This window comes from Martes martes (genome assembly GCF_963455335.1).
Source record: "Martes martes genome assembly, chromosome: 1".
In the NCBI taxonomy this organism is placed as follows: domain Eukaryota; kingdom Metazoa; phylum Chordata; class Mammalia; order Carnivora; family Mustelidae; genus Martes; species Martes martes.
The window spans coordinates 163,967,903-164,102,114 of NC_137888.1; the positions used below are offsets into that span (position 1 = coordinate 163,967,903).

The following is a 134,212-nucleotide window of genomic DNA, read 5'->3' on the forward strand; positions in this document are numbered from 1 at the left end:
CCCCTCCCTGCCTCAGCTGTCACCCCTCGACTGGGCTCCCTTTCAGCAGCCTCCTGCCCGGGCTGAGTCCTCACCCCAGGAAATGGTCACCGTGGGGTCACCAGGCTGTGTCCACCCCACACTGTAGACTCTTCTGTGACCCCTTTCTTCCACCCAATACTTCAACAGATCCCGTCCACCCTGCTTAAACTTCTACTCAGAATGCACCACTTCTAAGCCCTCCTTCCATGAACAGCTCCCCTCACCGGGACCATGGCGGGGCCTCCTCACTGCCCGTGTCCCCTGCTGCACTCAGCTGTCCACGGGCCTCTAATGGTTCCTCCTCATGATTAAAATGAAACCCAGAGATCTTCCCCTGGCTGACGAGACCCTTCCCGATCTAGCCTTAGCCCACAGTCTCTGTGTGGTGACCTACTGCTGCATTACTAACCACCCCAGTCCTCAGGGCTTTAAACAATCATTTACATTTATGCCCCCACCCCCCTGGCTCCACGGGGAGACACCCGTGGAAGCCTGACACCACAAACAGTACAAACCCGAAATGTACTATATCCTTTCCTAGACATACATACTCACGATAAATTTCATTTATAAATTAGGCAGAGTAAGTAGTAATGAAATTGAGCAACTCTAACAAGGTACTGTAATCAGAATCACAGAACTGCGGGCTCTTTCTCTCAGAATAATGTATTGTATGGTCCTCACCCTTCTTGTGACATGAGAGGATACAAGGTCTGCATGAGGAGGTGCCATGAGGGGTAGGACAGAGGGACTGTGACCTAGCATTAGGCTATTCTCAACTCTTGGATGATCCATCAGGAGGGTCACCCACTTCCAGAATAGGGCTGCCCACAGATAACAGAAACCAAGCAAAAGGAAACCGCAGGTAAGGGGGCCCTACTGTACGTTCCTCGTGCATTTGAAGTTGGGACAGGGTTCAGAGGGGAAGGAAGGCATGTCCCTGTTTCGCGCAGTCAGCCCAGGCAGCTCAACTGCAGCTAGAAATTTCGATTCCAAGGTGGCACACTCCTCTGGCTGGCAGATTAGTCTGGGATGGCACCTGGAGCTAAAAATCGGGGTACCTCTGTTCCTTTCCACAGGCTGCTTGGGCCTTCCCCAGCAAGGTGGAGGAGTTCTAAGAGCAAAAACAAAAATAAACAGGACACACTTGGACCAGAAGCAGCCAGTCTCCTAAGGTCTAGGCCCAGAGACAGTCACAATGTCCCTTCTGCGGTGTTCTACTATTCAAGCAATCACAGAGCCCAGATGTAGGGGGCAGGGACACAGACTCCACCTCCCTCTGGGAAGAGGGTCACAGATGTTTTTAAAGCACCATGGATCTCATCTCCCACTACCATCCCTCCTCATTGGACTTTAGTCCCATGGAACTCCCTGAGACTCTTTGAACCCGTCAAGCAGGTTTCCACCACAGGGCCTTTGCACTCTCTCCTCCTCCTGTTGATTAGAGCAGGGCCCTGCTCAGTAACCAGCTGTTGAATGGTCCTCTCCATAGCCAGAGGACTCTTCTTTCAGATTTATTTGAGAGAGAGAGAGAGAGAGAGAGAGAGAGAGAGAGAGAGAGAACAAGCAGGGGAAGGAGCAGAGGGACAAGCAGACTTCCTGCTGAGCAGGGAACCCCGACATAGGACTCGATTCCAGGATCCTGAGATCACGACCCAACCAAAGACAGATGCCCAACTGACTGAGCCACCCAGGCACCCCCAGAGGGCTCTTTCTAAACACACACTAACCACATTAGTCTCTCCCCTGCCGATAACCCTCCCAGCTCCCCCCCACACTGTCTACTTTCCCCTCATCCACCCATCCCCCACCCTCCCCCCATCCCGAGCTCCTCTCAGAGCCACAAACCCCCTCCTTCCATGACACTGGCCAGTCCCACCGCACATTCTGGGTTCTCTGCCTACAGTGCCCTTCCTTCCTCAGCTGTCTCCTGCTCATCCTTTAGGACCAAAATCCACCTCCTGGGAAGCAGTTCCAGACTTCAGGCTGGATTTAACACTGCTCCTGTCCCTCCACAGGCCCCTACATGGCTTGGACCCCTGCAGCAGCCCTTTATGTCGTACAACCTGTCTCCCCTGTCTCTCTTATCTGGACTCGAGCCGCAGATGGCCAAAATCCTTGGACCTCAGCCTCCACCCACACCGATTTGTGACGGAAAAAAGTCTTTATTGATAAATAGGTTACAATGAAATAAATAGAGTGACAGTTTTTTGGGGAATAAAAACTCAGGATTTCCGTGTCTCCACCCCAGCTCTAGTTTTCAGCCTCCGCCTTCCTACTGGCCAGTTTGGATGATGAGGCCTTGGTGGACATGCCTGGCCTCCTTGGGCCCTTGGGGGCCTCTCTCTTCCTGGCCAGGGGTTCAGGTACTGTCTTAGACCTGCCATCCCTGGGACGAGCAGAGGCCTTGGCTTTGGGCCCCTCCTTGGCCACATGGGCAATGACCTCTTTAGGGATGTGGTTTTCCTTCTTTTTGGCTGGAGGAGCAGCACCATTCTTGCCCTATAAGAAAGCAAACCATAAGAAGAGAGTGGAGCAGGTTTGGACGCATAGCTTAGAGCCCACAAGAACAGGGTTGAAATCCCAGTGGGCTCCAAGCTGGGGGGAAATCTGGGTGGCTTTGGACAAGGGGCCCCAACCTTAGCCTGGGTCTTATGTGGGAAACAGGGGTGAGGATCCTCAGAGCACTGGAGGGCCAGACAGAAGTGAACAGAACTTTGTATCAAAATTACTCCCTTCTCCACAAATTCTCCCTTCTCTAGACCCTCCCAGGGGCCTGGTGCAGGACGCCCAAGCTCTGGCCGGCTCAGCATGGAGATCCAGACCATAGAAGTCATGCAGGACCTACCTTAGGGACCGTGGATTTTACACTCTGACTCCCAGCTTTTGTCTTCCTGGGGGCCTCACCACCTGTCGGAGGGGAGGGGAGAGCATGTGGGAAGGAGCCCTTTCAGGAGGAGATGCTGAAGGTTCAGGGGCCCTAGTCCTCACTCTGATACTTATTGGCTATGTGACCTGGGGCAAGGCAGTTGGTCTCTTTGAGCCTGGGTACCCTTGTTACAAACTGGGGGTAACAGCATCTCTCTCATGGGATGGTTGGGGGATTAACTGGACAGTGGGAGACCATCCCCAACCCTGAGCAAGGCACCAGGCGGAGCACCCCCTTTGCTGTGTTCACCCTCACCAAAGATCCCTTACTGGTTTATTGGTCTCTAGTCTTTAGCCTGCCTTCCACACAACAGCCATGATATATTTTTAAAAATACTCTGTGCCCTAGCTGTTCCCTGTTCAAAGTCCTTCCACGTTTTTTTGTCCTCCAGATCTGGTCCAGACTCCCAGCTGCCTTTCACAGGCTCCCCCTTCTACTTCCCACATTGCACACAGAACAATTTGCACTTCCTCAATACCTCTACCTTCTTCATGCCTCTGGGCCTTTGCACAGGCTGTTGTCCTCCCTAGGACACTTATTCTAGGAAACGTCCCCTGACTCCTCTCAGATGAGTCAGGCTCCTCTTCTCTCTGGGTTTCCCCTTCCCTAAACCTAACCCACCCATCGCCCCCCCCCCCCCCCCCGCCCAGCTACCATGAGTTCTCCAACTCTCCAGGTCAAGCCAAGCACTCAGCCACATTTATAGATAAAGAACCCCTTCCCCAGAGCAGGCCTCTCCTTCTCTCCCACCTCATATCCAGCAGCTGCCACAAACCCTTGTCCCCAAGCTCTCCTCCCAGCCCCCTCACACACCTACCTTGGCTCTTCCTTCTGCCTTTGACCTTTGACTTCTCACTGAGCCCAGTGGCACTGGGAGGAGCCCATGGGGCCTTGTCTGGCTGTTGAGAGGACTTCCTGGCCTCACTCACTCTTGCCTCTTGGTCTTTGGTCTGGCCGCCTTTCTTGGGAGCCTTCTCTTTGGCTGCACCTGGTTTGGGAGGAGCCATCCTTGCCTCTCGAGGCTTCTTCAGTCCCCTTTTCACCTCAGCTGGGTTGGAAAGGTCCTTCTTTGCCTCTCTTGGTTTCTTAGGGACCTTCTCCTTGGCCTCACTGGGTTTCCTGGGGGCTGTCTTGGTGGTTGTCTTCCTGGGTTGGACTTTCCTTTTATGCTTGGGAACCAACTGGTGGAGGAGAGAATGGAGTGGAATTGAGAGCATAAGTTCTCAGGGTCTCGCACCCCTACACACTACACGAGGCTCAGAGAAGAAGGCCTTGTTCCAAAAGAGGGAAGGTGGTGGTCAAGGGCATGAGCACCTCCCAGATGCCAAAGATATTCTATCCCTGTACGGCTCTTTGAGGGAGGGGTGCTGCCACTGAGAGCTGGGGGACCCAAGTCTCCTAGACACATCCTCGGTTCTCTTATTTCCTGCATAGGTGGCTGGCAGGAGGGCATAGGCAAACCCCCTCCTGTCCCCGAAGTCTGGAAGGCTCAAAGCCAGGTTCCTGGGAGTAAACTGCACAGCACACATTGTGAGTCCTGACCCCAGTCTTCAGAGATGTTAATCTACAAATCTCCTTCGACCTCCCAGCCCATACACCTACGCATGCACCATGGCTCTGACTCCCCCTCCTCCTCCCTCTACCTAGACCCTGCCCCTCACCTCATGCCTCATACCTCCATGCCTCCCTCAGTCTCCCTTTTCCCCTTTTGCCTTGGGTGGACCTTCCAAGTCAGAGAGCTGAGAGTTCACAACTTCCTGTGGAACTCAGCCAAGTCTTCTGGTCTCTCACTGGCCTCAGTCTTCCCATCTTTACAATGGGGCCACCAGGGAGTGGGTGAGAGGCAGGGGTATGTGAGGGTCCCTGGCAAACAGGTGGCCTCATCCTTCTACAGCCTGCCTCTAGTGATGTTACTCCCTCTGCTCCCCAAATCTTATTATCATCATGACCAGAAACAACCTCCCCTCCTAGCACACACACATTCCTAACTCCATGACACTCCAGGCTCCCTTCCTCACCTCCCCTCCCTCAGCCTACTTTCCTGATGGGCTCTCAGGTCCTGCAGCCTAACCCAGCCACATGCACCCTCAGTGCCCCCGCCTCTTTCACCCCCCCCCAACCCGCCCCATGCCCCTGGACTTGCCATAGCTTGTGTCCAAGCTCTGACCCTCGCCTGGGAGTTCTGTGAGGAACTTGCTGTCCTCGGCCACCTGGTTACCACAGGGACCGGAACATGGTAGCTTGAGAAAGTTCCACAGTGTTCTATGGTTACGTTAGAGCAACTATCACGTGCTGGGGCCCAGCAATGACAAGACAGACCTCATGTCCGGTCCCCGAGACTTCCCTGGTGGCAGCTGACAGTCACATGTTGGGGTTGGATTTTATGCCCAATCTGCTCTCAGCTCTAGGTGTCCCTGGATGGCTCCCCTCTGGGACCCTTCCCTTTGAAAGATGAGGATGGGGTGGCTTAGGGAGGTGCCAGCCCTGGTCTGGAGACCTGGGGTTTAGAGCCAGAGAGCGTGGGGTGCAAACCTGTGACCTTCTAGAGCCCATGGTTGGGTGTGCCTTGTCCATGACGGAGAATTCCAGGCAGGTGGTGTGGGCACTAAGGACTCTGAATGAACACAGCTGAGATAGTCCCTGGTTATAGGACACACGGGACAGGGATGAAGGCAGATGCAGCTGGTGAATTGGGGCTCTCGACGGAGGCACAGCACCACCCTCCTGGAGCAGAGGGTATCTCCAAGACAGGAGGAAGACAAGGAGAAAAGATGGGAAACAGCCCCCCAAGGGTGGGAACTGGGGAGGAGGAGCTGGGTTGAAGCTCAAAGTCTGGGGCCCAGACCCTCCCACCCTGTGGCCTCCCACAGCCCCACTCTCCAGCCCCAGCAGGCTCACTTTGAAGCTGCCAGTGGCGCCCCTGGCCTTGGAGTTGGTGGGCCTGATGAGCAGACCGCGGTGCACGCCCGTGGCCAGGGCCTGCTTCAGCAGGTGCTTGAACCGGAGGCTGTCCACTGTAGGGTACTTCTGTAGGATGTAAAGCTTGATGGCGGCCACAGAGGTGCCCCGGCGCTGCTCTCCCGCCTGCAGTGCCTCCAGGACCATGCGCAGCACAGGGGGGTGGCGGCGAGGCCCTCGGATGGCTCTGCGACTCGGGCCTGCGGGCGGACAGTGGCACGTCACCTGGTGCCCAGACCCCCACTCCGGCCCGACAGACCACGGACCTGCCTGGCAGAGCACCCACCAGGCACCAGCCACGCCGCATGGGGGGTGGGTCAGGGGTCTGTGGGGGGATCAGATACACCCCAGGTTTGTAGCCCCGCCTGCTGGCCTGTGAGCAGCCCAAGGTGGGGCGGGCAGGCTGCTTGTCTGGCCACTGGCTCCCAGTGACTGGCGCCGGGCTGGGCCCACACCAGGCGCTCCTTAGAGCCTCACTGAAAGAACTAAATAGTCCTTTTAGAAAACCAAATACATCAGGTCAGTTGTCTAAGCCTAACTACCCGTTTACAGGAAATCCAGGGGCTCGGCGAGAGGGCCACAGGGAGGAAATCAGCGAAATCCAGCCCGTGAGGAGCTTTCCAGGATGCACGGCCCGGCTTCTTCTACAAATAAACAAGGAGGAAAAGAAAAAGTGGGAAGGGGCCCTAGGGATAAGACACTGCAGAGCCCGTCCAAGCAAATGCAACGTGGGATCCTTTGTTCAAACTCAGAGCGGGACCTAAATGAGCCAACTCGGGGGAGGGGGCGTGCGGAGGGGAGGCAAACAGATAAATGTGAGCATTGAAGTTTGGTGATATTAAGGATGATATTTTGGGGGGGGTTTGCTGATGGTATCACAGTTATTTTGTAAGAGGCTCTCTTCTTTTAAAGGTAAATACCAAGGGCAACGGAAGCAAAAATAAACTATTAGGATCACAACAAACTAAAAAAAAAAAAAAAAAAATCTTTGCAGAGCAAAGGAAATCATCACAAAATGAAAAGGCAACCTATTGGATGGGAGAAGATACTTGCAAATGATATATCCCATAAGGGGTTAATATCTAAAATATATAAAGAGCTCCTACAACTCAGTAACCAAAAAATCAATCTGATTAAAAAGTGGGCAGAGGATTTGAATAGACATTTCTCCAATGACATACAGATGGCCATCAGGCACATGAAAAGATGTTCGATATCACTAATCATCAGGGGAGTGCAAATCACAGCCACAACGAGACAGGAGTTCACACCTGTTGCAATGGCTAATAGTAAAAATACATGAAATAAATAGGGGTGCCTGCTTGCCTCAGTTGGTTAAGCATCTGACTCTTGATATCAGTTCAAGTCTTGATCTCAGGGTTGTGAGTTCAAGCCCTGTATTGGTCTCCATGCTGGGCATGGAGCTACTTAAAAAAAAAGAAAAAAAGAAAAAAAGACAAGAATAACAAGTGTTGGCAAGGCTGTGGAGAAAAGGGAACCCTTGTGTACTACCGTTGAGAATGTAAACTGATGCAACCACTCTGGAAAACACTATGAAGTTTCCTCAAAACTGAAAAATAGAACTACCCCACCATCCAGCAATTCCATTTGTGCATATTTATCTGAAGAAAACAAAAGCACTAGTTCAAAAAGCTATATACATCCCTATGTTCATTGCAGCATTACTGACAATAGTCAAGATATTGAAACAACTCATGTCCACAAATAGATGAATGGATAAAGAAGATATACTCTTGGATCCAGTGGAATATTACTCAGCCCTAATCTTGTCATTTGCAACAACATGGGGTAGACTTAGGAGGTATTATACTAAGTGAAATAAGTCAGACAGTTTGATATCACTAACAGGATAACTACACTTAATCATGGTAAGTATTTCATTATGCATACAAATAATGAATTTGTATGGTTATGTACTTAAAACTAATATAATATTGTATATCAATTAAAAATAGCTTTAAAAAATTAAGATGGGGCACCAAGGTGGCTCAGTCAGTTAAGTGTCTGACTTTTGATTTCAGCTCAGGTCATGATCTCCCTCTCCCTCTCCCTGCAACCCCCTACACATGCACCTACTCCTCTCTCTCAAAAAAAAAAAAAAATTAAAATTAAAAATGAGAAACAAAGATAAATGCTGGACTATTTGTAGGTTAAATGATAACCTTGGCATTTGCTTTGAAATGACACAGTAGGTGAAAAAAGAGTACTGAGGACCTGATAAGTGTTGAAGCTGGACGATGGGTGCACAGGGAAGGGAGTGGGGGGGGGGGGACACTTTACCACTCAGTCTATTTCTGCATGCATTTGGAAGTTTCCATACATAAGAAGTTACAAAAGAATCCCACTCCTAGGTATGTATACTCAAGAGAAATGAAAACCCATGCTCAAATGAAGATTTGTACACAAATGTTCATAGCAGCATTATTTATAATGGCCCAAAGTAGAAACTCAGATGTCCATAAACTAATGAATTGGATAAACAGAACATGATATTAGCCATAAAATGGAGGATCATCCAGCCAAAAGAAGGAATGAAGTTCTTCCTTGAAAACATGCTGGGTGCCATTTATATGAAATGTCCGGAATGGGATAATCACAGACAGAAAGTAGATTAGTGGTTGCTGGGGGCTGGGGATGGAGGGTGGGGAGGGGCAGTGACTTTAAGGACTACAGGTTTTCTTTTTAAGGGGATGAAAATATTCTAAAATTGCCTGTGTGGAGATGGATACACAGCTGTGAATATACTAACAGCCACTGCACCCTTTAAATGGGTGAATTGAATGGTATGTGAATTACTGAGATCTCAATATCTGTTATTTATTTTTTTTAAGTTGCAAAAGAAAATAGGATCAAGGGAAGAAAAGAAAAGCTGCTAGTCACTATAAGGGGCATAGAAGTGGTTTAAATATGAAGCCTGATTTAAATGTGGTGATTAGAAATGTTGGCTTCTGATCAATTTGCCAAAATGAAAGACTTTTTAAAAGGAATTGATTGGCTAAAAAATATGTTTTTTGAAACACATTTTGAAGCAGAAGGGGGAAAAAAGGCACAAGAACTGTAGAGACCTAATCCAATTCAACTGTTGCTGCCTCCTGGCCAGGAATAGCCCAGTGTCTGGGAACTTTGGGCCAAAAGCTTGGGAATGGGTGGAATTGTGGGTCAGCCACACCCAGGACCCTGGGAGTGTCACTCTCCTCTCTGGGCCCTAGTCTTCCCTTCTGTACAGTGGGGATGGGGTGTCTAAGAAAGTCTGCACCCTTCCAGCTGCAGTGTCCTTTGGCCTGGCCTGCAGTGACAGTTCTAACCCCTCCCCTGCCTCCCCCAAACCAGGCCCTGTCCCAGGGAGCCACCCCAGGTCTCTTCCTTTCCCACTCCCTGAAGCTGAATGCAGTTCCTCACTCTGCATTATTCAATGCCTGCTCTTTCCTGGGATGACCAGAAAAGAACCCCTAGCTCCCCCAAACTTGTCCTCCATCCTCTCTCTCCCAGGAATGGCACCCACAATACCTACCCGGACACCCAAGCAAGAACCTGGAGGACATCTGGACCTCTCTTCCCCACCCCTTCTTCATAGACTTCTCCCCTCTCCATCCTGAGGACCGCAGCCGCCTTCCCCATGCACCTCTCCTCCCTGCCCTTCCCACTGCCCTCAGTGAAAAGGGCCCAAGGCCCTGGTGAAGGCTTGGAGGCTCAGCGGGCAGGTCCTGGCCCTCCCCTCCTCCTGCCCCACCACTCTGCCCCTGGCCGGAGGAGGGCCTGTGACTCCCCGGATGCTTGCCCCAACCCCCTCACCTCTGGGCCTTTGCCCGTGCTCTTCCCTTGCCTTGGTGGCCTTTGTCCCCCATGGTCACTCAGGTAGCTCTCACTCATCCTTCAAGGCCCATGCAGCACCATGATTTGGACACCTGCCCCGACTTCTCAAGGACTGGTGAGCAACACTGCCCCAGGCTCCAAAGCACCTGGAACTCACCCTCCAACCTTCTCTGAAGGAGCCTTTACTCAGACTCAGAACACTTCCCCTGCCTCACCCCGTTTCTTCTGGGTAAGGCCACCTGAAAGGTGACCTTCTTCAGAGGTCACCACCTCTAGAAAGCCCTCCTCGACCTCCCAGAGTGGGTTAGCGACTCCTTGGGGCTCCTACAGCCCTCTGCATTCCTGGCGTCAGAGCACGTGCCACATTACGAAATGGCATCCATTAATGAGGCAGTCTTCCCCATCAGACCGAGAGCTCCTGGTGGGAATGAACCTATCCATATCCAGAGAAACCCTGAGGCATTGTTTGTTGATTGCAAAGTGGGGCACAGCCCTAAATCCAAGGCCCAGCCTAACATCAAACGCTTGCTCTCCGTTCCCCCCACCCTTCCTCCAACTAGCTGCCCTCAGCTGCAGTGTGGCTGCCAGCCCTCCCCCAACAGGAAATGGGCTCCAGCTGGGGAGACCCGCCCTGCCCTCTTCCCCTGAGCTGGGCCAGCCTCAGTCCCCCGACCCTGGCCCCCCTCCCCGGCCCCTGCTAAGTCCAGGCATCCGCTCTTCTGCCAAATGAGCACCTCAAGTCCACAGCCTCTAGGATGGGTGCTGGGCTGGGAGAGGAGGCTGGGTGGCACGAGGAGGGTCCAGGACACCCAAGGAAAGGGCTCGTGGGGACCTACCTGGCTCTTCAGACCCAGACAGCTCGGACAACCCCACTGTGGAGGGCAAGGGGGCTGAGGACGCTGAGGATGTGGAGATGTCGCTGGAGGCAAAGCTTCCAGGAGCCATTGCATGGGTAGACGCAGATGCAGACGCTGATGGTCAGACCCCTCCCAAGGCGTGAAACTTCCAGGCCTGCTCGTTCCTCTTATATATCAATAGCCCAGCCCCACCACTCCAATTAGCCCCTGATTGGGCTGGGAGGCTGTGTGGGCTGCTGATTGGGGCAGGAGGGCTGGGATGGAGCACTGCAATACTGCCCTGTGCACGGACGCCCAGCTTGGCCCCCCACTCCACTGTGACCTTGGGTGAGTCAATTGATTTTTCAATTGACTTTTCCCGTGGCAAAATGATCTGCGCTGAGATGACGGTCCCTCCTGTGCCCTCTACCCCTACAGGGCCCGGAGAGGCTGATGGGGAACTGGGCACACCTGGGGCGTGGAAGTGGCCACTGAGGCCTCCAGGCCCACTTACCTCAATGCCACTCCTGTTCTCAGGCCACTGCCACCCTTGGTTTCTCAAGAAGTGGTGTTTCTCGACCTCGTTGGCACTCAGGAAAATTCACACTGAAACAGCGGTAAGATACTATTTTCCCATCAAACTGACTAAAATTAAAGGCAGTGTAGATAAGGATGCAGGAAGTGCATCCAGTGCCTCCACCAGGAGAGGGAATTGGGGGACAGCCTGCTTTGGAAAGGTATTCCCTTGAACTCAGCAGCTCCCCTTCTCTGTCCTAGAATTGCCTTAGTCAGAAAAGAAACAATTGATGCATTATCTGGAAAAAGAAAAAAAGAGAGAGAGAGAGAACTACCAGATGAATCCCTTGAGGCTTGGCTGAAGTACTCCCTGAGTACCGAATACCGAGCAGCCATTTGAAACGATGGGTGAATTAGTACAGGCGCAGGTGGTTTTCTGCACCTGCTGGAATGACAGGTATTTACGTCTCTCTCATGCAGATGCCGGGTGGCCAGGCCGTCAAGAAATCACAGCTGCTGGGAGGGGGAGCCGCTTTGGGAAGCAGTGCGGTGACATCTAACACAAGGAGAGTTACAGATTTGGGCCACATCCCAGCCGTGGAGCTCTGCTCCGGGGAGAAGTTGGGGAGAAACTCTCACATTGAGAGATACGGGGACTCACACGCACGTCCAGAACAACCCGAATCCGCAGCCCGGGGAAGAGAGGACGCATAAACCATGGTCCGCTCACTTGGTAGAGGAGTGCATGGCAGACAACGAGTGAACCAGAGGGCCACCTGTCTGTCTCAGGCGGTGGAGCATGTGGCTCTCTGTCTCACGGTTGTGAGTTCGAGCCCCACATCGGGTGTGGAGCCTACTTTAAATAAATAAGTAAATAGATAATTTTTTAAAAGATTTTATTTATTTGACAGATCACAATTAAGCAGAGCGGCAGGCGGGGTTGGGGGCGGGGGGAACAGGCTCCCTGCTGAGTAGAGAGCGGGATTCGGGGCTCGATCCCAGGACCCTGAGATCATGACCTGAGCCGAAGGCAGCGGCTCAACCCGCTGACCCACCCAGGCACCCCTAGATAGAAAGATAAATTTTTAAGATGAAAACAAATGAACCGGAATGAGTCTGTGGAATACGCTCCCCTGCCGCCTCTTCTGAGAAGAGAGAATATGTGTGTGAGTGTATGAGTGTGTGTGTATCTGTGTGTGTGTGTGTAAGTGAAGGTACGGAAGAAGGTCTGAAAGGATTCACACCAAGATAATAGTAGTGCTTCCCTCTGAGGAGGGTGTAGGATTTGCAGGACACAGGTTTATTTAGTTTTTTCAGAGAGAAAGGAGGGAGATTCAGAGAACAAGTGGGAGGAGGGGCAGAGGGAGAAGCAGACTCTCCAGCAAGCAGGGAGCCTGATGCAGGGATTGATCCCAGGACCCTGAGATCATGACACGAGCTGAAGGCAGACACTTAACCGACTGAGTCACCCAGGCACCCAGAGGATTCAGGTTTAAAACACCACTTGCATTCTTCTCCCTACAGTCTCTTTATTGTTGGGATTTTTCCAGACCAGATGTCTGAATTGAGAGAGGCAGTGGCCATCAAAGTGTTCTAAAGTGAAATTAGATAGCACTCCCCCGCCTTGTACCCTTCATAGTTCTCCACTGCCTGTAGGGGGAAGCTTGACCTCTTGAGTCTGGCTCACGGAGCCCATTTCCCCCTGGAGCCCCACAGCCCAACCACTGTGGCTCTTGGAATGGGCTAGATTGTTAAGAGCTGGCCTTTCTCCTTTGTGTTCCTTTTGTGTGTATGTTGGATGGATGCAGAAATGGCCCCAATTTTTCACCCCTGCCCGTGTTCATGTTCATTTGCATATAACTTTGCAGCTCCTCGCACACTCCTTAAATCTGAGCTGGCCTTGACCAACAGAATACGGTGGAAGTGATGCCATGCCATGTACCAATCCCATGTGAACAAGCCCTGGCTAGTTTGCTGGATGCTCAGAGGCCCACAGCTTAGGCACCCCTGTCACCCAGCCCATAGCTGGCCCACCAGCCAAACCTTCAGTTGACCACAGATGCTTTATGGAGCCCAGCAGGGACTGATCAAACTGAGTCCAGATCAGCAGAACAACCTGGCTGACCCACAGAGTCACAGGCAACAATACATGGTGTGTTGTTTTCAGCCACAAGGTTTGGGGGTTGTTTGTCATGCAGCATAAGCTAACTGATACAGTCTGCCTAGAGGGCCTTTCTTCATCCCCACCTACCTTCTCTAGATTGTTTCCCACTCATCCTTTCAGCCTCAGTGTAGCTCAGAAAAGCCCTCCCTGACCCCTTAGGAGGTTAGGATCCCCTTCTCTGGTTCCAGCAGTCCCTGGAACCTCCAGCACCCTGAGGCACAGCTCTCCCACACTAGCCCCTGGAGGGCACGGGATGGGGATGGCCAGGGTTGTGTCTGTCTTGTTCCTGGTGGTATCCCTGGTGCCTAGAACAGTGCCTGGCACACAGTAGGCACTCAGAACCCACTGCTGTGGAACCCCAGTGCCAGAGCCCAGCCTGGCTGAGTGGAGGGAGGCCTGAGAACCATCTGCAGGAACCATGTTAGAGCAGGAGGCGAGATGAGGCAAAGAGGCACATGGTGCTGGCACAAACAGGGGCCGCAATTTTGATCACATTGTGGGGAATTTCCAAGAATTGAGAAATAGAGAAAGACTCAAGAGATACAAACATTCCCACAAGCTTCAGATGAAACCCTGCTCCTGGGCTGTGCCAGGATAGAGTTTTGCATTTGGAGGGAAGAAGTTCTAAAATGCACTGCAGATCTAAAAATTCTTCTAGAGGATTGCCTTTTTCCAGGGAAATGATAACTGTAAGGCTCAGGCTGCTGGAGAGAGGAAAGCTGCTCCGTGTACTTACGTGACTCCTACTGAGGCTGGTATGGGATTTAAGTCAGGCTGACAACTGTTTTACCATTTTAAAACCCTGAGTGGGGGCTTCCTACATGTGCACCCTCTCATAGGCCTGAAGATTACAGTTCCAGACTTTTAGAAGCAGCGACAGAGTGTTGGTTTTGTGTAACTCTAGCCCCTGTGGTATCAAGGGATTGGTGACTTTAGTCAATGAATGCATAGAGGACAGGGTGGAAATAGTGATAGCTACCATGTTCTATGTCCATGTACATTTTTATATTCACTATTTTATTTATACATCAAGAAGCTAAAGTTCAGAGAGGACATGCACTAGATCTTCCCAAGTCCAGACGGTGGGCTGGAACCCGGAAGCCCTCTGTTTTAGTGACGAAACCAGCTATAACTCCAGAATAACAGTTGTTTAAACAAAAAACCATGAAATCATTGTCTCATGAGACTCTTCAAGAGTGAGTTGTGCAGGGCTGAAAGGCAGCATGGGACACACAGCCAGGCTCCTTCTTGCTTGCTGCTGTGCTGTTCTCTGACCACAGGTTCTCCCTCACGATACAAGATAGCTGTTGCAGCTCTGGTCATTATGACCACATTCCAGCCATCAGACAGGAAACAAGAGAAGGGGAGGATGCCTCCATTCTCTGAAATGTGCAACCCAGAACTGCACATACCATTTCCGGTTATATGCCATTGACCAGACCTTAATGTCATGCCACCACAGACGCAAGGGAAGCTGGGAGATGCTGTCCCGTGCTGGGTCACTAGGTGCCCAGCTAGAACTTGGAGTGATATCACTAAAAGAAAGCAAAGGGAATGAGTATCGGGGGCAGTTAGCACTTGCTTCCGCCTTTCCTGAGACCCCTCCATTATTTTAATCTCTTGACCACCACCCCAGGGGCTGCTCCTTTGAACTTGGTTCACGTCTCTGGGAAAGAACCTCGCGTTTATCCAGTGCCTACCATGCATTGCAGTTTTTACAGCAATCATCTCTTTAGTCTCTACAGACAATTCTACCAACTGGGATGAGTCTCCTCTTTAAAGCTGAGAGGCCTGGAACCGAGTGAGGTTCGGGGTCATGGTCCAAGGTTGTATGGCTCGGAAGGGCACCCACTGTCTCTCTGGGGGCACCCTGGGGTGTCAGGAGTGCACGTCTCTACTGGGGGGGCATAGGGTAGGCTGCCATCAGGCTTTGCCGCCTTGGTGGTGGTGCCCGGGTGGGAGGGTCGGTGCATGCTCTCTGCTCCCAGAAACAAGATTGAGGTGAGAGAGCTCTGTGTCCTTGAGGCTGGCCAGGTCACAGCCCAGACACTTGCTCCCTCCAATCCATCTCTGAGTCCCCAGGACATCCTGGCCCAGGGTCAGCTTCCTTAGACTGGGTTGAATGAAGATACAACAGGCATTCCATAAACCAGTTTGCCACCTGGAGCCTGGAGATAAGGTAACACCCTCAACCCAAGCTAAGCCAGCAGCTGTGGGCCTTGGTATATGGCAGGGGACTGTTGAATCAATGATAAATGAAAGAGAGAAAGAGGACTTCCTCTCTATCAGGAAAAAAACAGAGACTTTTCTGGTTTGAGAGTAAATTTTTTTCTCTGGATGTGGGTCTGAAACAAGCATACCACTCCTCAGAATAAGTAAAGAGATGGGGTGGTGAGGAAACAGGGCTGCCCACAAGGCAGGGCAGCAGAAATGCCCCTGTATCTCCCACTGCCTAACACATCAGAAATGTAGTGAGACCTGCAGGACCAGCCACAGGAATCTTCTCTCTCGTGTCCGCAGTGTGGGAAAGAGGCCTGGTATAGTGGGCCATCTCCACTTAACAGAGGCCAACCCCTCTGGGCCACTGTTAGATCTGCCCACCCTGTCTCTGGCCCTCCTCCGTCTGGTAACGACACCCCTCATGTACCCCTTGGGCTCCTTCCTGTCCCCACCCTCACTCAGACCATTTGGTTTATGTAGGGATGGGTGGGTGACGGGGGTGGGGGGTGGGGGGGGGAAGGTGCTCAGGTGACCCAGGTCTGGCCAATCAGATGATGAATCCCCATTCTAACCTGGTGATGGGTGTAGGGGTGATTAGGTGACCCTGGCCTGGCCAATGAGAGCCCTACCCAGGACCTTTGCTGGAACTGTCAGGGAAAAAGCAGCTCACTTTCTGCAGGGCTTGCTGGTAGGTGTTTGTGCTACCTCTTGGGAATAGTGAGCCTGTGCGTGGGGCCAACACAGGGAAAAGTGTAGCTGGAAGGAGAGATACAGAAGTCTGAGCACATCTGAGCCCCTGCATCCAGCTGTGCCTGAAGCCCTGGGCATTTCATTTATGGGAGCCAATAATTTCTTCCTCTTGCTTTAGCCTATAGAGTTAGAGTCCCTGTGCCTTGACCCTGAAGAAATCCTGACTGACATCACTGAGGGAGGCAGAGTAAAGAGGGGCCACAGTAGAGATCCCAGCTATCACCTGCTCCAGCCCCACCGCGGCCCTGAGGACCTTTCATCTCAGGGTCCAGCCATCCTTTCCCACCTTGGAGGTTGCAAGTAACTCTTGGGACTATATCTCCATCCTTGTTCCCCTTGTGGATGATGTTCTCAGTAAGGCCAGCTCTGAACTGAAGGCCCAGTAATATCCAAATCTCCCACCAGCTGCAGTGTGCCGGGAAGTAGGCTGGCCACATGAAGTTTGCAGTCCTCTTAAGCTTGGTTTAAGATTCCCTTTGGCATATAAAGAGACGCAGAGAGATGACAAAACTTGCTTGCAGTTTCACAGGCCACCTGGGTCTCTGTGACTCCAGAGTTGGGGCTTTTCTTGTTCCCAGGCCTGCTCCCTTTACCCCACACCCCTAAGGGGCTCTGCTGGTTGCCCAAACCCGGCATCCTGGGGGTCAAGGGATCAGGTGGGTGCCGCCCAGTTTCAATCCACTCTGCAGATAAAGAGCTGGAGAGCAACGAAACCACCACCATTAACCCCGAGTGTGGGAGCTGAGCTTTCAACATCCCAGTTTGCCCAGGGTCCCAGCAGAGCTGGGGAGAGCTAGAGCTTCCAGCTTCGGTTACATGGAGCAGGGGCAGCTATGGAGGAAACTCAGTTCTGATGCAGAGAGTTCTGGTCAGCTGCGCAGCAAGAACTCTCCAGAATGGAGAATGGACTGGAGCTACTAAAGACAGGCTCACCCAGCAAGGGAGCTGGAATCTGGGACCCATGAACATCCCCAGGGAAGGTGGGCCCATCGGAATTTCCAACTTTTTGTTTATTTTTTAAGCTCCTTGAGACAAGGGTAACTCAGCTCTTCATTAAATGTGGGCAAGTGAATATACATGGAATCCAGAAGCTCCAAGCTGGCCCAGAGTTGCTGTGGCCTAGTTACTGGACAAGAGAGTGGGTGGTTTGCAGAAACTGAAAGAAAGGCCCAGCTCTCCCTCAGCTGTATTGGGAAGGAGAAGCACCAGGCCTGGGGCTCCAGGCCAGAGGTGAGACCCTGGGCCTTGGCCCTAGACTCCACAGTCCCCTGATGTTTTTTCAGTCCAGATGACTGCCTTCTGCGTTCGCTTGACTCTCCCCCTTTGCAGCCCAGCCATCAGCCCTGGTCTGGCCTTGACGCTAATGGCTAATTTTAAGAAATTATGGCTAATTTTAAGAAACCTGCTGAGGCTGGATGCTTAGGACTTTGCCCAATCTCAAAACGGTCACTATCAAGAGGAGATGATCATATTAATTATATTAATTTATATTATTCGTAATGTTAACTACAATCTGTACAGCCCTTTACCATTTACAAAGTGCTTACACGCTCTCACACACACAGGCACCTGCACACACAAAATCCTATTTGATTTCACAGCAGCCATGTGTTGGCAGAGCCAGGGATCTGGGATTTCCAGAAAGAAAGTGAGGCCCGGGGAGGGAAACCAGTGCTCAAGGTCATCAGCTGAGGGCCAGCTGCTGCTAAGGTGGTTTCGAGAGGATAGATGTGCTCTCCCAGCCCATTCATTCCTTCACTCATTCCTCCATTCATTCCTTCCTTCATCCATCTAGCATTTATTAAGCACCTACTGTGTGCCCCACTCTGTGCTAGACACTTATCCCTAAGCCGGGACACTTTTCCAGAGAGCAAGAGTTCTTTTGTTCTTGAGAGATGAGTTGGGGGGAGGAGGGACAGCGATCCCATGGCCCCTGAGAACTCAGGACTCCAGATGGGGCGTTCTGGCCAAGTGGGGAACCTCATCTTTCTCTCAATAATAATAATAATAATAATAATTTTAATTCAGGAAGCCTGCACAGCCTGATTCCGACAGGCCTGGCTCCTGTGGGGCAGCTGTGGCTGGGGCTAGGTGTGGGGAATGGGAGACTTCTACAGTCGGCCGTAGAGTCCTTGGCAGGGCTTAGGCCGGTGCCACCTGGCTGGTCTCCGTCTTGGAGGTGCTGACGGAGGCCTCGTCATCACCCAGTGGGTTCTTGCCGCAGCACAGGGTAGTGATCATGCAGTTCCGGAACTAGAAGGCAAAGGACACGAGTCAGGGTCAGGGTCCGCTGGAAGTGTATGTAGCAAACTGTGGTGGTTGGCAAGATTTGCCTCCAACCCCTTCCCTGCTTCTGGCCCTCCCTGGATCCACGCCCCTCTCAAATCTGGCTCCCTGGAGGGAACTTCGTAAGCACACGTGGCCCTGCTCCAGAGATGCCAGGGACCAAATCCAAGGGGGTTTTGCTACTCATGACCTTCTCTGGTGTCCTCTGTGTGCCAAGGGTTATTTGTAAGTTATCTTATTTAACCCTAGAGTTTAGGAGTTCGCCCTTTCTAGGAATGAAGACACTGAGGGCCAGAGAAGGGCACGACTTGCCTAAGTCACACAGCTAGAAAATGAAAGCTGAGATTTGAAACGGATATGCGTAACTCCAGAGACCACGTTTTCCCCCACTGGATCATGGATCCTGCAGAGAAGCCGCTGGTCGATGTTTAAAGAACTGCTTTATCCATTCATCCCTCAGCATAAGACTTAGCTCTGTGTTCAGCTGTGTGGAGACTGGCACCATCGCATTCCCAGGCTTGGGACTTAAACTCTTTGACTTTTAAAGTGGGTCTCCAGAACTATCTGGACTGGCACCTCTCATGCATCAGAGACACCCGGAGGGCTTGTTAGAAATGCGAGTTCCTGGGCCCACCCCAAGCTTCTGATTGTGTATTTCTCCCAGATGACGCTGATGCCCTGGGAGATACCAGTCTCCCTGCCTGGTTTTGCAGGTGGGGTGACTGAGGCCCAGTCCGGGCTTGTCCTCTGCAAGCAGTGCCTGCAGCCTGGGGCCCCTGGACCCTCTTGCCCCACCATCAGGCACCTGCTTGTTCATCATGATATAGATGACAGGGTTGTAGATGGAGGAGGACTTGGCAAAGAATGCTGGGATGGTCATGAAGATGGGACCAAAGTTGGAGCCCTGGTGGGTGAAGATGTAGAATGCGACACTGGCGTAGGGCACCCAGCAGATCAGGAATGCGATGACCATGATGATGACCATGCGTGTGACCTCCTTCTCAGCCTTCTGGGTGGTGGCCGACTCCTGCTGCTGGGCAGCCGCCTGCAGGGACACAGGGCCTGCTATCCAGACTCCCTTGGGACAGGGGCCAGGCTCATCCCAACCAACACATGTGTCCCCAGCGCCCGACATGGGACCATACCTCCTTGACTGTGAAGACGAGTTGGCCATAGCAGAAGAATATGACGATCATAGGGATGGTGAAGTGGACCACGAACATGTAGATGACAAAGGACTCGTTGTTGACCTCTGGGTTGAGTGTGTAGTAGTCGATTCCGCACGAGCACTGCATGCCCTCTGGGATGTACCTGAGCACCGGGGGGGTGTGTGGGGTGGCGGGGGAGACAGGAGAGGGCATAAGGGACACCCACGTGTGAGGGGCTTAGGAATAGGCTGCAGCCGGTCAGGGCCCTGGCTCGGCCAACACACCTGCTGTGTGGTTGGTCTTGCTCTGGGCCTTGCTTTCCCTCTCTGTAAAATGGATGTGATGAAATACCTGCTTGGCTGCGTGACTGTGGGGATCAAATAAACTGAGATGAGGGGTTCAAATGCACCTGGTGAAAACTGCGGTTTGGTTGTACAGCAGCCATGGTATCCGGAGATGGCCTAGTCTCCTGCCTAGCAGAGCCCATACACCGCTGACCTATGCTGGGTTTCCTCACCAGACCTGCTGCTCCCCATGGCTGGAGGCCGGGCCTCAGGCTGTGCAGGGCAGAGGTTGGTGGGGAGAAGGGAAAAGCTCCCAATATCTGAAGCAGTTTGTATAAACCAGGGTCTTACTGACAGCGTAAGGGTGTCTTCTAGGCCAAAGATGGGCACACACATTAACTAAGGGATCTTTGCACATTTTGTAGAAACAAGAGGTCCCGAGGCCATGTGATTTCAGAGGATGGTGACAATGGAGTGGCCTGAGTGGCCGTTGGCTGTGCCTGGGGGGATGGGACTGGGCAGGACTGGAGAAGACAGGGGAAGATGCAGGAGAGGGCGGGCTCAGACCCAACAAGGAACAAAAAATTGACCCCAGGAGGCTGAGAGAGGAGGGAAGGGAAGAGAGATTGGGAATTTCCTGGAAGCAGAGGGACACGAGGCCTCTGGGAACCCACAGCCCAGTTTCCCAAACCACTGTCCTCCCATCTCTCATCTGAGCCCCATTTGGAGATGATGGACTAAAGGCTGCAGAGGACCAAGTTCCCAGGGGCTACCATGTCACCACTGGCACTAGACAGGCTTGGCCTCCCCAGGTGCTGAGGCCCAAGGTCAGAGGAAACTGCCTATGGGGCAAAGAGGATTGGAATCTGGCCCTGGCTTAGTTAAGGATTAGGGGCAGAGCCAAGGTGAAGGGTTGAGGCATCTTGGATTCTCCTTGACATGGGGGCTCAGGAGCTGGGACTGGCCCTTATAGCAGCATTAGGGTCTGATTCTCTCTTTCCCTGCCCTAAACCCCTCCCTTGGGAGAGCTACCAGGGTAGGCATGTGGGGTAGGGGGCAGAACAGACAGTGCCAGCTTTGAGTCCTGGCTGGGGGACCCTACAAAGACCCCTTGGGGACCCTTCTTTTCTACTCAGTGTCATTACCTGGACCAGCCAACGAGGGGGGGTGCAGCACAGGCCAGGGCCATGACCCAGGTGAAGGCGACGCCCATGATGGCATGGTTCTCCCCAAAGCGGAAGTTGCTCATGGGTTTACACACCACCACGTACCGCTCAATGGCCAAGACCACCAAAGACCACAGGGCAATTTCACCTGCAAGGCAGTCAGGGATCAGTCAGCATACCACCCACCTGGACCCTGCTGTCTGTCCAAGCAGGAAGCGCTCTTCCTGGAATGGAGAGGGCAGCTAGGAAGGCAAACTAGGGCAGGGCTGGAGCCAGGACCAGGGATGGAGAGGCGAAGGGGCTGTGGAGCAGAAGGACCCATACGCAGAAGGAGAGTGAGCAGAGCGTCCCCCAGGAAGAGGAGTCAGTTCAGTAAGGACTCTGGGTTTTTGAGGAATGGAAAATCGGATCCCAGGGTCATTGTTACACTGGGAGCCCCATAGGGAGTTTTTACAGAACATGTGCTTTTTGGGGTGACAGGCAGAGTGCCTGTTGGAGTTGGAAGTCCTTTCCTCCCTTGATGAATGAAATAACCTGGGTCTGTGGGTCCCCAGAGGAAAAATCAGCAAAGAATGGGGGGATTCAGATATCACCCCCAGAAACTCAATAGGGAGGTTGGCCATAGAATTTATCAACCAAACCAGGATGTTTCTGAGCGAGAAAGCAAACACAACTAATTATTACTCCAGGATAATAATTGTAAGCTGGCACCAACCCTACAGAGATGTGCCCGCACGTGGCACCTGCCTCACCCCTGCCTTCTAGCCAGAGACTTCCCAGCCCACTTCCAGCCCTTCTGTGTGGGGAAGCTCCTCCCCTTCAAAGAAACCCCTTCCATAGGAAGGCATTACACTGTGTGGTGATCTGTAGCTTTGAAGGATGCTTTTGAATAGTTTCTTTGACTGGAAAACCGATGGGAGTACTGCAGAGATAACAGACCCCATTTAGCAGCTGAGCAGAGAGAGGCCCGGAGAAGGGAAGAGACACATGCAGGGATGTGGGAGGGCAGTGACCAGGGCCTGGGTCTTCTGGCTCAGACCAAGAATGGGCCCCCTTCTCTGGGACACACAGCCTCTCAGGCAAACAGGAGAGAGCCGAGAGGGCAGCTGGCAGAGCCTAGCACCAGCCACAAGGACTGCTCGGCCTCCTCACCTCCTCTTTCCTTTACGTGTCCAGGATGCTGTCTCAGCCCCATTCCCAGGGAATCTCTAGCCATCACTGGGTGTTTGTCACCTTTGATGATCACAGATCACCCAATGGCAGGCCACAGGCAGGGGTGAAACAGGAGTCCCACATACAGACAGACCCTTCTCTGCAGGTCGGAGAGATGCTGGTGGGGAGAGACTGAGCCCACTGGCCAGCACAGGCGGAGTCCAGTGACTGGAGGACTGATCATCTGTGTCCCACACTGGGCTGAGAGCCCTGAGAACAGGGATCTGTCCTGCCCATCTCTCTTCCCCGTGCTTGGCATGGGTCTGACCCAGCACAGGTGCTCTGAGGGGAACAGAACAAGGCCCAAGGGGCCATTGTGACGTGGGCTGGAAACTCAGCTCTAGCCCCACCATAGTGAGACCCCAGCAAGGCTCTTGACATCTCTCATGTTCAGTTTCCATGATATAAAGCAAGACAGCAGCACCACTCTACACGAGATCAACTGTGCCCAGGGCTGCCCTCCACAAACAGCCTAGTGTATCATCACTGATGGTGTTTCCGGATCAAGCAGATAATGCTGAAGGATGTAGGGGGAAGAAGGCCTCTTAGCCACCATCCCCGGGCTGTCTCCAGATCCCTCCGCTCCCTCTGGCTCCTGCATCCCCCACCCTGCCACCCCTACCCTGGCTCATACCGCCCAGCGTGGCAAAGAAGCCCTCCAGATTGCATCCCGTGGGCCCGAAGACAAAGTATCCGTGCAGCGAGGTGTAGACGGTGGTGGTGAAGCCCCCGAAGACCATGAAGAGGTCGGCCACGGCCAGGTTGAGCAGGATGTAGTTGAGCGGCGTGCGCAGCTTCTTGTGCTGGATGGTGACGTAGAGCGTGAGGAAGTTGATGGGGAAGCCGAGCACAATCAGCAGGAACATGTAGGCAGCCAGCATGGAGAACTGCCATGGCTCGGCCAGGTAGTACTGCGGGTACTCGAAGGGGCTGCGCACCACGCCCGTCTTGTTGGAGAAGGGCACATAGAAATTCGGGCCCTCTGTCCCATTCATGGCTGCGGTCCTGGTGGCTGCCCCGTTGGCTCAGACCCAAGAGTGCTGCAGAGGCCTGAGCTCAGCCACCCAGGGCTCCAGCTGGATAACTCCGTGTGCTGACCACCCCCCCAGCCCCTTATAAAGTGACCTCCCCTCCCTAAGCTCCTGGCTGAATCAGCACCTGGGAGATTGGGGGCGTTATTAATCATATTAATCCCCACTGCTGCAACTGGGGGACCTAATTGGCTTCCAAGAGGGGCCAAGGTGACTCTAGACAGAAGCCTGGGGCCAGAGATGGGAGGAGCTAGGGACCCTGGGAAAGAGCAGGAGGTCCGCCCCCAACTCTTCTGGTCCCCAGGAGTCTCTGCTCGTATCAATCTGGTGGCCATGGCCTGGCATTGGGACCACTGGCTCCATGCCATGTCTCTCTCACTTCATGTGAGCTGGTTTTGTCTCCCCACTGGACCACAAGCTCCCTGAGGGTGGAGGCCATGGTGGTTCTCTCAAGTCTCACAACCCCTCACCCAACTCCTTACCTATTTCTTCCCCACCTGTCACCTCCTGGCTCACTCAGGTGCCGGGCCCTGACCCTAGCCCATCTCACCAGATTATAAGCTCCGTGAGGGCGGGGGCCAAGTCCTGCTGGCTCTGCACTCTCCAGGCCAGACATACAGCCCAGCACAGCCCAGGAGCTCAATAGGTATTCAGGTTGGAATTCACTCACTCTCTCGTTCATTAAATATTTATGTACAGACCACTGGGGATACAAAGATCCAGAAAGGAGGAGGTGATGGGGTGGGGAGGACTCTGGTGTGGGAGGAACAGATACAGGGCGGGGAGACTGTCTATAAAGGAGAGGCGTCTATGGAGGGGAAGTTTGGGTGTTTGAGGAAGGGGAGTACTTTGCTGGGTTGCCAAGTGAGTGAGACTGAAGTCAAGGGCTGGCGGAGGCCTGAGGCCTGTCTGGGCTGAGGCTGCACCCGGGCTGCAGGGCCAGCTCTGGTGGGTCTTGATGCCAAGCTGAAGAGCCTGGGCAGCGGACAGTGGCTTGGGCAGATCTCAGGGGTAGAAACATGGCTCAAATGCACCCAAAGATATATTGGAGGAAGAGAGGACAGAACAGGGGAGCAGGGAGAGGGTGACTGGAGCAGAAAGGGGACAGAGGCTCTCAAGGCTCCTGAAGCAAGGCCTTGCATCCAGGAGGTGGCTATGTGCCAGATGCTGTGCTGGGCACCAGATTGCTGTCGTGAGCAAGGCCGGCTTGGTCCCAGCCTCCTGGGGACTCCAGTGTGAAGGCTAGGCTGAGCCTGGAAACAGACCTGGTTGGACTCTGTGGCACACAGGGCACATCCGGGGACGTCTGGTCAGTCTGGGCTGGGTCAGTGGGTCTTGGAAGCTGTGTGACAGGTAACTCCAGGAGGGCAGGTTCTGGGGGCAAATGGAGGCTTGGCATGGACGGTCCCCGCCCCCCCCATCAGTGAAGGGAGCACAGCCATACTTCTGAGGAATGATGTAAGGCAGATGGGAGTGCCTGGCACAGGGGTGCTTGAGGACCACCTTCCAGGCACCTGGAAGCACCTACTGCACTCCCCAGACGGTGCTCAGCTCTGACAAATGCCGTGGAGAGGGATGATGCCTGCAGGAAGTATTGTTCTGTGGGGTTGTCAGGGCTTACAACCAAACACATCCTGAAACCAATGGAATACGAAAAGTTCAGATTGCCACCCCCTCCAACACGCTGTCATTTGGAGCAGCCCGGGAAGGTGAAGTTTGCACTGTGAACTTGGTGATGGAAGGAGCCAGTAGGGCATGTGTCCCTGTCTCCAAGACTTCCTTCCCTAGGACTCTCTTTTGTGTAGCCCCTTCCCACCAGACCTGTTCACTCAGGAGAGTACCCCCTTCCCTCCAGCCCGCCTGGGGCTCCAGACCCTGCCTGTCCCGGGTGGTGTCAAGGTTTGCATATGGGGGTGGGGGCTGATGAAATGTGTGCTGGTGGAATGAATGAGTGCAGGGAAGGCATGGGGGTGCGGTGTGACCTCTCGCAGTTTAAGGTGCTGGCTCAGGGATTAGGCCCAATGCTAATGAGGTCAAGGTGGAGGGTTTGATTCTGACGTGGGCCCCAGTAGCCACATGGAGGGAGGAGCCCTGATTCCCTGGACCAAGACCAGCCCACACACAGCTCTGTGAGCCCCCAACCCTAGACCTCAATGCCTTGCCTTCACCTCCTCCTAATGCTTAGAACACCCTGGAAACTTCTATGTTCTGTTCACATGTTTTTTGTCCATCTCACAGGCTGTCATGTGAGCAGGCAGGGGTGGAGGGGGTCTGCCCAGCTCTCAACAGGGTTCCTGGAGCCAAGCGTGGTGCTCATCACGTAGCAGAACGCTGTAAATCATTTCCCCGTGCACTGGAGAGAGCTGAGATTTCTGTCTGTTCTGTTCATTGGAGTATCACCCTCAGAGGCTGGCTCATAGTAGGTGCTTAGTATTTGTGGATCAAGTGAGTAGATCTAGGTTATCTCAGTCAGTGCTTCCCTCTGTAAGTCTCAGAGTTTAATGACCCTCCCTCACAGGACCATGGCCATGGGGAATTAAAGGCCTCACAGGGTGACAGTGCACTGTATTCTGTGAGGCACGACAAAAAATCTTTTTTTAAACTAAAAATACTCCTTGTTCAGAGCAACTGGCTCACAGTGAGCAGTTAGTCATTAGAAGTCACCTCCTCTGATCCTCCCTACTACATTGCACAGGTGGAGAGACTGAAGCAGTGTGTCTGTGGCCCAGGTCAGGTGACAAATCTGGGCTGTCACCTGTCTGGCCTTGCCTCCCTCCCCACACCAAAGACAGCTCTGAGGAAAGATCTGCTGCCATTCATACCATGGTATAAATGACAAAAAAAGGGTTGTGCTGGGCTGATGGGAAAGCCACTAGCCTAACTCACACGGGCCTAGGGCAGCAGTGGTGGCCCAGAGGGCAGAGGGTGGCACTGGATTCTAGCCTGGGGAGTCCCACTTCCCCTTTCTGGCCTCAGTTTGTTGGAACTAGGAAACCTTGGGAGATCCATGCGCACCTGCTGGGTAGACATGACCTGCTTTCCCACCAAGGCCCAGTCACAGACCTCCTGACTTTACAATTTAGGTGTCATGGTCCCCCTCAGTTGGGCATGGTCCCTTTACACTTACCCTTACATCTGGGCCGAGGCTCTGTAGGCACATAGCCTGGGTGCAACCCAGCCCCCTCCCTTCCCTGTGCCTCAGTTTCCTACTCTGTTGCCTATAAGTGATCAATGACCAACAGTGTTAGCCTCTTAGAGTCTAACTCAGGTTACGAAGGTCTGGTCTCAGTTTGCAATGCACTCCTTGGTGAGGACCCCAAGTCTACAGATGAGGGCCCCTACTCCATCACACCGGTTTTCTACTCAGAATTGATCACTATCAGCAACAGTCTTATTTGTCCCCTTATGATTCACTGCCCACCTCTCCAGAGTCCAGGGCTGGCCTCGCCTGTACTTTGCTGCATCTGAGCAGGCAGCTTGGGGTAGCGGCTCAATAAACTGTTGTCAAATGAATGGATGACTCCTGGTACCTCGTTAGGAGGTCTCACTCCATACCCTCTGACCTCTGAGGAAATGGGCTCAGAGGGTTAATGTTCCTCAGCAGAGCCGGAAGTGAACAAGCTGGCTGACTCCCCAGCCCGAGCTTTCTTCTCTCATGCCAGGTGCTCCAGAGAGGGCCCAGGAGCACACCAAGGGACAAGCCCCAGAGTGGGTGAATTTCTAAGCCATTGGCCCCTCAGTCAGGCTTGGGGATGATCTGTGGAGGTGGGCAGCTGGGGGTGGCTCTCTCTGAAGATGGTGGCACCTATCTCTAGGTTTCTTGAGCCCGGCCCCCTTGGAGCCCAGGTGCAGGGCTCTGACTTGGCCATGGAGGATTAGGGGCTTAGCAGGTAGCACACAAATAGCTCTTAAGCCTCTGCATAGAGGTGCTGCTGCTTCAGCAGCTTCCTCCTCCCTCCCACCCCCTACTCTCCTCCTCCTCCCTGTCTCTGCTCCCTGGCTTAGCCCCACCTGGCTGCATCACCATGGCTGAGCGAGGCCTTGGACTGAGCTGAGAATGTCAAAGGGAAGAAAGGAAGGAGACAAACTGATTCTCCTCCCCTTCCTTCCTCTTCTCCTCCAATCCCACTTCTTCCCTCCTCCCTCCCTGCAATTCCCTCTCACCCTGACATTTGCCAAACACAGTCTATGTGCCAGGCTTGGGGCTAGGTGCTGGGGACACTCAGATAAATCCTACATATTCCCTACCCTCAAGGAGCTCCCAGTTTGGGGGGCCAGCTAACAAGAAGATAATAACCATGGGAGGCAAGGCTCTGCTCCCAGGCCCAGCGCTGTAGGATCCCAGAGGAGCAAGATGTGGAGCAGGAGGGAAGCAGGAGGTTTAGGCCGGGGGACAACTGTCCAAGGCACAGGGAGCAAATGGCCAGCTGGCCTGGGGCCTAGGGCCAGAGAGGGCAGGCCTAGGAGTCCGGATGCTAGCTGGCTGTCAGTGGAGAGGGTTATAAGCAGAGGAGGGGTATGATCAGATTCCCATTCTAGGAAGATGTTCTGGAGTCTGGGTGGAATGTTGGGATGAGTGCTTGACCCAGGATGAGAACTCTGCCCAGTGCAGACCTCTTTGCTGAGGCTCCCACTGGCCCTGAAGCTGGCACAAGTGGAAGGTTGCCTGGTATCTGCCATAGGCAGATGGGGCCTTGGAGAGGGGACATCTCTGTACCTGTGTGAGAGCCATGAGGGGCTCCTGGCTTCAGTAGCCTCACTGTGGGTGCATGGGGGACACCCAGCTGGTTGAGGCCAGGCTAGAGCCAGGCCCACCTAAGGCCTGGCCTGGGGCTCTATCTGGGCCATACAATCCCCCTCTTCCTATTTCCTTCTTCCAGGGATGTGGGCAGGGTTGGGGACTTGGGATGATCAAGACCCAGCCTGAACAACCAAGCTGTGCAGTCGCCAGCAGCCATGTCTCTCTCCAGGCCTCACTGTCGTCTTAGTGAAAGGGGCATTTCAACATCCCACGGTGCCTTCCTTGTAGCAGGTGAAGGGTCGTCAGGCTCCTCAGATGGAGACTGAGGCTCGAGCCTCAAGGTCAGAGCTGGAGTACGCCCTTTTGCATACATGAGGAAACTGAGCCTTGGAGAGAGAACAGGCCTGGTCAAGACGCCATCTAGTCTGGGACAGGGGAGACGCAGAACAGAATGCTTAGGTGTAAAGGCTGTGCCTGGGTATGAATCCTATCTTGGCTCAGTAAGTATTTGTTGAAGGAAAGGACAGAATGTTGCCGAGCCTCAGTTTCATTATCTGCATAATGGGCACCCTGGAGGCTGTGGAGGATAAAATAAGATGATGCGTGGAAAGTGCTTAGCCCGGTGTCTGATACTCAGTGAGCAATTGACTTAAAGGCAGCTACAGTGATTTTTTCTCAGACTCAGACCTCGAGAGCTCAGCTTCCCCGGGGCAGCAGAACTTGGCATGGCACAAACTGGTTTTTGTGTTATTCAGCTGAGATGATGCATGCTGGAGTCTCAGGCTGGGCCCCCTCCCCCTGCCTCTAGCCATGGACCATCTGATCTGTCACTGTGATTGACGCCTGTTGGGTGGCTGGGGCTGTTTTCTCTCTCTCCCCTCTTCTTCCCAGCCATATGCAAATGATTTTAGTTCAAGTAATGCGCTAATGGAAATCCTAACACATTAATAAATGTTTAGCAAGAGAGAGAGCATGCATGATCGTAAGTAATTAGACACTCAACGGAGGAGTTCTGTTGGCACAACTGTCTGGCTCTCTTTCTTTATTTTCCTCCATCATCTCCAAAGAAGTGCAGAAGGAGGCAGGGGGAAAAGGGTAGGGCAGGGGCCAGCTTCAGCACTCACCGCTGGGTGGCCTCTGTAGCTGCTCCCTTCTCTAGGTCTGTCTTCATCCCCCCAGTGAGGCGGACATTTGTCCCACTCTGCCCACTTCACAGATGAGCTGTAAAGTATCAATATCTGATCACCAGGGTGGGTTTCTTATCTGACAGCGCAGTTCTCTTTCCCTGCTGTCAGGACTTTGCACAAAGCTCTGGATCATTGATACCTCTGGGGTAGGTAGAGTGGAGGGCAAACAGAACAGGGGTCTCAGGGCAGGACAGATCAGGAGCTTCCACCTAGGGCTGGGTGAGCCCTTGGGCCCAGTACCTCCACCCAACCCCATGGCTGCAAAATGGAAATCATAACCCTTCCATCACAAGGCTGGAATGAGAACGGAGACAATATATGAAACTTGGCTGGCACAGAGAAGGTCCCCAATAAATGTCAGCTCTCTCTCCCCAGCCTCCCATGTGCTACTCACCCTTGCCCTTGAGCTGCTGAATCGGACATTGTTGATGCTCAGGGGCAGGGACCTTAGCAAAACCTCAAACAGATCCACTAGCTTCAGGAGCTGGAGGGAAGGGGAAAGCCTCAGTGGGGTTGTGGCCTCTGTGGAGCTGGGGGAGTGGGGTGAAGGAGGGGGGCCTGGCCATTGCCAGAAAGCAGAGGGTAGGCTCCAGAACCTCTGAGGAGAGGCCCTCTTTGCCATCTTCTTTGGAGCCAGGAACCTTATTTTCTGGTCAAGACGGAGCCCCACTAAACCAAAATAAATAAATACCCATTCCCCTACCCATTCCCATATTGCCATTTCGATTAGATTACATTTTAAGAGCAGGCAAATGTAATGTTCCTCTCAGATCAAATTAGAAACAGGTGCACTTTTGCATAAGGAAATTAAGTTGCAGACAATATGAAGATTTGCTAAAATGCAGACACTGATGAAAATAAGTAGCCCTTTTATTTGTAATTATTGAGGCAATCTGTTCGCAAAGTGTACATGTTAATGGTCTGACAGATCTGTGGACTCCAGCAGGCTGCCACGAACAACTCAGAGCCTCTCTGAAAGTAACAGATTTTTTTTCTTAGAAAATGTATGTACATTCTCTTCTCCATCTCCTGGTGCTATTTACAAGGCCTGAAATGCCATAAATAGGAATTCCGTGGTTACACAAGGCCCCTCCCTAAAATACACACTTGATCTGGGCAGAAGACACATTCTGACAGTTTAACTCTTTCAGTTTAACTCTTCTTCCTTTGACAGCCCAGCCAAGTGCGAAGTGGCCCTGGTGGGAGCGCTGGTTCTGAGAGGGCCAGTCAGGGGCTGGGGTCGTCAATGCGCCTCCGACAGTAGGGGCAACAGGTGTGCTGAAGCACCAGCAGCTCGTAGTCCTCCGAGTGGAACATCTGAGGGGAAACGGTCATGACCCAGGGCCAAGGCGTGAGCCTGGCAAGAACTCCTGCCCTTCCAAGGGGAGGAGGCTTGGCAGTGAGCCAGGGCTAGAAACACCAGATTCAGAACACCTTTGTCTGAGGAGTGAAAGGGAGGGGGAGAAGGGTCTGGGGTCCGAGGCCCCATTTTTCTAAGTGAAATTCCAAGGTACATGACAGTTGCCTGGGCCTCCCTGGTTAGGGGCAGGTACAGAGAGCACAGGGTCAGGGGTAAGCCCACTCCAGACAGCATTCAGAACAGAAGTGAGAAGAGGGAGGGCCTAAGGATGGCCGAGTCTCTTCCCAGCTCAGAGCCCTGGCCTTGGGATCACTTGTGCTCCTCCCAGATGCCAGGTGTCTCCAAGGGGACACTTGGGAAATGGAAAAGCAGCAGAAAGAAGAAACTGGTAGCCACAGAGGAGCTGTAGGCACGGTACCTGGAAGCAGGAGGGGCACATGGTGATGGAGGCATCCGGCAGGAGCGAGCGGAAGTACTGCCACTGCAGGGGCGGGGGCCAGCGTTTGATGAGGACGTCCCGTCGGCTCATGGAGCGCAGCACCGACCGGTTCACCACCACAGGCACAAACTCGGAGCCACCTTGCTGCAGGATGGGCAGGTGGAAAGCAGGGGACACCCATGCTCTCAGCCAGGGTGACATGTTTATATGAGTCACGATCCCAGAATCTTTGGGGCAACCAGGGAGGACCCCAGAGACTTCCCCTGCTGGGTACCTTCACAGAACCCTGCCAGGTCAGGTAGCTCCTGCTAGCCATCTCTAGTGATGGGGTCCCCACCACCTTGACTCCACCACGGCCCAGACAAGGAACAAGTCCATTTCATGCCCAAGTGTGTACAGGAGAAGGGACCTCCGAACCCCCTCCCAACAGGCCTCACGCGCCTCCACAGCTCATCACTCAGAGAGGTACCCTCACCTCAAAGCTCAGCTTTGCCGTGAATGGGTCATCATCTCCCATGGAGTCCACAGTCTCATCCAGCCTCAGAGTTTGGGAATCTGGAAGGGTCTGGTCAAGGACAGAACCTGAGGCTGAGTGGGAAATAGGCCCCCCCTTCACCCAATGCAAGATTCACAGGTGCTTTCTGTGGGCCTGGTGTGTTTCTCCATGACTCTGTCTATGGAATAGGTTTCCAGATGGAGGAATGGAGGGAGTGCAAGCCAGGGAGGAGACAGCCCTAGACACACAGAGGCCGGGACCAAGCCCCAGTGCCCAGGAGGGAAAGGTGCTCTGATGGGACCTTTGCTGCCCTACACAGACCACACCATGGCCCACAGGGGCCTGACCAGAAGCATCAAGTGAGCAGAGACTTTAGGCCTGCTGTGGGTGGGAGTAGAAATAATGGGCCAGCCAGAAACCATGGCCAGCAAACTTGGCAATTCCTGGAGAAACACTTAGTAATCACCGGGTTGCCTGTAGGCACTTGAGATGGACTTGCAGGTCCTATTTCATGGAGAAGGGGGTGAGAGCTCCTGCAAATCCTAAGGCCAACTAGACCAGGTTGAAGGTGCTAAGGGTTGCCTCCTCTGTCAGGTGGTGTCAGAAGAGCTGATATGAGGCCAGGGCGGCTGGGGCTCCCACAAGGAAGAGCCCCAGGGGAATGGAGGCTGCTGGTGCCGAATCAGGTATGAGATGTGGTCCCACCAGGCAGCAACAACCCAGGCAGAGCATCTGATTTCTGTCTCCCATCTTTGGCAAACAACTCCCTGGCTTTTCCTTTCTCCTCTGCTGCTCAAAATGTAAAATGTGGCCCACAGACCAGTGGCACTGGCATTACCTGGAAGCCAATGGAAAGTCAGGCTCCCATGCACCCAGACCTGCTGATCCAGCTGCTGTGTGCTAGCAAGGTCTGCAGGTGCTGAGTGTGCACAGTCACATGTAGAAGCCCCCTCCGTGTCCAGCTCGGACAGTGAACATGGTCCTAGCCAGAGGGAAGAGCTGAGGTGTGGCCTTTGACCCAAGCTGTCCCGGCAAGGATGTGCCTTGTGTTTTGCTGTCATTCTGGGAAGAATGTCAGCCTTTTCCACGGATTTTAAGGCTGATAGGATGCAGGGTTGGTACTGCTGGTGGGATGGGGTGGGTGCTGCCAAAGAATGAAGCCACTCGAAGGACAACAGAGCCAACAGGACAGGAGACAGCCTCCCACCAGGCCAACTGAGCACCCGGATCTAGCTGAGTGTCCAATTATGGCTAGGCTTTACACCCTTTTGTTTGCTCAGCTCGATCATGGTTTTTCTGTCTCTTGTACACAAATGTGACCTGACTAGAAAAGTTGATACAGACATCATATGCTGTGTTGGTTGCTCATCAGCTTTGTGTGGCCAGGACAGACGGTACCTTCTAGGACTCAGGTGGGTGGGAGGCCCACCTGGAAATGAAGTGAAGGTGACTACCAAGGCACCATCTCCTCTTCCACATACCTCTTCTGGGCCTGTGGGCATGTACTGTCCCCATGGTACCTCTGTGCACTGGCCAGCTCTCAGTCTATTGCCAGCCCCTGTCCCTGCCACTATGCAGGCCTCTCCAATCACTCGGCAGTGGCCTGCCATGCCCGTGCCTCCACTGGGCCAGCCATCCCCCAATCCCCTCCTGCCTCCTGTCTTACACCCAGGCCTCGTGCTCGGCTGGCACACACACGGGTCCAGCTGAGCGTCCAGGATACTGTTGCTTGTGATCTCTTGCCATTTGTTCTCACGCTTGTGTCTTGGTGCTTCCAGGTCAATAAGGGAGACAGCTTCTTCATCACTGATCCCCTCTTCCAGGTAGAATTCAACCAGGTGCAGCACCTCTAGAGGGCACAGGGCATGGGGAAGGCCATGGGATGACTGCCTCAGGGGGAGCCAGGGCCTGTGATGCTCTCACCAGGCAGCATGAGGGGAGGTGGGAGCAGGCTTCTCACCCAGCAGCAGGCTTCTCTGTAAGCAAGGAGACACAGTAGGGCCTCTTTTGCCCACTGCATGTCTGGAGGAAGCAGGCATGTACGCATATGTATGCATGTGTACATGTGTGTATGGGTGAGAACCAGTGGCCTTTACCACCCCTTCTTCCCACTAATAGCTGGATGGGCTCCTCTACAAGAGAGGAGGAACGGCCTCTGCCCAGCTACCTGGAAGGGGTTTCTGATTCTTCGTCAACGTAAAAGGAAGCGGGACTTAAGAGGCCATCTTAGCCTTCCAGACCAAATGCCCAACCAGTGGCATCTAGGGCATTTATGTCATGCAAAGCCCCGTACCAGGCTCTGAGGGGTGGGTGCTTCAAATTTGGGCAGCACTGGGTCCTATTTCTGGGAACGCTTTGTGACTGTGCATCTGGTGGGGTGGGTGTCACACTGTCCCCAGTTTACAAATGAGGACGTGTGTGGCCAATCAGCGGCAGAGAGAGCCCAGCCATCCATCTGCACATGTCAGACTCACCATAGGAAGAGGCAGAGAAGACGAAAGGCTGGCGGCAGTTGATGCAAACATTGCCCAGGTTGTTCAGCAGTGGGTTGTTGGTGGAGCAGCGGTAGCACAAGGGCACCAGCTCCTAAAAAGTACAAGACCCACAACTGCCTGAGAGCCAAACCCAGAGTGAGGAAATGCTCCCTACTCTGATTTGTCTCCTGGGGCCTGGCTGCCAAGAAGCAAGGCTACCTGTGTGGGCGGGAAAGGGGCACCGGGCTTAGGACTCTATGCTGTGGTGACTCAGGATAAGGGCCTACAGAGGCATCTGAGGCCCTGTCACCTGGGTCCCACTGCCCTGGACACTCCTTCACAGGCAGGGCTCAGCAGCACATTTCTCCAGGAGGAATGACAACACCACAGCCACCACACACAGGGTGCTTAACACATACCACGTACCCTACTGTGCACATTATCTGGGCTGGCTATTTAACCTGTGGGAAAACTATTATGTGTGTCCCCATTTGATAAAGGGGGAAACGAGGCTCAGAGAGATGGGAGACATAGCTAGGAAATGGTGGAGCTGGGATCCAAACCCAGGTCTGTTTGATGCCAAGTCTCTGCTCTGAGCTTGAAGGAGGCAATTGTGAGAGACAACAGGTTAAATTGGAAGAAAGGTGCCTGGGGCACAGCTGGGCTACAGATACCTAGAAGAGTGATAACCTGGTTCCAGAAGAAAGAGGGGATAAGGCAGGAGCTCCTAGGATGAGGTGAAGGCAGAGCCATCTGGGCATGCAGGAGCAGAGGGAGGTTAAGGGCACAGCAGCATGGGCTGGGCTGTAGCCAACTCAGAGCCTCATAGGAGGGCTAGGCAGCAAGGGAAGGCAGGGCTCTGGAGCCCACAGGGGCCAGGGGCTGTGGCTGGAGCAGAGCCGGCTGAGTAGAGAATAGAGGCGGCAGAGAGGGAAAAGCAGGAGTCAGCAAACCAGGGCTTGGGAAAGGGAGAAGGGCACAGAATCCTGAGACCATCATAGCCATCTTTCAGATAGAACCCGGCCGGGAAAGAAGGCATCAGGGGATGTCCAGGAAGAGGAGGGGAAGCCTCCTGCCTGAGAGAGCTGTGCCCTCACCTCGCTGTCATGGAAGGGCTTGGAGCGGATGGTCAGGCTGCCCAGCTCAATGGACTTCTGGAACCTGGCGGGGATCTGCAGACCCTGCAGCTTGTCGTAGGCATGTCGGGCCAGCTTGTAGGCACCCAGGGCTTTGCTTTGCTTGGCCAGAGTGAAGAGCGTGTTCCTGCGGATGATAGGGTTAAGGACAGCAGAGGCCACACTGGGCCCGAGAGCTGGCACTGCCTACCCTCAGGGTGAGCCCTGTGCTGGTGTGCAGCTGGTGCTAGTGCCAGGAGGGCATGGGTAGGAGCCTGAGGAGCGCTTTGCTCATTTGTGGGATGTAAGTGTACTTCTCAGATATCATGGCATAGGGATTTTTCCAGAGATAAAGAGTGCAGTTTCCATTAATATTTTAACCTTGCTTAGGTTCTCTGGGCCTGCTGATGGCTCATCTTGTACCCTGAGTAGGCCAAAATGGCTCTCACCACCTCACCCAGCCTGTCAGCCAGGTCCTAGAATGCCCAGCACCAAGTGCCATCCTGCTTTAGGCTTGCCAGGTGGGGCTGGTCCCAGACTGCCTGCGGAGCTCACTCAGATCCAGCTCAGAGGCCACTGGGTGCAGGGTACTTCTCTCTGCCTGCACTTTACCAGGAGCCACAGTGATTTCTGAGTGGCAGCCTCCCCTATTCTCTGAGACTCGCCTCTGAGCTCCTCAATCTGAGGCCCCAGGCCTTTGTGCTGGATCCCAAGTCACCTTAAATGCTGGCTGCACCCAGGCCAGGCCTGTCCTTCCTTCCATGTCCTGCCTGTGGACCCCCTTCCCCACTTCTCTGTGGCAAGCCTGAAGTACCATGTCTCCTTCCCACTCTCCTTCCTGATGCTCCTGCTCCCCACAAGCCCAGTGTGGCTCCTTTCTCTCCAGAAGTTACATGGCAGTAAGCTTTCTTGTCTATGTCTCCACGGTCACTCCTCAAAGTCAGGGACCATGTCAGGAGCCACTTCCAGGTCCCCAGTGAACAGTATAGGGTGCAGTTTAGGGCAGGGGTTCAATCAAACAGAACTTGCTGGAAAGACTGGGCACAGGTTCTCAGGCACCAGCAGGTGTGGCCTGGGCCACACCTCTGCAAAGTTCTCAGTCAACAACGTACTTCTTGGTTCCCCTGGAATGTAAATGATAGGCCTGGAACCTCTGGAGAAGCTACTTCTCACTGATCAGTACCTCTGAGGCCTCTCCTGGGAGGGTCTTTTCCTTACAGAGAGAAGGTAGGGTTAGGGCTGGGAGGGGGCTGAGAGAATATAAGATTTAGAAGAGAATGGGGAAAATTATGACTTTAGTGACCTTAAAAGATTTTGGTCATTTCCTGGTAGCTTCGGGAAGCATGGGTCCTCAGCCTCCTTCTTTAATGGCCCTTACAGGCCATTCTTTCCAAAGAAGGTGAGGCCAACTCACATGGAGGCCCTCAGGCCACTACCTCTCCAGCCTGACTCCCACCTAGGATGGGCTTCAGCTCCTCCCGTATGCCATGCTTACTTCACCTCTGTGCATTTCCATGTGCGGAGTGCTCCCCTGGAATATCTACTCTACCATCTTCCCTTGTGCCTCATGGGATAGATGTCAGCTCTTCCAGGCATCCCTCCCTGACCATGGCCCCAGCCTTAGCTACATTCCACACGTTGACACAGCACACATCCCACTGAACTAAGCCCTGACACTTGTCACCTCCTCTACTAGATACAGCTTTGTCACCTACCACCTGGCCCGATGTCTAGGGCACAACAGGTGCTCCATCCCCCGGGCTGAACAAACACCCTCTAACCTGCCCCCCAGGAAAATGCCCAAGAATCCAAGAGCTTTCTATATTTCTGTTATACCCTTATTTATGGGTTCCAGGAGGGCTCGGGCAGTGGACTGGTTAGAGACCCACAGCTGGGCTAAGCCCAGAGAGCCCTGGAAACTAATCTTCTCTTGGCACTGGCCCCGGCCCCCTGGTCTCCCTGGCGAGCTCCTTCTACAGTAAAACAGTAGCAGCAGGACAAACTCGCTCTCTTCCCTGAGGGCTATGGGAGATAGGGAAGGTTCTGCCAGTGAAATGCTCTGGAAAGAACTTCACAGGGGCCATTAGACAAGAGAGGTGGGACAGAGGGTGGGGTGAAAGGATACACTTTAGAGATGCCCAAGGGGGTGTCTTTGGTCAGGCTGTGCAGCAGGAACCTGGAGATGTTGAAGAGGGTTTCGGGAAGATGGAAACTGAAGGGCTCCTCCTGCAGTGAGAAAAGCAAATAGGGACTGAATTCCTCAACGAAGCAGCTGCTGGGACAGGTCAAAAGGCAGACAACCAATAATTCTGAAATATTTCAGTAAAAGAGCAGCTTCCCTTAATGAGCATCTACTATGTACTGGGCGCTTTACAGCTGTCTCATGTGGTCTTTAACAAAATTCTGTAAAGATGCACTTTCATCCTCACTGTACTGATGAGAAAACAGGCCCAGAGAGATGACTTGCCCAAGTCACCCAGCTAGAAAAGAGCCAAGCTAGGATTCAAACCCAGGTCTGATTCCAAAGCCCAAGAATGCCTCTCTCCTTGGCTGTGTTGCCTCTGGGTGGGTTATGATTCCATTTCCCTGAGCACTTCAAGTTGTCTCCAATGAGTTCTGAGAGAGAAGACCTTTTAGGCAATTTAGGACATGACCAGACCATAAGCATGTCTTTAAATGGAGGCAGTTAACTCTTCAGAACATGAAATCATGTGCCTCTTCTCCACTCTCCAGTAGCAGTCTGGCTGCCCAATGCCCACCAGATGTGCACATGTGCCGGAGCTCCTCAATTACTCATCCCTGCACCCCCAGCACCTGGCACAGGCTCTAACACACACAAACAGGTCTTCTGTACCTAGAGGCTGCCAGAAGCTCCACACAGTAGACCACAGGGAATTTTCTATCACGAGGGGGTCCATAAAAGGTTAAGAATACCATTTTGAAGGGATCTTGAACTGTAGATGACAAGATGAAAGCAGGCCAGCTCTCCCTCCCCTTCGAGCACTTACATGGTAATAAACTGACATTTCCTGAAGGGTCTTACTAGGCTGTACTCCACACCGTGCCAGCAGGACTCAGGCCCTAATTGGTCTAAATTTGTGAGGACTTACTTTACACTACTACTTGGGTTTGGAGCCCAGCGTTCTCTCTTTAGCTCTCATTTAAATTTCTACAGCCTCGGTTAGTTCCAAGAACCCAAGAAAACCTGAGACTGCATCCTTTTCTGGGTGAGAGCCAGGGAGAAGCCCGCCTCTGGTTATATCGTGGTAGGTACGGAAGCTAAGAACCATCCCGGGAAGAACAGAATTGGCCGGTGGCAGAAGGGTCCTCAGAACTAGCGCCTCTCCTCTGGGAAGGAAGCCATTATCTTACGAAAGGTCTGGTGCTTCCCTTTGCAGTCTGCTCTGCCTCAGAGCTGCTCTGCTGGGCCCCGATGCCAAACGCTAAAGTACCACCCACCTCCATGCCTCTGCACATGTTGTGACCTCTGCCAGGATTGCTGTTTCTTCTCCTCCTCTTCCCTTGCCCCATTCTTACTAATCTCCCTCCTCTTGGCTTAGGTTCACTTCCTCCAGGAAGTCCTCTTGGTCCTCTTAGTTTTTCCCTTAAGACAACTAGGCTACACCTGCTTGTTCATTGACTATGAGCTCTTCAGGGGCGGGGATAACATCTTGCTCACCACTATGTCCCAAGGCCTCAGCAGAGGGCCTGACACACAGAAGGGATTTGCTGAATGAAGGAATGGCCCAATAAAGTCTCATCTGGGATGAACAGCCAGATACCCCAGCTGGTGTGAAGCTGCTACAAGCTCACAACTGCACAAAGGTCCTGGAGCAGAGCTCAGTTGTTACAGAAAAGAGCCCAGCTCCAAAGTGGTTCAGGCAAACTGACACTGAGCTGGGTCCCTGACTTTCCAGCTGGAGTTGAGTTTGGGGTCTTTCCCGGTGAGCACGTGATAGAAATGAGAGGCCCTAAAAAGACTGTAAGGGATGATGAGTTCCCTTGAAACCACTGACCGTGGTATGGGGAAGAGATGAGATGAAGGACTGATAGCTGACCAAGGCAGAGCCTAGCAGAGGAGTCTTTCTTACCAGACTTTCCTCAGAGACAAAGAATGTGCCGAGCACTCAGCACAAATGTGGGGGAAAGAGGTGCCCAGTGTGGAACGCAGGGCTCTTGAGATGGTCAAAGAACTGTGAAATGTTCTGCCCATGGAAAATTGGTTGGAAGCCTCCACACAGGGCAGGAGAACAGCTGACGCTCATCTGTGCCAAGTGCTTTTCCAATATTAACTAATTTAATCCTCACAACCCCACCAAGTAGGTACTATTATCACCCCTACTTAAAGAGAAGGAAGCTGAAGCACAGAGGCAAGTAAACAACTCGCCAAGGTCACACAGTAGAGCTGGGGTGTGTGGCCAGTGGTCTGCCTTCTCCAAGTTAGAGGGTGTGGGGGATCAGAGGCTAAGAGCACAGGCTCTGGAGCCAGCCCATCTGGTCTGGTCCTGGTCTTATTTAATATTTGTGGGATCTCTGTGTTTAGTGCCTCAGTTTCCTTGTCTGTAAAACGGGGAGTAAATAAATAAAGGAGTAAATAAATTGATACAATAAAGCCTTCAGCACATTTCCTGGTAAACAGTAAGTCCTCAATAAAGGTTCGTTATTGGTATTATCCTCCTGGCTTATCAGCACAGGATAAGCTCACTCTGTAGGTGCTTAATCAACATTTGTTGAGTGATTGAGGATACACAAAATGAGGAGGCTGATAAAAAGCTACCACCTGTTCCCCATTGTCAGGAGATAGATTTAAAATGGCTTAATCAAAACAATCAGGGAGTGACTAAAAAGAACTATTTGGGTCTCTGGAGATCAAGCCTATGCTCATTCGTTTTGATAGAGAAGGAAACTGAGAGCCAGAGAGAGAAAGTAAATAGCTCAAGGTCACACAGCAATTCAGTGGCAGGGCCGAGAAGAGACCTCAGGCCTTTGGTTAGAGATGGGGCTTCACCCACCTAGAATGGAACATCCACCCTTGATCACTTTATTTTTATATTTTGTAAGATTTTGATTATTCATTTGAGAAAATGAGAGAGAGAGAGAGAGAGCACAAGTCCGGGGGACGAGCAGAGGGAGAGGGAGAAGCAGGCTCCCTGCTGAGCAGGGAGCCCAATGCGGGCTTGTTCCTTTGACTCTGGGAATCATGACCTAAGCCAAAAGTAGACACTTAACAGACTGAGCCACCCAGGCGCCCCCACCCCTGATCATTTTAGAGATTACTCTTTGTCTGGCTAACCTGGAGTCTGCCTGAATTTTACAAACATAAAGCCGGTACCTAGAAAGTCCCATTCTAGCTCTGGCTCACTAATTCAGAAGCCCACAGCTTACAACAGGTCAAAGGGTAACTAGTTGAGGAAAATCAAAGTCCCAAACTTTGTCTCCAAGTAGGAGACCTGAATTTCTTGGCAAGTCATCCTGTCCAGTGGGTTTACTTTCCATCCAGAGGTCTGCTACTCTGTAAGATGTGCCCAGGGCCCTTAGCTCAGTAGGCAGCACCCCCACTTGGCCCCCATACCCGGACCACCTTACCGTGTACCGCTGAATGGCATGGTAGCCATGGTACAGCTCGGCCAAGTGCTGGAAGTGGCGAAACTTGTCAAGCATCACGTCCTTCTGGGCAGGGTCTGGGGTATGCAGTGTTGGGGGGGAGGGTGGCAAGAGGGGGAAGATGGGTCAAGCCATGTCTACAAGAGAAAGGCAATGGCAACACTGCCAGTGTCAGCTCTCCCCCAGTACCAAGACCTGTGCCAGGGAGACTGACAAAGAGACGCAGTGATGGGAAAGGTGCTGCTTAGGAGCTGGGACTGTCCCAGGATAGGGAAAGTCTCAGATGGGCAGAGCATGTGGCCATGAAAAGTCTGAGTACATTGCTTGCAGGCTCTCCCAGATCTGACACTACAGCCTATCAGGTCATTCCAGTGGGGAGCGCCAGCATGAACAGGGTGATCACTGGTGTGCAGACATACCAGAGGAGACTGGCGTGGAGGATGAGCACATGTCAGCTTTACTCATCTCACCTCCAGCCTTTTTCCTCTGTGCCAGGCCTTATCCAAAGCACAGACCACTGGCCAGAACAGAAATATGACACATTACACCTGGACCTAACAGTTTCCAAATCATAACCACAGCTTCTGTGAGGCTCACAGCAGCCTTATGAAGAAAGTAGGATAGGATTACCTTCAATGCCACATATGGGGAGGTAGAGTTTAGGAAGAAATTGTGACTTGTTACAAGGCACCTAGCTGCCTCCAATTCCAGTGTTTTTCCCACTCCGGCATGCTGGCCTTAGTCCAGTGAAGAATATCTCCGTGTCCCCTCTGCTTCCAGAACTCCCTCAGTGCATCATGGGAAGTCTCAAGAAAGCAACATTGAAACTATTTTCCTGCCTGGAATGAGTGAGAATCTGGAGTGTGTTACTGTAAAGTGATCTCTTTCTCATCTTTCCATTTAATTAAATTTTTTAAAAAAGTGCTCACCTGGGTCTGGTTATAGGCTCCCAGGTAGCAGGGGAGAGAGATGTTCTGAATTAGCAACACAGGGCAGGACCTCCCAACCATAACCCCAGGATGGCCCTCATCCCATCATTAAACTTATGGGCAAACTGGAAAAAGATGACACACCAGATTATGCCGCTGCAAGACAGGGTTACGGACAATACACCCAATAAACAAACCCAGGGCTTTAATTAAAACGTCCGAGCTCCTTCGATGTTTATCTTGGTGCCAGAGCAGGGCTGGGGAAAACAAGCAGCCTGGCTGATGTTTACTTACCTTGAGCTATATCGAGGCACTGCATGGACAGCATCCAGTAATAATAGGCAGCGTCATTAAATCTGCTCTCTACCACAGCATTGTGTGTGAGCTGCTCTAGCACCCGGACTGCTTCCCGCTGCCGCCCGGCCTTGTGGAACGCTGCAGGGGCACAAAAACACACAGTTTGGGGAGTGGGATGGAAATCTGCAGGGCTTGCAAGGGGCTGCTGTAGAAGTAGGACACTCACTGGGAGCATCTGCAGCACTTTGTCGCTGGGATGCGCCTCTCAGGCCGAAGGCTATAAATAACGGAGGCTACATCCTGAAAAAAGTGCAGTGAGACACATTCCTTTCTGGCTGGGAAAAGGCAACTGACTTTGGAAAAGCAGGGCAGAAAGAAAAACCTCAGGGCCAAATTGCAGGGCAAAATCTGAGGATGGCACCAGTGAGGTCTTACCCTCACCCCATTCTGGGCCGGGACAAAGCTTTGTGACACCCAGCATGACACTAGTAGCACCTGACAACTGAACAGGTTTGGTGGTTTACAAAGTGTTTTTACTGCTGATTCCTCATTGGATGGTCACAACAGACTTATGAAGGTGGAAATAAAGTGGCATACCCAAGGTTACAGAACCTAGCCCCATTCAAGTCCTCCATCAGTCTTCAACTGTGTGCTTTTTAATGACAACCTTGAAAAATATGGCTCGACTCTAGCAACCAAACATTTGTGAACACGTGCAAAAAAAAAAAAAAAAACCAACAACAAAAAAACCTCTCAATAATTTTTATATCCATTTAACAGAAATTTCCTGAATCTTGACTATGTGGCCAGACCCTCAGGAAGTTGGGGGCTGCCAGGGAGGCATGTCTAGCTGTGACACTTGCTCACATGTGAGCACTCAGATGATCCAAATCCTCTGCTTTAGAGAAGGAAAAGGTCTGGCCTTTGTTCCAAATCTCATCTCCAATCTCTTGTCTGAGTACCAAGTTACTATGGCGATGGATTCTTGGAAGGGCAGACACAGACAGATGGATAGGTTGATGTGTTTTGCCCAAACATGCACATACTTCAGCAACTGGGTGCTCTGGAAATGCTAAAGCAGAAGAGAACATGCTGTCTTTCAATGGGGGCTTTTAGCTGAGGAGCTCCAACAGGGAGACATTTGTTCCGCAATGTGTCCGGAGGTGGCAACTGTTACCATATAGAAGTGTAAATGAGATGCTATGGAATACGACACACCCAGCTTCAATTAGAAGACTTCCTAAGGAGGCAGTAAGACCTAGTCACAAGAATCAGGTTCCCAGGCAGACAGATCCTGGTCCAACCCTGGCTCTGCCATTCTCTCTGGCTTTGTGACTTTGCAGGGCACAGTTAGCCTCGGTGTCTCTGCAGGGCTGCTGGCGAGGTTCTGGGTTATGTAGTTAAGTGCCCAGCTAGTGCCTGACACAGAGAAGGCAGTCACATTTTAAAATTGTTATTACCAGTTAAAGCTCTATGCTTCCTTTTGCTCCTATCTCGGATATTGCCATATGTGGGGTGCAGCCCACTTAACCGGTAGAAATGCCAAGGAGCAGAGGACACCTGTTTATCTGAGCCAAATTACTGTTTGCGGTAGAGGAAAGTGGCAGGTGACACCATGCCGGACACTCTGTGGGAGTTCTCATATTTTGTCCCCACCCCAGCCTGGCTCAAATTCCCACTTGCTTGCTGTGGGACTTCAGGCAAATCCCTTTACCTCCTCCAACCTCAGCTTTCTCATCTAGAAAACAGTACCAACATCACAGGGCTACTATGAGAATTAAGTGGGAATCTACATCTGAGTGTACAGTGCTTTGCTCAGAGAAGAGACAGGACCTGCCTGAGGTCCGGAGGCAAGTGAGTGATGGACCCAGGTGTGTGTCCAACTCCAAAGCTCATGTTCTTTCCATTGCTCCCCAGTCTTTCACCAGGAAACACATCACATTTACCAGGATGAAGTCATCCATCTTCAGACCTGTGATGGGAGGGGCTTGGCAGCCTTTCTAAAATGTGGGTCTTGGCAATACCATCTCCTGCTCCTTCTGCAACGTGACAGTCTGTGTGGCCTACCTTTCTGGGCTTCCTCAAAACGATCATTCTCTGCTAGCCACTGAGCGTAGGGCACATAGATGTCATCCTTAAATTCGGGATGCTTCTCACCCAAAGCAAAGGCCTGGAGGAAGGAGCAAATGCATTCTTAAAAAAGCAGCCCCCACAGCCCCCATGAAAACATGGCACTTGGCTGAATCCATTAGGGATGTGTCATATTTTGCCAGGCTGACAACTCAGAGGGGGAGAGTGCCTCCCCCTACCACCACCCCCAGAAACGCAAAAACAAATCAGCTCTTTGAAAACAAAAGGCAATTAACAGCAATATGCAAGCGACTGGATTCAATAACAACACAGTCTGTTTCTGGACCACAGAAGCAGCCCAGAATCGGAAACATTTTATTTTGAGGGTTTGCGTAGGCTCCTGTAGCGCTGCAAACAGATTTCTTTTAATTGCAGATGACACCTAAGGAAACAGAATTGACATTATCATCATCACTGCTTATTAGCTGTCAAAGATGACTGGACTTGGTGCTGTATGGGACCCAGTCACTGCTTTATCTAAGCCCCAGAACCACCTGTCAGGCCAGGAGAAGTGGAATTGAGTCACGGGGGACAGTATGTGGCAACAGGGAGAAAGTTTGCCTGATGCATGATAAGGACTAAGTGTTTCTAAGATGCTCTAATTTATGCTGCTTCACAGATCTCCTAATAAATTTATCCTGAGAAGCCATTATTGCCTCTGTCCTTGGCCCCACCTCTTCTCATCAGTAACCTTGTCACCTCACCAAATGGAGCCACTCAGAGGGGAGAGAAGAGTCAGACAGCTTTATTCAGAAAAGGTCTTGCTGTGGCTCTGTAAACTAGACCTGAGCGGGTGGATGGGTGGGTGGGGTGGGGTGAGGACCATGGGTGCAGCCCCTGATCCTCTCAGGAATGAGTCCAGGTTAGAGGGAAGAAGGAAGAGAAATAGCTGTCCTTGAAATGGCTCTGGCAGCCTGCACCTGGAGAGTATGGGTGACATTTTCTGTCAAACGGCACCCAGCAGGTTTTGAATGTTACACAAGTGTGTCTCCATGTCAGAGATCTATCAGCCTGTAGTGCTGGTCACAAGCAGCTCAGACCAACAGCAGGCACAGGGCTGTCCTGCTAACTCCCACATCCCTGGTGTCTGTCACAGGGCCAGCATGAAGCCAGCAGTGCATATTTTCTGAATGAATGAATGAATGGGCCTCTAACACCGGGCTCAGAGAATTCAAGTGTTAATCTCCTAATTGCCAGGCCAATGTTCATTCTCATGCGGGCAGCTGCTCTCCATCCAAAGCCCAAAAAGCACCCTGTGGTCCAGGGCTCACGTGGGGCCCTCTACCCCATGAGACATGCTCTGCCCTCACCTCATCCCAGCGCTGGGTCTCCACATGCAGCTGAACCAAGGACTTCAGGTCACCGATCTTCAAGTAGGTTTCAGCAGCATAGCCAGGGTTATCCAGCTTCTTGAAGTAGTAAGCACACATCAGGAGGGGCTCCCGCTCGGCCTTGTCCAGTTTCCGGGCAATGTCAATTAACCTGGAGAGGTAAAAGCATGGGGAGGAGATAGACTCCTTTAACAGGAACCTGATGGAAGAAAGCAGCGTGGGCTTTTGGGTCTTCCTGAGGGCAGGCTCCATGTCAATTCATGTTGATGTCCCCAAAGCTCACTATGGTGCCATGGCCCCTGGTGGTTATTAAATGAGTGAATATATAATCCAGAGACATTGCCCAGTGACCAAGAGTAGTTGCCTGCTAAAGGACACTGTCTCCCCCACTTTGTGTGTGCCTTTCACAGAGTCGCTATCTATCCAGTAGTATCTGGGGATAGAAACAAACATCTACTGGTCATCTACTGGTACCAAGCACAGCACCATGAGCTTTCTCATGTGTGATCTCATTGAATCTTCATTGCCCTAACAGGCACTATTATTCTCATTTTACAGATGAGAGGGCTAAAGGCTAGGTAGAGGTTAAGTGCCTGCTCAAGATTTTGCAGCCAGGAAGTGGCAGAATGCTCTTTTCACACCATTTCAGGAATTCTCATAGGAAAGCACGGGTAGAGGCGTGAGAATCCTTCAGCTGACAGGACTTTAGAGGAAGAGGCATGTGTGGAGCCTGCTCTGACCTCTGGAAGAAAGGTCTCTTGGAAATCTTGGCTGTGCCTCTCTTGCTGGTCAAGGTGCTGACCACAGGGGAGGCAGGGTGGTGCCACAGGGACCACTGGGGCTCACCACTTCTTCCCAGTGGTAACTGGCCCTCCCACTACTCGTAGGGACATGGGGTGGGAGTGGATGAAACATGCTTGTTCCCTCTGGTCAGGATGGGTTTTTGGAGTAAAACCAGCTTTCTCGGGGGAAAGGGGCTCTACCCAGCTTGCTCTTTGTGAAAAAAGAAGGGGAAGCAGCTGTAACAGATCCCTGTCTCAGACACAGGCAAGCTCGGGGAGGCCTGTCAATCTGCACTTAGAATAATAATGGCATCTAAAAATAACATTTCTCAGCAGAGAAAGAACACATTTTTAGGGAAAGGTGGCACGTCAACCCCTTAGAGCCCCCCCAGCCCCACCCATCAAACCAAATGTCCCTGGAGAGGAGGCACCTTTTATAGCTAGACCTGAGAAAAGGACGAACATGCTTAAATATCTCTTTCCTGAACTAGTTAGGTATCTCCAGGGTAACCTGATACATGTCAGTTGCAAATGAAAGTGACATGAAAAACCAGAGGGGAGAGAGCAGGGCCACAAATCTGCCTGGCTCTCTCCTGTACCACTCCTTCCGTGAAAAGAATAATTTGGTTGGGGGAGGGCAAGATCTGTATCTTCAAGAACCTTCGTTCTTGTACAAGAGAAAGATGGGGTGGTAGGTCACATACATATGGCATGTATGTGAGGGGCATACATGGCAACTACATGGTGGGGTTCAGGGAAGTGACTTGGTTATTAACCAGCCCTCTCCTTCCCCAGGTCCTGCCTAGGCCACCACTACCTACAGACCACAGTGTGGCTTCCAGAATGACCAACAGCCTGTAGGGCTCAGAATGAGCTACCCTCAGGAGCTGCTCCCTCACCTGTTCTTTGCTGGCTATGGCAGTGTGCACCTGTATGTGTACACACACATACACACATGTGCACATGTGCATGAGTGTGAAGTCTACTTTCCTTGACTGTGGGAGGAGGAGGTCTTTCCCCTGGAGGTCTGATGCTCTAAGAGTCTCAAAACTGAATCCATCGTCTCTCTGGGCAGGCCCACTGCATGCCCGCCTCTCTTCTGGGCAACTCCTGGTTTGTGCTGTCCTTTTGGCCTCATGCCCATCCCCTTCCTACCACCCTCTACTTAAAATTCAAGGCTCTTCATGCAAAGACCACATCCATGGTTCCTCCCATGAGAATTCTTGTCTCCTTCCCTGGTGTGCTTTAAAAGCATTCTTTTTCTTTTTTAGTTCCTACCATTACACATATTAGGGGCACTAGAATCAGCCAGGTCAGTTTGAAGCTCAGCTCCATGGTTTCCCAGCTGTTTTGCCCTGTGTGATCACCTGGTCCTTGAGCCTTGGTTTCCTCATTTGGAAGCTGGACATGGAAACACCACAGCTTAGGGTGTGGGGGAGAATCAAATGCCTGTAAGATATCACAATATCTGGCTCCTACGGAAGGCTCAGTGAATGGCAGCTCTAATGCCTGGGTACCTCCCCCTATTTTTCCCCAACCCCTGACCCTTTCCCCAGGGATTCACTAAGCCGCTCAAAGGCAGTGACTGCCTTGTTCAATCTCTGTGTCTCCCAAAAACCTAGTTACTATTACATTTGGATTATGTATTTAGAGAAACATTTTTTTTCCCCCTTGTCAGTCAAAACCAAGAGCTGACATGACATGACATGCTGCCAAATGCTTCTTGGGGCAGAGACTGAAAACCCACGTGTCAACCCAGCCATGGTCGCCGCTGATCTCTATGGCCTTGACGTGCTCTCCTGCTGAGATGTACATCTCCACGGCAGCTTTAGGCTCATTGATATTTCTAGCCCAGTCAGCCTGTTTGGTGATTAGCATCTTTGTTTCTTTGGGGTCTCCAGATCCAAGGAAATCCTGAGGAAGCACAACAAACAAAAACACTCTGGATTAGAACTTCCTGCTGCCAGCATTACGTCAGGCTGCCGAAAGCTGGAGCAAGGAAGGGCTCTGTTTGGCTGAAGTAGGCATTCAGGATGCAAGAGTGAGCCCATCGCTGTATGGTTGACTGGGGGGCAGGCAGTCCCAGGTGTCAGGGAGGAGTGGTCATAGGCTGCCCCACAGGTGCTCCTTGGGAGTATGGGACAGTGTCAAGGACTACAGCCCTGAATGTTTCCTGCCCCTCCCACTAGCAGACATTTGTTCTTCAGCTAAACAATACTTTCCAGACTCTTTGGAGTACTGTACACAAACTCTGCAGTGTTGAGGTTTTATGATCAGGTTACTCTGTCTCTCTCTCTCATACAGTCAGATATATGTGTGACTATTCCCATATAGTGACTCTACAATATGGTTGCCTAATTTTGAATATCCAGACTTACAATCTTTATTCAGATAATAGGGATGATGCCACATGCCTTAGAGTGAGGCTAAGCATGTGGTCCCATAAACCTAAATGGACAAAATGATGTACAGAGTTCTAGGGGAGCCCCTCTGTGCCCTCTCCTCAACTACCACCACAGTAGAAGCACTGTTCACATCTGTTTTCTGATTCTGTTCACATTCTGTTGCCTGAACTTAGGGCATCATCCCATTTGCTTCTCCCCCCATTATGTGCCTAGAGCAGATAAGGACCACAAGTGTTCTTGGTTAGTTACTTTCCAACTGGAAGATATCAAATCCTGTTCTGATATCGGGTCTGTAGAGGTGGGGCAGCAGGAGGCCATGGCGGGGGGTGGTGAGATGGGGGGAAGAGGCCCAGAGAGAACCTGGGAAGGAAGAGGTAACAGGGGGCTTCCCTGACTGGCATCCCATGGCTGGCATCCCTGGGTTAGCACTTGAATGCGTGAGAAACAGCTTCAGAAAATCACCTCTTTTCAGGATATAGTTACCCCAAATAAATACATGGGAGTTTGCCATAGTTGAGGAAGCTTTGGTGCTGACATTTTTAAAGGTGGGGCTTTTCTAAAAGGGAAATTAATAGTGTTTAGAGCCTAGACCTGCATTACTAGTTAGAAGTCGTTTGTCTTAGGAATAACGTACCCTGCAGAGAGTGCACTGTGTCAGCCTCACAAAGTATAAAAAAAGCATTCCTTTCCCCATGATTAGCACTCATTTGTCAGGAAAGTACAGTCAATGTATGCTAAAAACCCATTTGAACAATTAGCTCTCTTTTTTTCCATTTGCTTTCAGGGTAATTGTGTAGCCCCTAAAATAATATATTAGATGGCCTAAGACAACCAACTGTTGTAAGGGGAGGAAAGGGCATCATTTACCCTGATGCTGGGGAGCCAATAAAAGACAGGCCCATCTCGCTGGTCTCTGGTCTCCCTGGAGTTCACACAGGGGAAGAGGCTTAGAAAGCATGCACTGACAATCTGAAGATGCCTAGTTTAGACCATTACAGACACAGCCTTTACTCTTGGCAACTAGTACCACATATACTGTTTATGCAAGTGCAAAGCTGGAAACTCTGCTAACCTGGTTGGTTAAATGAGGCTAGCAGCCAGAGAAAACAGGCATCATAAGAGAACAGAAATGTCCTTCACAGTGAGTGCTCAATGGACTCAGGGTGACTATAGTGAGAAGGGTCAGAGGGTGTGAGCAAGCCATAAATTTGGGTCATCAACAAGGAGACCAGCCAGACACACAGCTCACAGGCTAGAAGGAACCACCTCCAGCCCAACAGCCCAACTCAGAGAGCTCTGACCTAATTGAAGCTGAGTCTAAATGATTCCTTCGAGGCTTAGCAAACTGGGTTTTCAAGGGTTCTTTGGTTCCATGAAGCTAATTTACATGTTATCTGGGGCCATGGCAAAGACTATGTCCTGGAGTGGACAGAAAGAGGCTGTGCTGAGTGATGAATGAGACTAAACAGTGTTCTCATGCTTGGTGATTTTGATAAGGACATACTACATAAGAGTTAAGAGCATTATAATTCCCTTTATCACCATATAAACATGTCACTTATCCGGAAAGCATACAATTTATTTGTACGTGGGAATGTAATTTAAAAATTTTCTGAAAACCAGATTGAATCTTGGGAAGCAATTTTCAAGTAAACAAAAACATGCCATGTTAATAAGCACTGTATTCCCCCCCACCCCCCAACATAATGTGTATGTACACATTTCCTCAAAGTCAGACTATTGGGGGGGATTGAAACAGAACCAAACTACTTGGAATTGCGATCAAAAACTAAAACCAAAACAACCCCCAGAATATTTACCTTCATAGACAGGCAGACCAGATGGAGTGTGTAAGTGGGCTGCATTTCTGGATGGGAGACTGTGGGTGCACAAAGCCCACCCAAGGTGTGAGGAGGGGCCTCAGTGTAGGGAGAGGAGTGGGGATCATTGGGGAGAAGCCTGAAGACTAGCCACTCTGTGGTCACACTTAGCTCCTCTCATTTTCCCAGCCTTTCTATAGTTTGGCCTTTGCAAAGGGCTTCCTCATACATTATTTTGTGCAATTCTCAGAACTGAGCTGAGCTATAGCTATGTCACCCTCTGAGAAGAAAATGGAAGCTCAACAAAGTGAAGAGGCCAGGAAGGACCCACAGGAAGAACCAGGACTCACACCAGCTCACCAAATGCGAAGGTGAGCACCACAGCTGCCTACTGGGAGGTTTCAGAGGCTCCAGGAAAGGCTGCTGGTTCTGAAGAACCACCACATCCTGCCATTCCTAATGCCCAAATTCCACTCCTAGGGATTCAATCCTTTAGTTAGGTTTTGTCCTTAGTTTAAATGTTGTTATGCCCAGGAAAAGACATACTGATTTAGCTGTTCTCAGTATGAATGCAGTGTTAAATAGCGTGTGTGCGTGTGCATGCGCATGCGCATGGTGGGAGTATCAGGGGAGGGTAAAAAAGTGGAAGAGGACAAAGTGGGGGAACCTCAAGCACTCGGATCTGGGGTATGGGGTGAAGGAACCATCAAGGTGAAGACACAGGCTAGGACCAAGGTGCTCATTTAGATATTAATGACCAGAAACTCTGTATCACATCACAGTCACAGAGATGCAACCTTCAGCCCCATGATCTCACAGGTGGAAGATAAAAGAGCATAACCATCTTTGGGAACAAAAAAGGAGAAAAAAAAATGGGGAAGATTTTCCACCTTGAACTTGTGAGCTAGATAATTACCATTAATAGCCACTAATTGGTTGTGGCTGATGACTCACTTAATAACATTCTGAAGCCTATCCTGACAGTACCGGGAAAGGCAGGTTAACAAAGGCATCTCTGCGGAAGGAAGAGCCTGGTTGCTCAGTGCACCCAAGACTCTTTTCACCTTTCATTAGGCTAAACTACAAATGGCTTGATGGCTGGGCTCCCTAGTGGGACTTGTTCTCCCATAAACCATCAGGAGCCTGCTCTAGGCAAACCCTTGTCATGTACCCAGATCTGCTAGGGACTAACCTTAACAGAGGATCTGCAAATGCAAGGGAAATCACCACAACCACCCATACAGATACACCCCCGGGGTGACAGGAAGCACACTGTGCTAGTACTGGAAGGAAGGGACTCTGTCATGGTGTCTCCAAAGCATGGTCAAGAGCCTAGTACCAATCAGAGAGCCGACCCTTAGTAAACTTTGGGTGAAGTGAACCATACTGTCCCGTATAACAATGGTAGAACCAACTTGTGCCTGAGAATACTGATTCTCGATGGCTTCTACAAAGGCTTGAGAGAATTTGTGGGAGAAAGACCTGAAGCCCTGAACCCTGAACACTTAATGAAAGGATCATGCTGGTTCAGGCTCACTCTTCAGATAGTCCATCCAGCTCTGTCACTGACAAAGGTCTGAACTGTCATACTCTCTTGTCCCTCTAATGTCAGCCTAACAGCTGAGTTTTAGGCCAGCTTGAACCAGTGGCCATTGATGGTTCCTTTGTTTGCCAGTTTGCCCAAACCCTTTCTAACAAGGCAGTTGCTATTTTCCATCCATATCACTTCTTGGGGTAAACATCTTGGGCAGCACAGTGTTAGAACACTGGTGGGTTCCATGTTGCAGCTTGGGCCCAGGATGTGGCTGGATTACCTTGGCATACTCAAACATGCGGAGGTCAGTGTACATGTCAAGTGCGAGGTTCTCGTGTCCACTCCTCTTATACAGTTTGGCGGCTTCATGGAACTTCCCCTGGTAGGAAAACACATCTGCCAGAAACAGGTCATTGTTGGTCTCTCCCCGCTTCTTCCTCTCCTGGAAAAATTAGAAGCACAGGAAATAGCCTCTGCAGCCATGGCAGGAAGCAGCCTTTACAAAGGTTAGATGTTGCTATTTCAAGTTAAGCCCTTGGGTCTTTCTGCTGGAATCTCCATTTGGCTCCTGGGCTGTTGTGTCTCTCACCTAGGTTTCTGGTGGGAATGCCTGAAAACAAAAGCAGATTTTTTTCCCAGATGAATGAAGATCAAAAGTAATGCAAACTTTTGTTTGTTTAATGGAAATTCCTCAGGGTTGCTTTCTTGTATATTCTTCCAAGGAAACAACTGTATAATTAGGATTGTATGTATTTTTTGGTAAGATTTATTTATTTTAGAGAGCAAGAGCGTGCATGCATGCAAGTGGGGAGGGGCGAAGAGAGAGAGAGAGAGAGAGAAAGAGAATCTCAAGCAGACTCCCTGCTGAGCACAGAGCCAGATGCAGGGCTTTATCTCACTGTCCATGAGATCATGACCTGAGCTGAAATCGTAAGTTGGGCGCTTAACCAACTGAGCCACCCAGGTGCCCTTACATGGTGTGTATTATCCACTTGTTGGTGGCCCCTAAGCTCCCAAGATCTCTCATGTCCCCAGGTCTGCTTTAGCCGAGATGTGACCCATGATAATGCAGACAAGCAAAAGTTTAGGGTCTCTTCCCAAGAAGGAGACTAACAAAACAGGATAATGAGTCTTCATACATCCCTGTCTCTAAAGAGAAGGTGAGTCACATGCTGAGCATCCACTAGGTGCTGGTTATGTACCTCCCACAAGGACCCAAGTGTGAGTGGTACCACCCAAGTGTCACACTGAAGGAAGCTGAGATTCAGAAGAGAAGCAGGTCAGGATCATACAGAGCCAGCATTTGGATTCAGTCTGTCTGACTCTAGATGCTCTTTGTACCACATAATACCACCTTTGGAAACAAGTGACAGTCCCCAACAACATACCTGCATGCACACACACAGATGAGCCGCACTGAAGATGAAGAGAAAGAACTGGCATACTCCTTCCTTCCATGTTAGGGAACATTCATTAGTCTACAGCTCAAGTATTTGTAAACACTCAATAGCACCCAATCTCTCATCCCCAGCAGTTTCCTTTTGCTTGTTTTCTAGCAAGTGTATCACAGTGGAGGAAGATGAGACATTGAATCAAACTCCCAGACAAGGTGGTGACGTTTTAACAGCTGGAGGCAACATGCTTTCCCACTGACAGAAATAATTTTTTAAAAACCCAAAAAATCCCAAAAAAAGCAGTAACACCCCCCCCATAGTTTAGACTAATCAGTCAAAAACACCTAACTCCTAATTACAAGGAGTGAATCAAAATCTTGCAGTGAGATTAAAAAAATAAGTTTTACTAGGCATGGAATTTAGGCGTAGGCCACAGAATACCACCATGATCAGTAGAAATGATTTACATATATTCAATATGTATGTAGCCATATGGGCAGATTCTCTTCCTCCTGCTATCAGTATAGTTATATCTCCCCTACCCCAAAGGAGCCTAGCAAGGAACCTTGGTTCTCTGGAATAATGCCAAATGCCCAGAAGCTACTAAGGCCTCAGCGCAGTCAAAATGGATCATCACTTGAAAGCAGTTTGCTCTTTTTCAAAAGACAATTCTTACAAGTTTAACCAACTACCTAGCTCATAGCACACCAGAAGAACTAGTAAGACAGGACCTCAGTTAAGACATGATAAATGGTGAGCAGTGGTCTTCACAGAGGTCAGTTACTTTTACATAGAGAACATGTTCCACGACTTCAGGTTAAGGCCCCTAAAACCAGACCAGTGAATTCCCAAATGCCAGCCCCCGAGAGTAAGCAGTACTGGGCATTACTAGTAGACGGTTCTTCACACATGCATGTAAGCAAGCAACGGAAGTTACAGATGCTCCGTATGACAGTACTGGGGGAGAGGGCAGGTGGGGAGGGTGTGCATCAGAAGCAACTTCTTAGATAGCAATACGGCCTCGAGTAAAGATAGCTTGAGCTTGGGAATTAGAAGTGGCTTTGAGTTCCAACCAAGCTTTTGCCTATGGACCCTTGGGGACGTGACATAGACTTTCTAAGCCTTAATTTCATTATTTATCAAATAGGAATAACACAGTATTTGTGCTTCATTAAGTCAGTGTGAGGATTTAAAATACAGCTGACCCTTGAGCAACATGAGTTTTAGGGGCACTGACCCCCACACAGTTGAAAATCGAAGCATAACTTTGCGCTCCCCAAAATTTAACTACTAATAGCCTGCTGTTGAATAGAAGCCTTACTGATAACATAACCAGTTGATTAACACAGATTTTATGTGTTGCATGTATTATATACCACATTCTTACAATAAAGTAAGCTAGAGAAAATAAGATATGTATTTTTTTTAAAGATTTTATTTTAAAGTAATCTCTACTCCCAATGTGGGGCTCAAACTTACAACCCCAACATCAAGAGTCACCTGCTCTACTGGAGCCAGCCAGGTCCCCAAGAAAATATTATTAAGAAAATCAAATAGGATGCCTGGGTGGCTCAGTCAGTTAATCATCTGCCTTTGGCTCAGGTCATGATCCCAGGGTCCTGGGATAGAGCCCCATATCCGGCTCCCTGCTCTGCAGCCAGGGGCGGTTGCTTCTCCCTCTCCCTCTGCCTGCTGCTCTTCCTCCTTGTGTGCTCTCTCTCTCTCTCTCTCTCTCTGTCAAATAAATAAATAAAATCTTTAAAAAGAAAAGAAAATCATATAGAAGAGAAAATACATTTACAGAACTGCTATATTTATCAAAAACAATCCACGAATAGGTGGACCTATGCAGTTCAAACCCATGTTGTTCCAGGGTTAACTGCAGTGTACGCACTGATCATGCATGGGACAGACAGCAGGCACTCAACAAGTGGCGACTATTACTCAGCTGAGCAGTATGTGAGCTCCTGCAGGCCTCTCTTCCACACAACTCTGCCCACGAGACTCAGTACAAGGCTTGGCCCATGACAGGTGTTTATTATTCTGAACTGAATTACAGGGACAAGACATTTGCTGCTTTCCTCCCTGATTCCATATGGGAATTCAAATGTATCTCACATTCTCTTAGCCTCACAATAAATCTGTTCAGGAGAAAAAATATGTACGCCTTTTTACAGACAGCCACAGGAATTAGGAGTATTGTCTACAGCTACCCAGAAAATGGTGCTCACAGAACCAGCCTCTTTACCCACTCCAGTCCACATGCGCCCTCCCCAGGTCCCATTGCCATGGGTGGGGAGCAGATCATGTGCATTTGGGAAATGCTTCCTACACTGGCATATTGTTAGAGCCCTAGAGGATGGTAACCACCTAAAAACCACTGCAGGGGTGAAAACCAGTTGCTGATTTAGTCCTCTCAGGAACCCTGGGAAATCGACCCATTTCACAGATAGAAAACAAAACTTGGAGAGATTAGGGACACACCTGCCTTGCCCGCCCCACTACCAAGTGACAAACTGCACTCCTTGCTTCCATGTGCTATCTCCCTGCCCCACAGCATTCTGTACCCCCAGAGCAAGGCTGTGGCCCAAATGCACAGACTCCAGTGGGCTCTAGTTATGTGCCTTCAAGGCTCTCATCTGCTAGAAGAGCTCCCTATAAGCCACTGATAGTGAGTCTGCGCTTTCTTGAGAAGGAACAACATTTTGTTTTTTACCTCAATGCTGTTGATGAGCTCCAAATATCGGAGGTCTTGTACTCTGGTGAAGGCCTACAGGGGAAGAAATAAAAGAATGAAATCAGCTGCCTTCTGGGCTTCAAAAGTGGGTGATTGGCTGGGGGTGGGAAGTCAAGCTTTAGAAAGTGAGCCAGTAAAGAGGGAAAAGAAGCAAGCATTGATTAATCGCCATGTGTTCAGGAGGGTTATACCACCCAGTGAGGCACGGCTTTATCCCTGGGATTAGTCCACACAAAGAACAGCAAAGAAGTCCTCGTTGCATCAATCACTTTGGGATTAGGTAAAACAAAACTATGATACTGCAGTCTGTGATGTGGCCTGCTTGGAGCACTCTCTATGCAAAAGAGAAAAACAGGGCGGTCTGATGCTCTGAGGCAGTGTCATCAGAGTGGGAGTGGGGAAGATGTACTGACTGAGCAGAGACTGCTATACATCTTGGTGACTGGGACAGAAAGCAGGAGACAGCTATGCTTACCAACAGTGCATAAATACAAGGCACCCAGAGCCCACAGTACCAGCACAGAGGAAGAGGAGGAGGGGAAAGCTGAGAAGGAATAAAGATGGTTTCTGGAAGGGAGGGGGAGGTTAGGGAATAAATCACTCCACGTCCCTGGAAGGCAAACTCTTACGTAAATCTTAAAAGTGTGGCTCTTGCCTTGGACTCACAGTAAAGCTAAAGACTTTAACCCATGGGCTGCTAGAAGTTTCTAGGCAGCCTTTCTCAGGAAGATTGGTGTTAGTTAACTCTCCTTTGGTGCTTTCTAACTCTGCAAGGGGTTTAGAGGAATATAACCCACCATGACAGGCTGATCTTCACATGGCTTTGCTGTCACTGTTTCTACCCAGGTGTGCTGCTTTACAATGTCCTATTTGAAATGGGCTGACACACACCTAGAGGAAGCAGCAGGTCTAGGAGTCCCTGAATATGGAATGTTGAAGAACCACCCTGGCCACTTGGAGCCTCTACTTCGCTGCATGACATCCCCCATACCCAAAAGACTTGAGGAAATAAGCAGGTCATCTGGCCTCCGGCTACCTCACAGATGACCCAATGTGACTTCATCCTGCAGGGCAGCCATCTTGTCAGGGACTGGGGATCCAGAGGTGAATATGACCTGTCCCCCGCCCCATTCAGGTGTCCATGTTCTCAAAGGGGAGGCAGGTAGATTAAACAGATCATTGAATCTCCGTGAGCTAAGAGTATGAACTAGATACCCCGAAGAACACCAATTCACTCTCTGAGCACAGGTAGTGGCAGAGGCCAGATTAAGAAGAGCATCACAGAGTAGGAACCTGCAAATGGGTATTCCTGAAGAGGGATTTTTGAAAGGGTAAGGTAGGCATCACATGAGCAAAGGAAGGCCAAGAGTATTTGTGTTCCCTGATGGAGGTCTTATAAGCTATCTTCTAGATCTGGGCTTCCTTAAAGCAAAAGGAAAGGGAAAACCTGGAATATCTGGCAAAGGGGCAGAGAGGAAAGGAGCATTCCGGTGTCATTCCTAGCTCTGAGATTTTCCAGCTGAGGGCCCCTGAACCTATTTCTTTCCTGTCTCTAGGCTCCCGATGTCTGCCTTATGGAAAGGGGCAAACTAGCTATGCCTTCTCCAAGTTCTTTCTAGTTCTGCTCTGCTAGGATTCTAGGATTTGACACTTTGCGAAATCTGTTTCTGAGTTCCTTCCACCCTCACACATTCTGCAGAGTCAGGGATGCCCTGGTCAGCGCGGTCAGAGTCACGAGGCCCATGAATAACCTCAGCAGAGGGAAGTGTGGGAACAGGGAAGCATCTGCAGTTCTGCTCACCATGGCCGTCCCGGGCGCTAAGCAGCGCTGGCCTGCCATCTAGTGGGAACATCAGTTTATTGTTGGAACCACTCTACCTTCCGTGTGCCTGAGTGACTTGGCAAAGTAGAAAAAGAAAGGCTGGGGATTTGGAATTTGGATAAAATAATCAAGCTCTAGTCTATGGTCAAAATCTTGTAGCTTTAATACAATAATTTCTATTCTCAGGGAGTGTTTGGGGAATACATGCTGGGAATTAGTGTTAAACAAATGAAGGGTTATTCCAGTTTTGTTTTGATCCATTCAAACATCTGCTGAGTACTCAACCCCATGCTGGCTGAAATAAGCTCAGATAGGTGTTTAGTTCTTGGGTGTGAGGAGATGACAATCTCTAAGGAAGACTTTAAATTTCATTCCAGGCTGAAAACAAATAAAACATAGTCAAGGAATACTTTGTTATTCTTCATTCCTTCAGGCATTTTGGTGGAGGAGGGGGCAGGAGAGGGAAGCTCCCTCCCTAGAATGCTTCCTCCCACCTCTGAATTCTTACAGCCCTCCTCTATGACCAGTTTTCAGACGCGTAGTTGACATAAGAATATAATTAAATAATAGCAATTTTACTTGTTTTAATAACAGCTAGCATTTGTATAACCATTGCTTAGTTCTGGAAGCCCTTTTACAATGTGGTAGTTAAGCTTAATGACCCTGTGTCAGGAAGACAGGGCAGTTAGCATTTTCACCATCCCCACTGCAGATGTGCGAGGATGGAGTCTATAAGAGAAGTGGCTGGCATGGGGTCATCCAGCCTATATACAGAAGAGCTGGTATCTGGCCTTGGTTTCTCTCTCATGCCTAAAGTCTTGACCTAGCATAGGGTGGGCATCACATACCCCTGCAATTCCTTCCCTGCATGCTCAGTAATACAAGCAAAAGAGTCTATTATCAACTGGCTCTGGGAGATAGAGAAGGGAAAAGTAGGGGAAAAAGAGTTGAAGGCCATTCCTTTCCTCCACCTCAGGTTCTAGATGAAAACCCAACTAAGAGCTGGGCTTTTTCTGATGTGTAGCAAGGGGTCAGCCAGTTTCTGTAGTTTTAATATACTGCCTAGGAAATGACACCATGATCGAAGCCATGAAGGTATGTGGGGAGTGACACTGCTGTCAGAATCAGAGAGCTCGACCATCTCTTTGATCATATCTAGCAGGGTACAAAGAAAAATAGCACTGTGTAATAAATGGCCAATACCAGTAAGTGCTCATACCAATAATAAAAGCTACCCTTTATTGCATCCCTATTATATGCCATGCTTTCAGCTAGGTGCTCTACCTAATGACAGCTAATAAGGGTGACAGCTAGAATCTATCAGATGTTTCTCCTGTATCAGGCTTTATAGACATTACCACATTAGACCTTTAGAACTTTGTAAGGATGGGGTCAATCATCACCCTAATTTTATAAATGAGCAACCTTAGAAATGAGTTACTGGCCCAGACTCAGGAGGAGGTAGCTGAGCTGACATCTGAACCCAGGCCAGTCTATCTCCAGAGCTCACTACACTATGCGTCTGCGTCTTCGTATGTCACCTGGAGTCCCTTTTGCTTCCTCAAGGGACTCTCTAAGGGTCAGATTCCAGCTCAGGCTGACTAGATGCTTACCTTCTTTGCTGTTTCAAACTCTAATCCTTCTAAAGCTTCCATAGCCAACTCACGCCAGTCAGTGTCTGTCACTCCCAAGCAAGCAATCTGGTAGGCTTCTTTGAACATTTTCCTATCCAGGTACTGGTACATCGGAGCAGACTGCAGGATTTCATCAAAAGAAAAGAATTGTTTTCAGAGCAATGGAAAGAACCAGATTCACGCAAAGCCTGACTCCAGATGTGTGTCACTAACTCAATTATAAATGCCCACAGAGAAACACCATAAAGATTAATCAGTGCTCTTCTCATGCCACACACACCACGTGCCTTCCAGTCACAACCCCCTTTCATAACCAAAACATAGCGTTCAGCAGCACAAACTTTCTGTCTGTCCTTCGCTCTACCACCAGCTTTCCCCACCTCCAGGTCTGCTTTACCACAGGATATGACCCGTGTCTAGAATGCCCTTGCTCCTCCTCACCCTCTGGGAAATACCTATTGGGCTCTGAAGGCCCTGTTAAAATGTCACTTCCTCTGGAAAGTCTTCACTGACCCCTCAAGGAAAGGAGTCTGAGTTTTCTCTGCCTTTTATCCAGATCTCAGTTGTGCTCTAATTAAAGCCCCTCTCCCCAAGTATGGGAACAACCTGAGGGTAGTGTTGGGGTTGTACTAACCTCCCCCAGCAGGCCCTCAGTCTAAGTTTGCTGGAGGAAGGAACAACCTTACCGTGAGGAAGGGATTTAAGGATGGCCTCTTACAAAGGGCTGAGAAACCATCTTACCCAAGAAACCTAAGTGATTTGCTCCAGGTTACCCAGAAAGGCACCCCTGTCTGAGTTCCCTGGAGCTGGGAACCTTCCTGCCGTCCCTCCTTCCAGATGGGGCTGCCTCACTGTGATACCTGTGAATGGTTCCTAATAACTTCTCTTCTTAGGTTTACACACTCCTTTTGGATCTGTCCCAACAGGTCTGTGTTGCAGGTTATCAGTCCCTGATTGTAGTCTGAGAGCAGAGAAGCGGCACAGGGAAGACCTGGGGCTGGAGCCTGGGGTCAGCTGACTCTGGGTTCTGAGCACTTTCCTGGCACTAGGGTATGGGGTATGTGTATGTGCGCATACATGAAAACAAGTCTGATCTGGGTCTGGCATCCTGAATAACCCAAGGCCCTACCCTTGTTTTAGGCCAGTGTGCTAAAGGGAACTGAATCTCTCCCAGACAGTAGAGATCAATCAACCAGTACCTCATGCTAATGGTTCCCAAATGTGAAGCTGGGAGTGCTGTTTTCTCCATTCAGGGCCTTTATCTTTGAACTTTCCTGTCTCATTTTTTAGTTTTTGAGTTGAAGGATTTCTTCTTCTTTCTTAGGCCATTCTGCCCCCTTACAGCAAGATGTGGCTGCTTCGGAGTGCTCATCTTTTCTCCCATACCATTCCACCTACCCTTCCTCTATTTAGTGGGATAGCAGGGTATGGACAGTGGAAAAGCTGAACCCAGGCCTAAGCTCAGCCACATCCTAGCTGTGTACTTTTTTTTTCTGGGTAAACTGATTAACTTCTGTTTAAATGCCCTGACCAGCTCACAGGATACCTGAGGCAAACAAGAGACATGCTCAGTACCTCCACTGTATTTTCTCAGCACCAACTCCTTGCCATCTCCCCAACTCTCCAGACTTGTTCCTACCCCCAACTTTCCCCCTGTCTGAAACAACCTCCCTGCTCCTCTCTGCCTTCCCAGACCTTTCAGGGCTCAGATCAAGTGTCACCATCTCCTGGAAGCTTTCTCAAACTCCCCATGCACAATGAGCTTTCCTTTCTGAACTCTTAGTGAGCACCCTCAGTTCCAATTTAGTTCTGTTTTGTAGTGTTTACTGCTTTACAATGGCTAATAACAGTAGGAACTGGGTCAGACAAAACCTGAAAGATAGGTTTATTTAACTGCACAGAAAAGAAGGGAGTCCCCAAAGAGTGCTCTAGATCACAGCTGGTTCAGGCAGCAGAGTCAGAACTCAAAGCCAGTGTTCTTTTCCCTAAACTGCACAACGTCTTGCCATGCTGAATGCCCTGTGAGGCTTGAACAGGGACTTGGACAGGCATATCAGAATCAAGGATACGATGAATGGTTAACATTTGGGCTTGCTTGGGAAGCAATCTGAGAGTGGGAGTTTTAAAAATATGCTAACTGAACAAATGCCCTCTGAGTTCTACTTTATCTCACTGTTGCATTCCAAGCATGAAGTCACCAACCGCCCGAGAAGCCTGACTAGGGCTTGCCGCCCTACTTGGCAGCTCTGACAAACCAGTTCTTGCACAAGATGATGTAAATTTCGAAAGGAAACCAGAAATCCCCAGAGTGGTTCTGATGCTTTCTCCCTCCTCTCTAGGCCAAAACCACAGGATGGCTGGAGGCAGAGGCAACAGATAAATAGCCTTTGTCTTAGGCTGCCTCTCCTAACCCTTGGCAGTTCTGACCCTGCTGCATCAGCAGGATGGGCTTGGTAAAGCCATGAGGGTTGGGGGGACTGGACGGGGACTCTGGCTTCTGAATTGTAAGGGCTTGGCAGAGGAAGCCCCAGGCTGCCCCTCTGGCTCCTCTTGGCCTGCCAAAGGCAGGGAGCAGCAAACTGCATTTATCTTTGAGGTCAGGATGGCAGTCTTGGGAGAAAAACTTTTAATCAGCATAGCCTGTTTGGCATGATTAAGGAAGACTGGATTTCTGGTGGATGTGGTGCATGGGTTTGGGATGGGGAGCAGATGAGGATTACAAGGAAACAGTCCAGCAGGGGCTGTTCTTGCCTCTCCTCCTGCTGCCACTTCCACCCACCTCTCTCCCTTCTTTCTTTCTGTTTCTTTTTCCTCAGGTCTGAATTCCACTAACATTTATTGAATAACTGCTCTGTGTCAAGCACTAATAATTTCTTCACAATGAATAACAAGTACCATCAGCTTAGAGGAAGAAGCGGACCCCAGCCCCAGCCTTTACAAGAAGCCAACTCAGGCTTTCAATGACTGTGAAGGTGGGGAGATCCTGGCTGGGCTGAGGACAGAGGATCTTACTGTCCTCCCAGCCCTTTGAACCTTCTCTGAAGCCCCTCAATAAAATGATTCGATGCCCTCCACCCACACCCAGAAAAATGAAGCTGAAGGGCAATCTAGAAATGTGTCTAAAAATCTCTCAAATGTACACGACCTTTTATCTAACACTTTCACTTCAAGGAATTCACACCAAGAAGCTAAGGTGGGCTAGGTACAAAGATTTGGCAAGAAAGAAGCTATCTACAATAGCAAAAAAAGCAGTAAGTAGCGAAAATGTCCAACGAAAGGTACTGGTTAAGTAAGCTGTGGAACATCTATGTGTAAGACAAAAAGCAGTCATTAAAAACAACGTGGAGGTGGGGGCAGCAGGGAGGCAAGTGTGGTTATAATAAAAGGGCAACCCAACATCAGAGATCTCATGGGTTGGTGGCGGTAGTGACATGAACCTACCCCAGTGAAACATTTGTTCTGTAGTTTTGCAAACTATTAGCAACGGGTAAGCTGGGCAAATTGTACAAAGGATCTCTGTATGATTTCTTACGATTATAGGTCAATCTACAGTCATCTTAGTATTTTTAAAATGCTAGAAATACATTTATTGAGGTGGAGTCATGCTTCCAGTAGATTGCCAAGAGAAAAAGCCACATTGCTAGTTGATAGCCAATAATTCATACAAAGTGATGGGTCTGCAATATGTAAATGTTAGGTGAAATTGGAAGATGGCAATAAAGGACAGTGAATAAAAATCTCTCTTGTTTGTGGTCCACATTCAGTAAAGGAAGTACAGTAAATCAGGTTTCATTTATAGGAGCAATATTTATAGATAAGAATCACAAAACAATATTTATAGTAGATTCCACTTTTGTTTAAAATGTTCATATAAAATTGTGTACTTGTAATTGTATATTCTGTATATATTACATATACATAGAGAAAAGGCCTGAGTGGGTATGTTCTAAATGTTTAAGACCGATTCCCTCTTGAGGCTGGGATTCTGAGGGCTAAGCCTCTCCTTCGTGCTTGTCTCCACTTTATGGCAGTTCCACAGTGAGTATGATTCACTTGGGGAGCAGACAGGCAGCTGGGACAGCTGGGATTAGGCCAGACTCGAGCTGAGTTGCCAATCTCTGCCCTCCCATCTATGTTTCTGCCCTCCGGTTTGTGGCTCCAGGCCCCCATTACTGTTCTGGCCTCCTACTTGAGGTACTTGTGGTTCCTAAGACCTCAGGCCCCTTCCCCATCCCACCCATATCCTCTTTCTCTCACGCACACCACCCCTGCTCTTGCACTTGCATACACCCAGCCGCACTCCCAGCTTTGCTGGCTTACTCCACTCTGCCCCATGCACAGCTCTCAGTGAAACACACTCTGAAGACAGACAACCTTGAATACCCTCCCTGTCCCAACCAGGAAAGGGGGATCAGAAAGAAATGGAGGCTCAGTGAGGTGGAGCTGTTTGCCCAAAGACACACAGGTTGTACAGGGTGGACCCAGGGTTTCAGGTTCTAGTCCAGAGAACCTTCCATGACATCATAGCTGCAAGTCACCTCTCTTCCCTCTCCCCTCACCATCCATCCCCCAACCCAATGCATCTGTGAGGGGCCTGGCTTTCCTGATCTTGCCCTGACACTCACTGCTGAGAGCTGACAAGCGCCCCGGTTACCTGTGGCACCTCCACAGCCGACATGGAGAAGACATGGAGGCAGAAGATCTTGGAGCCATTGTAGCCCACCACAAAGCCCTGTAGCTTCTGCTGGTGTACGGGGAAGGTGCTGGCTTTGATGTTGAGGTAGCCTCCTCCTGAGAAGCAGAGCATGTCCTCACACTGGGTATTCCAGGCCACGCTGTTAGCATTTGGTTCCTGAGGGACAGGGATAGTGAGGACCCTGTGACAACACCCCGGCTTTTGGTACCATTCCTGCACTCAGTCAAGCACTCTTTCTAAAGCCTGAATCACTCTAAATCGCTAACAGTGGGAGGGGGGAAGCGAGGAAACGGAACTAGAAGAAAAGGATAGAAGCACAGAGGCAAAATCCTCTATGCACTTGTTTATGTTAGAAATGTCTTTAATAAGCATTACTTTCAAAAAAATTATTATCCCAAATATTAATTAATATTAGTGAGAAAATAAGGGTATACACAACTATGTATAGAAGATTTAAAGGGATATGTTCCAAAAAATTAACAGTGATTGTTTAGGGGTGGGTGGAATTGTGGATACTTTTTATTTTTTAGGTTTTTTGTTTGCCTGAAATTTCTTTTGGTCATGAACATCTATTTTTTTTTATAATAAGAAAAAAAGTATTATTTTTATATTAGAAAATAATGCATTATCTCTGCATTTAAAATTCTCACACTGTAGAAATACAGTCACCCTGGGAAGCACCGCCTTCCCCCTACCTTCTTTCAAAGTTTTCTGCTTAGCTCCGGAACCCCAGGGACCAGCAGATGTTCATACCTTTCTGCCTAGAATCTTTTACAATGTCTGAATCTTTTATAATGAGCCTGGATTGCTTTTATAATGAGAAAAAACAATATAGCTGTTTTCATTTGCAGAGGGCAGGAGCAGCAGAGAGAAGAAAAAGACAGCTGGGAATGTTTATGTCTCCTGGCAAAGTCTGAGAATTACCTTCCCTAGCCTATGACAGAACCCTCAGTGGGAATGGGGAAGGACACATGCCCTTCCATTCCTATATGGTTCTAGGCTCAGGCCCAGATTCACAACTGGGGGCCTGCTAACCTACGTACAGGAGGTGGCTTTGAGGCTGCGAGAAGTTAACAGTTAGGGCCCTGTTTTGTACCAGGCGCTGAGCTAGGTACTGTGGTACATTATTCAGTACCACAGTGAGGGGGCATTTACTAGTTCCATTTCAGAAGTGAGGAAAAATTTAGGCTCAGAGAACTGTACTGACTTGCTGGGTATCACACAGTAAGTGGTGAGGGCAGAACTGGAGCCCAGGTCTGTCTAAAGACAAAACCTGTGCTCTTGTTTCCCCCTTAAGCCCTATGCCCTGACAGAGATGTAAGCAAGCTGTTATTTGCTAGAGTTAGCTTAGGCTAGCATTAGCCGGGTAGCCCCTTCCAACTGACTGAGGCAGCTCCCTACACTCCAGCATCCCTCTGCCCTGCTAATTCTGCTCCCAAGGACAAAGAGGAGCCCTGAGAAGGGCATCTTGTTCTACCCATTAAAACTGGGAGACCTACTGTGGTTGAGGAAGCCAGACAGGGGAAGTTTCAACTTCAGTGGGGGAGCTTGCTTCAGCCAAATGGGCCCTGACCTCTTACAAAATCCTAAAGAGGCAAAGAATGGCACCGAGTATGGCAGAAAGCTAGCCAGGAGCTGGGCATAAAGCCTTTGGGCTCTCTTCTCCAGTGACATACTTCTACCAGACATAGGACCGAACAGTGTGTAAACAATGCTTATCTCCTAAAACAGTTCACATTCTGTTGGTTCTGAGAGCATCCTTGTGAAACAACTAGAAGAGAGGGCTTCCCCTCTTCCTTTCCCTTCTTTCAGATGACAAAACTGGTCCTATTTCTTTACTGTGTCTTAGGTCACTTACAGATACAGGCAGACCTCCAACTGGCAAGAAGCACTTTTGCGGGGCGCCTGGGTGGCTCAGTGGGTTAAAGCCTCTGCCTTCAGCTCAGGTCATGATCCCAGGGTCCTGGGATCGAGCCCCGCATCGGGCTCTCTGCTCAGCGGGGAGCCTGCTTCCTCCTCTCTCTCTGCCTGCCTCTCTGCCTACTTGCGATCTCTGTCTGTCAAATAAATAAATAAAATCTTTAAAAAAAAAAAAAAAAAAAAAAAAAAAAAAAAAAAAAAAAAAAAAAAGAAGCACTTTTGCAAAAGAATCATCCTCACGTTAACCAATGCACTGACAGCCTATCAAGTGCCCCACTTAGATTTCTTTCTGTTCACAGAAAGAAAGGTGTTACTTGCCCATCTTACCTATGAGGAAAGCAAAGTTCAAAAAGGCTTACCCAGCTCCTGCAGCTCATGTGTGGGAAGAGTGGGCTGTGCCCTGGGACCTCTTGGGCTCTGTGCCCCTGTTCAAAGCCTACACTCCTACACATCACTGCTCCTCCCAGAGACCTGCCTGGGAACCAGAGGGTGAGTGCCTCCTGCAGGGACTGGGAAATAGAGGAGGCGTCAAAGGATTACGTCCTAGAAACTCTCTGGGATTTCACCTGAAAAAGCAGCTCCTTGGTGTGGATGTCATACACCAGGCATGTGTCATTTTCATCCACCACAGCCAGCTTGTTACGGGAAGCACTCATGTCCAAGCAGCGCACGGCTGTGGCCTGCTTCAGCAGGACAATGGCAAAGAGATTGTCCACAAAGATCTTCAGGATCTGGTGAAATTTCAGAGAAAAAAAAAAAGTGTGAGTCACCATGGCAACAAGACCCTGGAACTGCGCCAGGCTGTTGGAATCCCATGTGTTCTATAAGAACAACTCCCACTAACTTCAACAGAGGCTCCATGCAGAGAAAAGGACTTATTGAAAGAACAGGAGCAGGGGCTTATCCTTAGGAGACCAGAAATGTGGTTCATCAGAGGTTGCCAAAGTAATGATCAGCCCAAGATGTGACAAATTCACTTGAATGTCTGCTTGACTGGGGATTTGTTAACAACATTACCCAAGCTGTGGGATTAGGAGACACCATCTAGTGAGATATGAGTCACAAAGATAAGAAGAAGCCACTTTAAACACTGACAAGACATCCGGTATAACCATAGCAAAATAATGATGATGATGAGAAGGATGATGACAGCTATCAGTTATTGACTATTTCTGACAGCCCTCTGAAACATAAGGTATTATCCTCATTTGTAAAACCTGAGCCTCAGAGAGGCAAAGCGACCTGCCCAGGGTCACACAGCTAGTGAGTAGCTAAGCACTAACATGACTGCAGGTCGACATGTCCCCAAAGTCCATGTTCTCAAGCCTCACACTGGAAGTGACAGCAGACAATGAGAAAGATACAGACTTTCCATCCCTTTGGTATTGCTATCCTGCAGCCCCCACTAATTTCATACTCCATGACTTCTGTCCCCAGGAAAGGCCTGATAAGCTTTAACCATAAGCCATCTGCTAGACAGCTTGGCTCTCAGGCTAATGCAGTTATATTTTCACTTTCATATTTCCATGTAGCCCACTTAGAACTTTTCTTATTTTGAGCAAAGAACACACACACAAATCTGTTTAACTTTGTATAACCTAGATTTTTCACATCTATATGAGCATTTTTCTTAAAACACCTAGTAATAGCCTAAGGACCAGCACCCTCTAAAACACAAGCTAGAACACACTGCCTTAATCCATTCACTGCCCTAATAGGGATGTGACCTAAGAATAAGCTCTGCGTCCCTCCCTAGCCAGCCACTGAAACTGTATCTCTAAAAAACATCCCATCTTCTGCGTGCCCTTAAACTCACTGATCCACACTATAGGAAGGCCAAAAGCTACAGTACCAACCCTGCCAGAATGTAGCATGCTCTAAGTCTAAAGGCCACTGCATCTTTGGCTTGAAGCTGTCCTCAAAAAATAAAACTCTGGGCTGCCCTCCAATGTGCCTACAGTGAATGTGGGGTGGGAAGCTCTTTTCCTGTCCCCGGGAAACCACCTTGGGGTCATAATGAGTCTGGTCCCTATATCTGTATACAGATAATCAGCCTGATGGGAGACACATGGGAGCACTCACCTGTCCATTCTTCAGGCCTACTAACAGACCTTCCCTTCCTGGAGGGCCACCAATCACCTTGATGTAGCGAATGAGAGACTCCATCTGCCACTCCCGCTCCTTCACTCCACTGAAGGATAAGCACTGTAGCCGTTTCTCCTAGAAAGCAAACCTAGCTCTGCATGGATATTCAACAGGGTAAGTGTTCCCAGGCCTGCCAAGGAGGTCTTCCTGCATGTGAGGGATGAAAAATACCTACACATTGTCTATTGAACCCCATCTAGTCCCCATGATTGGCATTGTTCATTAATCCTTCACATAAGCCCTCACACCACAGAGCACAGCTCAGCTTCACATCTTCTGTGCAGACCTCTGGGAAGCCATAGAGGCAGCATCCAAAAGCACACTTTTTTTGTCACATCTGTAACTTGTGGTACCTCTAAACTGCTTGAGTTCTAGACTTTCAGGGAGATTTTAATTGTATTTTACATATAGTGACTTCTAAAGGATTTCTTCCACTTTATCACTTTCAATAGTCCTACTTTTGTGAAACTAAATCAACCTCTACTTTCAAGAAAGATGCCAGGCTGGCCTTCCCTCAAAGTATTTCCAAACTTCTAGGAAGCTCCAAGTTGAGAAATTTTTTTCTGTGAAAAAAAAAAGTCTTTCAGAAAGTAAAACTTCCTTTACTATTTTTGAGCTTTTGTTGTTTAACAAGAAAGATATCATAAATTTTTATGTGTGTATGTTCACCAAAAAAAAAAAATGACCTTCATTTCTATCAATCTATGCTTTAAGTCATTCAAACATGTATAATTATAGGATAATAAAGTGCTTTGCAATACCAAAAGTTATTCTCCAGGTATGGCCCATGACTTTCTAGTAGAGTCTAACTCCTCTAGATGTCAATACAATTAAAGCAATGAACAGCTACTGAATTTGATGGAAAGAGACTTGTTTCTTGATGCTCAATTTTTAAAACCATGATTTGGGTAACCTACCCTTGGAGTAAACATGAAGAGGATTAAGCCCGACCCCTCCAACCTGCTGCCCACCTGGCAGAGGATGATGTGATCGGCACACACCACCAGGAGGTTGCATTCAAACTTCTTGACGATCTTCTCCTTCACCCGGTAATGCATATCTGATGAGTCGTCTGAATACAACTCATAGATGAGGATTTTCTCCGGCAGTTGGATAGCTAATCGATTTTTGTAGATGGCAATCTTCTTGACAAGCTCTTTGCATTTAATCCGAACTGTCAAAGGAAAAAAATCCAGCTTTAGCAAGAGATTATTAAGTAAGGTAGAAGGCAGAAAAATTAAAAGCTATCATTTACTTAATGTTACTGGCAATTAAAGGAGACACTCTCATCAAAAAATCTTTGCAGAGTATCTAATACGTACAATCAGCTCTACTATACATTGGGATCCAAAATCATATACAATCTTTGTGGCCCAAAGCTTAAAACTGAGTATGGAAAGTGAAATTTTTAGTGCTACCCTCACTTGCTGAATTTAAGTTTAAACTCCTCTGCCAGCATTAATATATTGCCCCTGATGATCAGAAGTCCATCTGGATGACCACCCATGCCTCTAGCTACTCCCCACCCACCACCCTTGACAATATGGAACTGCATGTAGTTTCTGGTATATACTAGGCTCTCACACTCTAACTGCAGACCAGATGGAGGAAATGTCCCCAGGAGAGAAGCTGGGGAGCTGCCCAAGTGGCTATACCCTCACCAACACAATTGGAATCTTCAACCAGAGGTGTTCCCAGATAAGAACAAAAGGATGCCAGCTGAATCTCTAAGACAACCCTCAATGTGTATCCCTACACACAGGCACTGGGCGGGAGGCTGTGGCTGGCACATCTGTGTATAATTACTCTTGAAATAAGTGGATCCTTAGCCCATTGAACCAGCATGGCAACTTAAGTGGATAGTGGATGAAACTGAGGTTCAGACTGACTGTGCTAGGCCTAGAACTTGAATCTTCTGACTAAACTTGTGGTTACTCACTGTCCCTGCTTACCCCTGGGGTAGGGACCCATCAGGAGGCAAGTGGAGATGAAGATGAAGATGAAGCCGAGAAAGAAGCCCTCCAGTATATCCATACCAGAGAGGATATAGATCCACAGAGACCCATGCAGCTCAGCCACCCTGGCTCTGAAATGCCATACATTATCCTCCCTTAGTCAGAGTCCATGTACCCCTTAGAATTAGCAGCTGCAAAATTATGTGAGCCTTTGCCTCCCCCTACTTTTTTTTTGAAGAGAGGGTTTATTGCTCTCCTTATATTCTCAAAGATATCTATATTCTCCCCTTACCCTCCAAATAATAAAAAAATTTAAAAAAAAGCAAACACCAGTGGTCCAACGTGTTTCTGAAAGATTGAGGAGGACCATTCCCTCTCATTTCACTTGCCCTATCAGTAGCCCTCTCAACCTACCCCTCCTCCCAAAGGTTGGAGGGCAGAGGGGCCATACCTGCCTTTTACCTTTCTGCTCGGTGATCAGGTGCTGCACGATGACATCAGTCATGCTATCCCTGTAAGCATACCGGTCCTTGTAGAGGCCATGGACAGTACTGAAAATAAGCTGGTAGAAGGAAATGGTGCCATCTTGGCAGCCTACCACCTGCAGGGAAAGAGAGTTGTTAATTCCTAGCTCTCTGTGGAGAGTCTACTCTCCCAGTTGCCAGGGACAAATGTCAATCATCTGACTGGCTACACATGGTTGATGTCTGTGCCTGCTCAGACAATGGCCCAACAGAATGAACTTCCCTCCTTACCACATAGTTGGAGTCAGGTTTCACTTTACACGTCCACACCCAGGAGTTCTGCTCCCCAACAGTCCCAAGCCGCACTCCATCCTTGGTGAAAAGGGATACTTGCTTGTCTGACCCTCCCAGCAAAATGTACTCCCCTTTAGTAAAGTAGCTCAGGCAGCAGGGGTCAAAGTTCAGTGACCGATCCTTCCCAATCTGAGGAAAGAAAACACACACCAAGGGAAAAAACACTCCTGAATCCATAGTATTCACAACACAATTTAGGGCTTTTCCTACCAACTTTAATGAGGGGAGTCAAGAAGACAAGGGCAAGCTAGCCGTTACCCCCTGTGGGATTCCATCATGAACACAAGCTAGTCTCCTCTGGAGCACCCTACTCCATCCCTCCACATAGTGGAATCCTCCACTGCTGGGGTCGGCAGCATCTCCCCCAGTTCCACTAGCTGCTCCAGGTGTATGTCTTCGCTCCTCAACCAACCCAGACCCAGAGACTGGGCTTTCTCCCATAGGCCTTCCTTCACACACAGCCCTTGCAAGGGTTCCATTGGTTCCCCTCAGCTTCCTTCTTCTTCCTTTTTTTTTTTTAAAAAGTATTTCATAAAGCCAAATATATCTAATTTAAAAAACTGTCCTCTATTCTGAAACAACAACCATCCTACTTCTCTTTATTCAGGTATAATTCACATATCATACAATTCACCCATTTAAAGTATATAATTAATTGTGCAAACATCATCACTAATTCAGAACTAATTCTATCACCCCAAAAAGAAACCATGTACCTATTAGCTGTAGATCCCAATTCTCCTCTCTTCCCCCCCCCCGCCCCCGGCAACCACTAATATACTTTCTCTGTCTATAGATTTGCCTACTTTGGAGATTTCACATAAATGGGATCACACAATTTGTGGCCTTTTGGGACCAATTCATCCATATTGTAGCATATATCAGTACTTCACTACTCTTCATTGCTGAATAATATTCTATTACATGGATATACCACATTTTGTTATCCATTCATCAATTAATAGCCATGCCTACTTTTTTGACTATTATTAATAATGCCACTATGGATATGTGTACAAGTTTTTATGTGGACATATATTCATCTCTCTTGGATATATATACCTGGGAGTGGAATCACTGGATCTGTAGTAACTTTATGTATAACCTTTTTAGGAACTGCCATATTTTTTCAAAGTGACTGTACCATTTTATATTTGTACCAGTAGTATATGAGGGTTCCAATTTCTCCATCCAAGTGGGTATGATTTTGATTTGCATTGCCCTGGTACCTAATAATGTCGAGGATCTTTTTATGTAGTTACTGGCCACATGTATATCTTGTTTGGAGAAATGTCTATTTAGATCTTTTCTCCAATTTTTAATTGGTTGTCTTTTTATTATTGAGTTGTAAGAGTTCTTTATATATTCCAGGTACATGGCCCTTATCAGATACATGATTTGTAAAAATTTCTCCAACTCTGTGAGTTGTCTTTTCAGTTTTGGTATTCTTCCCTTAGTTGTGAGGGTCAAGGTCAAACTCCTGAGCTCAGCTCCCAAGAGCCTTTTCTCACCCAAAATGAACATCTTGTATTTGCCAAGCAGACCAGGCTCTTTTAGGCCTCCATGTCCTCACAAGTGCTATTCTCTATACGACCCAAGCCCTGGCCAGGAGTCTCCTCTCTCTTTCTCTACCAGGTGTCAACTCCTACGGAAAACATCCCCCAATCTCTCTGTCCCACCCAAGGCCCGATTTAGTGCCCCTTCCTCTGTGCTCCCATGGCCCTGTGCTCACCTCCCCCACAGCATTTCTCTCACTGCTCTGATAAATAATAGGGTTAATTTGATGTACCCCAACTTCTCTTACTACCCATTAAAGTCCAAGCTCCTTATTGTCACTGGAGTTTTTTGCTACCCCTAAGAGAACTTTTTGTGAATAAAAAGATTATTTATAATTGCCATTTTTAAACTATTAGTTTATTAAAGAAATAATTCTAAAAACCTGGTTTCTCAATAAGTTTTTAAGTTCAATTTATAAATATTTTCCTATTTATTAGTATAACAAAAATAAACAACGAATTGAAAGGGGATCTTGATGATCATTTACTGAATTAAATTTTGAATAGACTTTAAAATCCCTTAGTGTTGGGGTGCCTGGGTTGCACAGTTGATTAAGCATCAGAATCTTGGTTTTGGCTCAGGCTTGATTTCAGGGTCACTGGGCTCCACACTCAGCCTGGAGTCTGCTTGGGTTTCCTTTTCCCTCCCTCTGACCCTACCCACCCACCCCATGCTTGTTCACTCTCTCTTGCAAATAAGGAAATAAATCTTTAAAAAAACAAAAAAAGAAAAGAAAATCTCTTAGTGTCATTTACAACTTAGTTGATTCCCTTAAACTAATTTAAACTGCAATTATTCATTTTATATATTCAATTTTCCTTTATAAGAATTTCAAATGCCTGGGGCATCTGGGTGACTCAGTAAGTTAAGTGTCTACCTTAGGTTCAGGTCATGATCTTGGGGTCCTGGGATCGAGTTCCGCATCAGGCTCCCTGCTCAGTGGGAAGCCTGCTTCTCCCTCTGCCTCTCCCTCCCTCCTGCTTGTGTATGAGCACTCCCTCTCTCTCAAATAAATACACAAAATAAAATAAAATAAAATAATTTCAAATGCCTAACAGTCAAACTGCCCCTATTTCTGATATAATGATAGTAAATCTAGTAAGAAAACTAAAAAAATATTTTTAAAAAGATTTTATTTATTTATTTTTCAGAAAGAGAGAGAGCATAAGCAGGGGAAGTGGCAGGCAGAAGGAGAAACAGGCTCCTTGCTAAGCAAGGAGCCTGACGCGGGACTCGATCCCAGGACCCTGGGATCATGACCTGAACCAAAGTCAGACGCTTAAGTGACTGAGCCATCCAGGTGCCCTAAAAAAATCTTTTTAAAAAGATTTTATTTATTGGGGCACCTGGGTGGCTCAGTGGATTAAGCCTTTGCCTTCGGTTCAGGTCATGGTCTCAGGGTCCTGGGATCAAGCCCTGCATCGGGCTCTCTGTTCAGCAGGGAGCCTGCTTCACCCTCTCTCTCTGCCTGCCTCTGCCTACTTGTGATCTCTCTCTCTCAAATAAATAAATAAAATCTTTTTAAAAAAGAGAGATTTTATTTATTTTTGCAAGAGAGAAGGAGAGCAGGAGGAGGGGTGGAGGCCAGAGTTCGGCAGAGGAAGAAGCAGACTCCTCAGTGAGCAGGGAGCCCAATGCAGGACTCAATCCTAGGACCCTGGGATCATGACCTGGGCCAAAGGCAGACACTTAACTGAGACACCCAGGTGCCTGAAAGTTTAAAAAAAAAAAAAAAATCTTATGAGTCATGACATGGAAGGCTTGCAGTTTCTGGTAATGGCTCACTAGTTCCCATTGGGCTGTCCTGCAGGTAACAACTATAAACTCTGGACCAACTATAAATTACAACCACCTGAAGGCACTAAAGAGCAATCAGAAGCAGACAAAAACTGAAGACACATGGACATTTGGAAGAAAAGACTGCGCCAAGTGAGTTTCTCACTTTTTTAATGGCTTTTTGCCTAAAGGCAGGTCCTTTCAGCACCCTGCCAGATGAGTACAGGATTTGGAGTGGCTATAACAGCTTGAAAATGAGGGGAATCCCAGAAAAGAGACAGATGAGAGAGGGAGGGAGAGCCAAAATTCCGCACATACACTACTGAATATCTGAGCTCTTTGAACTATACACATGTGGGGCAGATGCCAGGCAGCCTAGCAAGGCTAAAGAACTCAATAGAGACTTCAGGGCTGCTTACACTGGAAAGATGGACTTTGAATGTTGAATCCAGCAAAGTTAACTGCTTGTTTTTTTAAAAAAACCAACTATAGGGATGCCAAGGTGGATCAGTCGGTTAAGCATCTGCCTTCAGCTCAGGTCACGGTCTTGGGGTCCTGGGATCAAGCCCCGCATCAGGCTCTCTCCTTAGGGGTGATTCTGCTTCTCCCTCATCCTCTGTGATCTCTCTTGCTCTCACTCTCTCTCAAATAAATTAAATCTTTAAAAAATTAATTAATTAAAAACCCAACTACAGTGCTCCTTCAGCAGCACAAATACTAAAACTGGAACACTGTAGAGAAGATTAGCATGGCCCCTGTGCAAGGATAACAAACCCATAAGCGTTCCATATTAAAAACAAAACAAAACAAAACAACAAACCTACACAATAATCCTCAGAGGAACGTGACAGAAATGAATCCCTATGATGCATCATTTACAATGTTCAGAATATAACCCAAAATTCCAAAAAGCAAAAATGTGAACCATATTCAAGAGAAAAGATAATTAGTAGAAATTAACCCCAAGGTAACTCAGATACGAAGTAGCAGATGAAAATTTTAAAATAGCTATTATAACTATGGTCAAGGATATAAAGGAAAATATTCCTATAATGAATGGACAAATAGGAAAAAAGAACCAAATGGAAATCTAGAACTGAAAAATGAAGTAAGTGAAACAAAAATTCACTGGATGGGTTTAACAGAAATATTATAGATGACAGACGAGTCAATGAAGTTGAAGATTGAGCAACAGATCAGAGCAGGGGGGAAAAGATTTAAGAAATGAATAGGGCCTCAATTATCTGAAGAACAATATCAAGAGGTCTAAAATGTAACCGGAGACCCAGAAGGAAAAGGAGAGAATGAAGATGAAGAAATAACAAAAAATTATTCCACATTTGGTGAAAGAATAAAGACATAAGTATATAGATTCAAGAAGATCAGTAACTACCCCCATCCCACCCCAAGCCAGAAAATATAATGAATCTTTTTAACATTCCAATATTACTTAGGTACTTAACTAAAAATTTCTTACACCTTTCAATTTAAAATCAGATGTATAAAATTGATTACTCAATTATAACTCTTAAATGGTCATCATAAGACAGATCTGATAGATATTCTAATATGGATTTCTAGCACCAGTCTGCCTGGGTTCCAAACCAGACTTGGCCACTACTACCCTGTATGGCTTTGGCTGGTTATTGAACCTCCCTATACCTCAATTTTCTAACATGGAAAGTGATGATAATAATACATACCTCACAGAGTTGTTACAAAGATTAAAAGTTAACCTTGTAAAGAGTTTATACAGTGCCTAAAATTCAATAAATGTTAGCTATTATAAACATTAATCCAGATACCCTTAAATATTACAAACACTTAAAAATGCCAAAAATACACAAAGTATACCTAACACAAAAGTATAGGCTTGATTTACTTCATCATCCTATATTTAATTCTAAATCTTCCCAGGTTTCAAAGATACCTAACTAAGGAAACAATTTTACTGTCCCTAGCCAACTGGGTTATCTCAGCGGAACGAGGTTGATTATCATTCAAAAAACTCTGAGCCACAGGATGAACTCTAGTGCTACATACATGCAAGATATTGCCCATGGCTGTGACCACCAAGTCAGGTTCTTTATAGCAACAAGACTCTATTCCTTCCCTGTGTAGTATGGTTATTTGTTCCCAAGAACTTCCAATACCCATGACCAGGGCCTCATACACAATAGATATGCCAGTAAATATTTGTTGAATAATGATATACACACACGTTAAGTGAATGAACATACAGGCCATAGCTAGATGCAAGATAATTAAAAATGAGGGTTTGGGGAAATCAGCCAAGGCAAACTCAGAAGACACTTCACTATCTACCTTTATCTTTTCTCTACTCAGCTACAAAAAAAAAAAAAGAAAAGAAAAAAAAAAAGACTAATGGCAAGATGAGGGAGAAAAGAAAAGAAATGGCCTCAAAGTTGGGCTACACCTAACTGAAACCCCTCCTTTCTAGCAGGACATGTTTTGAGGAGTAAGGATACTGTTAAACAAAGGCTCCGTTGAACAGGCTGTATTTCTCACCTGCTTGGCTGTGGTACCTAAGCCACCCTATACCACCTTCACTCTAATCCTTGGTGTCTCCAGCCTAATAGGTTTTTCTACCACCAGGTTCTATTTTAATCCAACCCTCCATAGAAACAAGGAATTCTTCTGAAACAAGAATCTGATCAAGTCACTCCCTACCTAAATTGGTGGCTTCTAAATACTTACATGAAGTTCAAACTCCTAATTCACATGACTCAGGTCCTTTAGACTTATATCCCCATCTTCCTTTCTAGTTCCATTTTTATCCACAATTCTTGGGATCCAGTCACTCTGAACAACCCTCTGTTCCCTGAGGTGACATATATCTTCATTCTTCCCTGCCTTTGCAGACGCTATTTCCTCTGCCTGAAACACTAGTCCCAATGTCCTCTGCCTAGCAAATTCCTGTTTATCTTGCTCAAAGTTCACCTCTACAAAATCTCCCATTTCCACCAAGCAATGATGTTATCTTTTGTGTCCCTGTAACAGCCTATCTATACATCTCTCTAAGATACCATGTATCATGCTGCACTGGGAATACTGGCTATCAACTGTGCCCCTACCAGCCTTAATGCAGAGGCATTAACAGCTCTGTCAGTAGCTCCTAGCACAGGTGAAGTGCTGGTCTAAGTGGGTGCTCGTTAATGTTTGTAGAATGCATAAAGCAAATAAAGGAAGATAGATACATAACTAAGACCAAGGCTTTGAATCAAAACAATCTGGGTTTCAATCTCAGGTGCCACCCATTTACTAGCAGTGTAGCACCTTAGGCATAATCTTTATTTCACTGCTCTGAGTCTTGCCTACTCATTTCTACAAAGTTGATAACCAACTGTACCTACTTCACAGGGTTTTGTGAGAATTAAAGGAGATAAAATATGTAAAACACTGAGCACAGTACCAGATATTAAAGTAAATGCTCAAAAAACAGGAGCTAACAATAATAAAGTATAATTACTAATAATATAATCTTTGAAAGTAAAAAGAGCATATAATAGGCATGACCAAAACTGTATTTCCCACTGGGTTTGTATAGTGCTACATACCTGTTTCCCACTTAGTTGGTAGAAGGAGAGTTTCTGTCCCCAGTCAGCTACAGCCAGGATGTCATTATGTTCCTCTCTAATCAACAGAAGACAAAGAGGTTATGTGGGGCCATGACCCACTGATAACTGTAGCCCTAAGTGTTTAACAAACAACAGGAAAAAGTGCTGGCCAGACTGTCAGATTGCCAAATGTTATACAGCAATACTGGGGCCAAAAGTTGTAATGTGGGCCAACCCATCAGTCCAGTGGGATGAGGCAAGATGAATCTCCTGGGACCCATTATTTAATTGAATACCCTACTATGTGGCTCTGCCACAGTGAAGAGGTTAAACCCCTCATTTCAAGTCTTCCTGAGAGTAGTGCTAAGAAAGAGCAAGGTGATAGAGCCAAAAGTGCTTTTTACTCATGTACTATAAAATGTGGGGAGACAGTGAAGACACAAGTCTAATTGCAGTGGAAAGGCATGGGCTGTCTGATTTTTCAGTGGACAAAGGGGAAGCTGGCTTCCTCTTCCTGAAGAAGGAAAATTAACACATAAAGCTATGTTCTCTTACAGTTGGGGTTCTCGAACAAGTGAAATGGTTTCTGACTGGATCTAATAAAATATAGTGGGTTCTCTGAAGACCAACAATTGTCTTTGAAACTGAGTATCTATCACTATCAGTGCCTTGGGACTAGGGCTGTAGGACCAGCACACAGGAGAAATCTCTTCAGCTGAGGCTGAAGATCAAGCTACTTGGGAATCTAGTTCAAGAAAGAGATATTCCCAGCTCTTGAGAGCTGGTCTTACTCTACCTAATGTTGCCTCCTCTCTGTTTATTAATTCCAGCTTTTCAAGCCCAGGGCCTGCAGTCATCTGGAAGCACCATTAAATATGCAGGCAAGGAATGGTGCAGCCTCATCTGCAAAACCCAGCCATCATATTGGCAAATATTGGCACTAATTCACAACTAAGGAAAAAAGACAAAGATGGAGAAGGATCTTAACAGGAAAAGACCTGTAGGAGAGAACTCTGTATGAAATCATACACTGAGGTCCAAACACAATCTAGGAACCCAGCCCATGATGAGCCTTCTTATGGAAGCCATATCATGAGCTGGATTGGTGGTTTTAAATCTCCCTTTTCCCTTTTCTCTTTTTTATTCCTGGCAGTGGGACTCTTCACCAAAACAAAAACTCATGTCAAGCAACAAAAGGGGCTGTTCTGGCTGAAGCAGAGATAGGGATCTGAAGCCCACCCTTTCCTCCTTTCCTTGTCCTCCACCTTCACCTATTTCTTCTAAGGAACCCCAGGTACCATAAAGCCTTTTGGAAAGTCCCAAGCTAGACCATTTTTGCCCAGTCAGAACATCCTGGCTCCCCCAGGTTTCCCCACTCCAGGCTGCCAATGTTTTCCTTATAGGTAAACTCAATTGAAAAGAAGAAAGAATGCCTAGACAGCCAGGAATTGGGTGTGAGGATTGTGGGTAAGGCAAGGGTTTCCTCTTTGATATATGTCCTATCGAATGCAAGGTAAGGTACAGGGGAATAGGCCAGGAAAAGTGTCCAGTAATAGAGGAAGTGTTCAATGAACTATGGTGTTTCTACACAGCATATCCTATGCAGGCATTAAAAATCTGTTTTTAAAAGGACCACTAATGTTACCAGAAAGAGTTCACTTTATGATGGTCAAGTAGAAGAAAAGAAGGTTAGATATGACTTAATCATATGGACACACTGAAAGACAGAGGGAAAATACACTAAAATACTAACAATGGTTCCCTCACGGGATACGGATTTATAGAAAAGTTGTTCTCCTTTAGATTTTTCAGTAGTTCTTAAGTTTCCCAAAGAATAATTTTGTAACACAAGTTATAAGGGTGTGTTCCCCCTTGTTGGAGGACCTTTCACCAACAATTCCCCCAACTTGGAAGGGAGCTTCAGAACAGTGTCTGCCCTGGCAGGTCTTCACTGGGGCCTGGATCCCTCCAAGGAGGGGTCTCATTCTTCAGGACACACTCACGAGTTGTCGTCCCTGGGACTGTCGTCCTCTTCCTCTGGCTCTTCCTCCTCTGCCTCACTACCCTGACTACTGTACACTGCTGACTTCAGAGTGGAAGGGATTTCCTGAAAATATCTGTTGACATTGACTTCCTCGGCATCCTCGCTTTCTCTGTTCATCCAGAAACTCTCCCATCGGCTGTAGACAGTAAGTGGTTGTTCACAATCACATTGTCTAGAACTGCACTAAAGCTATAATTTCAAAACCTGTCAAGGAGCCCCTGAACCCTGCCCGGAAGAGGACAGCAACCAGGTATACTGGGCATCCTGCTTCTCATGAATTAAAAATGGTACCCTGAAGCCACAAAGTCATCTGTGGCCACAAAATCAAACAGCAGGAACTCTGGGGTAGGCTAATGGCCTTTGAAGACATTAGACATGCATGGTGCAGCCCTGGGCTGGACACAATTATTCAGGAAGAAGCATAATAATCTGGTATGAGAAAGGCAATAGAATCAAACAACCTTCTAAATCAAGTAGGTACCACCTGTAAAATGACATTGGGCTGGTAAACAATTAAGTCCTTTACCTTCAGAAGATTCTTTGAGGGATACTGGGAATTCAATATTGGAGGACTATACAAAGAGCACCTAAAGCTATTAGTCTACCTTTAAAGTCACATAGGCAGAAGAAGAAAAATGTGTATAAGGTTTGAGAATGTAGATGCCAATCATTTGTGGAGCTACAAGCTTTGGGGGCATTTCTAGACTTAATTTTTATTTTTTTGGCAAGGGGCAGCAAAAAAAGGCTCATGAAATAGCTATTTATTATCCAGTGGGCACATGTTCTGCCCAGATTTGGAGGGAAGAAATTAAAAGGGGAAAAGATCAAAATGAAGCCAGAGCAAAGAGGTGAGTTATTAATTCATAAAGAAATGGGCTTTCTGGGGCACCTGGGTGACTCAGCGGGTTAAGCCTCTGCCTTCGACTCAGGTCATGATTTCAGGGTTGTGGGATCGGACCCCGCATTGGGCTCTCTGCTCGGCGGCGAACCTGCTTCCCCCTCTCTCTCTGCCTGTCTCTCTGCCTACTTGTAATTTCTCTCTCTGTCAAATAAATGAATAAAACCTTTAAAAAAAAAAAAGAAAAAAAGAAATGGGCTTTCTGTAGCATGCATGCACACAAACATACACACATATATACACACATGTTAGGCTGGCCTACATAATTCATCTGCTTTGCTAAAATCTCTGGGATTTATTCCAAAACTCAAAATGGGCTCTTAAAAAATTCCATTCAAGTGGAATGGCTTCCAAAACAGACTGGTCAAATGGAATGAGAAGGTTTTGAATGGATAGAGACCTTAGGAAGAAACAAGGAACTCAGCCTGTGGAGAAAGCCCTTTTTCTTAATAGTATTTGTTCTAGAAGGAGAAGAGCTATAAGATCACCTTGAAGGGTTCCAACAGATGGACCATATGGGGGAGAGAGAGCCCCCTGGCCGCTCGATCTTCACTTTCTCCTCGCCATTTTTATTCCGTATGCTGATGATCCCATTGAACATCCCGAGAGCCAGGTACTGACCATCATTTGTCCAGCTGTTCATACAACCAACGAAGGGCATGGGAAGACGGAAAGGAATACACAGAAGATAAAACTAATGAGGATGATGCCTTGGTTGAAATACAGTCTGAGGAGGGGCGCCTGGGTTGCTCAGTGGGTTGGGGCCTCTGCCTTCGGCTCAAGTCATGATCCCAGGGTCCTGGGATCGAGCCCCACATCGGGCTCTCTGCTCCGTGGAGAGCCTGCTTTCTCCTCTCTCTCTGCCTGCCTCTCTGCCTACTTGTGATCTCTGTCTGTCAAATAAATAAATAAAATCTTTAAAAAAAAAAAAAAGAAATACAGTCTGAGGAGGCAGCAACAACAGGGCTCATCCTGGTCCTGATGTAAAAATCAGGGGACCAAACTTCAAACCCCATTTATTTTTAGAATCAACAGTAAGATGTGAAGTCAGTAGCACCATTTTCTGAGCTCCCACACCTTTCTGTCCTTACCTCCATGACAGCTCTTAGCTTGTGCCCCCATCACTGGGCCAGCCGCCATTCCCCACTCACCATTTCAACCTCCTCCCCCTTCAAGAACACCTAAAAACAGAATCTATATCTTGGTGTATGCCTAGCCTCTTGAATAGATAGGTAGGTGCTTAACAGATGATGAATGAGAGAAAGGCTACCCTCAGAAGCTGCAGAGCCAGAAGAGCTATCATTTATAGTCTCTACTGTATGTCAGGCACTGTGCTGCTTATTTTATACTACTTAGTTTGTGTGCATTTCACAGCAGCACTATCAAGTCAGTTATCCCCATTTGTCAAATGAAGAACCTCCTAAGGTCACAGAGCCTGTTATGACTAAATCTGTACTCAAATCCAGGTCTAGTATCAAAGCCTGTGCTTTCTCTAGCATAGGTGCTACCTGGACATGAGGACATCTGTGCACCTCCAGAAAACCTCCACTGAGCACAGCTTCTGGATGAGGAGGCTTGTTGCTAGAAAACTGCAGGAAGGCAAGTTGCTGTTCTCTTTTGCTTGATGACCAAAGGCATGGGTCCTTCCCATCAAGAGGACCACGAAAGAAAAGAGAAAATACAGAGGTCCAAACCACCTAGGTCACACAAGACCTTTTCCACTGTGTAAATTAACTGGAGTTTGAGAGTCTGTTTGGGAGAAGGGAATATGAAACCTACCTTCAGAGCTGCCTTTAACTCACCTGCAGCAGGTGATCTTGCTACTAGATTTGTGCTTGGAGACAGACTTCTGTTCAGGAGACCACAAACCTTCAACATACAATAATTTAAAGAAGAGAGATTGGATGGAGTATTACTCAGCAATAAAAAAGGAACAAGCTATTGATATACCTCCAGGGCTTTACGTTAAGTGAAAAAAGCCAATCTCATAAAGTCAAGTACTGTATGATTCCATTTTATAACATTCTCAAAATGGCAAAATTCTATAAAGATCGAGACCAGCTTAATGGTTACCAGGTGACAGTTAGGGAAGAATAGGAGGAGGATGACAACAAAGGAATGTCTTTGTGGCAATGGTAATCTAACCAGGTGATGAAAGGACAGAACTATATACACACATTGTACCCGGCCCCATTTCCTGATAGACTTCTCCCTGTATCTTTGAAACTGACAGAGAATCTATAATTATTTAAAAAAAAAAAAAAAAGGGAGGGTAGATTGGTGAATTTCTAGCCAACTTTTCAGAGCTTTAACTCAAAGTCATGGCAACTTCATAGTTCGTAACTATTACACTGCATACAGTACATACATACATACAGTGTACAACTTAGCATTTGAAGTAATGAACAATGCTTCCTGAAAATCAGTTTCCTCTTCCAGGCCTCACCCACAGCACATGATCTTGCTTGTCCAAGGCACAATGGCCACTTTTGGCTGGGTCCCTCCTGCTAGTGGCTCACTGCTCTACAACAGGTATATGTCTAGGCAACATGAGCAAATTCCTCTCTTTGCCTGAGCCATGAAGTATGATCAAGAAGGTAAATCTAGGGCAATAATGTATTTACGTAGCAAACTGCAACATCAAGCAAGCTATTTGTTTCTCCCTCCCCCTGGTCCAGAATGCCTCCCCCAAATATTTCAACCTGCGCATAATCTTATCTATGCTCCACTGAGCCTGTCTGGAGCCTCCAGCAGAGGAAACCTCTCCCTTCTGTGTCTGCCATAGCACTGTTTGCCAGATCATACTCTAGATGAAATCCCATGGCCTAGGTCCAAGCCCTGGTTCCACCACTTATCGGCTGGGCAACCTCAAGTGAGTCACCAAACCACTCTAAGCTCCAGTTCTTTTTTATCAGTGGTGTGAAAATGAGAATAATACCTGATCTCATGGGTGATCATAGAGCTCAAATAGGAATTCATTTTAACTCTCAGCACAGTGCCTAGTACATCTCAAACATTCAATAAATATTATTATTATTATTACTTGATGTTACATTTTTACAAATTCTACTTCCCCACCTGCCCCAAACCACAAGCTCTTTGAAGATAGGGATTCTATTTTGTCTTTTTAATCATAAAAGTAAACACACACACCAGTGTCTTACATGGAGAAAATGCTAAAATTTTTAATGAATGACAGTCCCTTTCCCATTTATACAACGTGCTTTCCATTATATTCTCTCTTTTGAACCTCAGAACTCCGTCAATGAGATAGACAGGGTAGGAATGTGTTCATCTGAGATAAGAACAGTGAAACACTGAGAGGGATTACATGGGTCTCTCATTCCTCAATAATGCCTGTTCTGTTGTACTCAGGAAGGAAGAACGGATGAGCTGAAAACCAGAATTGACCTTAAATAGAGATAACCTACATGCCTCTGCTCCTTCCCTCCCTGCCTCAATGGACATTTCAAGGGCCTCTCCTCTGTGCCAGCACCATTGCCAATGCCATAAATGGGGCCACAGTGAGCTCCTCTGGGCATCCAGCCCCTCAGGAAGGACAACTATAGCCACCGAACAAGTAATGGTGGCTACACAAGAAGCACAGTTGAAACAGTGAAGAATTTCCCACACACATGGATGATGGATGTTTGGGAACACAGGGGTGCAGGGATGATGACCTACTCATGCCAGATGAGACAGGAAGGCTTCCCAGAGGTGGCAACACCAAGTTATGCTTGTGCTCTCCCACCCTTCTTACCATCTCCCTCCCTGCGGCCCTTCCTGCTGTCGCCCAGATTGCTTACCAGACTTTGTTACCATTCACTCTCTCGGTTTCCACACAATTTAAAGAATAACTGTTAGCCTCCCCTTAGCCATTGAGGGGAGGGAATTAGCATTAACTCTCTTAGGATGAAACAACCACATTCTGGATGAGTTTCAGGATTTTTTGCCCAGATTTTCAGTAATTCCAGGACAAGACACCGGGAATCAGAACTTACCACAGTCACTGGAGGAACAAGATGCCAGTTGGTGGGTAACAGGGTTGTAGGAGACACACTGGATAGAATCATTGTGTCTAAGAAGTAAACAACTATAGATTATTATGCAGCAAACCACAAATGTTTCAGTGGCTACAACTGAAGATTTTATGATAAGCCCACAGTCTCTCTGACTACACACCACAAGCTCTTATGCAAGTGACCAACAAAAAGCACAAGGATGAATTCTCCTGCCGTGGATTGCTCCTCACCCACCATTTCATCTCTTAGACGTTACCCATGAAATTGGCCTAGTCTAAATGCTACCTCCTCCAAGACCAGCATGGTAGCTTCCTCCAATTTGTGAACTGACAAGATAATGAAGTAAAGCACCTAGCCTAGCACCAGGTGCACAGGTGATGGCTGTTATTTATTGCTTTGTGGAGGCCTGGAAATACAGGATGGAGGTGCAATGAAGGTATTATAGGTCAAGATCTGGGAACGTGGCAAATCCTGAGACAGCAATGAAAGATGTGTGAGTCATGTACACAAGTGGCATCTCAGCCTCTGTTTTATTACTTCACTTCTGGGTAACACTTCACTTATAACCTCATTCATCATTCATTCATTTATTCACTCATTCAAAGCTGTTGATCTGTATAACCACATTCATAACAGCAATCAAAATAGCCAAGAATTGGAAGTAACTCAATGTCCATCAAGGATGGATAAGTGGAAAAACAAAATGTGCTACATAGATACACTAGAATATAACTCAGCCATAAAAAGAAAGGGAATTCTGGGGTGCCTTGGGTGGCTCAGTTGGCTAAGTGGCTAACTCTTTATTTTGGCTCAGGTCATGATCTTGGCGTCCTGGGATTGAGCCCCGCATTGGGCTCCATGCTCAGCAGGGAGTCTACTTGAGGTTCTTTCCCTCTGCATCTCTCCCCAACTCTCTCTCTAAAATAAATAAACAAATCCTTAAAAAAAAGAAAAAAGGAAGGGAATACAGACATGCTATAAAATGGATGAACCTAGAGAACATTATGCTAAGTGAAATAAACTAGTCATGAAAGGACAAACTGCAAGATTCCACTTATATAAGATGCCCAGAGAAGTCAAATTCATAGAGACAGAAAGTAAAATAGTGACTGCCAGGGGCCAAGGGCCTAGGGAATAGTTGTCATTGAATGGGTATGGAATTTTAGTTTTGTAAGACGAAAAGAGCTATGGAGGTTTTGTACAACAATATGAATGTACTTAACACTACCGAACTGTATACTTAAAAGATGGTTAAGATGATAAATTTGTTATATGTATTTTACCACAATTAAAAAAAAAATCATTTGCTAAGTACCAATTATGGGCCACGCATTGTACTAGGCACCAGGAACACAAGGGTGAGCAAAAAAAATGCAATGTTTGCTTTCATGGAGTTTATAGGCTGATGGGAGCTATCTCAATCACCAGAAAAACTGTAAAACTACAATTGGGAGAAATGCCAGGAAGAAGACCTGACTGAGTCTAGAGGACCAGGAACAGCTTCCCAGAAGAAGCAACATCTGAACCTGAAATCTGCAGAGCAAGTAGGAGTTAACTTGGCAGAGGAACGGGGAAGAACATGAGCAGAGCCCTTACAGAGAGGAAGCTTGGAGCACAGTGACCCCAGGTTTCTAGCTGTTGAAACTGGGGGGATGTGAGGCCAATGCCTGAAATGGGGACATTAAAAGGGGACAGGTCTGGGTGGGGTGGAATCTATGGTGTCAGATTAACTCAACTGAGCTATATGAAAACACCTAGCTCAATGTTGGCCAGGCTAGACATGCTCAAGAAATTTTCATTCATGTAATTCATTACCCAACTTTCCTATACCCACCATATACTCCTTCAAGTTCAATTGCAGAGAAAAAAGTTCTTCCTAAAGGGGCTTTTGCTGGAGTAGCTCAGTATGAGTCAAAGCAACAATACTGTACATCTAAATGGTTACTTACGTGTACTTCAGAATGCCTTCCAATTTTGAGGTCCAGATAATAACGCTTTTGTCAGCTGATCCAGAAGCAAAGCGTTTGCCTAAAAGTATTTTAAAAAGAAAACTGTCACATTTATTTTAAACCAGCATTTCCCAAGGAGTATTTCTTAGAAAACTAGCTCTTTGAGGTAACTAATAAGTGTCAGCTGTTTCTCTACTTCTTTTTCTTTTTAGTACTGGATGGCAGTCAGGAAGTTTGGATTCAAATTTTGCTTTGTCCGGCACTGAGTAAACAATGATGTATTGAGGGCCTACCACATGCTAGGTATCATGTTCTATGCTAAGGATTAAGCAGTGATTAAAGCACACATGATCCCTACCTTCATAGAGTTTAGTCTATTAGTAAAAGAAGGCATTAAATGAAATTAATCCAACACAAATATAATGTGATAAGAAGTGAGTCCTAGGAAACAGAATAACTGGAGGACCTAACTTAGACGAGGTAAAGGATTCTCAGGAGGAGAACCTTCAGTTGAGACCTAAAAGATAAGCAAAGCTTAGCCAGGTACAAAGAGAAGCTAAAGACCCATTCACAAGGATAGAGAAGATATGCAAAGGCCCTGAGGAAGGAAAAGCCTGTTATGTCTGAGGGGCTGATAGGCACCAGCATGGAATACCAAGGGCCAGGGGGGAAGTGGGTGGAGGATAGATCTCTAGGAGCTTCAGGGTCATGTCAAGATCTTGCTCTTTATCCCAAAGAAAGAATTTAAGCAAGAGCAACAAATGAGATTTTCATTTCCATACTAGTTGGGCTTTATGAAAGAATGGGACTAGAGAGAGGCAACATATAAAAAGTAATTACTTCTTTTTTTTTTTTTTTAAGATTTTTATTTATTTATTTGTCCGAGAGAGAGAGAGCGCGCGCGCAAGCGAGCACAAGCGCACAAGCAGGGAGAGGCAGAGAGAGAAGCAGGCTCCCGGCCGAGCAGAGAGCTCCATGTGGGACTCTATCCCAGGACCCTGGGATCATGACCTGAGCCGAGGCAGTGGCTTAACCGACTGAGCCACCCAGGCGTCCCAAGTAATTACTTCTTAATGACATTGTTGCAAGTTTACAAGTGCTTAGAAGTGGAGCAGGGTATCATGGCAGCAAACAACAGGGAGCCTTCACCTACTCTGCTGAGAGATGACCTCTGAGAAGTAACCATGGGCCAGATTTTGTAAACCTTGTTAAGGAATTTTAGACTTTGTTCTTAAGGCCCGTGGAAGTTGACCTTGGGCAAGTCACTGTTTTCTGAGCTTCTACATCTGAAACATAAAGGAATAATAACATCTTCCTCAAAGGCTCTGTATAGGGGACAACTAAGATAATATTTGTAAAATACCTTTCATGATGGCTGGAATAGCAGATATTTGGGTGAGTCATATGACATTGCTGCATCTATTAAATACACAGAAGCTGCTTTTATTTGTTATTATTTTTGTCATTCCTCCCTCCACAATGGCAGACAGCAGGTAATGAAGAGTGTGGGCTATGGCCTCAGAGTCTGAGTTGGAATTCCTAGTGATGGTACCAGCTGCAGGACCCAGAACAAGTTCCTGAACATCTTATGCTTCATTTCCTCATTTGAAAAACGGATGCAACAGTATTTACCTCATAGTTGTTGTGAAGATTAAAGGAGATTAAAGTATTTTGGACAGTGTCTGGAATAGAATCAGTACTAAAAAAAAAAAAAAAATTAGGGACACCTGGGTGGCTGAGTCAGTTAAATGTCTGCCTTTGGCTCAGGTCATGATCCCAAGGTCGTGGGACTGTAACCTGAAACAGGGTTCTTGCTTAGTGGGGAACCTGCTTCTCCCTCTGCTTGTCACTGCCCCCTGCTTGTTTGCACTCTCTCTCTCTCTCTGACAAATAAATAAAATCTTTTTAAAAAATTAGCTCTTATTATTACAATTATTCTTCATATTGTCTTATTTTTCTTGAACCAAAAACTAGTTCTTTCATACCTTTGTATCATGATTGTTCATTAAATATTTATTAAACTAGGTGAGACACTGGAAACAAGCAAGCTTTAAGAGCAATACCATAATTCAGAGTATTTCCATTGCTAGATCCAGGAGGAAAAGACCAGTTTAGAGGAATTAAAAGACTTCTGAATCATGATGTAACGTCCTGGAGAAGCAGTATGATCTACTAGAAGGAATGAGGGCTCTGTAGTCGGAGGACCTGGGGCAGGTCTGGCTTTGTCACCCTCACCTATAATTGCTCCAAGTCTGTTTTCTCATCTATGCAGGAGCTGAGAATCCCTCCCTGACTGGTTGAAAGAGTTGTTGGGAAGGTCAAATTTGATGATGTATGTGTCAGGACTCTGCAAAGTGCTGACAATTGCCACTAATTGTAGGCCACACTCTGACACCCTCAAGGGACTTAATGGTGTAGTAAGCCAAAGAATCCCTAGGTTTATAAACTCCAGAGGCACCAAAGGCCTCCCTACAGTATTACTCTGAATTTGAACTCAAACATGCACATAAAAAACAGAAAACAAAATAACCCATGGCTACTGTGACACAGCACAGCTGACTATGAGGCAAGAAAGAAGTGTTTTTGCCACTAACTTGCTGCATGATCTTAGCGAGTCACTTGACTTCTCCAGGTCTTTACATAGGACTAAAATGAAGACACTGGGCTAGATCCGATTAAAGCTATACTTACAAAATTATGTGTATACATGAAGAATGTGCACTTTTCTACAAAGAGGTCTGCAGCTTTCATTAGATTCTTGAAGAGGTTCATCATCCAAAAGTAGTTAAAAACCTGGAACCTGAATGATTTCCAAGGTTCGTTCAAGCACTGTAACATTCTGATTCTGGGCCTTCTCAGCAGTGGTCATAGAATGCTACCTCTCATCCTATATCCATTTGACATATAAGGAAACTGAGACTCCGAGAGACTCACTAACTACCTTAGGATTGCAACTTGGAGCCATCTCATGCCAAAGCCCATGTTCTTCTCAGTAACCCCACACAAAGAATAGCAGAGATTTATTTTTAATTCTCAGTATCGATTTCAAGCATCCATTCTCTGACTACCACCTCTCCTCTTTGTCACTTCACCATAGCCAGTAGCCTTTCCAATCTCCCAGGACCTAGAACCTCTCCACTGCCCCACCCCCTATGGTCCTCTAATCTTCCCCCCAGCCATTACAGAGCTTACACAGCCAGCAGTTCAAAGTCAATGTATATAATCACTCCTTTGCATACATACTCCACTCCCTTACCCTCTTATTTCCTCTTCAGAGGTGCCTGCAAACCTACCAATCTGGTTAAACCCAACTCTCTTCAACCTGCATCTATGCAGCTCAAAGTAGTGGGGGGAAAAGACATAATCACGCCAACTGCTCTCACTTTCTATTGATGATCAGCTTCAAGTGGGCCCCTCATATTGCTTGGGATTTCACTGTACATCCACTCAGCCATTCTCCTAAGTGGCAACTTTCCATTCTTTCCTTTCTTCTCAACTCTCTGACACCTCCCTCCCCATCCTCACTCTGAGATGATGTAGATTCCTATTTCACTGAAAGAATGGAAGAAACTTCCCGTTAGACTCCTAATACAACATGCCTCATTCTGCCAGCCCCTGTGGTGACATCCTCTACCTTCCACCACGCCCCATCTAGGTCCTAGATCCCATCTCCTCTTGCCCACCAATGATTCTGTTCTGACAAGTCCTTCCCCTCTCTCCTATAGCATCAACGTTTCTCAAATTCAGCATGTCCAAAACTGAACTCCTGATCTTCCACTAGAAGTATATTATCTGCAGCCTTTCCCATCTTAGTAGAAAGCCACTCCAAACTTTTCAGTAGCTCAGGTCAGAATCTTTGCAGTCCCCTGCCTCCTTTCTTCACACCACATATACCATCTGTCTGGCAATCCTATCCTTCAAACAATACCCAGAATCTGACCACTCCTTACTACTCCCTCTACTCTCACCTCTCTCAGAGGTCTGAGCCACCATCACTAGTGCTATAAAACTTGCCTGGATGATGCTTCTTCACTGGTCTCCCTGCCCCAACCCTCACCCCTTGCAGGCTGTTTCCAAAATATCAGCTAGAGGGATCCTTTAAAAACATAAATCAGATCAGATCTCTCCTCTGCCCAGAAGTCTTTAGTGGTTCCCCATTTTCAAAGTCAAAGTCAAGTCCTTAGGACAGCCAACATGATCTGGCCACCCCAACCATACCTGTTACCTCTCTACCCATATCCTCTACTGCTCCCCCTGATTCTCTCTGCCAAAGCCCCTGGAAGGTACACTCTCACCTCAGGGTCTTTGCAATGGTTTTTTTCCCTCTGTGAGAAGTTCTCTTCCCCTAGATGCCCACTATCAGAATCTCACTGCCTCCCCACCTTCAAGTCTTTGCTCATCTGTTCCTGTCTCAATAAGCCCACCCTCACCACCTCCCTCATTCTTGTACCTAATCTCCTGCCCCACCCAACACTCCAATTCCCCTTATTCTGCCTTATTTCGAGCATACTGTTTAATTTACTTATTTCAAGCATCTAGAATAGCGCCTGGCACATAGATGGCCCTCAGTAAGTACTTGCCGACTCGAATGATTGAATTGAAGCTTAAGAAACTTAACTATCTTCTGCAACCGCAAGTCGTATTCAGGAGTGACTAAGGAGAAAAAATGAGCAGCTATGACGCCATTACAGAGAGTGTAAAATCAGAATAGACTCTTACCATCCTTTGCATATGCCACACAGTACACAGTATCTTTGTGTCCCTTTAGGGGCTGAAGTAAGGTGCCATCAGAGGTATCATAAACCTGGCAAAAAAGAGAAAGAAGTACAGGGGCGCCTTGATGGCTCAGCCGGTTAAGTGTTCGACTCTTAATTTTAGCTCAGGTCATGATCTCAGGGTTGTGAGATCAAGCCCTGCCTGCTACAGGCTTAAGATTCTCTCTCCTTCTCCCTCTGCGCCTCCCCCCATGGGAGAAAAAAAAAAAAAAAGACAAAGTACAGAGTATTCACATGATATCCATTAGTTAGAATTCCTGCAGGTTGCTCCTGTTTTTGTTTATATAACAAAATATTTGTCACTTTGTCAATATTTGTCAATATTCTAAATTTTATCAATTAAAAACTACACTGAGAAACCAGAAAGAATATGACTTAAAGTGGAGGAACCCCAAAAGTAGAAGTCCCAACTCTGTGAATTACATGGCCAGGAACATGCTATTAATCCTTGAGAAATAGAAGTTCACTCTGCGGAACTTCTCTACAAAATTCACTCAACTTATGTGAATTTGGATCTATAACCAATCAAGCTAGACCCTCCCAAGTAAAGCTAGCACCCACAAAGAGCCAGCTACAACATGATTAAATTTTAGTTCTAGCCCTTCCCGTAGTATGAACATCATAGAGAGATGTTTCATACCTGCTATCAAGAGTTTGAAAGTCATAGACCTGAACTCTGGGTTTGCAAATCAAAGGAAATATTATAAAACCTAGCTGTAATTTGGATTTAGGATATTTTGTAGCACTGTAACACCTATAAACATGTGGAAATTTAAAAAACACACTATCTGAGTAATCAAGGCAAAACCCTGCAGAAATGGTTAGTGTTGGAGAAGATAACCTTTGAAAAAAAAAAAGTAAAAGGAATTGGATTGTTTACCCTGGCGAGAAGAAGTCTGCAGAACAATTTAACCAAGGTTTTAAGATTATGTAATTACCATACAGAGAATGGAGATCAGTCAGTCTGCATATCTCGAGACAACAGAGCAAGGGGAAGTGGACTTACGTAGGAGGAAGGAGAGATCATACAAAGGTTTTTAGGTCAAACATAAAGAGTTCTCTGAAAATTACTTTTATACACTGGGATAGGTTCCAGAGGGAGCTTATATTCTTTGAAAATATGAAAAAAGGACAGCATCCATATGGAATTATTTAGGTAGGCCAATGCCTGAAAGTTGGGGTCAGGCTATCTGGCTTCTCAGGGAGGGGGCCGCTTCAGTCTTATTGCTTGAATTTTTCAGGGGGACAAAATGTCAGCTGACACCAGTCCAGTTTCAAAGGCATTTTGATTAATTGTTTTCAACTCTTTCATGGGTGTCTCAAAGTAAAAAGGGAAAGATTAATGACTCCAAAGGAGGTATTGTTCACAGGTTCCTATCTGATAGACAGTTTACTTACCGGTTTTAAATAGCCCATTTCCTTCCCTAATAAAAAATGACTGGTTTTTCCGCCCTTGCCTTTTTTACCTTAAAAAAAGGGGGTCAAATTTCAGAGCATTTACAAGACGGAGAGGGAAAAAAGCACTTAAAAAGGAAGCTCAAACACAATCCTACCAGTAATCTGTTTCCTGCAGCCAAAATCAGTTGCGTTCCATCAGGCTTAAATGCGAGGTCATATATACTAAACAGGAGACAAGACAAGACAAAAGGACAATTAGGAACCAAAATGATGAGGTCTGCTAATGGCCAGGAAAGCAAACTTTATTTCCATTATGAAACACCGCTTGTGTATGAGGGAGAAAAATAATGGCTAAGAATTGCATTTGGTTGCAAATTCCATTCAACCACCATACCTTGGCAGCCCATTCAATCACGATTTACTTGGCAGTTAGCTTTATGTCCCAATTTCCACTTGTCCAGAAGCCAGACACCAGAGATGATTCAAAGGGTCAACAGTCGAAGGCACTAACTCTTCTATAAAGGCTAGACAAACTGAGGGGTACTAAATCCACATGTTTCTGAAAACTGGTCATTTATTAAAATATCATTATTATTTACAACCAAGAAGATACTTAATGAATGTCTCTTAGGTGTTAGGCAGTAACAGATACAAAATGAGTAAATCACAGTAAATCCAGTAAATTACAGCAGCAAATGCCTGCCCTCAAGGAAACTACCATCCAGTTAGGAGATGTGACTCAGAGACATTCACAAAGAACTACCATATGTCATCAACTCTGAAGCATACATTTTTTCACAATTTAACATCTCTGAGATGTGGGATGTGTCTTGTAGTTGATGATATATCAGCCTAACTGAAAGCATTTTTTGCTTTCTTAGTGGTATGTAAAGTAATGGTATTTTACAATCAGTGACCTCTTAGATGAAATACAGAACAATACTGAGTAAAGGTTTTAGGCAGAATTCAAAGGAGGAAGACTCAATGTTCTGATCTGGAGAACAGATAAGAAAAAGCTTCATGGAAAAAAACAGTATGTGAAAAAAGTAGAGCTTTTGAGACATGCAGGAGGAGATCTGGAGGGGGCAGCATTTCAGGCAGAGAAAACAGAATAAGCAAAGACAGGAAGGTGGGGAATAGCAAATAGTCTAAACAATCGAATTGACTGAAACAGTTTACCATGCCAAGGCAGTAGGGAGAGATCAGGGTAGAAAAACAGACTAGAGCCATATTACAATGCTTCTTGAATGCCCTAGGCAGAAGATTTCCTTAGTTCAGGTGACTCTGGTAAGAATGTGCTAGATAGCACTGCCAGGGCAGCCTATTTGTAAAAGTGTGGTATGAATATAAATAAATAAATATTTTTTTAAAAAGCATGGTATAAATTTACCTGATATCTGTAGTAATCTAGATGTATAGTCCCTGGGGAAGAGTACTTGGAGTATATTCCAGAGATACTCCTGCTGAGCTCTTCAAATTATTATTATTTTATTTTAAATTTATTATTATTAATTATTATTATATTTTAATTTATTTTATTCATTTTTCTTTATTTTATTATATATTTATTTATATTTTATTATTATTATATATTATTTATTTTATTTCATCCGCACAATTCCATGAGGTAAGAATTATTACTCAGTTTTGTAGTTGAGGACACCATAGCTCAGAGAGGTCAAGTATCTCACCCAACATCATACTACCAGCAAATGGCGGAGCCAGAATTTCAATTCAGATAAGACTTCTGGAGTCTGTGCTATATTGCCTTCCACTTTCTTGAAGAATTGTCAAATATGACAAACCTCTGTTATCCTTAGTACTTGAACAGTAACAGTGGCTAACATTTATTAAGCACATCTATTTCAGTGTGCGCTAAGTACAGTTTAAATGCTTTATATGTGTTAGTTTACTTAATCCTCATAACCCTATACCCATTCAGCAGATGAGAAAAATTAAGGCCCAGAGAAGTTAAGTAACTTGTCTGAAAATAAACTGCTACAGAATTCAAACCCAGGCAGTCTGGCTCCAAAGCCCAAGCTCTAACCACTCTGATTTGTGGCCCTCATTTTCATTATTATTAGCATATGCCATAGTTGACAAAATAATTAGCAATAGTTTCCACACTTTATCAATATGAAAAAAAAGGCATTACATGTAGAATTAGAAAGCTTTTTATATAGGCTCTGTTGGTCTCAGAAGCTTCCTTTAAAAAATAATTCTTTTTTTTAAAAAGATTTTATTTATTTATTTGAAGACAGAGATCATAAGTAGGCAGAGAGGCAGGCAGAGAGAGGAGGAAGCAGGCTCCCTGCTGAGAAGAGAGCCTGATGCGGGGCTCGATCCCAGAACCCCGGGATCATGACCTGAGCCGAAGGCAGAGGCTTTAACCCACTGAGCCACCCAGGCGCCCCTAAAAAAATAATTCTTAAAATAATAACAATAATAACTCTTCACATATATTCAACAGCTGGCTGATGGAGAAGCTGGAACAAGGGGGGCATCCCTCTTGATAGAAGCAAACACAGACACTGAGTTCTTCAGCTTCCTCCCTACTACATGGTAACATATCCGGGCCTTACTGTTTTCTGCACTTTCTCTGATTCTAGAGGAAAATATACTTGGTGCGTATCACAACCTGAGGCAGTAAAGTGAAACTTAGAGGTGACCTGGATTCAGAAGAACTTACGCGTCCTGTTTGAGCTTTTGTCCTCACCTACAAAACAAGGCTAGAGAGCTGCCCTCCCACCTCTGGGTGCATGGCCAGCCTTGTGCAAGCACCTGACACCTGTGGGTTGCTGTGATGAGGTACCAGATTTTGGAGAGGATCTGTACCTCTCTTTTATAGTCATCCTTGGTCATGTGGCTTCCTTTCTGCATTGTAGACAATCTAAGCTCATTAAAGTGGTTCCTGTGGGGAGCTTCTTCATAAGGATCATTTTGGGTTGAATTCTCAGAAAATCATTTAGGTATCTGATTTGGGCCAAGCCTTAAACTATCTTACTCTCAGATGTGAAAATTCATTTTCTCTAAGTATCTTGAAATTTACCTTCCTAAAGTATAACGTAATGTTCAATTTACCCCAATCTAAACTGTTAATCCACTTAGGATTTGTATAATTCATGGTAGCTCTGAATTATATATCCTTCTATATTTCACAGTTTCAAATACTATCTTAATTATAGTCATGTGCAGTTTAAGGGCAAGGACCCTATTTTAGACAGTTGTGGGCCCACTGTGCATGGCATTGTCCTAGACACAAGATGAATATAATCGACAAACTATTTTATCTTAAACCCCTCAGACTTTAATTACATCATGAGACTGAAACCAAATAAAGAAAACCTTTTTTAAAATGGAGTCCAGGGGCACCAGGGTGGCTCAGTGGGTTTAAGCCTCTGCCTTTGGCTCAGATCATGATCTTGGGGTCCTGGGATCGAGCCCCACATCAGGTTCTCTGCTCAGCAGGAAGCCTGCTTCCCCCCCTCTCTCTGCCTGCCTCTCTGCCTGCTTGTGATCTCTGTCAAATAAATAAATAAAACCTTTTTTAAAAATTACATTAAAAAAATAAATAAATAAAATGGAGTCCAGAGGCCAGAAGGGGGAGCTCTCATGGTGTACTACTTGTTGGCAGCCCTTTGAAGAGCCAACAGGAAGAAGCCTATATCTTACCCTAGATAAAGATTTTTCTCCTGGCCCAGCAACATGAGAGACTGTCTCAACTCAACCAATGAAAAGCCACTACACTCTGAACTCCCAGTTTACTTTAATGGACTTTTTGCTTATAATGGCCCCTCCCAACTTCCTTCCCCCTTTCCTCTACAAAAGAGTGTTCCTCTCCTTTGTTTCCAGAACTTGCCTGTGTTTCACCATAGCTTTCTTCTCCTGAATCGTAATTCCTCTCCTATTCCTGAATAAACCCACTTTGCTGGTAAAAACAAACAAACAAACAAACAAACAAAAACAACTGGTTGTTTTATTTTAAAGATCGACAAGATCACAGAAACTCAGAATTGGGAAAGACCCTAAAATTTGTCAGGTAGTCCAGCTCCCACACACAGCAGGGAATTCCCTAGGAATTCCCTAGAGATAGCCATCCAACCTCTGAACACTCCCAGGATTGGAGCGCTCACCAGGCTGCAGGCAATTTATTGTACTAAAGGATGGCTCTCTCCCCCCATCCACCCTCTTTTAAGAGACGGATATACTGTCGAATGTCATTGCAGAAAGACAGAGGGCAAATCTTGCAAATTGTCCTCTGCCAACCTTGTGCCCACTCCACTGTAAACTGAAGTCCCAAGGTGCCCCTCCAAATCCTGCACAATCGGACCCAGTCCCAGTTATTTGCTTTGAATCTTAGGCAAATTATGTCACCTTGTTAAGTCTGTTTCTTCATCTGTAAATGGGGTAACAATTCCAACCACACTAGTTGCTGTGGCAATTAAATAAAATAATGAATGTAAACACTGTCTGGCCTATAGCAAGTACTCAGTAAACACTAGCTGGTGTAACTGGAGGGTAATAACAAATGTTGTCCTGACTGGAATAAGGCAGGCTAACCAGATAAGGCATCATGGTTGAGATAAACCTGGAGCAGTGCTTTTAAGGAAGAAAGGAGGGAGTTCAGGGACACCTGGGTAGCTCAATCAGTTAAGTGTCTGCCTTCTGCTCAGGACATGATTCCAGGGTCCTGGGATGGAGCCCTGCTCAGCAGGGAGCCTACTTCTCCCTCTGCCTGCTGCTTCCCCTGCTTGTGCTCGCTCTTTCTCACTCTCTAACAAATAAATAAATACAATCTTTAAAAAAACAAGGAAAGAAAAGAAAGGAGGGAGTTCAGAGAAGAATAAGAGCATTTGGGAAGGAGTTTTGGATAGGAAAATGGAATTTTCAGCTGAAATGGAAAGCATATATTTAAATGTTAGCAAGCAGAGGATGAAGGGGGAGGATGAACAGGACCACCTAGCTAAATGCACAATCTGATGATCACAGCAGCAGGATTGAACAAAGAGAAATCCTGTTACCATGTGAAGTTTGGACTGGAAGTCAAAGAACAGTGGCTGGTTCCGTTGCGGATGACTAACTTTAGACATCTAAGATCTCTTAGTTCCACTATTTATTTTTTAATAGTTTTTGTTTTATCTTATTCTGGGCTTCCAGCTGGCATATGTAGCTGCCATCAGGATTGCTGGTCTATAGAAGCCCTACAGTCCCTAATCTAATAAGTTGTTTCAAACCTATAATAGACCAAAACCCAAATAATCAATCGAAACTCAGTATTCACTCATTCACTTATTAATTTATTCATGAATACACCTATCCATCAAACAGTCACACCAACCACTGATTTGTCCAGGCTCTGGAATATGCCTCAGAAATGAATAAGTAGTAGCCATTGCTTTTAAGGGATTTATAGACTTCTGGGATAAACAGATGCAAAAATAACTCTTTACACTACACAGATTCTAAGTACCACAGAGAGGAATGAACAAAATTCTATGCCAGGGGTTGAAAACGGAGCAAATCAGGCTGTATCTGGCCAGCAAATGTTTTGTTTGGCCCACATGGTGTTTTATTTCAGTTCCAGATTAGTTGCCAGCATTAGAAATTAGGGCATTTCAAATAAAAACCCAAATTCATAGCTTCTGGTAAAAACAGGAAGATCTGAGCACACTAGGCCAAATTTCTGCAGGGTGGTAATTGGCAGGAGCTGAGCAGCAGCTGCCCTTTTTAGGCAGAGCATGAGATCTCTAGTTTGCCACACTCCTTGCCACTCCCTTTTACTCTCTGACATGAAAGTCAAATTTGTTCAAGGTACTAGTTATCAGCAGTTGGTGGGTACTTTCATAATAGAATTAAGAAAAAAGTGATTTTTAAATTTATCTTTTATTATTTTTTTAAGTAGGCTCCATTCCCAGCATGGAGTCTAACGTGGGGCTTGAACTGAGGACCCTGAGATTAAGAACTAAGCTGGAATCAAGAGTTGGATACCTAACCAACTGAGCCACCCAGGCGCCCCAAAAGAATTTTTTAAACTCAAATTTCTATTAAAAGTAAAAGTGAAAGATATACTGGTAGGGCTATGTGTTTCAAGAAAAGTGGGGGTGCAGAATACTCTTAGGAAAGACAGACGATTCCTTGAGTTTAAGATACAAATAAACATCCCCCATTATATTGCCTGCCTGACTCCTGCAGGCATTTGGGTTTGCAACCTCTGTAACATAAGAAAAAACTAATTTAGTAGCTAAGAGTATTGGCTTTGGAGTGAGGAAAAAAGCTGGCTCCATCACTTACTTGCTGTGTGACTGTGGCAAATTAGTTATACTCTCTGTGCTTCAGTTTCCTTTTAAGTAAAAGAGAGGTAATTACAATACATAGTTCAGAGGGCTGTTGTGAAGTGACAATGAGATAAAAAGACATGAAGTTCTTAGCCAGGGTCTGGTGCGTAGTAAGCATTAGCTATTACCAGTGCAGAGTACAGAAGAGAGAGAAACCATATCCAAAGGGAACATTACAGAATGTTTACAATTCCAATGTAAGGAGGTGAAGAAAAAAGGCATGCCTTCTGCACACCTTCAAGAGAGGGAATGTTAAAGGTCCTGTTCCAGTGGCCAAAACAGAGGCTGCACCATGAAGGTGAAAAGATCAGCTAGGAAGATTAAGGTCAGGCTGAAAGGAACTATCCAATAAGTCAGTATTTCCCAAAATGTTTTCTTGTATGACGGATTTAGATGATAAAAATGGAATAGGACATTAACATCGACTCATAAGGTGAGAAAGTCATTCTCTTGATTCTCTTTCCAACCTGCTAATTAACCATAGGAGAAAGTCTTGCTCTGAGCTATTCACCTCAAGCACCTCTCAGACCACACTTGCTAAACTTCCAGTTCTCCAGGACAGTAGACCAGAGGCTTAGTGGGTTCCTAGCAACAGTATCTAGCTACAACTTATTAACACCGTTTTGTTTCTCCCAACTTTGAGTTTCTCATTTATCTCACGGCAAGTGATACTGACTTTCAAATATGGAGCAATAAAGCTTCCTTGTAGAATCATAGAGTATAAAATCATATTTGAGTGATAATCAGTGAGGCAATTCAGAGAAAAACGCCAAGCTTTTGAACATGTGGCAAGATCTGTGACCTTTTTAAGAGACATTGTCATGGGTAGTAAGATGAAGCCAGGACGGATTCTGACAGGCCCAGGCTGATTCTGTGTAAAACCACCTCGATAGGACACTACCTCACGCGTGGTACATCCCTTGGCTTCCTCTCCAGGCCTCAGTTTCTCCATCCGCAAAAGGGTGGGAGGGCGACCCTGCAGTTGCTCAGACCCGGGGTTCAGTGCCCTCAGCCTCGGCCGCAGGCCCGTTGCCGCTGGCAACCACGGGGGTTCCCGCCACGGTTCCCGCCATCCCCGCCAGGGCTCGGTCTCCCGCTCCTCCCGGACTGCCCCACTCCTCACCACTGTTCGGCTTTATCTCTCCACGTCAACACGGCCCTCATCGCGGCTTCCCTCACGCCTCAGGCCCCTCCTCCCGCCTCAGCAACCGGCCCCGCTCCGCCAGCCACTTTGGTTACCTGCGCTACCCCTGGCAACACACATGCGCAGTGAGCCTCGTGCGCGCGGCAGAATTCCGAGTGCGCAGGCCTAAAAGGCAGGGCTGGGAGGGGAGCAGAAGATGGGGGACGGAGCCTAGGAGTCTGCGCAACTAGGGCGCGTGCGACTGGTCGGAATGGGCGGAGGGCGGTACGTCTTCCTCGATGAAGGATTTGATTGGCTGAGCCGTGGAAATGGCGGCTGTGGCCGAGTGGGCGGCCAGAAAGCTGCTGTGGAGTCTGACAGGCTTCTGCTGCCTTCGGCTCTCAGATTCAGCCAAGAGCTCTGAGCTGAAGAAGTTTTCATATCTGATTCTGCTCCGCTCGTAGAGCGTCGCACACTCTTGGCCGGTTGCTGCTGTTGAAGCCCACCTTAAGTGCATGGCTGGGATGGAGAGTCCGAGCCTGGGAGACTGCGGAGCTGCCCCCTCGGTCACGTCCAGTGAGCGCTCACCCGCAGACCGGCACTGTGACCTCCGGCAAGTTATAGTCCCCTTTCGGGACTCATTTTCACCGTCTGTAATGGGAGCGGGGCTGGGGTGCGTAGAAGATGGATTGGCCTTTCTAACCTAGGATCGACAGCTCTCGAGACCCACAGGGTTAGGTACTCGGAGCAGTGGCTGTATTTAGCTCAGGAACTCTTCCAGTGGGTTCAGCCCTGGGGTGCATCTTGCTTCGTTAGCCGGAATGACGAAGGAGCTGGAAGGAGCAGAGAGGTTTTGTGCAGGGGGTGCAAGGAGAGGTCAGCTTGGGCTGGAGTATCCTAGGAAGACCTTGGAGGAGATGTCATGTTAAACAGCCAGTGGTGCCCCCAAAATCGGTCCTATAAGAAGTTAAAGAGGCAGAGCCACGGGCTTGCATTCAGTACAGTACTTGTGTATGTGGGATAAGGGGCTAAGATGATTTATCTACTTTTTCCCCCCAAAATTTAATCCCCAGAATTACCTTAGAAGAAGTATTACCTCCTTTTTACAGATGAAGAAAGGAGGCTTTGAGAGGTTAGGTAACTTGCTCTTGGAGATGGATATAGATATATATATATTTACTATATATATAGTATATACATATAAAATATACATATGTACAAATACATATGTATACTGAAATAAATAAATACATGTATATGTATATGTATATGTATATGTATATTATATATATATATATAGATAGATAAATGACAGAGCTGTGATTTGAACCTAGTCTGTTGACTTTTGTGCTGTTTTCACCAGGCTTCAGTTTCCTTGTTCCTAAATGTGAACCATATAATTTCTTAAGATCCACTTAGCTCCGCAAAATTATTAACCCCAAATTACTGCAGAAGAGCTTGATTCTAATTCTAGATACTAGCTCTTGCTTAATTTCCCTAAAGAAGTTGGGTTAGATAGCTCTATAGACCCATCCGACTTTTAAAATGTGTGATTTAGTGATTAGGATACACTTTATTGAAGTTTTTCAATAATAATGCAGGGGGAGAGGTAATAGACCAAGATTTAGTGGACCTAGGTTCTGTATCAGTTTTGCAAGTAACTTAAATCTTCCCTGTCACTTAATTTTCTCAATAAAATTAGAGTTATCTTTGTCCTACCTACCTCACAAGATTCTCATGAGGATGAAAGAGATTTGAAAATTCTTATCCAAAATTATTTACCTTTTGGAGGGTTACAACCTCTGAAGAAAGCAATAGACACTCTCCCCCAGAAAACTGCAGATATATATAAAATTTTTACCTCACTTATTTGGGGAGAAGGAGGGTGTCTCACTGACTCTTTTAAGCAGTTCTGTTGATCCCAGTTTAAGAGCTCACATACTGGTTCATATTTTTAAATTTATGCCAAGTGTCAACCAGACACTTTCAATAGCCCCATTCAATAATTAACAACAACATAAAGTTTCTAGTAAATAGCTTGAACTTTACATTGTGCAGACACCTCCAACCCTTTGTAACGCATGTTGGAGGACAGGAAGATATTCACGTAGCATAAGACTGGTCCATACTGATTATAATCTCTCTTGTAGTCTAAATTTTAGTCCATAGGGTTCCTGCTCTGTCATGGATTGAAATTGAATAAGCAGAGGAAAATAAATTTTAAATGAGCTGATCACTTATACTTTGTATTTTTCAGCCAGGAAGATGGTGCTCTGGGATTGGAAAGCATGGGAGAAAATGAGAAACAAGTGATGATAAAAAGCAGCAGTGAGTGTAATCCCGTGCTGCAAGAATCCATTGCTTCTGCTCAGACTAGTGATACTACAATGACAGAATGCCATAAGTCTGTCCCATGCGGATGGGAAAGAGTTGTGAAGCAGAGGTTATCAGGGAAAACAGCAGGAAGATATGATGTATATTTTATCAGGTGAGCATGCAAGGTGGTACACATAGTACAGCCAAATCATTTTATCTAGACAGGTATCAGGAAAACATCACAGAAATCTTGGTTTTTTTCTGTTTTTACTAGAAACCGTTGTAGATTTTATTCCTTGAGTGTCACTAGTTAGTTATATCAAGTGATCTGGGGACAAGTACATATATCTTCTGCTGCAAATTGTTGCCCTTAAATTTGTAAATTTGTAAGTAATTGTAAAAATTTTTTATACTATCATAGAGGAAACTATTTAAAAGTACTACTTTATTACTTTTTTAAAATGCATTTTTTTTTAAAGATTTCATTTATTTACTTGACAGAGATCACAAGCAGGCAGAGAGGCAGGCAGAGAGAGAGGAAAGGAAGCAGGCTCCCTACTGAGCAGAGCGCCCGACGCGGGGCTCGACCCCAGGACCCTGGGATCATGACCTGAGCCGAAGGCGGAGGCTTAGCCTTAACCCACTGAGCCACCCAGGCACCCCATTACTTTTTAAAAAAATTTTAAATGACAGATACCCATGGTAACATTGGAAATGATTAATTAAAAATCTGAAATGTGGTCCAGGTCTTTTTAAAAGTCACTTTTATTGACTAGCAATAAGTTTTCTTTAATATCATTTTCTAGCCCACAAGGACTGAAGTTCAGATCCAAAAGTTCACTTGTTAAGTATCTTCACAAAAATGAAGAAACTTCTCTTACGCCAGAAGATTTCGATTTTACCGTACTTTCTAAAAAAGGCATCAAGTCGGGATATAAGAACCGCAACATAGCACCTCTGACATCCCAAATGCAAAGTGAAAGTAATAGTTCAAACCGAAACCTCAGGACACGAAGCTGGTGGAAAAAAGATGTCTTTCCTCTACTAAGCAGTAGTTTGGAATTGGAAAGTAGCAAAGGACTATCTAACTTTAAAGATAAGAGTGTTAATGACATGGACTCCAGAAAGGTTAGAAAGTCCAAAGAAAAGGTGCCTATTTTGAAAGGAATTCAAATTAAGAGAACTAAAACAGGGTGCCAGAAGGGTCTTCCAGATTCTGCTCAAAGTAATAAGAAAAGAAAATCTGAGTATAAAAAAGCAGATGATGAAAGTGAACCTGTTGTGCAAGAAAATCAGCTTGATAAAACACTCTCCATTGCTGATGCTGGAACAAGCAACAAGACCCTCAGTGCAACCAGTGAAGAAAAGAAACTCGTAAAAGAACAATCGTTGAGTTTGGTATCAAATTTTTGTTCTGAACAAATAACTTCTGGCATCATAAACAAATTATGTTCAACTGAAGAAGCAGAACACAGCAAGACGTGTGAGGAAACCTTTTTAGAATCTGAGGAAATAAAATCAAAAGTACAAGTTGGGGAAAGGAAGGAACATTTGCATACTGACATTTTAAAATGTGGCTCTGAAATGGACAACAACTGCTCACAAACCGAGAAAGACTCTGAGGAAATGTGTCAAGGTATTCAGAGCACTAAAGCTGCTAATAAACACGTGATGAGTTTATACTTCCAGACACTATATTTCATGTCTGTACCCAGTTAGGATATGGAAATAGAACAAAGAAATAGGATCAAATATCAGGTACATTGTACCTGTTGATCCTAGTACCTTATTTAACTGATCTTCAAACGCTTGGCTATGGCACGGAGGGAATTGGCTGACTTCTGCCTTGATAACCCCAGCTAAAGAGAATTGTGTCATTTATAGCTGCTACCATCTCTTCTTGGTGCAATAGCTGGGACTTTCCTCAACAGTGCTTTCCCTTCCCATCTTCTTTCCAGCCAGTAATATTACAACTTTAGGGAAAATGAAAGGCTTCATTTGTGAAAAGGTTTGGGGAAGACTCCTTTTAATGCATAAGCTGGTCAAAAATAGTCCATGTCTACTCTTTTGCACACCTCCTGTTATTTATTCCTGATGTGTGACTTCCAATTTCAGTTTGTACAGATCATAGTCATTTTTATCTTCTATTATAATGTAATGCTTCTCTAAAATGCTTTAGAGCTCTAAATAATTCAAAACTGTAATCACATAGTTCATTTATTATTTGTAATATGCTCTTAATACAGAGTTCAGAGCTTAGCAGTATTGCCTTTATAATACCTCAGTGAATAAAAAATAAAAAGAAGACCTTTTGAGCAGCCCTGTATTAGTTATTCATTATGCCATTATGGTATAATGAATAACTCCTTTAAAGGAGAATAATAATTTTACTTAAAGTCCTGCTGGGAGACAGCCTGGACAAATTGGTGGAGCAGGGGCTTAGACTGATTCCTGTTCTCAGTCCCACTCATGATTTTATGTCTTTGCTGTGCCTGGAATTCCTTTACCTTTAATAGGAAATGACCATATATACCTAGTAACTGCTCAAGAATTCAAGTCTGCCCTTTAAAGACTTTAAGCTTTTTAGAGCTTTGAGGTTTATGTGGCTTTGTTGCTAGTATAATGGACAAATAAAATATTTTAAAATCCTTTTGTGACCAAAATGGAAGTATCCTATTCATCCTATACATAAAGAAGTCTAGTTCTTAGCACAAGATGAAGTACCCTGAGTTTAAGAAGTGTCTGGTGGAATTGTAAAGACTTTCCCATTGGCTTAGTTGGAAATTGCAAAGTAAACTGAGCTTCAGTCTCCTACTAATAAAGGATGCTAGTTAATAATTATTTATAGGAACCCACAGAAGAAATCATGAAACTAGTAAGAGTAGTTTCCTTTGTCCTCTTTTTTTTACTTTCTACTAGGCTTTGCCTATCTGCTTCTGAGCCTTTTGACTAAGATCAAGTGTGAAGTGTAGAATAGCAAAAAACAGTAGTAATTATCTGGAGAGCTGGATACCTCTCCCAATCTGCAGTCAGTCCCACTCTCATTTTAGGATTGTTGTTTAATTTCTAAGCCTTTATTTGTTTATCTGTAAAATGGAGGTAATAATACTCACCAGTCCAGTTTTTTACATCAAGAATACTGCAGAGTAAAATGAGAAGTGAAAAAGATGGCTTCACACTATACAGCTGCAAGGTATTATTAACTGACATTCAAATTGAAGGGGTAAGGCTATGGAGAGTATTAAATATGATGATTTTAGAAAATTGGGAAGCCCAGTAATGCTGGTCAGGTAGTCTTTGTTACGTTAACTGAGCTTCCCAGTAGATAGTGATCCAGTATTCCAAGGTCCCAATCTTGGGTTTTTCAGTAGGTTTGTTTTATCTTTATCCTTTTCTGTTTTTTAAGTGTAAAAGTGTTCACTGCAGAAATTTTGGAAAATATAAAAAATCAAGGGAGAAGAGAAAAACTAGCAACAACCATTATACCATTTTGGTTTATTTCACTCTAATCTCTGTATTTTTTTTCTTTATTAAATTGGGATCATATATAGAATATTGCATTTTCACTTAAAAACTTAAGGACATGGGAGAAAATATTCACGATGTAGTCTCAAAATGTTTAATGACCACATTGTACAAATGTGTCGTAATTTAAAATATCCCATATTATTTCTAATTTTTCAGTACTATGAATTCTGAACATAAATCTTAGTGTACTAGTATAACACAGTGGTTAAAGTTACTCAGGAGCTGGACTGCCTGGATTTGAATTTCAGCTCTGACATTAGCTGTGGGACCCTGGCCGCGTTACTTAATTTATTTTTACTCAATTTTCTATCTGTGAGGTGAAAGTAAGTAGTACCTAGCTTGTAGGTCATTTGTGGGATTAAGTTGGTTAATTTTTGTAAAGTGCTTAGAATAGTGCCTGGTATGTACTAAATGCTTTATGATAGTAGTGTGTTGTTATTTGCACCCCTGAATATTTCTCTAGGCTAAGCCATAGCTTCTATAAACAATGTTCACTCTTCCTTTTCAGAAGATACCATTCCACGGACACAAATAGAAAAAAGGAAGACAAGCCTGTATTTTTCCAGCAAATATAACAGAGAAGGTATCCCTTTCCCAATCAGAAAATTAGATTTTAAATCTGTTTCAGGTGTTCAGCTCTGATGCTGTGTGTTTGTTTAGCTCTTAGTCCCCCTCGACGCAAAGCCTTTAAGAAGTGGACCCCTCCCCGGTCACCTTTTAATCTCGTCCAAGAGACACTTTTCCACGATCCATGGAAGCTCCTCATTGCTACCATATTTCTCAACCGGACCTCAGGTTTGTGGATTATATCTTGGAGAGAGTGTGATGAGGAGAAAGGGCTCTGGATTCATTAGGAGGTCTGAGTTCAAATTTAACTTTGAGTCTGTGTGACCTCAGGCAAGGACTTTCCCTTCCAGCCCTAGATGACATCCAAAGCTTTTTTCGCACTACAGAACAAATTGTCATTTATTTTCTACTTCCAAACTAGTTTTGGTCAGCAGTGAAAATCAATTACCTAACATTCCTCCACCCTCTGTCATGTGTAAAAGCATTTCTTTTTCATTGAATGCTTTCTTAATGTCATTGGCGCTTAGTATTCTGTATGTTTTTATACTAGTTATCTGATGACTGGATTATTTGAAAACTAATAATCAGGCAAGTCTAGGTATCAGTATGATTGAGACTGTTAGCCCAATAGCTGATAGTGTTGACTTTTGGTTCTGAAGGTGGTTGCCAATTCAGGTAATAGCTTCTCATCAGGAGTTTAAAAAAACAAAACAAAAACATTCTATATGAGATTTCTCGATGAGGAAGTACCTGAACTTAAAAACAACCCATCTGGAGGCTTGTAATCACAGTTACTTTTACTTCCAGGCAAAATGGCAATCCCTGTACTCTGGGAGTTTCTAGAGAAGTACCCTTCGGCTGAGGTAGCAAGAACCGCAGACTGGAGAGATGTGTCAGAACTTCTTAAACCTCTTGGTCTCTATGATCTTCGAGCAAAAACCATTATCAAGTTCTCAGGTACTGTCTTGTATACCCAAAAGAAGGAACATAAACTACCTACTTAAGAGAGCCACACCTTAAACTTTAATGTCCTTGGATGCTACATTAATTGAGGTCATTCAGCTGAAGCCCTGAAGGCATTTAAAAACAGTCCACTTGCCCCAAACTGCAGTCTCTCACCCAAGCAATAAGTCTTTGCCCAATACTGGGGCAAGCCATCTGGGCAGGATTAGAGGAAGAAGTCAGTGAAGCAGAATACCCTCTTGACCTTAAGGACTTTGCCTCTTAGCACAGCACAAAATAGTAACAGTTAGTAAGTGGCATGTGAGAGGTTCAGACAGGGTCCTGGGGGAATTCAGGAGAAAGAGTCATCAGAACTGGGGTTGTTAGGAGAGACTTTTTGCTGTTCCTTTCTGCTGTTCTCACCATCTGGCTCTGCGTCACTACGTATTTAGGGAAAGTGTCTTTCTGAGGCTGACCTGATCTGTGGGGTGTTGTATTTTCAGATGAATATCTGACAAAGCAGTGGAGGTATCCAATTGAGCTTCATGGGATTGGCAAATATGGCAACGACTCTTACCGAATTTTTTGCGTCAATGAGTGGAAGCAGGTGAGACCCACTCCCAGCCTTAACATCTCCAGCACATTTTGTCTCTGGGGCAAAATAAGTCCATCCTTAGAGCTAAAACTGTTTCTTGGGCACATGTGCTATCACTCTCACAACCAATTTTGTTCTAGGCTTGAGGGGCAAGTTGTGGCATGGGGCTATAGGCAGCAGGGAGAGGATCCATAGATACTCCCAACTCCATAAAGATTCCTTGGTGTGGCCTCTGACTGACCTCCAGCAGTTTGTCACTTCTGGCCCTGTGCTGTCATTCTCATTCACGTGTGGTCTCTAAGCCTGATGTGGTTCTCCTCCTGTCACAGTCATACTAGCCTTCAGAAATATACCACTGAAGGAAAGCAGACAGGTTTGGGCTTGGAAGGAATGCTTGTTGGGTTTCTCCTACTGGTCTCAGACTACTTTTGTGGTAACTGGGCCCTACCTCAGCTACCCAGTCAGTTGAGTATGCCCTGCCCACAGATATCCAGGGGGTGTCCTGGCAGCTGGTGGTACTGCCAGGTGGCCCGGTACATTGCCATCTTGGTCTGTGACTCACCTTAAAGCATTAAGCCAGTAGGTCTGCCCAAGCCCATCCCTGCTCTACCATTTACTGTGACCTGAGCAATCCATGTAACTCTCAAGGTCTATAACCTCCTTCTGGAAAATGGTATATTAATACTTGACTCATATTATCACTACCCCACATGGTAGGTCATGGTGAAGATCAGTACTAAATTGGAAAGTACTTTGTGAAGGATTACCTTAATGTAAGGTATAGTTTTAAGCATTCATGAATCCAGTTAGGTTAAAGGTTATAATTTTCAGGTATGCTGTCATAATGTATAGTTCTCCTATCATCCTTTTAAAAAGCCCATTTTAAAAATTTATTTCTGACAAAGTTATATAAGACCTCTGTCTCATAATGTGTTGTATTTCTTCCAGGTACACCCTGAAGACCATAAGTTAAATAAATATCATGACTGGCTTTGGGAAAATCATGAAAAATTAAGTCTATCTTAAAATCTTTGAAGTTTTCAAACTCATTTTTTAATACATTACTTTGCACTTGATTCTTAAGAGCTCCATTAAGCACAACCAACTGCCTTTACAGGTATATAGATTTTAATTAGTCCAACTAGAAATGCAATGTAAGTTTTCTTAATGTGTGTAACACTGGTAGAACTTTGCTACTGAACATACTAGAACATGTTTTGAGATTTTTGAAAGTAAATTGTTATTTGACAAGAATCCTAAAAACGTAAGTGACTTTTCCAATAATAAAATGTGATTCGAAGCTGAAAAAAAACTTTTGTAAGCTCTCAGTAATACAAAGCAGATTTCTGTCAATGTTGCTTAAGGAAAGTTTGGATTATCTGTTCTCTTTCTATAAAAATGGAATTACATAGTTGTTATATAAGACATAGTCAGAGTTTGCAGCCAAATATGTAGGAAAGTACATTACAGGGTTTGTTAGGCAGTTAATTTGTATTTTTACTAAAAAAAAAAGAAAGTAACAGTAAGGTTCTTTTGTCATCATATATACTTGCTGACTCTGTGCTAGCTTTTAAGAATTAGAGATTTGGCCCTAGCATCCATTTGATAGCCTGCGAATATCTGCCTGCAGCTTTGTTTCAGAGTGTCAGCTTCTGGCTCATGCATTTTACCTTGACCCCCTTGTGAAAGGTTGGACATTTACCCATCTCTCATCTCCCAGATGGGGGACAGGACCTTTTAAGTTTTGTAACCTTTTTTTTTTTTTTTAAGATTTTATTCATTTATTGGTGAGGGAGAAGCAGGCTCCCCGCCGAGCAGGGAGCCCAACACCAGGGCTTGACCCCAAGGCCCTAGGACCTTGACCTGAGCCAAAGGCAGACACTTAATAACTGAGCCACCTAGGTGCCCCTTGTGCCATTTTTAATACAAGTATTATAGTGTTGTAGTTCATATACTGAAACATTTACCTTAGAAGGAATTTGTCAAACAACAATAACAAAAAATCCCAGGTTGTTAACTCTCATTTACCAATTTTCATTTTAAGGTATGATTTCAAAATTAAATTGATTGAATAATAAAAAATAAATTGTTGGGAAGCTACCTTTGTTGTCAGGTAGAGTGTGCTGTAAGACAAGTTGGTTGTTTCCACTTTAGTGAGCTAGTTTCAATTTTCAGAGATAGAGGTGGATTTTGACCAGAGAACGGGAAAACTGGCCATATCCCCCAACAAGGCAGACATCCACTTTATAACATCCCATCACATCTTTATTTAACAATCCTCAAAGTAGCATTTACTAAATGCAAGACCTGTGCTGGAGAGAGACACAAAGATGAAAACATTCTGTAGGGCGTCTGGGTGGCTCAGTTGGTTAAGCGACTGCCTTTGGCTCACGTCGTGATCCTGGTGTCCTAGGATTGAGTCACGCATTGGGCTCCCTGCTCAGCAGGGAGTCTCCTTCTCCCTTTGACCCTCCCTCCTCTCATGTTCTCTCTCTCTCTCTCAAATAAATAAATAAAATCTTAAAAAAGAAAAGAGGTTCTGTAAAGGGGTGCCTGGTTGGCTCAGTCAATAGAGCATGTAACTCATGATCTTAGGGTTGTGAGCTGAAGTCCCATGTTGGGTGTAGAGTTTACTTAAAATAAGATCGTTTAAAAAAAAAAAAAAAGTTCTGTAGAGACATGTGATCACAGGGAGAGAGAAAAGCACACAAAATAACGGAAGAGAACAAAAGGAGTAAGCTGTAGGGACAAGATGCCCAACCCTGCAGCTAAGAGTATAGAAGGGCCTCTGAAGGGGCGCCTGGGTGGCTCAGTGGGTTAAAGCCTCTGCCTTCGGCTCAGGTCATGATCCTGTCGTCCTGGGATCAAGTCCCGCATAGGGCTCTCTGCTCGGCAGGGAGCCTGCTTCCCCCTCTCTCTGCCTGCCTCTCTGTCTACTTGTGATCTCTGTCTGTGAAATAAATAAATAAAATCTTTAAAAAAAAAAAAGGGGGGGGGCCTCTGAAACGCTGGGCCCCAGCTGGGGTTGGAGGCTAAAGCAAGCTCACCAAGCCTAGGACATCAAGTGTGGCTGGATGGCTGGGCCTGTGGTCAGATACGCTGGGGAGTATGGGTCTGTGTAGACACAGCAAGAGAGCTCTAACCATGGCCATATCTGGCTTTTCTCGTTTGCTGCATGTGAGGTCGCCTGCCCTCTGTACCTGTTTCCTTATCTCTTTCAAAAGTGATAGGCTATCACCACTCACAATACCTCACACGGTTATGATGATTATTGAGGTAATGCGTGTAATCGCTTAACCAGAGCCTGGCTTATGAAAGTGCTATGTTAATGTGGCTCATAGGGATGGTCTGAGTGACTACTTCAGGTTGAGAGGGTCACAAAGATAATGCATTTCACTGAAGATGGTGCCTTATGCAGAGTGAGCACTCAAGTGTTTGTTTTTTTAACTTTTTATTGAGACAAAATTCATGTAATATAAAATTCATCATTTAGTCATTTTTAAAGTATACAATTAAATGATTTTTAGTACACTCAGCAATGTTCTGCAACCATCATCACTAACTCTAAAACACTCCCAACACATTGAAAAGAAACCCTGTGCCTGTTAGCAGTCAAACCCAAAGCCACACACCTCACCTCCAGCCTCTGGCAATTACCAGTCCGCTTTCTGTGTCTATAAATTTGCCTGTGCTGTGCATATCTTATAAGTAAAATGTGACATTTTGTGCCTGGCTTCTTTCGCTTAACATAATGTTTTGAAGGTTCATCTGTATTGCAGCATGCATCAGTACTTCACTTTTATGGCATTCCATTGTATGTACAGAGCACATTTTGTTTATCCATTTTTTAGTTGATGGGCATTTCAAGTGTATATTATTAATATTCCTGTTATCAGTTCTGTATTTCCAAGCCATATATACTGCCTCCATTTGGCCAAGACTCTTGGGGTTTCTACAACACCTATGAAGGAGGCAGGGTCAGTTCCTTGGATGAAAAGGAAAGACGTGGAGGCCGGCTCAAGATCCTACTGCTTTCGGGAAAAACATGGATTTATTACTCGAGGTTCAGGGGCCACTGGACCATACTAAGAAGCCCTATCTTTCGCCAACCCAGGAATTCTGCACGGCTGCGATTGCCTCTTAGGACCCACGAAAGGAGCAGCACTAGGCGTTGGGAGCGGGAGGGCCGGGAGGGCCAGGAGGACCCGCCCCCACAACTCTCTTCCTCCCTCACACTTTGCGAGCGTGGCCGCGCTCAGCCAATCAGCGCAGGGCGTCTGTAGTCCTGGCAACAGTAGCTTCTAAGCTTGCGACTTCAGAGTCTCTTGCAAAATTTGGTATTACTGTTTTTTGGTGCTCCGACGCAAGCAAGCAAGCAAGCGCGTGCACACACGCATGCACACACACTCTTCAGCGCCTGCTCCTGACGCTGCGACCATGGATGACGATTCCTATGAAACGTATGAGGCCCTGTTCCTGTCGGTGGTCGGTAAGCTCCTGGAAAGCAGTGCCGTGCACATGCGTACAAGTGGGATGAGGGCAAGGACGGGGGCAAATATCTCATTGTGCCGTCCCCACTCTGGGTGAGGGGTTGCCAGGGAGTCGGGGTCAGGTCATGCATATTTCTCAGATTTCCATGCCCAAGCTGGAGGAGTGGGCCAACTTGCCTTGGTCTGAAATCAGAGGTCCAATATTTGAGCCTGGGAAAGACATCCACAGCCCTCTGGCTCGTCCTCTGCCCCATTTCTCCGCTGGATATTAATGTATTGGGTACTGGAGAAGAAGCATGGAGAAAACTATCAATCCTCAAACCTTCCACCATAGCCTGCTGCAGCAAAGCCCTGCAACTTCAGAGGTGAAGGACAGGCAGATAAACAGATAATTACAGAAGAAAGGGTGGATGCCAGGCCAGGGGATGACACCCAGGAGTAAGAGTTCTGCTAAGTATAGAGGATGGGGAGGAACAGTTCCAAGGTTCTGGAAGAGATATTTACACTGGGGTCTAAATTAAGGATACAAGGAGTTCTCCATGCCAAAATGGGGAGGAAAGGCATTCCAGGCCAACAGAACCACATGCAAAGGGGCTCAAACATATGGTGTCTTCAGGAAACTGCTGTTCATTTGAGTGTTACTGGGGATGAGAGGTGAGAGAGGTCAGAAGGGACAAGATCATGAAAGATCTTGTGAGCCAGGAAATGGAGAAGCCACTGGGAATGACAGTATTAGATTGGGAGCATTAGCAAATGAACTGGCAGACTCAGAATGCTGGAAGCACAGATTGATAAGATCTGGGGCTGTCCGAAACATCCAGATCAAAAATACTGAGAGGTGAGGGGGAGTGGCCAGGCTAGAGGGGCTAGAACACTTGGGGGGCTGATTGAACAAAGCATGGAAAGAACAATCCAAGATGATGGTCAGGTTGGTAGCTAGGGAGATGGAGGTGCCTTTTACAGAAATCAGGAACCTAACAGGAACAGATTCAGTGGGGACAGGACATGGAGATCAGTGCAGTCTTCATTGGTTGAGTCTGAGATACTTGTAGGCCGTCCTAAGTGGAGGTGCTTTAGGAGACATTGTATGTGGAAAGTTGGGGGCAATTTCAAGTTATAAATATTGGCATGGGTGTCCTCAGTATGCAGAAGGTCACAGAAACACAAGAGTACAGGAGATTGGGGGGGGGGGACAAGAAAGCCCAGTGTAAACCTGGAAGGCACTAATTTTAAGGGCTGGGCAGGAAGAGAGGGGCCAAACAGCACCTGGCTTGAGAGGTAGGATGGAACTTAGAGATGTGAATCAGCCAAGACAAACAATTTCAAGAGAGTTGAATTGTCTCCAGATACCTGAAGGGCTGTCCCACTAAAGAGGGAACAAATGCATTTTCTGGGGCATCAATGGGGAGGACTAGGACCAAGGGGTAGAAATTCCAGGGAAATGAAATCTGGGTCAATATAAGGAAGTCTTTTCTAGCAATCAGAATTAGGCATCCATAATGTGAGGTAGAGAACTCCCTGTCGCCAGAGGTGTATACAGAACAGAGGTAAAATCTGCCAGGGTCATTGCAGAAAGAGTTCCCTGATGTGGGAAGGCAATGGGACTAGTTAGCCTCTGAAAGCAGTCCTCACAATCCCTTGGGGACATTTTCACACAGTCTCTACCCACAACTATGCAGTGACCTCTTTTATTATAAGAGCCCACCTCACTTTCTTATCAATGGACACAGGACCCCAAAGATCACTAGAATGGAAGCTCCATGGTGTGGTGGGCATGTGATCTTTGATAGGGTTGTCAGGGGACTTTGGGGGCGGTGCACTTGGCCTGAGAACTATATGGTGAAAAGGACTCAGCCAGGGGAGATCTTGGGGAATCCCATGCCCTTCAGAGGGCACAATAAATGCCAAAACCAAGTTGGGACAGAGCTAGGAGAGTTGGACAAACAGAAAGCAGACCTGTGCAGCTGGAGAAAACTGAGCAAGGGGGAGAGAAGTCGGGGGAGAAGCAGATACAGGGCCCAGGTAAGAGCAGCGGTGTAGATCATTGCAGGAGGGGCTGGTTTATTCTAGAGGCACTGAGAAGCCATTTCAGTGAAGCCATTGAAGGGCTTCAAGGGGGAATGACTCGTGACTCTTCTGGCTAAGGGAAGATCATGGATTTGGGGTCTAGGGAGGGCACAAGTGGCAGTGGCAAGGCCAGGGAGGAGCGTATTTTGAGTCTGTTCCCATGGTAAAGTTTAAACCCCTTAATCTGCATTCAAGATGATTCCAACTTCATTTCCCACTAATCTCCTCCTTCACACATATGTGCTTCCAACTTGTGGAACTATAGTAACCCTTAAATCTCCAAACTTCACCCCTAACCTTTCCCAACGCTGGCCCCTCCACCCCTTGAAATCTGACTCCTTCTTGAAGGCACATGTCGATCCCTCCTCCTTCATGATGACCTCCCGGGTTTCTCCATCAGCATTTCTCCCCCAACTGAGAGCATCTTGTTACCCCTCTGGTTAACCCACCTTGTTCAATGCCAGCGCTCTGTGGTCAGGCACCCAGCCTCATTTGGATCTGCACCTGGCCATGCCAAGTATTGGGTGATTCTCAGCAAATAGTGGTTTGATGAATGGTTACATTCTCAGCTGTACCCAGCATCTTGTCCTCAAAGAAATGATAAAGGGGTTGTTAAGAAGTGCTCACTTCTGTCCACATTGATGTATACTCATTATTTTCTGACCTGAAAGAAACACATGGGCATTGTAAGGAGACTTAACAAATGTCCTGAATGTTCACTTTGTGCCAGGCTGGGGACCAGGGATACATGGGCTCTAGGACACAGCCCTTAACATTGCAAAACTCACAGGCCATTGGGAGAGAAAGACTCAGAAAGCAGCTTCATCCAGAAAATTATGGTAAATGCTATGATGGGGATGGGCACGGGCACTGTGGGAACCCAGAGTGGGCATGAGGGTGGGGGTTGAGGGGTGGGAAGGTTTCAGGGGACGGTGATGCCTAACCTAAGTCTCGAAGAGTATTCCAGAGAGAGGAAAGAGTACGTGGCCAGGGCAAAGGGACCAAGGAATGGTAGTTATCTCAGTTTGGGGGTACAAGTACTGGGGGAGGTCAGAAGGAACAAGAGAAGAAGCCCATTAGAGAGGCTGGCAGTGGTGGGTAGTTTCAGTGGGGCCAGGTTAAGGAGATTGAATTTTATTTTGGAGGCAATGAAAGGGTTTTAAAACAAGGGAGTTTGGGTTTTCAAAGGAAAATATGGTGACAGTGTTTTTAATAATAATGTTATATCCCTTCTGAATTTTAAAACATATCTGTTATTCATTTGATCTGTCCCAGCTCTGCTGCTAATCAACTGTGTGACCTTGGGCATCTTGGGGCCTTTGTGCCCTTATCTGTAAAATGGTATAATCATAGAGCTGACTTATTGAATCTGTCCATTTGACATCCACTCGTTCACCAAATAATTACTGAGCTCCCTCTGTATGTTGGCATGTGGAGGTGCGGGGACTCCAGCAGGGAGAGATGAGGTCCCAGTCTATAGTCTATTGAAAAAATAAACATGGACCAAGTAATTACACCAGGGATTTTAAACACAAATGTCTGCTTGAAGCACACACTTAATAAATGAACTGATGTGCATGTGAGACTATAGAGAATGGTGGGGACTATGGAAACCTGGAGAGGGCATGCCCCAGTGTAAAGTAACTCAAGTTGGAAAATTTTAAGGAATATGTCAAACAAAACAGACCTCATTCAACATGAAGTGGTCCAAAGGAAAAATATAGGTTATATTACATAGAGATAATATGAGGATATAACAGAGCTTGGGAGCTGGACAGGTAACATGTGGCCTGAGGATGAGGAGTGAGGAGGGGATGAGTAGGGAAGGGAACATGTTGGGTGTTGGATGCTTAGAACATTCAGGGATCATTGAGAGAGGTCAAGGCATCTGGGTTATACTAAGGAAAGACAGGCAAGCGATGAGGTCGAAAAGGTTGGCAGAGGAGGATCATGGGACTTTACTTTGAAAGTCATGGAAGGGTTTCAAAATAGGTGAAGGGCGAGTACATAAAAATAACTGTGTACTTAGTATAAACAAAACACCTCTAAAATGGACTGATTCTAACCATCTCCACCACTCAGTAAAGTAGGTACCCTCTTTTTCTCCATTTTGCACATGAAGAATTGAGACGGAGATGCTAAGTTACTTGCCCAAGATCATGCAGCCATGAAGCAACAGAGCCAGGACACGGCTGGAGTATTCTGGCTCCAAAGCCTCTGCTCAGATGATCAGACCAAATCAGAATGGCATTTTTAAAAAAGATTTTATTTATTTATTTATTCGAGAGAGAGTGCATGCACGAACAGGGCGAGGGGCAGAGGGAAAGGGAGATGCGACTCCCCACTGAGCATGGAGCCTGACACAGACCCCAAGATCATGACCTGAGCTGAAGGCAGATGCTTAAATGACAGAGCCACCCAGGCGCCCCCAGAATGGCATCGTTCTGGAGGCACCTGAGTGGCTCAGTTGGGTAAGCGTCCAACTCTTGGTTTTGGCTTAGGTCATGATCTCAGGGTTGTGAGATTGAGCCCCATGTGGAGCTACTCACTGGGTGTAGAGCCTGCATAAGATTCTCTCTCTCCCTCTCCTTCTGCCCCTCCCCTTGCTTGTTCTCTCTCTCTCTCTCTCTGTCTCTCTCACTCTCTCAAATAAATAAATAAATAAATCTTCTATTTTTTTTTTTAAAGATCATTCTGATGACTGGTAAGGAGTGCTGAGGTGGGGAAGAGTAAGATTAAGTAAGAAAAAGCATATAAAGGGGGCGCCTGGGTGGCTCAGTGGGTTAAAGCCTCTGCCTTCCGCTCAGGTCGTGATCCCAGGGTCCTGGGATCAAGCCCCACGTCGGGCTCTCTGTTCCATGGAGAGCCTGCTTCCTCCTCTCTCTCTCTCTGCCTGCCCCTCTGCCTACTTGTGATCTCTGTCTGTCAAAATAAATAAATAAATAAAAAATAATGAAAGAAAAAGCATATAAAGCTTTTAGCATTGTGCCCGCGTTCAGGAGTACACAATTATTATGATAGCGAAGCAATGATAAAGCCAGGCCTGGAACCCAGATGCCCTATCATCCAGCCTGCTGCTGTAGCATTTTTCTTTCCTGACTCTGTTAGTCCTCTTCCTGAAAGAAACTCACCTCCTAACACTCTTCCCCCAAGGGCTCTGCCAGTCTAAGACCTCAGATGATGATGAAACCTCCAGCAAGGACCCCATCTTCAATCCTGAGCCAGTCATTGCCCACTGCTTCAAGCAGTTCAAGCAGAAGACTTTCCACCAGCCTCAGAGCCGCCGCCGGATCATCACCTTGCCTCAAAATGAGGATCCAATATCCATCAATCTCACGGCCCAAGCCCAGACTCCCCCACAGCTGATATCCAGCTTCAAAGTCCTGGGAGCCGGGGATATCCTGGGGCAGCCGGACGATGCGAAGACCTGGCTCAGCCAGAGATTGAAGCTTCGGCAGAACCTGGAGTCATTCGGCAACATGGAGAAGTGGCTGCAGAACAAGCCTTGCCTCACCCCTTCAGAGGCCAAGGTCTTATACATGATCCAAAAGGAGCATGAGGCCCATTTGCTGGCCTGTCTGACTCCTACTAGAGCCACCAAGGTGAGCAGCCCCACTTGATGATGAAGAGACTGAAGGTGTTAGGGGCATACTGTCATTTCATTCCCTGGGCTTAGGCAAAATAGGGGGTGTCCCCCCATCAAAGAGGAGCAGAGAAGTCCCAAAAGGGGGGGTGTATTGGGGACAGAGCAAGGAGGAGGGCTGTGATGCCTCTTACGACATCATCTCGGGAGATCCCAGTTTCAAGAGAATCACATGATCACTTTCACCATATTCTATTTGACAGAAGCAAGTCATTAAGGGCTGTCCACACTCGATGGGAGGGGAACCAGGCTCCATCTCAGAAAGGAGGAGTGGAAGAATTTGTGACTGTATCTTAAAACCACCTGAGGAGGGATAATTCCTGGCATCAATCTATGGGACATTTTATTTTATTTTTAAAGATTTTGTTTTTATTTATTTGGTAGACAGAGATCAGAAGTAGGCAGAGAGGCAGGCAGAGAGAGAGGAGGAAGCAGGCTCCCTGCTGAGCACAGAGCCCGATGCGGGGCTCGATCCCAGGACCCTGGGATCATGACCTGAGCCGAAGGCAGAGGCTTTAACCCACTGAGCCACCCACGTACCCCCATCTATGGGACATTTTAAAAGACTCATTGTTCATTCATTCATTCATGGTCACATGTTTGTTGAGGGTTGATGTGTGCCAGGCAGGTGCTCCTAGTGCTGCTGTGAGGATCAGAGTTGCGAGGCCGGAAGAAAAAATGAGGAACTCCTTTTTATAAATATAGAACTAGAAGCTCAACGAGGCCAGTCAATCGTCCAGGCCTATAGAGGGAGTCAGTGGAAATCAGTATCAAAGCCCTCATCCCCCAATGCTTGGTCCCTGTGACATTCCCTTGTAATGCAAACACTTGAAATTTCTCCCAGGTGAGGTTAAGTTGGGGTAAGAGATCAGATAACTTGGGTTTAAACCTAGCTCGGCTACTTCCTAGCTCTATGACCTGGGCTTCAGTTTTCCAATCTATTAAATAGGGATAACCATTGTACCTACTTTCTAGGGTTGCTGTGACATCTAAATGGATGAATTTATATCAGGTGCCTTGGACAGTGCCGGCCACAGAGCGAGCACTCAATATTATGCCTGTCCTTTTGATTGCCGTCTCACTGATATCAGAGTCAGTCCTTGGTGTAATCAGAGTCCAAACCCAAATTTCCTAGGTCTCACACATCCTTCCTGACAGCTAGACTTGGGTTAGAAACCCAGCTCTACGGCTCAAGGGTCAAGGGTCGTGTGAAACTGGACGAGCCACTTCACTTCGCTGAACCTGTTTACTCATTTGTAAAAAGGGAAAGTCATACCTAATACCTAATTTACAGCATCATTTAGTCATTCAGCAAACAATGATTGCCTGTCTGCCTGGGGCTGGAGGCTTTTTCAGTAGGGAGACGGGAGGTAAGGTTATGTAGCTTAATAGGACATGGTCTTCCTTCAAGATGTTCAGATATTAACGGGGGAGGCAGACACATCAGATCAATGACTACAGTTTGCTGTAGACCATTAATAGAGGTGGGTCCCAAATGCAAAGGAGCTATAAACTAGGGAACAGAAAGGCCCTTTGTAAACTGTCAGGTGCTGCACCAAGGTGAGGGGTATTATTCTGAAATATTCCCCATAACCTGGAATTAGAGGAAAAGTAAGATTTGGACAGGTAGAGAAAGGAGGAAATGTATTCTGGTCAGGAGGCCCAGCAGGAGCAAAGACTGGGACATAGGAGGATTAGAGAGCCCTGTCTGGCTCCAGGCCAGGGCGTGTGTCTGGGGGCACTGAGAGTCCAGTGGGATTATACTCTTGACTTGTCTGACAGGAGAGATGGGGTAAGAACGAAATGTTAGTTCTCATAATGTCCATACGTCTTGTTTCCGATGGGAAAATGGAGGTCCCGAGATGCAAAGAATCTGTGGCGACAGGCAGTTGCCCCGAGTCTAGTGCCCCTTGCATTCCATCCTGCTGTCTGTCTAGAGCTGCTCAGCCACTTGCTCTCCCTGTTCTAACTCTGGGAATCACGCTCCAGTGGACTGTCTCCCCTGAATTCTCCCCCTCTGCCCCACTCTCTTGCCTTTTGCAGAAGAGCTCCCGGCCTTCCCGCCGATCTGTGCCCCAGCTCCGACTGCCCAAGCCTTCTGCCTTGACCACCTTGTACTCGTACCTGCGCAGCCGCAAGATCAAGATCCTGGAGATATTCAGCAAGGTGGACTGGGGTGAGAACCAGAGGATCTCTAGGGAGGAGTTCATTGCAGCTATGAAGGCGGTAAGTGCCTCCCATCCTCCCTCCAGGCTGGCCTGAGTGGGGAAGATGTCCATGCTCCCTGCCCCCACTGCTGCCTGAACCCAGGTCCTGGACCAACTGAAAAGTAGATGCAGGGGACTCAAACCATCAGTCTTGTTACTTGTAAAGCCAACTTGGAAAACGTGTCATAATTTGTGGCCACATCAGACCCGTAAAAGCACCCTTGCATGGGTCTGACCTAAAAAGCCCCTATCTGAGTGGAAAGTCTGCAGAACCAACCCCATAACCAATCAGGTGTGTGAGGAATCACTGTCTTGCCCATTGGACCCCAGAACTGCGCACAGAAATTGCTGGGCCTTCAGTCCTGCCTCTAGAACCTTCTAGATCTTCTCCAGCTGTCACTGGCATATGATCATATACAGGTCTGTTAAAAATGCAGCTTCTGGGGGCGCCTGAGTGGCTCAGTGGGTTGAAGCCTCTGCCTTCAGCTCAGGTCATGATCCTGGGGTCCTGGGATCGAGCCCCGCATCGGGCGCTCTGCTCCGCGGGGAGCCTGCTTCCTCCTCTCTCTCTCTGCTTTCCTCTCTGCCTACTTGTGATCTCTGTCAAATAAATAAATAAAATCTTAAAAAAAATGCAACTTCTGACTCAGTACCTCTGTGCATGACCTGAGATGCTACATTCTAACAAGCTCCCAATGATGTCTATGGTACTGTCTGTCAGGCCACACTTTCAAGGGCTAGCCAAGATTTTAAGTTAATTATAAAGAAATAAAAATTTAAAATCCAGTTCCTCACTCACAATAGCCACATTTTGGATGCTCAGTAACCACACATGATGAGCAGTTCCTCTACCAGACCACTCAGTTACAGAACATTCCATTATTGCAGAAAGCTCCACTGGTCTAGTAAGGGGTCTACTAACTATCGCCCAGAAGTCAGATCCAGCCTGCCTCTGTTTTTGTAAATAAAGTTTTATTGGAACACAGCTACACTCATTTGTATGTATTGTCATGGCCGTTTTAATGCTACGATGGTAGAGTTGAGTAGTTATGAGAGAGACCATATGGTTCATGGAGCCTAAAATATTTACCATCTGGCCCTGTACAGAAGTTTGCTGACCTCTGGTCTGCATGAATTAAGCTTTTATATACTTTGAATACAAGCTACCTTTACAAAACACTTTAGGAAGCTGGTGGCTACCATCTTTCAGCCCACCATCTTTTATGGTTTTGAATCATCACCAGTCTTCACACTATTGTTTCCTGATATGTACTCATCTAAACAACCTTTCAAAACATGAGAAAAAAGATAAAAGGTTTTTAATCATCATAACCAAAAAAAGATAAAATATTACATCTTTTCATCCTAGAAGTGTTCTAACCCTCTTTGAGGAAAGCTCAGTGAATAATGACTGCAGTGTACAAAATTATATTTCCTTTAAGACTTTTCTTCTTGAATATTTGGTATTGATGGCAAGCATTACAGTCACACAAAGTTATTCACTGTCCTTCAAAGAGTAACGTGTATCGTATTTCTGATCCTCTTTTACTTCAGTTAAAGGAGGCTAATGTGTTTCTCATGGACAAGGATGGTAGACGTGAAATCCTTTTTCCAGTCCAGCCTGGGAAAGCTAGCATTGAGATCGGTATGGAGTGGGGTGGTGGTCCGGAAGGAAGAAGGAGCAGATTCTGCAAAGATGGTGGCTTATCTGGACTGGGTTTTGAAGGAGGGATAGGAGTTCTTCAGATAGGTGGAAACACCTGAGTAAAGGCAGAGTGTAAGAAAGTGTAGAGTGTGTTCAGGGCCTGGGAAAGGGCTCTAAGCTCCTGCGGCAGAGGCCTTGGGCATGAGCTGGGAGTGTTGGTGGATGAAACCAGAAACTAGACAGGAGAGGTGGGGTCAGGCTGCTATGGCTTTGGCCATACTGGCTGGATGTTTGGAGTGGAGCCCACCCACCTTGGTGGCTTATCTTCTCTCCTCAGGTTGGAGTCCCTCTGAAAAACCAGGAGATGGAGGATGTTGTGATCTATCTCAGCTCTCTGGGAAAGTGCAACAACATTACCATGGATATCCTAGCCAACACCTACAAGCAGTGGTCTTTGGGTGAGCAGAGAAGCACCCTGTCAACTGCAAGGGAGTGTACGTATCCACCCCCCAACCCCATGTCTCCACTTCCCCATCCTGGGAACAAGCAGGATGGAGGCAGCCTCGGCTTACTTTCTGAGTGTGTTCTCCAACTTTGGCTTACCATAGGTGGGCCAAGCTTCTAGAATCCCCAGGTCTAACAATCAACTAAAGAGTAGATATTCTCATGAGTGCTCAGCTACCATATCCATTTGAAGATCTTGAGGCCCAGCCCTTGTCCTTACAGGAGGATTTCCAAAAGGTAGTTTCAGCCCTCCAAAGCTTACCTGATAGATTGAGATCTGACCCAAACAGAAGGCCCTTCCACTTGTATGTGGGCCCAAGGGCTTCTTACTATTAATCTATATCTTACTGATAAAAAGTTAACTAAAATTCCACCCCCCCGCAAAAAAAAACCCACTAAAATTCAGAAACCAGAATTAGCACATGTTTAGAGTTTACTGGAAAATCTATTTTGATATTCTGCTATCAGAGATATTAGCAGGGTTGCTGTGAACAGTTGTATGAGTTGTGCACAGCTCAAGTTCCATTTGCTAGGCCATGTGCTTGTGGAACCACTTCTGTCCAAATATAGGACAGAGGCAAATTAGAAATGGACCAGCCATGGCGCTGGCTATGAATTTACTCTATAACACAAGGGTACATCATGGTTCTTTAGAGCTTAGTGCCACTGATGGTGCAAAAAATTTTAAATTGAACAACTACAGATAAAATAAAGCTCTCCTTTTAACCTCCACCCATCTTTCCAGAGCCTACCCCAAATGTAATCAAATATAACATATAATAACTATAACAACAATATAACATATCCCTAAATATAACATCTTTCTTTTTCTAAATCAAATAAATCTTGCTTTGGCCCCGCCCATCAGACTGGAAAGAGTTTCATTTCAGATGTTGGTGTGGGGTGTTCCTCACATTCTGAGGTCACAGGAGAGCCCTGGGGGAGGAGGGGAGGGGAAAGGTTTCTTCTTCCAGAGTCCCAGGGAATCTGAGTACCCTCCAGGCACCTCCTGCACATGTCACCACCACCACCCCCAGTCATAATCTCCAGCACCCTTCATGTCCAGCATGTGCTCAGGGCTGCCTCAAGTCGAGCTTGCTTTCCCATCCATGCTCTTTTGCCTTTTCATTATAAATTACCACAGCTCGCCCTTATTCATGTGGTTTGCTATGAGCCATTTAGTGAGTGACCACAGTACTCATAATGCATGTTTGTAGCAAAGGTATTTGGGGCCTGTTATTTCCCAATAAATAGACTTGAAGTCAAGAGCAGGTATTTGCTTGAATGGTGCCATCTCAGTGTCATCATGGAGCCCTTTCTCCTGGACAGCATCAGTGGGCAGGGTAAGCAGACTTGGGTATCACTTGCTTTGCCTAGAGGGGCAGCAGTGTCAAGAGTCTGGGTGCCCAGCTCAGAAAGGGAAGGCAGTATCATCTGGGGGCACCTGCTGTGGGCGGGGTCATTTTACCCACAGCAGCAGCTCAGATAACCCTCCAAGTCCCTGGAGGTCAGAGCTGCATTTCACACTCGACAAGGAGGAAGCTGAAGCTCAGCCACCAGTCTGTAGTCTGGAAACTAGAGGATGGCTGGGCCATGATTTCATGTCAGCCCGGGACAGCGGAGCTCTGAAATAGGGCAGGGGCGATGGGAAGCTTTCATCCATCCAGATCTGTGTTGAGCACCTATTATGTGCCAGGCACCCTTCAAAAACACCAGGAACTGGGAACACAGGAGTAAAGAAGCCAATGAGCTTCCATGTAGCGGGTTAGCCAAGATGATGTCTAGTCGTGATTAATGCTTTGAAGACAACAGGACAGAATGAGGAAGTGGTGGTCAGGGGAGGCCTCTTTACAAAGCAGCTCTGGGGGCTGACACTTGAGTGACTGATGAGGAACCAGTCTGGTGGAGCGCATCCTAGGCAGTTGGAGCTACAAAGGCAAAAGCCCTGACTTGGGAAAGTTTTCAGGTGACAGAAAGCAGTTAGGGTGGCTCAGGGGAGTGAGGGAGGGGTGATGTTTAGAAGATGGGTTGGGTGGATGCTGAGCTGAGGCCAGATCCTGTAGAACCTTGCAGACCAGGAAGAGGATTCTGGGCTTTAGTCTGAGCGCTGTGGGAAGCCATCAGGGGAATGAGGTGATTATATTTTGTAAAGGTCCTATTTGTTGTTTGGTGGAAACAGGATGGTAGAGGATGAGAGGGGCAATAGGAAGGCTGGGACTGTGGTGCACAAGGGATGCCATTGTGGAAGCAGAGATGGCACAGGCGGGCCACGTGGGAAGTGAGCAGAGGGGTGGCCCACACCTGCTTGGTCCCATCAGTTAACCACTTGATGGAATCCTTAGATGGGCTTCCTCTCAGTCTCTCTGTCCTTTCAGATTATAGATCCGCCAAGCACAGAGGTTCCCTCCAGAGTGCATCCAAGAAGCAGGTGGATTTGGCCCCACAGCCTTGCAAGATGGACCTGCTGACTGTGCCCATGGTTGACACCCACATGGAGGCACGGCCCATGACTCTGGAGGAGATGGAGGACGTTGGCAAGCGGTACCGCGAGAGGAGGCGGCAGCACAAGGTACCCAGGCCAACAGGAGGGGCATGGGGCTAGGTGCCTAGACAGGCTCGGGTTCAAGTTCACTGCACCTTCAGGCTGCAGAACTCCAGGGAGCAGGCTTCTTCATCTGATAATGAGAACAACACCTACCTCACGAAGTTTCTCTGAAGATGAAATGAGATCATGTTTCCGAGAGTATGGAGTTCCCCTCCCCCCATTCCTTAACTGTGACTTTGCATCCTGAGACCAGGGCTGAGGGCTGCATCTCCATCACAGCTGGAATCCAAGTGCCCAGCACAGGGCCTGCCACTGCGTGGGCACTCCAGAAACACATGACCAGTGAAGGAGGAATGGATGGCATGAATGAATTCATCCAACAAATATTTATCGAGAGACAGCAATGTGCCAGGCGCTCTTTTAGCAGAGAACAAAACAGCCCCTGCCGGCAGGGAGGCAGACAATATTAGCATTATACTATATATAAATACATACTTTATTATATATAATAAATATAATATAAAGATATATTATAATATTATGATATTATAATACTGTATGTTAAATTAATTTTATATTATAATAAGTATATAAAATATATTAGTATATTCTATGTATTATATATATCTATAATAAAATGTTAAGCACTATAAGTGCTATATCAGTTAAGATCTGATTCACTTCATGACAAGAAAACCCCAACATATTTGAGCAGGGATCAGCAAACTTTGTAAAGAGCCAGGCAACAACTGTTTTAGATTTCTGGGGCTCTATCGTTTCTGGGGCCACTACCACCCAAGAGCAGCCACAGACTGCAGCCACAAAACAAATGAGTGCCTCTGTGTTCCAAGAAAACCATTTTTATAAAAACAGGTGCTGAGCCAGATGTGGCCTGTGGGCTGTACTTTGTTGATCCTGGTGTTAGATGCTGCAAAAATATAGTTGTTGTTGTTTTTTATTTCCTTGTAAATAAATAAGAAGGCCAAACATGGCTCGGCATTCCGCAGGCTTCTTTGGCTTTGCTCTGCTATTCTTGACACTGTGGTTCTACCTCAAAAGCACAGATGTCTGCACCTAATTTAAATCCTGGTGCAGCCAAATCTGTGGATGCCATGTTTCACCAAGGCATCGACGTGGCACCCTACTGGACCTATGACATAAAGACGTGCAGCTGCGTGTATGGGGCTGTTCACACTCACACAGCACTGCCGGCCTTAACCTTAGCCATTCAAGTGCTCTTGGGGGTGATCTTGACTATGTGTGATTTTTCTCCCAAGGCACTGACTTCAGAGCCTGAACTTGGGTCCCTCCCTGAACTCTTTGCCATTTCCCCTCATGGGGGAGATGGAGATGAGGCTCCACATCTGCCTTCTGTCCAGGAAGGCAAAGAGAAGCTGGAGGGAAGTGTGTGCCAACCTCTGTTCTCTTTGCAGCTCAAGATCCCCTCCATCCAGTACCTGGAGCAGTGCCGCCTGGTGCGCAGTGGGAATAAGCACTTTGATGAGCACTGTCTCCCGTCCACCATGCTCGGGGAGATGAGGGAGCTCATCAACATGTCCCGCAGGGACAACTTTCTGGTCTACCTGCAGTGCTGCAAGCTCTGTGAGTACTACGGCCTCCCGCTGACGGAGGACATCCTCATGAAAGGTAAGGGCTTTGGGGGCTGGCCCTTGGGAGGTTGCCAAGAGGGCCCAGAACCTGGGTACAGGTGGCATCCACCTGTGGTCTGTCCTTCCCTGGCTGACATACACCCAGCTAAACTGCTGTGGCCTGTGGTGGGGATATGGAAGGTGGAGGGGGAGGGGAGAAACAGTCCAGTCTGTTTTCCAGTTAGATAGGATTTCTAAAATCCTGGAGGTACACAGGCGCCACAGACACAGAGGTCTGGGTTCCCCCAATGGAGCTGCTAGGCATTCTAGAACAGGAGTTCAGGGTGACGGAGCCCTGAAGTTGAGCAGAAAGGAACAGTCCCATTTTCAAAGAGGGAGATATGATAGAAGATAACTGCTATGATTGTACTGGGCTTTTCCAAAACCACTTCCTAGGTCAGGTCTGTTTCTCGGTTCTTCTGCGACATGGAGGTAGGAACACACTAGGGGGCAAGTTCTGCTGAGACCCTTTGCTCTCTGCTCAGACCACAGGACTGGGCCCTGAGATTTCCACACTGGCCTCACCCTCTGTTTGAGGGAGAATTATGTTTCCATATATCCAAGCAGACCTGAACCCTCCCCACCTCTGGGTAGAGCATGTGCTTCTGGGAGACGGGGATGGGGGAGTGCCCCAAAAGCCCTTGATGATCACCCAGGGATACTGCTGCCCCAAATCTGTGAATTTATAAATTTAATGGGCAGGTCCCACTTTGGGCCTTAAAAGCACAAAAGAGCAAGTTGCTCTTGAGGGCAGAGGTTTCCCAAGTGGCCAGGAAGAAACCATGGCCGAACTGGGCAGTGTGGCTTTCAGAGAAAGGGGCACATAGACAGGGGTGTGACTTCCCTAAGAATAAGTTAACTGTCACAACTGACTATTTCCATCTTTTTCCCCAGAGAGAGGGAGGCAAGTGCACATTGTACAGGGCCCTAGGTCTTGTATTAATTTGCTCAGGCTGCCACAATAAAATACCACAGACTGGGTTGAACAACAGAAATTTGTTTTCTTACACTTCTGGAGGCTAGAAGTGCAAAATCAAGGTGCACCAGGGCTGGTTTCTTCTGAGGCCTCTCTCCTGGGCTCACAGAATGGCCACCTTCTCGCTACCTCTTCACATGGTTTCCCCCTGTGCACTCACGCCCCTAGCGCCTCTCTTATGTCCAGATCTCCTTTTACAAGGACACCGGTCCAATCAGATTTGAGCCCAGGCTCATCTACCTCATCTCCTCTTGAAAGATCCTCTATCCAAGTACAAATTCTGAGGTTTCAGGGGGTTAGAGCTTCAGTATATGAAGCCTTGCGGGGGGTGGGGGGGACACAATTCAGCCCATAACAGGTCTGTACAAAAGCGTTTGGCTGAAAGCCTCCAGAAACACAGGCAAACCAACCTGAGGGGTAGTTGTCTCCTGGGTGCGCTGCACCCCCTCACTTGGGCAGCCAATTGCTGCCCCCCCAGGCTGCGAGGGCAGAGACAGGAAATCCTGGATGCATCATCCATCCTTCCTTCTTCCTCAGGGAGACTTGTCTTCCCTGATTGTGTACATTTCCTGGTCTTGGCTAGTGGTGGAGGGGCAGCTAACTGTCTTCTGAACCAGGCAGGCTTGCCACGCCTGCACCTGGGGCTGCCCTGCGGGCCAGGCCTTTTCTTGGGATGTGCCTCCTCTGTCCCCTCAGAACACTGAACCACTACTGATTGCCTCCACTGCTAGCTTTTGCTAGCTCCTGGGCCTGTTCACCTCACCAGTTGGAAGGATCTCACACTCAAAGGCACACAGGAGCATCCGTGTCGGCGGGGGGGGGGGGGGGGGCTTCCTTTTGCTTCTGATTGTTCTAGATGGAAAAAAAAATTCTAGTCCACCTCTGACCAGTAACCTGGCCACTATCTAGCAGCTGTCTCTGTGACAGAGGCCTGCTCTGCTGTGAGTAAAGAAACTCAAACATTGGGACTTCCGGGTCTGTGTTCTGGACTAGAGCTTGGTGGGCTCTGACTCTAGCCCTCAGGCTCAAGGGCTAGAGTTCTACAACTCTGAGGCATTTCCCCTCTCCCCAGTGAATACAGCTTTATCATTTGTCCCCTGATTTTATAGATAATACTTGCTCACTTAAGCTTTCCTTGAAAACAGAAAGATAAAAATTTCCCCAGCTTGAGTTGACATCATTAATATTTTAGAGATTGTCCTTTCACAGACCTCTTTTCCTTTTCCATTTATACAAAATTATTTATGTAAATTATTTTAAAATTGTGTATATATATTATATGTGTATATTATATATATTACATATATATCTTTAAATGTGGTTTTAAAAAAATCCTGTGTACTTTTTAAAAATGTTGATGCTGCATATCCTCCTTCCCTCTCCCCTCTTATCTGCACAGTCCCTGCCCTCCCTGCAGATAAGCAGCATTAATAACCTGGAGTGTAACCTTCCATTACTTTTTCTAGAATATGAGTAAGTTACGTGTTACCGTCTTGGGACAAGCACTGCTCAATGACTGCAGGAAGACAGAACCCCTGGCCCAGTGTTTTTTGTGCTCTGACTTCTTAGAGCAGTCTCCCAAGGGTATCTGTGAGATTAATTCTGGGCAAGGAGAAAGCTGCCATCGACTAAGTCTCCATTAACCTAGTGAAGTCTTGGGTGAATCTCCCCTCCTCCTTGTGGGTTCCTGACCAGCACAACCCCTGCAGAGTGCTCACTCCATCCTACGTGCACCCAGGCCTTGGGGCTGTGGCTGAACTGGTTATGAACAAGCTCCCTCATCTCTAGTCCAGAGAGCGGTGTTGTACCAGGCCCACTTCCTGACATTGCACTGTGGTTGTATGCCACATTGCCATTCGGGGAAGCCAGAGGAAGAGTCTAAGGGACCCTCTACACTCCTTTTGCAACTTGCTCTGAATCTACAGTCATTTAAACATAAAAATTTAGCATGTATCTAAGAAAAAACCTTTTCAAACAAAAATGTCTATTTAAAAAAAAAACAAAAAACCCTCTGCCCCAGAGGCTCAGGGGAAGAGGGATCCTGGGCTGACAGTCACATTTCTCTTGCTGCTTGCAGCCCTGCTGTACCCAGGAGACAAGATCATTTTCCAGAAGGACCAGGTGCGCCCGATCCGGCAGCCAGGAGGCTACTACTCAGACTTGAAGATCTTCAGTCCAAATCTGGCCCTGCTCAAGCTCCAGGGCTTCAGCGAGGCTCTGGTTAAGAAGACTGACAAGCTGAGTGTCAGACTCCCTGTGTCCCCTGCCATTTGCCTTCTGTCCTGCTGCTGCTCCTTCAGTGCTGGGGATAGGATGGTGGCCTACCTAAGGTGTCATGGTGCACCAGTGCCTGTGTCCAAGCATGCCCAGCATGTCCAACCCCACTGGTCACCAGGTGTCATCCCTGGCACATGTCTGAGGGCCGCAGCATCCCTGCCTCATCCCCATACAGCTACTCTCCCAACCACAGCCTACATGATCTCAACCTCTCTGGGAAAGATTAAAAAGAGGGCCTTCTTCAAGAAATAGGGAGGCTCCTTCGCAAATCATGGGCCGGCCATCGGGGGTCCTACAGAGGACAGGTGTGGCAGTCCCTTCTTTATCCTGCCTTCTCTGGCAAGAGGTGGGCTTGCAGCCCTTAGGAGGAGGAAAGAACTCTGCACTGGGTCCTGTCTCTGAGCCTCAGACCAACCTGAGTCCTCTCTAAGGAAATGTCCTTCTTTGGAAGGAGGGGACCCGTGGGCAGGTGATAAACCAACATCTGTTGGAGACTGCAGATTGGAGAACGAGCAGCATCCCCGAGGCGGGATGGGGCTAATGTGGGATGGAGAAGGTCCTGCCCACATTCTGGATCCCTGCCAGCGGCCCACTAGGCGGTATGGTCAGAACGGATAGGATGCAAGTGGAAATTAGACACCCTGCAGGTTAAGTGGGCAAGATGCTTCACTGTCTGAGCCTCAGCTTTTCATCTGTTACATAAGCATTCCAGCTCCTGGGTGGCTGACTTCCATTTCTGCACCATGAACCTAGGGAGTGGGTGGGAACATGAGAAACAGACTCTTATCCATGTTTAAGTAGGCCACAGCCATAAAGGATAAAGAGAGGGCCCCAAGGGCAGGGACGGATATTTGTTTTATCTTGCTACCTGAAATGTATTGTCAAGGTTTTGGAGGCCAGATGCAGGCCTGCTGGGAGAGAGTGCTGTCTGCAGTCGATTAGGGATGTCTGCCAAGTCTATGCTTGGGGAGTTAGTTTTCACCACACTTGTTCCAAAAGCTGGATTCAGCCTCAGCAGCATCTCTCAGCTACCTTGGGAGGTCTCTGTTCTGGGTAATAAGAAACATAAGGCTTTGCAAAGGGAAGTGGCCTGCCCAGAGTCACCCAGCCAGCCAGGATGTGAGCCCAGGCCTGGCTGACCACGCCCACTGTGTGTCCCACTGGAGCATGGAGGGAGAGAGGCTGGGTCCCACCTCAGGAAGAAGAAACTCTGCTTTTGGAGCTCTGGTTTGGACTTACTGACAGGCCCACCCCCATGTACTGAGGCCCCATTAACTTGGATTTCCCCTCTCCTGACAAGAAACCTTTCTCTCTTATCCACTAGGAAAACTTTGAAGAAAGTCAAGAAAATACACTTTAAGGAGTTTGAGGAGTTCACCAGGTCTGTAGCAATCATCCAACTTCAGAAGGGGATGGGTGGGAGGGAGGACCCGCCTCCCTTTGGAGGAGGTACCTGAGAGCTGAGAAGTGGTAAAACTGCTTAAGGTGCCAGGCAGACACTGCTGTGGTGTGTTCCATGTTTTAACTCATTTAAATCCTCTTAGTAACCCTATAAAGTGACTCTTGGCATACCCATTTTACAGAAGAGAAAACTGAGGTACAGAAAAATTAATGCACTTACTCAAAGCCACCCATCTATTAAGTGGTGGAGCAGGGATTTGAACCCAGCAATGCTGGCTCCAGAGACTATGCTCTGAACCTCACAGGAAAATGGTGTACATTTAAGAATATGAATTTTAGGGGCGCCTGGTTGCTCAGTCGTTAGGCATCTGCCTTTGGCTTGGGTGTGATCCCAGGGTCCTAGGATAGAGCCCCGCATTGGGCTCCCTGCTTGGTGGGGAGCCTGCTTCTTCCTCTCCCACTCCCTCCTGCTTGTGTTTCCTCTCTTGTTGTCTCTCTCTCTGTGTCAAATAAAGAAATAAAATCTTAAAAAAAAAAAAAGAATTTGGGTTTTAGAGACAGCAGATTGGGCGTCAAGCCTGCACTCTGTCACTTGCTCACTGAGTGACTTTGGGGAAATGACTTATCCTCTCTAGGCCTTCAGATCCTCATTGGTGAGGTAGACAGGGTAACAGAACCTACTGCTTGGAGCCTAAGGGCTTAGCACAATGCTACACCTCCACTCTGGTCACAGTTGGCCTACTCTGCTGAGCAGAAGCCCTGGCCCCAGGTAGTCTACCATGACACACTTCTGCCTTCTTCTTCTCCAGGAAGCTGCAAGTGAAGAGCCCTAGAGGTCCACAGCGAACTCACCCCAATTTCTTCTGGCCGGGGCACCTCCTGGACAAGCTGCAGCTCTACCTGCCCACTGTGACTGTGGACCGGAGCCTGGCACTCTTCAGTTGTGTCCAACCCCAGCCCCATGCCTACTCAGCCACCTACCACCCTGACCACTGGTGGCCCATTGGGAACATGAACTACATGACCTGTGGCTATTACGATGCCCCCAAAGTCTACTACATCAACTAGAGTGACCAAGGTGTTGTGGGATCCAGCCATCCTGGGACTGTGACCAGTGCCTCTAGCAGCTTGGGGCCATAGTCACCAGGGAAGTGTCAAGAGCCAGATAAAAGAAGTCATTTCAGTGGAATGGCCTGGAACCAGCTCTGGCTAGAGCAAAAGTATCCCGTGTCTCAGAAGGCAGATGTAACCCAGGAAAGATACGCAGTTTCTGAGTATTTCCCTGTCTTGACCTCTGCCCTTTTGAAATAAACTAGGTTGGAGTTTTTTTCATACCACCTGTGATCCAGCTGATGTGACTTCCTGCTCAGGAGCTGCGGCCAGACGAGTGTTTGGAAAGCTGACGTCCTGAGCCCCAGGGGACTATAGCAGGAATATTCCCTGGGATGCTTTCATGGCACCTCCAGGTTCTTGTCCTGGGATCTCAGTGCTCATGGGAAAGCAGCTGGCAGTGCAGGTACCCAGTGCCCTTCTCTGTGAAATACAGTGGCAACGGGTCTCTCATCCCGCAGAGTTGGAGCCATTTTGGTTACTGTTTCTCACATCCCTTGGATCTTTCACAGTTGGAGGCATGATCTCTGGTTCATTGATCCCTTTGCTTGATTAGCCCACCCGACCCCATCAAGACCTTTTCCTTCACAGCACATAATGTTGGCTGCTGTTAGCACAGTGATTTCATGCTCTGCATCCCATCCCACTTCCCAGAGCCTGCAGGATAAGCAGGATCCATGAGATTTGCTGTAGTCATAGGCACAAAGGGGTTCCAGTCTCAGCCTTATCGCTTGCTAGCTGTGTGACCTCAGACAAGACATTTCACATTCCACTCTTCTAGGTCTCCTCAAACTCCCCTACCGTTTACAGTCAAAATCTTATGAAGGAGCTGTCAACCCTTTCTTCCCTTCTCACTTCTCATCCAATGAGCAACACAATCCAGTGTAGCTTCCATCCCCATCTGGACCCTGGAACTACTGTCAGGATCAGTGGAGACACCCGGGTGGCTTAGTGGGTTAAGGGTCTGCTCTCCAATTAATCCGGTCATGGTCCCAGGGTCCTCGGATCCAGCCCCGCATTGGGCTCCCTGCTCAGCCGAAAGCCTGCTTCTCCCTTTCCCACTGCCTGCTGATCCCCCCTCACCCACCCCGCCACTTGCCTGCTCTCTCTGTCAAATACATAAAATCTTAAAAAAAAAAAAAAAAAAAAAAAAAGATCAGCGATGACATCTGTAT

The 134,212-nt window shown here is 47.0% G+C and overlaps 5 protein-coding genes across 6 annotated transcripts; 2 read left to right on the forward strand and 3 right to left on the reverse strand.

Annotated features, from left to right (window-relative positions):
* Positions 1 to 2,274: 2,274 nt before the first annotated feature.
* Positions 2,275 to 10,687, reverse strand: H1-8 (H1.8 linker histone; the record flags this gene model as incomplete). The annotated part of the gene is made up of 5 exons (XM_080811696.1): positions 2,275 to 2,523; positions 2,870 to 2,931; positions 3,768 to 4,131; positions 5,849 to 6,108; positions 10,579 to 10,687. 5 exons carry the CDS (start codon positions 10,685 to 10,687, stop codon positions 2,275 to 2,277), a joined length of 1,044 nt encoding a protein of 347 aa, XP_080667822.1.
* A 7,683-nt stretch (positions 10,688 to 18,370) lies between these two features.
* RHO (rhodopsin) lies at positions 18,371 to 23,510 on the reverse strand (the record flags this gene model as incomplete). The annotated part of the gene is made up of 5 exons (XM_080830607.1): positions 22,959 to 23,510; positions 21,092 to 21,260; positions 19,660 to 19,825; positions 19,320 to 19,559; positions 18,371 to 18,481 (listed from the first exon to the last, which is right to left on the reverse strand). Exons 1-5 carry the CDS (start codon positions 23,317 to 23,319, stop codon positions 18,371 to 18,373), a joined length of 1,047 nt encoding a protein of 348 aa, XP_080686733.1. The 5' UTR covers positions 23,320 to 23,510.
* A 6,609-nt stretch (positions 23,511 to 30,119) lies between these two features.
* Positions 30,120 to 93,333, reverse strand: IFT122 (intraflagellar transport 122). Its single transcript, XM_080818643.1, has 28 exons — positions 93,273 to 93,333; positions 91,664 to 91,748; positions 86,945 to 87,023; positions 84,975 to 85,051; positions 82,776 to 82,842; positions 81,462 to 81,608; positions 78,032 to 78,107; positions 71,058 to 71,249; positions 70,765 to 70,903; positions 69,319 to 69,521; positions 68,285 to 68,422; positions 66,769 to 66,933; positions 64,241 to 64,438; positions 59,566 to 59,706; positions 56,110 to 56,163; positions 52,280 to 52,441; positions 47,988 to 48,154; positions 45,438 to 45,609; positions 44,065 to 44,167; positions 41,995 to 42,135; positions 40,754 to 40,848; positions 37,293 to 37,393; positions 35,150 to 35,315; positions 34,053 to 34,164; positions 33,302 to 33,427; positions 31,558 to 31,637; positions 31,062 to 31,226; positions 30,120 to 30,600 (listed from the first exon to the last, which is right to left on the reverse strand). The coding sequence occupies exons 6-28, from the start codon at positions 81,572 to 81,574 to the stop codon at positions 30,511 to 30,513; spliced, it is 3,099 nt and encodes a 1,032-aa protein (XP_080674769.1). The 5' UTR covers positions 81,575 to 81,608; positions 82,776 to 82,842; positions 84,975 to 85,051; positions 86,945 to 87,023; positions 91,664 to 91,748; positions 93,273 to 93,333; the 3' UTR covers positions 30,120 to 30,510.
* Positions 93,334 to 100,885: 7,552 nt separating this feature from the next.
* MBD4 (methyl-CpG binding domain 4, DNA glycosylase) lies at positions 100,886 to 110,618 on the forward strand. 2 transcript variants are annotated; one of them, XM_080821688.1, is made up of 8 exons: positions 100,886 to 101,188; positions 102,833 to 103,063; positions 103,698 to 104,527; positions 106,928 to 107,002; positions 107,080 to 107,214; positions 107,794 to 107,943; positions 108,432 to 108,535; positions 109,472 to 110,618. In XM_080821688.1, the coding sequence occupies exons 1-8, from the start codon at positions 101,091 to 101,093 to the stop codon at positions 109,547 to 109,549; spliced, it is 1,701 nt and encodes a 566-aa protein (XP_080677814.1). In that variant the 5' UTR covers positions 100,886 to 101,090; the 3' UTR covers positions 109,550 to 110,618. The 2 variants fall into 2 exon arrangements, with proteins under 2 accessions (XP_080677814.1, XP_080677813.1); XM_080821687.1 differs by having other exon boundaries at positions 100,999 to 101,192; positions 102,837 to 103,063.
* A 5,174-nt stretch (positions 110,619 to 115,792) lies between these two features.
* Positions 115,793 to 132,995, forward strand: EFCAB12 (EF-hand calcium binding domain 12; the record flags this gene model as incomplete). The annotated part of the gene is made up of 9 exons (XM_080817813.1): positions 115,793 to 115,919; positions 118,234 to 118,682; positions 120,767 to 120,949; positions 122,913 to 123,069; positions 125,455 to 125,648; positions 127,058 to 127,271; positions 130,327 to 130,507; positions 131,851 to 131,907; positions 132,737 to 132,995. 9 exons carry the CDS (start codon positions 115,793 to 115,795, stop codon positions 132,993 to 132,995), a joined length of 1,821 nt encoding a protein of 606 aa, XP_080673939.1.
* Positions 132,996 to 134,212: the final 1,217 nt, after the last annotated feature.

Bases quoted from the DNA above. Each gene is read 5' to 3' on its own strand.
- IFT122 (XM_080818643.1), bottom strand. From the start codon at position 81,574: ATGTTCAATGGGATCATCAGCATACGGAATAAAAATGGCGAGGAGAAA. The intron at 78,108-81,461 runs GTGATCTTATAG...TCTGTTGATTAG, and splicing joins ATCTGTTGGAACCCTTCAAG to AGAGGAACATAATGACATCC. The intron at 34,165-35,149 runs GTGAGGGCACAG...TGTACTTTTTAG, and splicing joins AGCCCTTCCATGACAGCGAG to GAGCTGGTGCCCTTGTGCTA.
- MBD4 (XM_080821688.1), top strand. From the start codon at position 101,091: ATGGCTGGGATGGAGAGTCCGAGCCTGGGAGACTGCGGAGCTGCCCCC. The intron at 103,064-103,697 runs GTGAGCATGCAA...ATCATTTTCTAG, and splicing joins TATGATGTATATTTTATCAG to CCCACAAGGACTGAAGTTCA. The intron at 104,528-106,927 runs GTATTCAGAGCA...CTTCCTTTTCAG, and splicing joins CTCTGAGGAAATGTGTCAAG to AAGATACCATTCCACGGACA.